The 144,179-nt window shown below is 44.8% G+C and overlaps 1 protein-coding gene and 1 long non-coding RNA gene across 2 annotated transcripts in view; both read right to left on the reverse strand.

Annotated features, from left to right (window-relative positions):
• Nucleotides 1-19,738: 19,738 nt before the first annotated feature.
• Nucleotides 19,739-110,196, reverse strand: LOC310784068 (NLR family CARD domain-containing protein 3-like). The gene is made up of 5 exons (XM_083645044.1): nucleotides 108,544-110,196; nucleotides 108,278-108,451; nucleotides 103,524-103,697; nucleotides 103,277-103,323; nucleotides 19,739-23,542 (listed from the first exon to the last, which is right to left on the reverse strand). Exons 1-5 carry the CDS (start codon nucleotides 110,046-110,048, stop codon nucleotides 23,004-23,006), a joined length of 2,439 nt encoding a protein of 812 aa, XP_083501170.1. The 5' UTR covers nucleotides 110,049-110,196; the 3' UTR covers nucleotides 19,739-23,003.
• A 32,017-nt stretch (nucleotides 110,197-142,213) lies between these two features.
• The window catches only part of LOC310783649, a 3,751-nt gene continuing 1,785 nt past the window's right edge, over nucleotides 142,214-144,179 (reverse strand). The window contains exon 3 of the long non-coding RNA XR_014553099.1: nucleotides 142,214-142,322. This is a non-coding gene — a long non-coding RNA (uncharacterized lncRNA). The remainder of the gene's footprint in view (nucleotides 142,323-144,179) is intronic.

Here is a 144,179-nt window from a genome sequence, read left to right on the forward strand (position 1 = left end):
GTTGCTAGGCAGAGCGAAACGGTTTACGGCAGCTGTAAACCGTTGCTAGGCAGAGGGAAACGGTTTACGGCCGTAGCAACAGACCCAAAACAGCTTTCCTCGCTCCTTTCTGCTCTCGCGAACATCTCTCGTTATATTCTAACAGTTTGTTTGAAAGTAATTTTGTAATTTTGTGGTTATGGCCAAAGTGGCTGCCGTAAACCGTTTCGTTTCACTTCCAGATCTGCCCGGCCGCACACAGACTATAATCATCAAGACAGCACTCACCGATTCACTCGGCGTTGGTCTCATCTACTATTAGACGTAAGATGTGAGGCATCAATATTCAATTTAGACTGTTTAATAACAATCGAAAATCTTGCTCATAGTTGCTTTAAGGGTGTAGGGGTTGGATTGGTGTTCCACGCCTCGCAAGCGAGAGAGAGAGCACGTGTTCAGCCCCCAAGTGAGGCACGTCATGTTTTTACTTTCGGTTTTATCCCTAACTCAAACTATAACCCTAACCTTAACCATGTTGTTTTAGTTGCCAAACCTAACCAAGTTGCTTTGGTACCTAAACAATTTGCTTTACTTATCTAAACATAAACAACGTTGATTTACTTGTCTAAACATAACCAAAGTTGTGTAGCATCCGAGGGTAATTCGACTGATCTCTTGGCCCAACACGAAAGACAACTGCAGTATCTACTCAGCGAAAGGGCCAGCCCGTTATAGCGAGCAGGCAGTTGCCTTAAGTGACTGAACCGTTACCGTTATTTTATTTGCGATTAACGTTGGCAAGGTTTTCAAATAAACCGTTCTTTTGTTTCCAATCTTACATTGAGATTGTAGTGAACGCCACGTTTTAGAAACATATTTCGCTGACGTTTATTGTTTCCAAATTTACGTTGATGTTGTACCAGAGATGGGAAGTAACTAAGCACAAATAGTTTGTTACTGTACTTAAGTAGGGTTTTCCGGTATCTGTACTTTACTATTTATTTTTCTGACAACTTTTTACTTTTACTCCTGACATTTTAACACAAATATACTTTCTATATGCCTTACATTTTCAAAACCAGCAAGTTACTTTAGTTTTAATGCACGGCAGACAAAAACCATGTAATGTTGTTTGTCTGTCTCTCTTGTCTCACGCTCTCCCAGCTTTCACGCATTATGTGCACCTTTTTTGTGGAAAATCCATATCACACAAATTCTTAATCAAAGTCTAGTCTTTATACATCTTAAATATGTTTGCAGGGGATCTTCTAAGCTTAACAGTTTTCGTATTATGACATGAGTTTCAGTTAGCTTTCTTTGCACATAAGGCAGATAGAAATACTTTTTTCTTTTATACTTTCTTACATTTCAGAGCCTGTACTATTTTTACTTTTACTTGAGTAAACAAGTTGAATCAGTACTTCTACTTTTACCAGTCTTTTTTTACACTTAAGTAAAGAATGTGTGTACTTTTCCCATCTCTGTTAACGTTCTACATATCTCTGGTTTTGAGATGTAAAATGTCAACATGTTTGCTGCACTCATCTCATCTTCTCATCTTCAGTCTGTTTCTCTGTGGTTTCCACCTCAGCACGCTCAGATCCAACTCTCCAAATACAAACAAATGTATTTGTGTCTGTTTAAATGTAGCCGAAACTGAAGTGTCACAGCAGCTGTCCGACTGCCTGCTCCGTTCCTGTACAGTTAAAACATAGTTAAAACATAGTTTTAACTCATTTGATGTCTTTTAAGGGTATTTACAGACTGATGGAGGGAGATGAAATCAAACACACACATCATGAATAATTAAGTGAGCTACTGCTGTCTCAACTAGGCTATGACAAAGAAGCTGCGTGAAAATCCAGGTGTGAATTCAAAGTGACGCAACATCACTGACAGTAACGTTACATAACACACATTATGAAGCGGCTCTCTCAAATCAAGCGATCTGATTGGCTCACAGCCGTGGTATAATGAGCATATACCACAGTTAGAGCCACTCACTGTGTGAAGGAAAGTAAGCTGCGTTCACACACAGCACCCAAGCCTTGCCTTTACCCACGCTTTTAAATAGGCGTCCTTTTTAGTCAATGAGGCTGTGTACACAGGGCGCCTCAACGTGAACCTTGTGTGTACCGACGATTTTATCGTTTAGGCGTGAGTTCTATTTTCAAGCCGACTAGGCGCGTGAAGGCAGACTTTTTCTGTCAAGCCACGAAGTAAAAACGTGACAATATCCGTGGGAAATGGCAAAGTCAACTGAATTTCAAAATAAAATGGTCTTACTACAACAGCGTTGAGCAGAGAGAGAGAGAGGGAGAGAGAGAGTGATTTACGGGTGGCTATCACGTGGGGCTTTCTTATGGGCTGATTTATGTGCCACCTCAAATTGAATTCGAATTGCTCAACTTGAATTCGAAATTTTGAATTTTGAATTTGAATTGCTCTTTTTGAATTCGAATTTTTTCATTTTGAAATTGAATTGCTCTATTTGAATTTGAATTGCTCTATTTGAATTCGAATTTTTTCATTTTGAAATTGAATTGCTGTTTTTTATTTTGAAATTTTTATTTTTTAACACATTTACTGCCAGCTGTTTTTTTTTTACTGTAGGTAGCTTCTGCCAGAGGGGTTTTTTGAGGATTCTGGCTCATCTTTCAAGACCTGAGGATTCTTTTCTGCTAAGATTTTGTGAACACAAAATATCTAAAAAGAACTAATAGAATGTGTGCTTTCTCTGTCTAAAAGAGTTAGTTTGTAGAGTTAGTAGTTATGTAGGCATTAGCACTTGAATACAGCATGGTTTCAGCGTCTGAAAATTTAAGCTGAGATAAATAGCTTTTTGTGAAATTCGATAGAACAGTCACTTTAACCATTCATTTTTGGCATCAGTAAGACGTCAGACATCTAAACAATAGTTTTGAACAGTAATTTCCTCCATAACAGCAGGAAACACCCCTCTCCTTCAAACTCCTCCCTCCGTGTGTGTCTTCTTGGCTGCAGCGGGCGTGTCACAAGCTCGTTTCTGTTGCTGCTGCTGTGCCTGTCTGCTGGCGGCCGCTGGGCAAGTCTGGATGGGCTCGCTCGTTTCTTGCGGTTTCGGTTGAGAGCTTTGATGAAGCTTTTGCGATTCTGGTCTTATTTATGCTGCGTGTTTCAAAGTGTGTTCCACCCGTAATCTATTATGCAAATTTGCAATCCCTCACCGCCAGCAATCAGCGCGAAAGCGAAAGCGTTTTCGCCAATCCATTCTACAGTATGAGAATGGTTTCATCGCGCGTTCCCCTGCAGTTTTGGCTCTGCTTTTTCTAGTCTGGGAGAGCACTGTCGCCACTTAGTGGGTCGGTGGAATGGGTTGTACACGTTCGGTGGCTCTAATATTTATATAAGAGATGTAAAAGGGTTAGATGCACATCCCAGGGTCAAAAAAAAAAAAATCATTTTTTTGACGTATTAACACGTCATTGGCAGTCAACCGTTGGATTTTTTTTGACGTATTAACACGTCATTGGCAGTGAACGTGTTAATGTGAGTTGAAAAACTGAATCTGAATAGCATAATTTTAAACTGAATTTATTTGCTTTGAAATTATTCAGTTTCCACATTCCTATTTCAAAATTCAATTCAAAATTTTCAGAATCTTGTGTTCAAAAATGTCAACATGTGTGTGCGCCATCCGGGTCCTCAAGGAGGAAGAGGAGGAAGGAGGAAGAGCAATCGAGGCTGATTGACCTAACTCCTTTTTGGCCGAGGCAGTCACCACACACCCACTCCCGCTAGAACTATTTGGTCTTGTTGTATTCAGGTTCGCTACAATCATAGAAGACCACTTTGAGTTGAACAAGGATGTTTATACAGTATATATCATTGAACAGTGTGAAAGGGCATAACTCATTCATTCAGTCAGTAGTCTGAGTTAACGTTGTCTCTTCTTCATGGGAAAAGCACTCTTCTTCTACGAATTTGTAGCCCTCTTAACATTAACCCCAGTCATACTGCCGCCCTGGTGGCAGGTTATGGATAATGCTTCTATTCCAAATATAAATCAATACAAATCGCTAATAAATGCTAGATAAAAGTCAAATGTATCTGAAACCACTATAAACAAACATGCACAGTGTCAAACTCAATCAATCACGGATAAACAAATACAACAAGCACAAGCCTGCTAACTAGGCTGGCTCAATAGGGTCCCATTATAAGTTCGCCCCAGCTTCGTTTACAACACTGATCCCTCGTATACACATGAGTTGGCTACTTTGTCAGCGTGGACTTATTCATCTTGTGTGCAAATTGTCACCGGACACCGTGCTCACGACTAGATGGTTCAGTGCCAAGATGAGTAAGTCCACGCTGACAAAGTAGCCAACTCATGTGTATACGAGGGATCAGTGTTGTAAACGAAGCTGGGGCGAACTTATAATGGGACCCTATTGAGCCAGCCTAGTTAGCAGGCTTGTGCTTGTTGTATTTGTTTATCCGTGATTGATTGAGTTTGACACTGTGCATGTTTGTTTATAGTGGTTTCAGATACATTTGACTTTTATCTAGCATTTATTAGCGATTTGTATTGATTTATATTTGGAATAGAAGCAGTATCCATAACCTGCCACCAGGGCGGCAGTATGACTGGGGTTAATGTTAAGAGGGCTACAAATTCGTAGAAGAAGAGTGCTTTTCCCATGAAGAAGAGACAACGTTAACTCAGACTACTGACTGAATGAATGAGTTATGCCCTTTCACACTGTTCAATGATATATACTGTATAAACATCCTTGTTCAACTCAAAGTGGTCTTCTATGATTGTAGCGAACCTGACCAACCTGACAAGACCAAATAGTTCTAGCGGGAGTGGGTGTGTGGTGACTGCCTCGGCCAAAAAGGAGTTAGGTCAATCAGCCTTGATTGCTCTTCCTCCTTCCTCCTCTTCCTCCTTGAGGACCCGGATGGCTCACACACATGTTGAAATTTTTGAACACAAGATTCTGAAAATTTTGAATTGAATTTTGAAATAGGAATGTGGAAACTGAATAATTTCAAAGCAAATAAATTCAGTTTAAAATTATGCTATTCAGATTCAGTTTTTCAACTCACATTAAAAAATAAAAATTTCAAAATAAAAAACAGCAATTCAATTTCAAAATGAAAAAATTCGAATTCAAATAGAGCAATTCAAATTCAAATAGAGCAATTCAATTTCAAAATGAAAAATTTCGAATTCAAAAAGAGCAATTCAAATTCAAAATTCTAAATTTCGAATTCAAGTTGAGCAATTCGAATTCAATTTGAGGTGGCACATAAATCAGCCCATACTTTCTCCCTGTCGGTAAACAAATCTTCAGGAGAGAGATTAGCGACCGAAGAAACAAGATGGACAATGAAAAGTTAAGCCACTTAGCACAACAGCATCCACTTCTCTATGACAGCAGTGACCCAAGAAGGAGACCTGGTTATACATATCCAGCTTTAATAGCACATTAAATATATCAGATTTATTTTACCTACCCATGATAATTCGGGACCACACGTGGAAAAAAACTCGGGAGAGAGGAGAATCGCTTGTGACTCGGCTCAGGTTCAGCGTGGAATAGGCATGCAGTGTGATCGCAAAAGCGTGTGATAGGTTCACGCCCAGCTCAAGGTATGTAGGCGTAGGCATAGGTTGAGGCAAGGCAAGGAATAGGTGCCCTGTGTGAACGAAGCCTGAGCCAGGGGCCAAACTCCAAACTGGGACAGGCAAGAGGAGCTCACCTGATTTTTGTCCTCACCTCACTTTTTTAAACAGTGATTTAAGACATTTAAATAATAATAATAATAATAATAATTTTCATATTGCCATACTTGGTAACCGTTTTATAAAAGCAATAGATCACTTCAGACCGTGATATATGCTCATTATACCACACCTAAGGTTCACCCTTCGCCGAAGCACGACCCTTAGGTGTGGTATAATGAGCATATACCGCAGCCTGTTGTGATCTATTGCTTAAATATAGCCTATGTACCTTATGTTGTGTTTAGAGTGCATGGAGAAATTAAAACTCACCTCACAGAAGAAAACATGAATGATTCTAGTCCTATTTAGTTGATGGGGTAGTGCTGCACTCTTGTGGCTGAAAGCAGTGTTACAAGAACAAACTATGTAGCTGCAGAAAAAAGTCAGAATAAACCGACATGTCTCCAAAAACACATTCACATGTGGGGTTTCACATGACTTTCTAAAGAGGCTCATTCATTCACATTGTGTCTGATTTAAGGTTTTATCTGTGATGTTAATTTAAAGCTGTGAGGAGGTTTAGATGGAAAGTTTATATAAGTTTATATTTCACTATACCTTTGCTTTCATGTTTATTGGTGCTGTAGATAGAGTCTGGGCTTCTGGTGCTGGAAGATTTGCCACTTGACAACATTTTGTGTCCTCAAATGTATAATATAATCATATTATAATATTATCGTGTCTATATTTTGTTTAATTATTTTCTCAACTTTCTTTGCCTTTTTAGCAATACACTAAACTAAGCAGAAATACTAAACAGCTTTCATTCAGCTGGGAAAAATAAACATCAAACACCCTTTAGCTATTGGGAAGACTGCAGGAAGTGCATACACTCTAAACTTGTCATGGTACGAAAAGAAAATATCTGTAGTCTGTTTATAAGAACATAACATACTATGTTATTCAAAATTAAATATATTATACTTAATTTTGAATCAAGTTTAGACTAAAACTTTTTGGACCTTCCTTTATATTGTGCTTTCTCTATGTTCCCAATAACGGGGGTCACCAGTAGGCATCAAGTGGATTTAAGGGGTCACGAGGCAAAAAGGTTGAGATCCACTGCTCTAAAGAACCTTTGTGTGAAAGGTTTGGGCAACCAGAACTAGATCTTCTGAACTACTATCATCACGGCGAAGAGCCATTTGGAGTTCCAGTTGGAGCCATTCACAATAGTGCATAATTTAGGATATAAGTATGCATATCAATTCACTCACAAAGTAAAAAATATGCGAATAGTTTTGCACTGTGACCTTTTGGACCTTATATTTGACCTTGTAACGCTCTTTTGTTTTTATCCATTTTACGTAAAGCACTTTGAAATGCCTCGGTGTGCTATACAAATAAACCTGTCCTGCCTTGCCTTTATTTTCCTGTGTGATGCATGCAGAGATTGTACTGTACAGCTATAGCTCACATCATGTTATCACCTGCATACTGACAAATATCACATCAATAAAGTTAGCTTAATGTGAACTGTCTCAGTCTATATATGACTCAGAGGTAGCCTGTGGCGGGCTCATTTTTAAAGTTAGCTTGATGATACTTTTACTATATGAAACTAGAAGACCTATTTTAGATTTCGAATCTAAATTGTCTATAAAATAATGTAATTTTACGTAACATCAACATTTATTTTTGGCCCACGGCCATCCATCCAAATTAATTTTGGCCCATCATAGACCGGGGTGAAATTTGGGCACCTCTGAAACCTTCTCCAAATTTCACCCTGGCTGTACGGTACGGTCTGATTAAAAATTGATGTCACATTTTAGGGGGGAGCTGCCAATTCCAAATGTTGAATTTATGTAGTTGCTGCTATACCGTTTTCCACTACAAGGTGGCTGCAGTGTACTTGCAGACTTACCAGTCGAGTGAATGATGAAGTTACAGCATTGGTTGGCTGTGGCACGTGATTTGTGACAGTTGGTGCACTAGTAGAGTCTGTACAACGCTAGCTGCTCAAAATGGAGGTAGCAGGTAGAGAGGTAGGCTACGGAAACAGTTCTTATTCTTTCCCATTTCATTTAATTACCTCATGCGCTCTCAATTGGTCACGTTGCAGTAAAGTTGACGAGTCCACAGAGAAAATCTGCGGTGGCATTCGAGACTTCAAATAATAACTACAGCAAATAATCCTTCCAAAATGTTTGTTTTGAGAGCACATAGGCTACCTCATTTGAAGTGTTTCTTTACTCCACCATGTAGGCTAGAGAGTGCAGCAGGTGCATTGCTGCAGTCGGCTTCAGACTGATTGTGTGGGCTATGTGTGAGAGAGAGTTCAAGTCTTAATAAAGGGTTACTCTGCGTGTTTCACTGCTCTAAATTATTTAATAATGTTGCTTTGTCACGTTCTGAGGGTGCCCCACCGGCACCCGTGCTATTTTCATAATTTGCCAACGCAGACCCCTGTGGGGCGGGCCAGCCCGCGGGACCCGGCGGGTTCTGGGTGACCCGCGCATCACTAGTGAGTTGTGGTTTTCTGTTTTCCTCTGTCTTGTTGCTGCACATTGTCGCTCAGGAGAAGCTGTCACATGACACGCCATTATGGTCACTTGACTGTCTTCTAAATAAGTAGTCTTTTTTGACAGGTTATTTATTTGAAAAAATTACACATTGTACATTTACAAAAAGTTATGTGGGCACTTTCATAGCCTCTTAACCACACAGACACTGCTGCTGGACAAACACTCTGAAACGGATACCTTTGTTGTTTTCAAATACCCCGGTATAAGGTATTAGCACTCACAGTAAAGGTAAAGGTATAAGTGGGTGCCTGTCTTTTAGTTTTTTGTTTTTTCTCAAACTGAAATGTGGTGCCGCGTCTATGTGCCGACAGGCCGCAGTGCCGATAGCCCACAAGCAGAACCCGCTGAGCGAGGCGGCGTGCAGCGTGTCGGTGGAGCTAACCTCTCCCAGCCCCCACGCCAAACCTAACCTCCCCCCATGCCATGCCTAAACCTAACCTCCCCCAGACCCTAAGCCAAAACCTAACCTCTCCCACCCCCACGCCTAAACCTAAGGTCGGCATTGCGGGTGGTCGGCATAGCGGGTGGACCCCCTGAAATGTACAGTCACTCACGATGCAGTAGATCATGGGTTAGCTTGGTTCCAGCCTTAAAACTCATTATGTAAGGATTTCTCCAAATGTCTATGGAGAAAATGAAAGGCTAACTCTCTTCCGGGAAAGGAGTAACTTTCAGCTCTATTACCGCCCATCTGGACCCAGGCCAGGCTGTTGTGGCTGTGTATGGTTCTTCCACACACTACTGACTATTTGTTAAATGAATAAATTGTAACATTTCTAAATATGTCTTGTTTCTTCCTTGTTACTGATAGAATTCAAATCATCCAATCCACCAAACAAGAGTCAATAGCAACAGCAGAATAAGCTGTTTGGCATTAGCAGAGAAGATTTTGTCACATTTTTCATGAGCGCAACCCACATACTCAGCTGTGCTGCTCATTCCACAAATGCATGTTCCTTACAAATGGGGCACCATTTAACTCATTGAGTGCCATGGACGAGTATGTTCGTCATTTCGTTTAGTAACGTAGAGTGCCAAGGACGAGTATGTTCGTCAATTGCGTTTTTTGACGGTGGGACGTGGATCAAAGCATCAGGCATCTCCTGTACAAATATGGGAGCTATTGAAGGTGTATAACCTATTTTACGGACTCATTAGGTGGCGACAGTGCTCTCCAGATTACAGAAAGGTCCGGAAAACTGCAGGAAAAAGCTGTGATCAAAGAGAAACCGATGCATGCTGCAGCCAGAGCCATATAGATAGCTCTGTCTGCAGCTGACGTCGGCTGTCCGCGCACACAACCGAGCTCCTCTGCCTCTGTCTGTCTGTCTGCATATAGTTTCTCCACACGATTACCCGCCAGAAAGGCAGCACCCGACGCCGAAGGGCCAAACCTTTCCCTGCAGTCCCGTTTGGCATTTCCTTGTCGCGCTGGGAGCCGCCCGGGACCCGCCCGGCGCAAAAACGGAGGCTCCGAAAATAGACTGGGTGCGTGTGGGGAGGAGTTTGCAGCTGAGGGGGGAAGAGGGGGGTGGGGCACGCAGGCTCCACAGAACTACACCACGTCACTACATCAGAAAATATTAGCTAGAGTCAGTGAATGTGCTTGAAATGCTTCATTTCACAAAAGGCTGAATATCTCAGCTTATAATTTGAAACCTGTCTAGCCAATACAATACTATACTGGGGGACCTCATCAAACAACTGGGCTGCACTAAAGGCAACCAAAAGGGTCTGGACACCTGGTACGATAATCTGTGCGGATGTATCTACTCTGCTTTGAACAACTGTACCAGAAATAAAGGTAATAACCATAAGGGTTTTAGAAAAGCTTACAAACCTTACTGGAACCCCGAACTACAGAATTTGTGGGTTAATGTAAGAAAAGCGGAGAAACTGTTTCTAAAATGTACGGATAAAAAACGGAGGGAGGAGCTGAGAGTAAACTTTAAAGAAAACCAAGCCAAATTTGATAAAAGGTTGCGCACCATAAAGCGCAAATTTGATAGAGGCCTTTCATTACAGATCGACCACCTGCAAACTCATAATCCTCAACAGTTCTGGAAGGAAATTAATAGATTAGGCCCTAGAAAAGCAAATAAGATACCCATGGAGGTAACATTAGAAAATGGTGGCTGTAGCTCTGCTTTAGGAGTGGTACTATTAAAGTGGGAGAAGGATTTTGCCGATTTGTTTTCCGTCTGTAATCATTCTTTCGACGAAACTTTTTTGTTGGAAATAACTAACAGAAAAGAAGTAATGGAAAATAATATGATTACTAATATAAACAGTTGTAATATGTATCTAAATGTAAATTTGTCTATGGACGAGATAAAAAATGCAATAGTAAAATGCAAAACGAAAAAAGCGACCGGAATTGATGAAGTTACAAATGAGGTACTGAAGTCGCCAAGGCTTTTTAATGTCTTATGTGAGTTATTCCAGTTTTGTTTTGATAGTGGCACCATTCCGACCCAGTGGCACAAAAGTATTATTGTACCTATCCCGAAATCATCAAAAAATGATCCCAAGCTGCCTCTTAGCTATAGGGGTATAAGTCTTCTTAGTTGCGTATATAAATTGTATTCCTCATTATTAAATAGTAGACTTACCGAGCATCTTGAGAGGACGGGGGTGCTTGTGGATGAGCAAAATGGATTTAGGAAAGCCAGAGGCTGTATTGACCATATATATACAGTCAGCTCTATTATACGTGCACGAATTAAGGAAATGACGTCGTCTTTTGTTTGTTTCATTGACTTTCAGAAGGCATTCGACTGGATAAATAGAGATCTTCTTCTATATAGATTATTAAACTGCGGGGTCAATGGGAAATTCTATAATGCCATTAAGTCTCTTTACCAAGCACCTGTAGCGCGTGTTCAACTTAACGAATATTTCACTGGATGGTTCCCCCAACAATCCGGCGTCAAACAAGGGGATGTTATGTCCCCAACACTATTTTCAATCTTTGTCAATGATTTAGCCCTTCAAATTAAGGCATGCAACAGGGGAATTAAAATTGATGACCAGACTGTGAGCATATTACTGTATGCAGATGATATAGTCTTGCTCGCTGAGCATGAAAACGACATGCAGATCATGCTGAACATTGTTGCTGACTGGTGCAGGAAATGGAGACTTTTGGTGAACCAAGACAAAACACAAATAGTACATTTTAGACCCACATCAAAAGTGAGGAGCTCTTTTGTATTTAACTTTGGTTCTATAGTACTTTCATATACGGAACACTATAAATATCTACACTGTAAACGATTGTCCTGTTTATTAACAGTAAAATACTGGCAGCAGAGGTGCCAGCATTATACTGTTAAGTTTACATGTGTCCTACTGTAACCTACTTTACAGTATGTTACTGCAATACTAAACTACAGTACATTTCTGTATTTTCTTGATTTTACAGTAGACTACTGGCAGCAGGGGTGCCAGCATTTTACCGTAAATTTGACAGGTCTCCTACTGTAATCTACTTTACAGTATGTTACTGCAATACTGAACTACAGTACATTTCCGTATTTTCTTAATTTTACAGTGGACTACTGGCAGCAGGGGTGCCAGCATTTTACCGTAAATTTTACAGGTCTCCTACTGTAAAATTAAAGGAGAACTTCACCGAAAAACAATGCTGATTTATTTTGCACATTATGCCACACATATCTTAAAACTGTAAACAGTTTTACAGGCATTCATTTATTTTGACAGTTATTGAGAGTTGATTTGATTTAAGTTGATGCCAGTGATGTCATTCATGCACAATGACATCACTGGCATCAACTTAAATCAAATCTCAATAACTGTCAAAATAAATGAATGCCTGCAAAACAGTTTACAGTTATGTGTGAAATAATGTGCAAAATAAATCAGCTTTGTTTTCCGGTGAAGTTCCCCTTTAATTTACAGTTTAGAAAATAGAACATAGGCAGTATGATGAGAGCCAAGTATGTATCACTGCATTTAGTGTAATCTTGATTAGCATCCATCTACATACTGAATAATGTACGGTAGTTAAGCCTTTCCCAAACCTCTCCTGGAGTACCCCATTGTCCGGCACAATTTAGATATGTCCCTGCATGCTCCAACACAGCTGATTTAAATGACCAGATTGTTATCAAGCAGCTTCAGGAGTTCATAACGAGTTGATCACTTGAATCAGTTATGTTGGAGCAGGGAGAGATCTAAACCATGCAGGACGAGGGGTAGTTTGCGAGGGGTAGTTTGCGAAACGCTCTGCAACACTAAAAATATTCTATGGAAAAGAAGAGACTTAGAAAAAAGATTAATTATGTAAACAAACATTTATTGAAAACCGGCTGCCTATGTACTTTTGACAAGTCATCAAAGTGATTTTCTTATTGCTCTGCATCTTCAGCTGGAATGATGAAACAATGATGAGCAATGAACAATGAAACTGATTTGTACAACTCAAAATCATGTCATGTCCAAATAAAAATCAAGAAATAAATTAAATAAAAAAATAGGGATGCAATGATATCACTATCGGCTTATGTTAGTCATTTAAATGGTCAAATAATAGCAATGAGCAATATTAATATCTCTTATCATATTAGCCAAATTTTTCATTTTCAGAATGAACTGGTAAATCTGGGATTTATGGTCTTTTTTAATAAAGAAATATTTTCTTTTTTTAAATTCAGTGTTTACATAGGGTAGGGGGAGTGGCTAGGTGGATGTGGGTAGTAGGAGTTTGGGGGGGCGGCTAGGGAAAAGGGGCTGTGGCTATAGGGATAGGAAGGACATAGAGAGTTAGGGTTCAAGGGGTGGGTAGGGGGACAGGAGGGCGGGCTAGGGAAAAGGGGTCATAGGTAGGGATAGGAAGGTCGGGATTCAAGGGGTGGGTAGGTGGATGAGGGTGGTGGGAGCAGGTGTGGTGGCATAAGGCAGAATGGCATCTGTAAATATTGGTTATCCGCCATAAGAGCAATATTAATATTGGTATCTGCCAAAATGTTAATATCGGTGCATCCCTAAACTTATTAATGAACAAATGCTCAATCAAAATGAGTCACATTGACCCAGGAACACATTTTGAGTTTCATACAGCATTGGAAAGAGGAGAATGTAAGCTTTCGATATCAAAAGTATATTTGTACTCCAAAATTGAGTGACATTTATCAAAAACAGGTAGCAGCATTTAGTCAACTCAACTCAAAATCATGTCATCCAAATTGACAACACCAATAATACAAAATAAAAATAAATAAATAAATAAAACTGCAGTGCCTGGGTAGAGTTCTCACTGACCTAGTTTACTGTAAGAAATGCCACTCAAATCCATGAGGTTCTTGAGCAGGGTGTAGATTTTAATATCGGTGCATCCCTAAACGTTTTAATTAACAAATGCTCCATCAAAATGAGTCACATTGACCCAGGAACACATTTAGAGTTTCACATAGCATTTGAAAGAGGAGAATGTAAGCTTTCTGGTGGTATCAAAAGTATATTTGTCATCCAAAATTGAGCAACATTTATCGAAAACAGGTAGCAGGATTTAGTCGACTCAACTCAAAATCATGTCATCAAAATTGACAACACCAATAATACAAAATAAAAATAAATAAATAAATAAAACTGCAGTGCCTGGGTAGAGTTCTCACTGACCTAGTTTACTGTAAGAAATTCCACTCAAAGTCCATGAGGTTCTTGAGCAGCGTGGAGACATGGGGGTTGACTGTGACGAGCTTTTTCTGCACCACTCTCCCCGTCTTCTTGGAGATGACCTTGCTCCGGCTGGCCTTTGTCCCTCTTTCTGGGTTTATTCCAATGAAGCGCCTGAAAAACACAGTAGTGTAAGATTAGAGGCCTAAAGGTTAAAAAGGGAGCTTGTGATCGGAAGGTTGTCGGTTCAATGCCTGGGACCGGCCGGATAAATCTGGGTGGGGAAAGTGAAAAGGCAGTGCTTGCACCTGCCTCATTACCACCACTAAGGTGCCCTTACCCCTGACTGCTCTAGTGGTACTGGTCAGCTTCCAGTTGTGAAGATGTTTGGCTAGAAATAAAGTATAAACTATGCTGCTCTATGAAGTGTGAAGTCAAGTTTTAAAGAATTTTTTTCGTCTGCGGATTTTCACAGCAACCTGATGCAGAATTCTCATAAACAAGTGAAGAGACAACTTAAAAAAATATATATATGTAATAAGCTGCTCACCTAGTGTAATCCAAGTCTCCACAAGCCCTGGAATGCCAGGTTTACTTGAAAAGATGCTATTTAAACCTGGTTCTATCTGAAATCTTCACTGTAGCAGGCTACCATATCTGCTGCACCTCCTCTTGGCCCACATGACTACAGTGAAGATTTCAGCTAAAGACATGATGTAAATGACATATTTTCAAGTCTTAGCATTCGTTCACACCATACGTCAAAGCCACGCTGAAGCTACGCTGAAGCCACGCAGGTTCATTTCGGTGTCCTTGTTAACAAAGGCTTAGCATCCCAGGGCTTGTAAAGACTTGGAATACGCCAGGTGAGCAGTATGAAGGCTTTTTCTTGGTTTGGACAATTCTGCAACAGTTTTTCCTGTGAAACTGTTTTGTGGACTAAAGAACTATACCCATCCTTCAATGGGGGTGAGTAGATAATGGCTGAATTTTAATTGTTTTGTGAACTTGTCCATTAAGATTTGCATGATGAATGTGAGGAGAGAAAAGAGTAAAAGTGTTGGTGTGTTTGTGTGTGTGTGTGTGTGTGTGTGTGTGTGTGTGTGTGTGTGTGTGTGTGTGTGTGTGTGTGTGTGTGTGTGTGTGTGTGTGTGTGTGTACATATGTGCGTGCGTGCGTTTTGATCAGACAATCTTACCTTTGAATGAATTCAAGTGTACAGGCAGCCTCCTCTTGGTATTGCAGGTTAAAGATGTAGTACACTGAAAACAGAGCAGCAAGCCCCGTCACAAAGGTTGGTTGGATGCCCTCACAAATGACACGACCCTCAAGGCTGACCATCCAGCGTCCAACATGCTCTGTTCCACCTGGAATTTGAAAATAGAGAAATTTCAGAAAGCATATTGACTTGTTTTCAAATATCTCTACTTGAATACGACTAGAAAATAACTTGAAAAGCTCATCGGATGTGAGGTTTCATACCAAATTTCAATCAGAAGGCCACCATATTTGCATAACCTGATCAGCCCGTGACGTCAGTCAAGTGTTAGTATGACATCAGTTATGACGTCAGTTCATCCTAGTGCATATAGCGAGGGTTCTACGTCACCTCCCTCTCTGGCGGATCATAGCAGCAGCCGGCATCACGGCTGTTCATCATCTCCTCTGAAGCTGTCGTTTCGCCCACCCACCTCCCCAGTCCACCACGAACGAGTCTTGACTCCCAAATAATTCCCCACGGGGCGGGGGGGGGGGGGGGGTGATTATCTATTCTAGCCTATTCAGATGCCCTCCTCTCACCTCAAGAGGGAGTCATACGCCAAAGTAGTTGCCATGCTTGCCATTTGCTAAATAAAGCCGCTTGTTAAATCTTACCGACTGGCCTCTCATGATTGAAATGCAATATACAGTATGTAGATTCACTGAATACATACCGAGCAGTATTAGACGAGGAGTCGGGGGTAGGTTGAGGGTCCTCTCGACATCAGCAACCGTGGCAGACGACTGTAGGGCACATAGAATATTATAAGGGAATATATTATATATATATATATATATATATATATATATATATATATATATATATATATATATATATGTATAGTGGAAATAGTTTCACAAGATGATTTTTAAGCTGGCAACAATTCACTATAAATTTAGATAGAAGATAAAAAAAACTAACATCTGCAAGAAGGATGAGGCCATCTGGTGTCTCTGTGAAGTGGGCCATCAGCAGCTGGACAACACTGGACAACACCTCAGCACCCTCAGACAGGGAGAGGACTTTCCGGACTTCTTCGTTGGTAGGTTTGCCCCGGAAGTATTCTTTGATTGCCCTTCCACTTTCTTGCATGGCAAGCTCCAGGAGATGCAGCACATTAAGGTCTGTGAGAAGCTCAAAATGAGCATAGATACACCTCTGATGGAAGAGGTAAGGCCACTTGCTTCTGATATCCTCAATGGCAGGAGCTGGAATTGCATTGATGTGGTGACGCTGTAGACAGAATGTGGTCTCCATGAGACTACAGACCTCTCCTCTTTCAACCCCACCTGCTCCTTCCTGTCTATAGATCTCCTCCAATCTTTGGCGTTTTTTCTCCACAGTGTCATCAGTCTCTTCTGGTGGGAGTTCTGGCTGATATCTGGTACATCCGTAGGTGTCAGTAGGCCCCCTCTTGCGAGGGCTAGATCCAGAGCACCTTGAGGCTCGGAGCCGTGGCATGCTGCTCTCACGGTTTAAATTCTCAACACGAGTTTTCACTTGAATAAGGAGTGAATTAAAACCACCAGCCATAAGTGACCCATCAGGAAATACATCAGCAAAACTCTCGGGGTACTGCCTCGCGATATTTTGACAAACTGTGAGACACTGGGGGCGTGTGGGGTTAGCCTCACATTTCCTCATTTCATCTACAAGCACTCTCACCATCTGCCGTCGGGCTGCAGGGTTTGGTCTCTTGCCATTGGCAACGGCTGTACGAATTTCTGGTGGCATTCGGTCCCATGGCACTTGGAACGTGTCTGGCCATGTTCTGGATATGCGGGAAGGAAAACTTCTGTTTCTTGGGCTGCTACAGTCTGACAGGTCAGACGATGAAGTGAATGGCAGGGGTGATGAACTGGATAGTGACAAACTGCTTCCACCTCGTGGTGATGGGCTGGAGAGTGTTGAACAGTCTTCTTGTGATGATGGGCTGGAGAGTGTTGATGGGCTGAAGAGTGTTGAACAGCCTTCTAGTGGTGATGGGCTGGGGAGCATTGTAACATTGACCACCGTTGTCTCTAAAACGAATAAAAAGACACGGGGGGCACATTTGATTTAAAAGCTGGCAAACTGACAAAGTGGCTTGTAGAATTGCACACAACCAAAATTTACCAGTGTTAGCTGGTAGTGTTCATTTCAAGCCTTGAATATCACATTGAGTTACATTACCTGATTTAAATGCATCCAACAGCTTCCGGAGCTGAATAGCAGGCAACAGGTCAACCATGTCGTCCTGCTGGACATATTTCAGGTCTTCCTTTGATTCTAGGCCAATGCATCGAAGCTTAGAAAGAATTTGCAATTGAGTCTCTTCAGGAAGAGTTGGCAATGCCTTGAGGATGATTCCTCGGATTTCTTCATCTGACATGACCTACAATGAGAGGAACGAATGGTGCAGGACTGTTACTGCCATGCCACCCACAGTGTATTCAGGCAAGGGATAGTAATCAAGCAGGTTGTCTTGGTTAACACAGCAGTAGTTTTCCTGACTTAGTGTGAGGCAATGAACACCCATATCAGGGAGACGCACCGCCAGATATTTCTCAGTAATAAAATGTACTGCTGAATCTATGGAACATTATCCAGAGTGTAGATATCTTACCTTGTTTTAAATAATTGTAGAGACGTATCTGGCAAATCCACCCTTGGCACCTTGGCAATTTTTGAGTATTTCGTGGCTCTGTCTGAAAAAAAAGTCAACAACAACATTAATTTAATCATTCTGTGGCTCATTTTTGGGTTCTGACTGAGCCAGTCTTTGAAAAAACAACATCATCATAAGACAGAATAAAACAGATTAACTTGACTTGGGGACAAAAACATCTCACTGTATATTTGAAGTATGTCTGAGCTTGTACTTTAGAAATACCTTCATGCAAACCTGTAGCCTTTATTGCCACATAAATGTATTTTCTGACACTCCCTGTCCCCCTCTGTTATGGTTAGGCTATAAATTGGAAGGAGGGGATCACTTCAAGTGTGGTCACCCATGGGCACCACACTGTTAATCTGGGCCTGACTGTAGGCCATTATTTTTTTTATATAATGTAAATCCACCTTATTTTTGAATGCCCCACTGTAAAATAATTATGGGTAGCCTACAAGGTCCGGTATAACATGACTTGATTGTAGCAGCTTGATTGTTTAACGTGACTTGATTGAGCTTGCGCATTTCCTTGCTGAAACAATCAAGTCACGTTGAACCCCCGCCACATGATTGAACCATAACCTTCGTCAAATACGCATGCATCAGACACAATGTCGGACAATAAATGCACTGCACACAAAGCATTAACGTCGCCCAACTGCAGCTGGGGTTTCAAACGTGCTTGCGGAGTGTCACTGAACACTTCTATGCCAAGTTATAACGTTAATTTAGCTACTAAAGTAAATGCCATTCAGTTGAAAATGCAATAGAGGACAAGTCCCAAACCGAAACAACCGGACAAACAATACAAGTCACCGTTAAACCCCCCGTTTGCCACATGTTTGAACCATAACCTTCGTCAAATACGCATGCATCAGACACAATGTCGGACAATAAATGCACTGCACACAAAGCATTAACGTTGCCCAACTGCAGCTGGGGTTTCAAACATGCTTGCGGAGTGTCACTGAACACGCTATGCCAAGTTATAACTTAATTTAGCTACTAAAGTAAATGCCATTCGGTTGAAAATGCAACAGGCTAAAGCAAACATCGTCAGACAGAATCATCCAAAAAGCATTTATCATATGATTTGCTCACAAAGTGGAGGATTCAGAGGGATAAAGTTTGATTCACATACCTGTGTTCCACGTGTCTTCTCCTGTCTCCTCCTGCCTGTTGATTCCCCAAAATGCAACACTAACAGTATATTGCAGTATTTTCTGGCAATGTTGCCCATAATGCATTGCATTTGACAGAACAATACTGTTTTAATGGAAAACAGTATGTTACCATCAGAATGTGACTGTTTTTTAACAGCATGCTGTTATTTTAACGTGTACTACTGTTTTAATGGGAAACAGTATGGTACTGTCAGAATTTGGCTGTTTTTTAACAGCATTTTGTTACAGTGTAGGCTTGACGCTAGATGAGCATATGACCTTTAAGGAGGGAGTCAATGTCCTAGCTCAATCTGCGGGAAGAGCATTGGGTTCTGTACTAAACAAAGTTAAACACTGCGGTAATCTAGGTTTTCATACTTATACACAATTGTATACCTCATGTGTCTGTCCGGTGTCGGATTATGCTTCTGGTGTTTGGGGTTCCCGTGAACACCCAAGCTGTAACTCTATACATCACAGAGCCATCCGATATTTTCTAGGAGTCCATAAACTCACTCCAGTTTTAGCCATTAGTGGTGACATGGGTTGGGAGCCCCCAAACATCAGACACAAAGTTCAAATGCTCCGACTCTGGAATAGGCTGGTGAGAATGTCTGACCAGAGATTAACTAAAAAGATCTTCAACTGGGACATTGCTCATGGTCATCCATGGGCAAATGAATTGAAAGCCTTGTTTTACTCAAACAATCTGTCATTTATTTTTCATAACAGGTTCATCTGTGACACACGTGTGACTATGAATAACATGTTTATGCTGTACAAAGACAAATGGTCTGCCGACCTATGGCATAAACCAAAACTAAGAACCTATCGCCTCATAAAAGATAGTTACTGTGTGGAAACATATGTGAAATTTGACTTAAACAGACGAAAAAGATCTCTGTGTGCACAGTTACGCTCGGGGACTCTTCCCTTGGCACTAGAAACTGGTAGACTCAAAGCTATCCCTGAAGAAGATAGACTTTGTCTAGTATGTGAACTACAGGAAATTGAAAACGAAATTCATTTCTTGTTCTACTGTACAGCTTATGATGAGGCAAGGGTTGTACTTTTTAGTAAAATGTCTTTAATTTATGCTGACTTTTTTGAGTTGGACGACTATGAGAAACTCGAGCTATGTTTTAAAAAAGGTATCTTTTTCACTGCAAACTTTATCTGCCAGGCTTGGGAGCAAAGACAAAGCATTTTGTTTGGAGAATGATGTACGGATCTGTTTTTGGGGGTCGGAGCAATATGTTGCTCCGCGTCTTATGTTGTTTTGAATGTATTGGTGCTGTGACGTTTTTATTGTATTGTTTTATACATTGTTCTTACTGCTGTATTCTCTGTGTGTCCTGCAAGCCCATGTGGGCTGGGCACAGCAATGTGTATGACACCTTAATAAATAAATCAATCAATCAAATCTTTTTGCTCAAAACAGCCTATCTTCTCCGGCTCATAACTAAAGAACGGAAAATGGGATCAATAAACTTTTTTTTGCAGATGATAGAAGAGAGTCTCCTCGTTCTTTGTGCGTGTTCGGTATTTACATAGTAATATCACACAATATTCTGTGGGCCTCGAGAAATCACTGAAAACGCTCTGAAACTCTGGCACTGGGAGCTTCCGTTCTCCAAAAGTGGCTGGCACTCAATGAGTTAAAAGAGAAATAAACAGGCTTTCCAACGGTATAAAATGTATTGCCAAGAAGCATTGTTACAACAGAGAAATAATCTACCAAACACAAATTTCCGAACTTTCTGTTCGATGTTCACTCATGTCATGAGCGCAGACAGGTGTGAATCAGGGTCACATGACTAATTATCACAGTCGCCTTTTTTCGATTTACAAAATTACAAAAGAAATTAAAAAGGAAATTTACATGTTTTTAACCGTATATCAAAAAACATGGCAAAGTTAATTTTACACAATTATCTTTTTTTCTTTTTCTTTTTTCAAAGTTATTCAAAATGTTCAAAGAACACAAAAGCATTAGACAAAATACATAATTGAAAAAAAATAAGGTTAATATTTACAGAATCACAGAATGAGAACATATTTGATAAGGCAGTAACATACAGAAGTATAACTGCAGGAGGATAAAGAGCCTATTACTCTCCCTCTACAACTAAAATGGGAGGGGTGAGTGTCAGGGGGCGAAGTGGCTCGTCTCTCCCTATAGACGGTTTTAACTTGACAACAAAAACATTCCAAATTGAACCCCCGCTCACTTCCTGTTGCAGTGTTTGCTATGGACAAAAAAGAAAAAAAAACATTCAAGTGCAGGACTGACCATTCTGTGAAAACCGTCTATACAGCTGTGCGGCGAAAACAAAAGTAACGATGTCGAGTGAATATTTCTGCAGTTTGCCGAATGCTGAGAAAAAGGAAGTGCTGTGGGGTTGCGCTCTGGTGAAAACCGTCTATAGGCTCCAGTCATAGTCATTTCACATGGCGTGCTCTAAAAAGAGCAAACAGCCAAAACAAAGATTTTAATCAAGACAGACTTTGACATGTTCCTCGTTCCCACAGGCAGTTCAAAACCAGTAGGCTAACGTCATGTCTCATTGTGAAGAGCCATGCGATTACTCCGAGACAAAGTACACATCTTTTGATTGAGCAAATGCACGCACACACACACACACACACAAACACGCACACACAGACACACAGAGCAGTGACCACACATGAACATTCATGTAGCTACACACTGAACTGTCCTACCAGACTACAGTAAAGGGGGTGCATGGGGGAAGGGGTCATTTCAAAATGTAATTGAGGATAAGGTGATTGAGATTCACCATTTAGTTTCTGAGAGGTCCTCAGCTCAGGCACAAAACATAGAAGTTAACATTTAAGGAAAAGAAAAGAAAAGAAAAGAATAATAATAATGATAATAAAACACACAACCACACAAAACAATACACTCTGGTAACATTTACAAGCACATGACATAAGAGCTGTAACAGCATCGCAAACCACAGCTGCTCTGTTACAAGTGTCACCTGAACAAAGACTGAACAAGAAAGAGAAGAAACACACTAAAGAACATGACACAGTACTGACTCACACGACCGCAGCTGCACGTTGGCTGGCGTACATCGGTGTTATGTGACCAGCCATCCTCCTCCTGCTCTTCTTCTCTCTCTCGACTCATCTACTCTCTCTCTCCCCCTAGCTCCCTCTGGGTTTCTGCTCTAATCACCTGAGCAGGAACACCTGGAGTTGATCAGCCCTGGTTAGGTGTAAATGGAGGCTGGAGTAGAGAGCAGACAGATCTCTCTCTGACCCACACAGCCCACAGCAGTGGCTCGAGAGGAATCTCTCCTCTCCAGTGGTAACTTTCTTTGTTACCTTCTTTGTTATTTTAGTTTAGGCTGGAGTCCCTGGTAGTCCTGTTTTCGCTTTAGTTATAGTTTAGCTTTTCTTGTTTATAGGCTTTAGTCTGGCTTCAACGGCCCAAAGGGGTTGGCCCAGGCCTTTTGCTCAGTTTGGCCGGATCTCCAGTCTTTTTGGTTTGTATAATTTGTGACTTTGAATATTTTTGGGTTTGTTTAAATAAATATTCTTTACAAATTTGCAACTCTTCTCTGGCATCCTTAATATGTGTTGGTCTTCTGTTGAGCCATTTTGTTATACTTTGAAGGCCGTAACAATCGGCGATGTTTGGTTATTGAATGAATTCGTTCATCATACAGTAGCCTAGGCTACACTAATCTATGGAAATATTCATTTGGGCTACTAGAGGAGCTGGGTGGAAATGCCTCCGCTCGCCTTTCAATCCGGGAGGGGTGGCTGTCACCTGAAAGCACACCCCAGGACGAGAATGTGGCGGTGCTGCTTGGCTGTGTGTGAAAACAATTTCTGTGGCGAGGCTGCCGGCTTTGCGGGCCTTCTGAACTGCAATATTGCGCGATCTGCGTGTGAAAGCGGCTTGTGTGTGCGCGTGATCCTGTACAGACTGAAGCATCATGTCAGCAGCTGTGTTTGGTCACAGTGTGTTTCTCTCTCACTCCTCTATCTGACACAGAGACACTGAGGCATCACCAGACCACAGAAAGAACCCAGGGTATAGAGGTTCAGTGAATGTGTTGTTGAAGGTGTGGAGGTGGATCAGTGTTTCAGAGAAAACTGTGTAGAAGGACAGAGAGCCAGCAGGCCCGTCAAGATACACTGCGACTCTGTTAGAGACAGAGGAGGGATGAGGTATGACTGTGCCTCTGTCATTGTGCCGGGCAGTGTAATCATTATCAGAGCAGAGCAGACTCCAGGACTTCTCATTACATCCAAGCTCACAGTCATCACGCTTTCCTCTCCTGCTGATTCCTCTGTAAGTCACTCCTATATAAACCGCTCCTTTCCTCTCCACCTCCCAGTAACAGCGACCAGTCAGACCATCTCTACACAGCAGCTGATGCCAGGTGTCAAATCTCTCTGGGTGATCAGGATATGACTGCTCCTCTTCCACCTTCGTCACCTTTCTGTTGTCTTCAGACAGGAGGAGGTGTCTGTTTGCTGTGTTTGGGTCCAGTGTGAGTTCACAGGCATCTGATGAGACAACAATTAATGACATTACAGTTAATTATTAACAGTTTAATTGTTGTGGATACTTTATATTTTTATTTTAAAAGACAAGAAAAGGCAAAATGAGGCTTACATGAGGTTTAACAATGAGGAAAATATAATGAAGACACACACACACACTCTCTCACACACCCCTCTCTCTCTCTCTCTCTCTCTCTCTCTCTCTCTCTCTCTCTCTCTCTCTCTCTCTCTCTCTCTCTCTCTCTCTCTCTCTGCACACACACACACTCTCTCTCACTCTCACTCTCACTCTCACACACACACACACACACACAAACTCTCTTACACACACACACACACACACTAACTCTCTCTTTCTCTCACAAACACACACAAACTCTCCCTCTCTCCACACGGACACAAAACAAACTCACAACTCTCTCTCTCACAAACACACACACACACACCCACACACAGACACCCACACACAGACACCCACACACACTCTCTTTCTCACACACACACACACACACACACACACACACAAACTCTCTCACACACACACACACACACACACACACAAACTCTCTCCACGCACACACAAACTCTCTCTCCACACACACACACAAAACAAACTCACAACACACACACACACACACACACACACACAAACTCTCTCTCTCTCTCTCTCACACACACACACACACACACACACACAAACTCTCTCTCCACACACACAAACTCTCTCTCCACACACACACACACACACACACACACACACACACACACACACACAAAACAAACTCACAACTCTCTCTCTCTCTCTCACACATAAGACTTTCTGAGCATGACCAGTTTTACTTGTTTAAATTTAGGCCTGTAATTCAAGTCAATATTTCAATTGGTTTTTAGCCCTAGTTGCACTTCTGTTGCACTTTTTTGTTCATTTGAGGTTTATAACAGTGCATGAAGGCATTGTGTATTAAATTAATGCGCTATTTTTTGTGCAATAAATTTGAGTGGTTTAAAAAAAAATCTGAAATTTGGGTCGCGACTTCATGACAAGGAAAATAGTGGGTCCTGAGGCTACACCAGTTGAGAACCACTGGACTAGGTGACAACCAGGTATAGATTGGTGACAAGCTGGAGAGACAGTTGACTGCGGAGAGACGGCATCCGGTACGGGATGGGTTTAGCACCCCAGCCTGGCTCTCTCGTGAGGGATAAATCCACAAATGCTACGGATTAGCCTCCCGAAAATCTGTATAAATATCGGCGCGGCCTGGGGTCCTTCAGGCTAGAGCGAGGTGCTCCGCGCAGCCGAATGACGTGCAACGCACATGCCTTCTTGAGGCATCCTCTCTGCCTCTGGATGCCTTTGTCCCGGGAGGGCCTGGTGAGACGAAGGAGGTGAGCGGCCGGGAGATAACCCATAGCACCTTAGAGCCTCCATGCACCGAAGGGTCTTGCAATGCTGCGATGTAGCACTAGCGTGATCGGCCCTTCCGCGGGCAACGTTGCAGACAGAGTAGGAGGGCTGATCCATGTGTGGCTGCTTCTGCGATGCGGGTCGGGGTCTTAATCGGCCTCGGCTGGGTCTACTGGGCGAGGGTGTATGATGTTGAACAGACCCGAAACACCTTACGACCCCAGTTAACATCACTGATGATGCATCCCAGCATGTATTTGTAACAGTCAACTAAATGTATTAAAAATGACTAAAATATAACAAGCTTAGAAAATGTAATGCATTATTTAAATATTTCTCAATTTCCAAACTCATTGGAAAGATCTATGAATCTGTTATTTTGGATTTAAGGTTTGAACGTGCAATAAAATAGATGACACAGATTTAACTGTTGTGACATGAAACATGTCTGCCTTTATTTTTCTGAAATAATCTTCTATCTTCTATTCTTCTATCATCAGCAAAAAAAAGTTTATTGATATCATTTTCCGTTCTTTAGTTATGAGCCGGAGAAGATAGGTTGATTTCACCAAAAAGAGACGTTTCAAATTAGAAGCTGAGATAATTAGCCTTTTGTGAAATGAAGCATTTCAAGCACATGACTGACTCTGAAGCTAATATTTTCTGATGTGACACCTCAAAAATAATTTCCTTCAATAAAACAGTGAAAACAAAGGAATTTTGTTTGGCAAAATAATATTTTTTAGCTGCAACCAGCAGCGCTGGCCCCTGCATGCGCTGCTGGTTGCAGCTTCTTGCTGGTCTTGATTTACTGCTGGTGGGCATCAGATATTCTAGCTTGCCAATCTGTCCATCGAGCCTGCTGTCTGGGTCTGTCTGGGTCGGTGTTGTATGCTGCCCTGCGTGCCCCACCCCCCTCGACTGCAAACCCCTCCTCCGTGGGTGTGTCTCTGGTGGCTCTGTGCTGCGTTTGCTCTGCACTGAAAAGTGCGCTACATCCAGCTTTTTTACAGCGTTCCACGTGTATTTGTCACCCGCTCCCATCGCTTCCAGTTGAGAATAATAACAACTCCACAACTAATCATGCGGATGGGCTATCGCAGAGGACACGGAGGGGCTCAATTGTGGCAGCAGATTGGCTGCTGCAGGCACAGCTAACGTTATGCTTCATGCATATCGATGCATACCGATGCGATTTCCGTTTCCCCATGACTTCTTCTCTCTTTTTTCCTCGCCTTTCTCTAATCTGGAGAGCACTGTCGCCACCTAATGGGTCCGTAAAATAGCTTTTACACATTCAACATCCACCATACTTTGACAGGAGATGGATCTGGCTTTGATCCACGTCCCACCGTCAAAAAACGCAATTGGCGACTTTAGTCGTCATTGGCACTCTACGTTAATATTTGAATTGACGACTATAGTCGTCATTGGCACTCAATGAGTTAAAATACTGAACACCACGTTGTCATATTTGACACATGTCTTCATTGTAGACAGTTTATCGCTGAATGTGTCATTACATTATTAATATTGTAGCGATCCAGGTAAACCAGGTATTACGTGTAATGTGGTGTGCAATAGAAGTGTCTCGATTGCAGCTAGGAACTGATGTGTGAGAGTGTTACTGGGGGGGTGTAGCAACCGCCTAGAGTTGTGATATGACTAATTGTGAATAAAGAACCCTCACTAGATGAAAAGTGGCATTTTCGTCAGTAAGCGCCATTGTGAATGGCTGTGGAAGTTCAGATTAACAACTATTTGTGGTGATCTCCTGAGAGCACAGGAAACTCTGAAGGATTGACGGGGATGGCTGTTTTACACAGCCCCCGCAGCCTCCCCCTGGCTTGGGGCCTTTCACATGTAAATAATAATGAGGTGATACAGAAATGCAAATCAGGGCCAGGGCAGGGCATGATGCTCGTGAGTGTGGGGGGGCTATTGTTTACAGACAGCCTTTAAATCACAGCCTTTAAATCAAACTTTACAAAGTTCACAGCAATATCTCTATCTAACAAAAATGACCAAAATGCACAAAAAAATCTGATTATCTCTGAAGAATATTACATTTGAAAAATTCCACATTTTGTTTTGTTTTGTTTTGTTTTATTTGTCAGGGTAAACAGAAATCTGCAGATAAGGCCATTTGTTTTTACAAAATATAATCAAAATACAAACAAAACATATCAAAAACATATTTTTGCTAATGTACACAAAAAAAAACAAAATATTATAATATATTCTGGGCTGGAACTGCTTTTCCTTTGCCCTTTGGTTTGAGGTCTGCAACACATTACACATTACACATTACAATACACTGGACATCTTAAAGTCATTTGAAACCAAAAAATGTGTTTAAGTGTGTCACAGCCCAGGAAATTGAGTTATTAACCACCCAGTCAAATTTGAACTGAATTGAATGTCTCCAAGTGTATAAAATTAGGAGCTGAACATTTATGTTCTCAATGCAGTTCAGCTCTGCTTTTCTTTAATGGATTTTGGCTTCACGCATCCGCCTCGGCTTCTTGTGTCAGGCTGAGCAGCCAGGCAGAGATGCTCCTCCTCCCCTCCCCCCACACGCACACCTACCAGGGGGCAGGGCCAGAAAGTTTGGGGAAGAAAGCAAGAAAGTTTGGAAAGTGAGAAGATGGCGACGCTGCCGCGCAAGAAAGTCAGCACCGTTTGGCAGTATTTTGATGCAGATGACGATGACAACAAGGTCGTGTGTCGGCTGTGTAAGCAGAAACTCGCATATAACCACTCTACCGGAGCGATGAGAAACCACATCCATATGAGACACCTCGATGTAAACCTGCAGGGCGGAGGAGAAGATGGCGAGGCTGGGCCCGGCGGCGCCAGGCAGACGAGCATGAGAGCCTTTGTTCCAACCCGCAGACACTGTGATGCTTACGACGCAGGAAAGATTACTCAACTGATTTCTGAAATGACTGCCCGGGATATGCTGCCGCTGTGTTTTGTTCTCATCAGAGTTTGCTGAACAGGTAAATAAATAAATATTAAATAATTTAGATAGAAGTAGCCTAGATGTCGGTTTTAACTTTAATGATTTACAGTTGCACACATTGTGTGTGTCTGTGTGTGTGTGTGTGTGTGTGTGTGTGTGTGTGGAGGGGGGGGGGGGTGTTTGGGGCAGCAGAGACACAAAGAAGTTATATTATGTTTTAATAATTTCTCCATTTAATTATCTCCACTATAGGCATCTCAACTCAGCAGGGGACCCCAGCAAGGTGGTGGACTTCAAGAAGACAGTGGCAGCATCGCTGGAGAGAAGAATTTCTCACATTTCACGGGGAACCAAATGAAATGTGAGTTCACGTGACGGGCTGGTTTACCAGGCTGTCCACATAGGCCTACCTATGAGGTTCAAAACTATAGATCTCTGACACCTTGTAACAACCAAATAATCATCATAATAATAATAATAGTAATAATAATAATAATAGTAACAACAATAACACTACCAATAATATAATAATAATAATAATAATAATAATAATAATAATAATAATAATAATAATAATAATAATAATAATAATAATAAACAATAATAGTAGTAATAATAATAACAACTTACAATAACAACAACAATAATAATAATAATAATAAAAATAATAATTAGCCGGCACTCACGGTAGGCTAATTTGAACAAAGCCTTTTGATGTGTGTTTGTATATTTCTGAATGTGTCTTTCTCATTGTTGACAAAGGCTTTACGCCGAAACGTCCTATTTTTCTCTGCCCAATAAAAGGCTTTGTTCAAATTAGCCTACCGTGCGTGCGGGCTCTCCTCTTTTATTGTTATCTATTATCCAGGCACCCGGTCTGTTGTTCATACAAGGAGTTGTGCACTTTACCTCAATTCTATGTAACAGTAATTAACCTTGATCAATGCTGTGTTGGGTCCTTGAATTTGGGGAAAAGGGTCCTTGAAACACACACACACACACCTCCTAATGTAATAGTTTTAATTTAATTGTGTTCCAGCTGCCTGTAAGACGTACTATGAAACACTACGTCGTAGTTACCGTTACACCCAACCAGACCTTGAGGGGCAGGCCGAAGCGATGAAGACATCGGCCAAGAGTCGACAGAGAAGGAAGAGGGTAAGCACTGACCACAAAATGCATATTTTCATTTGCATTATTTTTCTGTCACTTTGAGTTAAGTTGTACTGATTGTCTGTACTGATGTTCACAGTTGCTGGAAGCAAGGCGGAGTGTACTAACGGCAAATGACATGGACTTGTGGAAAGGCGTCACAACAGACATGATGTCCGATGAAGAAGATGGCGTAGTTGATGGACTGCCTGGTTGGGTCGTGCGACCACCTTCCTTTCGCAGCCAGGAGCTCGCAAACCTGTGTGCTACACTCCAAGCAAAGCTGGACTCTGATCAGAAATACACTGCGACACACCACAGACGCTTGCGCACGGGCACAGTTTCTGACAGAATGCCGCCTAGATCATATGACCCAGAAGCAGCAAAAATACATTTCAGGCCTCACTTGATTGCCCATTGACTAGCATTGGCCACTGAATTTATTTCAGAGTTTGCAGTTGAGTGGAGTTGTTTACATTTGCAGTTTATATTTGAAGAGCGTTTTAATGGATCTTTTTTTTTTTTGCAATATGTGTGAGCAGCATGTGCACAGGCTGAATAATTTGTTTCAGAGTTTGCAGTTGAGTGGAGTTGTTTCAATTTGCAGTTTACATGTTGACATTTTGAAGTGTTTTTTTATGAATCTTTTTTGTTGCAATAACTGCTCATCCTGTTTACATTAATTAACATTAGTTAATGCTGCCTTTACATGCTGATACCTAAATCTTTTTTTCTTCTTAATTGTTTATGACATGTACATGTGTATTTTGATTTGCATTTGATTTAATAAAACTTTACTATTCACGATGTTCCTCGCAAATGTTCTTCCCCATTCAATAAATAAATATTGATGGCATTCATTGAAGTGTAACAATAACGTGAATTTAAGCACAGAGCATTGATTTATTATTATTATTATTATTATTATTATTGTCATTAATTACTACCAGCACCACTATTATTATTATTATTATTATTATTATTAGGGAGGGGTTTAACCAAGCATGACCAGGGGTTTGACCAATAGCAAGTGATATTTCTCTGTGGCTCCATCCAATGAATGGACACGCTAGCGGTTAGTGACAGCTCTATCCACCAGTCACAAACCATCTTGTATTGTGAGAGTGAGCTGCTCTCATCCAATGAATTCATTCGTTTTTCGCTAGAGGGCTGAGCTCGCTGCTATTCACATTCTAATTAGGCGCACTGCAAGGTGTGAAACGTCTATTGTCGCGGCTGAAAGTCCCCCCCCGCCCCCGCCCCCCCCCCGTGCCGACACCCGCGGATGCGTTTTCGGCGATCAGCGGACAAAACAAACGCAACACCACAGGTTTTGTACTGCCATGAACTGCCAGGAATTAGAGAGGTATGTGGCCGTATGTGGCCATTTAAGGGGACGGAAACCCGGCTTTTCGTGCAGTGCCTGTACCAGCAAGAAGCCTCTGATTCCATAAATACCAGGAACGCTACATTGGCGTCAGAAGTTAAGCGGTGAATATTGCCTCCGTAACCGGCAAGATGGTGAACAAGTTCCTGAGGAAAGAGCGGAGAAGAATCAAACGAGAGGCGGGAAGAGAAGGAGCCGGGGCAGACAGCCAGGCGTCCGAAGAGGAGCAGGACCGGGCAGACATAGCCGCTCCTACAGAGATCCAAGCGGAGCAGGCGGTAGAAAGCCAGGTGCTGGTGGGGGTGAAGACCGAGCCAGACGACATTGCCGCCGTAGCCATGGAGGCTATTCCGCGGCCCAGCGAGGCTAGCCCGCGGCCAGTGACGGGGCTATGGCGCGGATCGAGGCGGCGCGGGATGGCGCCCGCCGAGGCAAGAAGGAAGTGAATCCACCGAAATACAACGGTAAAGGCGAGTGGGAGCCATATTGCACAATGTTTAACGTGGCAGCGGACATGAATGGCTGGTCGAGAGAGGAAAGAGCCAGCCATCTTGTGATGTCCCTCGAGGGTGAAGCTATAACGTGCGTGGCGGCGATGGCCGATATAAAAGACTTGGATGCGGTGATGGCGGCCCTGCGGAGGCGCTTCGGCCAATGCGAAGAGAAAGGCATCGTGGTTGCGGAACTGTGTAACAGGCGTAGACGACCAGGGGAGTCGCTGCGGGCACTGGCAACAGACATTGAGATCCTCAGCCGGCGCGTATACAGCCGGCTGCCGCCAGAGTCGCTGGATGAGTTGGCCAGAAACTACTTTATCCAGGCAATCGTGCCGCGAAGTCTAAGCGATCAGGTAATGCTGAAACGGCCAAAGACACTGGAGGTGGCGCTGGAGTTGGCGCTTGAAAGAGAGACAATGGAGGGTTGGGCCATGAGCAGCGGCACGGGGGAGCCGCCCCCGTGGTGGGAATGGCGGCGGAGAGCCCGCTGCAAGAAGAGCCAGCGTGGAAGATGGCATTGGCGGAACAAGGCAACATGGTGAGAGAACTGTCCGAGTCGGTGCAGCAGTTAAAAGAACAACTGCTCCGAAGCGCGACCCTGCAGCCCACCCCACGAGACAATACCTGGCCCAGGGGGCCCGGGGCCATGCGCTGCTGGACCTGTGGACGCCCCGGACACCGGGCCAGAGAGTGCCGCGGAGGAGCGTGGAACCAGGGAAACGACACGGGGCCCGTCTAGAAGGGGCGAGACCGGTCCCCGATATTCCCCGTAGCCACGTCATCGCGGGAGGAAGCCCATCGACATCGATGGGGAGGTGGGGCTCCGCCTTCCCCCGAAGTAGACGACATCGCCGGAGCTGTCAGCATGCAGAACGGGCCGTGCATGATGAACGGCTGCCATGTTCCAGTCTACCTGCAGGGGAGGGACTGTGTCGCCCTGGTGGACACGGGGTGTACGGCAATGCTGGTGAACGCCAACATGATGCCCGAGGGAACGCTTCTGGAGCAGCCAGCGGCACAGCTGCTGAGGACAGTATCCGGTGAGTTGATGCCGATGAGGGGAAGGGGGTCCGTGATGATAACTGTGGCGGGACAGACAGTGAACTTTCCAGTATGGGTAGTAGAGATGGCGGGGCCCTGTATCTTGGGGGAGGACTACTTGACGCTAAACCAATGCACAGTAGACCTAGGGAAGAGCACACTGACGTTCGCAGGGGGGCCAGTAGTCCAGATGGGTCACCCTCCCACCGCTCCAGGGGAGCAACCAAACATCAATAACATCACTGTATACCTTGTCACAGTTGAGCACGGGCCCCACGCGGAGCCGCAAAAGAGACTGTGTTGGACATGTGGGAAACCGGGGCACTTAGCGAGAGGGTGTCGCAGCGGTCCCGGGGAACAGACCAGGTACGCGGGACAACGACATGGACAGCAGGGAGCCTGCTGGGCATGCGGTGCGATTGGACACCTGGCCAGAGAGTGTCGAAAGGCTGTCGGAGACCGGGGGACAGCGGGAGAAGAGAGACGTGCAGGCGGCGGGCAGGTGAGACTCTGCTGGACGTGCCGTTCGCCTGAGCACTTAGCCAGAAACTGCACTGCGGGCCCCACGATTGCTGTGCGGAAAGCCGAGGTGGAGATCGAGGCCGGTTGTGTTCCCCCTGCTGTCCTGAACACGCCGCCCCCTGGGGAAGGGGGGCAGGAGGACGACCGAGTGCAGGAGGTGGAGGAAGACGAGGAGGACTGTCCAGATGTGGATCTGGAGGACGACGGCGTAACCATCATGGATGTCGACGTGCGTGAGTGGAAACGCAGGCAGGCGGAGGACCTGGAGATCGGTCCGGTGCTTGCGTGGGTGGCGGCTGGACGCCGGCACCCCGTGGAGGAGACTCACATGTTTTCCGGTGCCACGAAAGGACTGTGGAACATGTTTCCGGACCTGCGTCTGGATGAAGATGGGCTGTTGGAGAGGGCAGGGCACGGGTACAAAGGGAGGCAGACGGTTGTGCCCAGATACTTGCGGGGGTTGGTTGTGCGGTGGGCGCACAGGGGCCGTACGGGGCATGACGAGCCTGAGAAGATGCTCCGAAATGTTCATGCACTTTTCTACTGGGCCGGACGCGAGGAGGACGTGTGGAGATATTGCAGTGCGTGTGATGGCTGTGGGGCACCGAGGGGGGACCGAAAAGAGTTACACTGCAGAGGACTTTGAGTTATATAAAAAAAGAAAAAAAAAAAAAAAAAAGAGGATGGTGGTGGTTCTGAAATGGCTGTAAAGAAAAGAAAAAAGGTGCATGGCATGAGATATGGTGGTGGGATGGAATGTGTTTAAAAAAAAGCGTGTTAAGAAAAAAAAAAAAAATAGTTTTGGGTGTGTTTTGGTACAGGGGGATATGTGTGGGTTGTGGTGCCAGCGTGGGAGCTGGCCTTATTGTTGGGCGGGGAGTATGTAGCGATCCAGGTAATCCAGGTATTATGTGTAATGTAGTGTGCAATAGAAGTGTCTCGATTGCAGCTAGGAACTGATGTGTGAGAGTGTTACTGGGGGGGAACACTAGGCTGGGGGAACGCTTCCGGGGAGAGAGCATGCGTGTGGCAGTCTCCGGTTACCGCCTAAGGAGAGGCAGCTAGCTAGCTATGGGCGTAGCAACCGCCTAGAGTTGTGATATGACTAACTGTAAATAAAGAACCCTGTACCAGCAAGAAGCCTCTGATTCCATAAATACCAGGAACGTTACAATATCTTACCTGGATAAGCTCAAATGATGATGTTTATATTATCAGTCCGAGTTGGAAGCACTCTCTCCCGGCCAGTCAGGCGGGAGAGAGTCGTATGCTCATGCACAAGCCCCAAGCTCCGGGCCGCGCGCAGCAGCAGCATGAGCCATGAGAGCCGAGGAGGGGGCTTGCATGGGGTGAGAACAGTCTGACATTTCCGCAAACAAATCTCATCGCAGTTTAGCGCACATGTAAAATATAACGCTATACTACGACGTGACAACGTGACAAAGCTGCTCTAAACACATCGGCTACTATAATATATTTCCCTGCATCTCATACTGAGATTAGATCAGTTTGGACAGACTGAATGGGCCGAGGAGGAGGAGGAGGAGAGCTCTGCTGTTTCGCCAGCCGGGGTCTGGGAGGAGGGAGGGGGAGAACACAGCCTGCAGCTCTGCGCTGAGAGGAAAACTTTTGCAAAGAATCATGGAAAAGGGAGAAACGAAAATTAAAAACGGATTTGATGGTGCGGTATATGGCAAGTTGGACGAGGGAATGACGTGGAGAAATCTCGCATTGTGATTACATGAGCATGAGAGCGGGGCGTTTGTCCTAACTGTGCTGTGCTCTCGCGTCACTAGTCTCTTTTAACACGTAAGTTACAGACGCCACATACACATACATGCAGAAAAATAATTAAATTTCTAGTTCACCACTGAATTACCAAATTGATATAACTTTCAACCATTTTTAGCAACGCTGTTTCCATACAGGCCACCAGCTTTGGCTAGTTGTTGATATTTATAAAGACACCAGTAGAAGACTGCATACTGGGAAGCTCCCAGAAGCTGGGGTGCATCAAAGAGCGTGTGTTCACATCAAAAACTTAAAATAAGGGCTGCATTGAAAAAGTAAAATACATAGCAAAGAGCTTAATTTGAGAAAAATGAAATAAAAAGTGTACCATAAATTCCCTTTTTCTTCTTTTAGTTAACTGCACTTTTTTTAACAGTCTCAATCAACACTATCTGAGCACATTTTAACAATTCTCCCACTTTCTCTTGTTCAATGAGAGAAGTGTAGCCCAGCCTGGTAGAACCATCCTATCACTATCAGTGGGCCTTGACAAACAACTCCTTCAACCAATCAGCATCTCCACATGCAGTCCAAAATAATCCATCCATCTCAGAAGAACGACGAATACATCTTTTTCGGCAATAAACTCCGCTGGTGCATAGTATTAGTGTTTAATTGTTGTTATTGAGTCTATTTCTGCAAGAACTGCACTTATAGCTGTGTTTTCCTCATTGATCTTTCTGGAACTTGGAGACGCCATTACTGTCCTTGCAGCAGCTGAGCGGCGGCCCTGATTGGCTGAGGAGCACCACATGTGATTATCAATGCATGCAATTAGTCTGTGGTGTCTGAGGCTGGTGAACTAGTACCGTGAAGTCTAGAGACGCTGTGCCAGTTAAAATTGAAACTCTGTCAAACTTTAATAATTCTCAATGATTTATCAGTTATAGGTCTGGGTCTGCATAGGACAGAGTCTGGGTCTGGACCCCGACTGCGGTCCGCCATTTGGTGATGCCTGGCCTAAATCATTGATAAAAGGGGGCTATGCTTAAAGGTAAAATGTTGTGTTGTGTTCTATCCTGTAGTGTAGGATGGTTTGCATTTCCTTCAAATCCACCTGAATTTGATTTAAAAATAAGTAGTTAATAAACTATAGAATAAAAAATGGAATTTGGACTATGCTATGAGGCCAAGCAAGCCCATGACTAAACAAAACAAACAAGAGTTAAGCATGACCTACGAAATGCATTAAATAAATAAATTAATGTTTATAATAATTTTGTCTATTGTTTCTCTTATAATAAAAAGGTATAAAGACATATTTTTCCACAACGCACTCAAGCCACAGATATGCGGGCTGCTTTCCAATGTCCTGGCTGCTGCAGCGGAGCCACAGACTGGTGAGGAGAGTTTGACAGCGAGCGGCTCCGAGCCCCCACAGAAGGTACCACGAACTGGCTCCTCCTTGCATGCTATGTATGTTGAACTGTTGGCTGAAGATGGGCAACATGGAGACGCTGACATCAACTTAACACCATCACTCTCACAGATTAATCTCTACCTATCAGAGCCAGTTATCCCAGACGACGAACAGCCACTTGCTTTTTGGAAGGCCAATAAATAGTCCAGGCATTTTACGCAAATATGTGGGTCAACCTCACACTAATTGCAACAAAACCAAACTCAACTGATTTTGTATCCTCAATATGTCTTCAATGAAGGAAAAAAAGTGTTAAGGAAATGTATGAAGGGAAAGTTTTGAAAATGACCTAAATATGATGGTAGCCTACCAAAAACGTTTTTTTTTTTTTTTTAATGTGCCATAAATCTCATCAGTTATATCCTGTATGTGTTTTTTGCTTTAAGGAGAAAAAAAATTAAATAAAAAAAATAAAAAAATAAAATGTTAACACGTTCACTGCCAATGGCGAGTTGACTCGTCAAAAAAAATCCAACGGTTCACTGCCAACGACGAGTTGAGTCGTCAAAAAAAATGATTTTTTTTTTTGACGGTGGGACGTTGATCTAACCCTTTTACGTCTCCTATACCAGAATTGGAGGTATTGAATGTGTATAATCTATTTTACCGACCCACTGAGTGGCGACATGTCTCTCCACAGTAGAAAGAGGCGAGCCAAAACTGGAGGGAAAAGCGCGAGGAAGCCGTTCTCATACTGTAAAATGGATGGCGAAAACGCTTTCACTTTCGCGCTGACGCACAGCGGTTGCAACGGTGGGGGGTTCCAAGAATAGACTGGATGCACACTTTGAAACACGCACCATAAATAAGCCCAGAATCGCAAGAGCTTCATCAGAGCTCTCAACCGGACCGCCAAGAAACGAGCGAAACCCATCCAGCGAGCCCCATCCAGACTGCCAGGCAGCAGCAACTCGTTTGTCACAGACCCGCTGCAGAGCCAAGGAGGGCGGAGGAGAACGCCCACGGAGGGAGGAGTTGGAAGCAGAGGGGGGTTTCCTGCTGTTATGGAGGAAATTACTGTTCAAAACTATTGTTTAGATGTCTGACGTCTTACTGATGCCAAAAATGAATGGTTAAAGTGACTGTTCTATCGAATTTCACAAAAAGCCGTTTATCTCTGAATAATTTTTCAGACGCTGAAACCATGCTGTATTCAACTGCTAATGCTTACATAACTACTAACTCTACAAACTAACTCTTTTAGACAGAGAAAGCACACATTCTATTAGTTCTTTTGAGATATTGTGTGTTCACAAAATCTTAGCAGAAAAGAATCCTCGGGTCTTGAAAGATAAGCCAGAATCCTCAAAAAAAAACTCTGGCAGAACCTACCTACAGTAAAAAAAAAAACGGCTGGCAGTGAATGTGTTAAAAAATAAATAAAAAAACGTTTTTGGTAGCATCATATAGGTAATTTTCAAAAATTTCCCTTCATACATTTCCTTAACACTTTTTTTCCTTCATTGAGGACATATTGAGGATACAAAATCAGTTGAGTTTGGTTTTGTTGCAATTAGTGTGAGGTCAAGTGACATTTTTACTGGATTAAAAGGCCGCTTTCCTGCTCTGGCACAAGCAGCACGAGTCTTCCTCTGTGCACCTTGCACAAGTGTAGATAGTGAGCGACTTTTCAGCACAGCAGGACTTATTATAGATGAGAAGAGGAACAGGTTGACTGCCAAAAATGCTGAGATGCTTATGTTTACCAAGGCAAATCTGCGATTGATGCTGCTTAATCAGAAGTAAGGTTTGAGTCTGAACTCTAACCGCCTCTCTCCCTACCTTTCTAAAAGTCCACAAGAAATGCCTCAGCTGAGATAATTAGTACAGATGGATATAGGGATGCACCGATATGAAAATTTTGGCCGATGCCGATAACCGATATTGACATTGCTGTTATGGCCGATAACCGATATTTACCGATGTCGATATGATCTGTATAAAACCTAATTCTTATGATCATTACATTTTATACATACTGAAAAACACATGTAAACACTGAATTTGAAAAAGTAATACATTTCTTTATTTCCAAAACTTTTGGAAAAGCCCATAAATCATAGATTTACTGCATTATTTCATCTCAATGTGAATAATTTGGCTGATAATGATAACCGATATTAACATTGCAACATCGGCCGATACTGATATGATTGCCGATATATCGTGCATCCCTAGATGGATATATAGTCCTACAGATAGAGTTGCAATTTTATTTATTTTACTTTTGTATTTGCTGTGCACTTTATTGCCCATGGCTCTCTCTTCCTACATATAGGCCTACAGATATATAGATATGTGTCTTTGTTTATTGCTGTGAACTTTATTGCCCACTTTATTCTGTCTGTCTGTTTTTTTTGTATATTTTATTTTAAAGTTTTCAATGTAGACAGGAAACAACATATAATGCAACTCATTCCCATTAAAGACAAGAAAGAAAAAAAACAGTAATAGAAATGAATAGAAGAAAAATAAAAAAAATAAAGAAAAAAGATTTCATGAAGTAGCCTACAATAAGATATCTCAACCAAGTTCTTTAGATGTTATTGACCTATAGTGGAACCACAGAAGTCATAGCAAGTTCACAGTTGGTAGGGGTAATATTTTCATGTACTCAATAAAAGGTTGCCAAATACTTAGAAATACATCAAATCTGTTTTTCAGAACATACATGATTTTCTCTAAAGGAATACAATTAGTCATCTCTGTTATCCATTTTGATATAGAGAGAGGGGAATCCGATTTCCAGGTGAGGGCAATACACTTTCATGAAACAGCAAGGGCTATCGATACATTTTCTAGTACTTTGACTTCAAGTTTGATACATTTCCCAAGAGACAGAGCTCTGGGTCGAATGGAATTGATGTGTTCATAATTTGTGTTAAAGTGTCACATAAATCACACCAAAATGTTGTGACTTTAACACACTGCCATGTGCAATGTAACATTGTGCCCTCGTCAATACCCGCACCTAAAACACATGTTTGAAATTGTAGAATTGTAACGGTGTAATTTCTGAGGGGTGAGAAAGTTGTAGTTCACTAGCCTGAATCTGGCATTAACAGTAGCAAACATGCTGTTCTGACATAGGTCAGACCATAGCTCTTTATCTATAGTGGTGCCCAGTTCTCTCTTGATCGATGTATGTTTTATTTTGGATAATGATCAATCATTATGGAATATACCCTACTAATAAGTCGCCCTCCTTTGTCATTATGAAACACCTCCTCCAACTTTGTCAAATCAGGTAACGACATTTGTTCACCCAAACTTTTTTTCCCCAAAAGGTTCTTAGTTGCAAATAACAAAACAAAAAAGTTGTTGGATAAACCATATTTCACTTTTATCTGATCAAAGGACATGAGGATATGATTATCATAACACTGTTCAAGACATCTTATTCCTTTGTCCTACCAAAACTTAAAAATTGTATTATCAGAGATCATTGGTATAAGTTTGTTTTTCCACAAAGGTGTTTTGGGAGACAAGTCAATCCTTACTCCAAGAATTCTATGCATTTCATACCATGTTCTAACCAGGTGGACAGCAAGTGCGTTTTTTGTTTTACTAGTAATACTTTTAGGATTCCATTTATAAATGAGATCACTTCCCCCCTCTTCATCAACGTCTTGTAATTCAATTTGTGTCCAGTCTGTTTGTTATTATCTTCTACCCTGCAGAGACAAATTGACTTGAAACTAAATGACTTGAAAGTTAAACAATATTTTATATTTTGGCTATTTAGCCTGTTTATGTTGTTTATTTGCTTTGACAGGAAAGCTACAGTATAAGCTCCAAGTTGTGTCTCTAGAGAGTGGAATGTTGCACATGTGACACAATGTAGTTTTTATTCTGACTTTTATTTATTTTATTACATTTTATTTATTTTTCCACACAAAAAACTTCAGTATACACTGGCTGCTAAACTCCAAGTTGTGTCGCTAAGAAAGAGTTTCTAGAGAGAGTGAAATTTGTATTGTTGGTGCACACAAGTGTGTTGTGCACAGTTTTATTCTATTTTTTATTTTCCACAGGAAAGCTACAGTATACTGTCTGTAAGCTCCAAGTTGTGTCTAAGAGAGAGTCTCTAGACACTGAAATGTTTACTGTTGGTGCACATGTGTGTTGTGCACATAGTTTTATAATATTTTTATTTTATGAGATTGTATTTATTTTTCCAGAGGAAAGCTATACAGTATACAGTTTACTCTCTAAGCTCCAAGTTGTCTCTCAGAGAGAGTCTCTATAGTGAAATGTTGCACGTTGCATTAGCCTGCAATAAAACGGTTGTCAATTCATGATACTTTCTCATCTCCTAATTTTAATACTTAATATTAGGGCTGGGTATTGGCAAGGACCTCACGATACGATACGTATCACGATACATGGGTCACGATACGATTGTATCATGATACATTGCGATTAGAGATGCACCGATTGCCATTTTCTTGGCCGATTCCGATTTCCGATTCTTGAATAGTCTGACTTGCGATACCGATTTTTGCCGATTCCGATTTTCTTTCTAAGAACAACAATTGACAGCTTACACAAACGTTTTTGTAACTTTGTTTGAAAATTAAGATTCATAGAACAATTCTTATAATTTGCATGAAGTAGGACCATCTCACTCAAACACATCTCAAAATAAAAGTGTTCCAGGTTAGGCTACTGGACAGAGCTTTTTTGTGCAAATACAATGAATACAAAAATTAAATTAAATCCAATAGCCTATATCCCACAGCTATCATGCATTTACTTTTCCAAAAGAAAACAGGTGCAACAGAACATCAAAATGATCCATGGACAAGGAGTTTATAGACTGGCTCCAGACCAGTCCTCTTGAGTAGAGGGGAAATGAGTTTATGAGTTACAGTAACGATCTTCAGTCTGAATATTAGGCGGAGTTTACACACAGTCCGAAGTTTCGTATGCATTGTTTTTTATCTGCCATCCGAAAAAAGATCGTCACGCACAGAAAACCTTGCATTTTTATTATTATGTCCGTCGTTCTATTTGCAATACGAAACAAATAGTCTCTCCTGTATCCACGTTACAACATGACTGACAGTCTGAGGCAGCAGCGCTGATGTGGAATGGAGAAGGCAGGTCGGGGAATGGTTATACTGGACACAATGCTCGCGTTCACCTCGCCAAGCCGGCTGTGCGCGGTGGCGGGTTGCTGGAGCACCGCTTCCCGGGGAGAGAGAGCAGAGAGAGAGGGGCCAGTGAGGTGAAGCGAGCCGCTCAGACTGGACTCCTGCCGAGCGGGACTCGGCCGCACCTCTGTCTCCACGGCTTATTTTCGACTAGCATGTGTGACAAACTGCAAGCTTTGTCTACTTCACTGACGGTGAAAAAATTCCACAACGAGGAAGGTATGCTGGCATGTGTGGTGTGGTGGCTGGGTGCCTGTCTCGGTGCTTTGGGGTGCGCGCACGTCATGTGAAAATCGGCTCACAGAATCGGCTATATAGAGTGATCGGCGCAGATCACCGATCGAGGCCGATCATGTGAAAATCGGCCATTTCTGGTCACGTGCCGATCGATCGGTGCATCCCTAATTGCGATACAATACATATTGCGATGTATTGCAATACTATACATAATTTACTGAAAATTTTAAAATAGAGCTCAAATACAACACGCTGTGGACCACCCAGGTAGTGTAATAATATTTACATCACTTTATATTGATAACTTAGTGGACAAATTTAGTCAAAACTACTGAGTGTCAGGGCTGGACTGCAATGTAATTCTACCGGTGCAATGGCCGGTGGGCCGCCCAGGTTGGTGAAAAAGTATGTATTATGTATTTGATTGGGCCGGTAGCGGCCTATTCAGGCGTCAATAATGAATCATTCTGGAGTGAGACCAGCCCTCTAACCAATCAACGTTGGTCCATGCGGGTCTGGGCCGGCCGTCAGCGGCCCATTCAGGCGTCAATCATGAATGACTCTGGTCTCTGGAGTGGCCCTCTAACCAATCAACGTTGGTCCACGTACAATTGGGCCAGCCCATAGCAACTGTCTGTCACTTCAAATCACAGTGTTTGAAAAGTAGCGCTGCATCATGGCACCACCGTCCACCTAAACGGATTAAAATCACTGACTTCACATCGACGTCGTCGTCTGCGTCTCACTCGTTTGAGGTAAGTGTGGCAGCTATTTGAATTTGACCAAGCGATAGGATTCTGGGCTGGCTTGTAGCCTTGACGCGGTACACGCCAAACTCTATTAGAAAATGTGCCAATTTAACACACTGCCTTCCTTGATATCGGTAATCGCACCTACCTGGTAGAAAACTACCTAAATGCCTTCACAAATTCGTAGAGCCTGCTGGTAAATTCGGCGTACATATGATCGACCAAGCACTACCGTAAATTCCGGACTATAAGCCGCGGCTTTTTTCCCGTTTTTTGGCCCCTGCGGCTTATAGACCGGTGCGTCTTATCTATGGATTTTTTTCAGAAAAAAAATTCCAAATACATAAAATAATAATAATAAAAAAATAAAATCTCTCTTTTTTAGCACTCTTTCTACCTATAAATCCACTTCTGTTTTAATTTCCTCTGTTGCCCTCTTTTCACCACACCGCGGACACTGTGTGCAACATAACATAACACAAAGGTGTTGTGTTATGTTGTTTTGTTGAAATGTTACGCTAATACGGTAAATGGGAGCTTCATCAAACAGCCAACAATCCCCTCTGTGCGTGAACCCTTACATATGGTAATTACGGTAAGCAAAGTTCATCAGCCCGGAACCACAACAAGACGGGCAGTCGAGCAGTCTCTCTCTCACTCACCATGGGGAAAGTACGAAGAAATTCTCACGATGCAGCGTTCAAGCTGAAAGCAGTCGAACTCGCACTGAAAGAGGGGAATAGAGCAGCCGCGCGTACTCTTAGCATTAATGAATCGATGGTGAGACGTTGGAAAAAGCAGCAGGAGGAACTGTCCCAGTGCAAGAAAACGAAAAAGTCCTTCAGAGGCCACAAAAGCAGATGGCCGGAGCTTGAGGATTGCCTTGAGGACTGGGTGTTGACCCAGCGAGCAGACGGCCGAGGCGTCTCCACGGTGCAGATCCGACTGAAGGCAAAAACGGTAGCCACCGAGATGAAGATTGAACATTTCCTAGGTGGGCCATCTTGGTGCTTTCGTTTCATGAAGCGAAAGGGACTGTCTGTCAGGGCGCGGACGACTGTCTGCCAACAGCTTCCTCCTGACTACCAGGAGAAAATCGCGAGCTTCGGCGAATACACACAAAGGAAGATCAAGGATTATTCCATCGCACCGGAGCAGATCATCAACATGGATGAAGTGCCCTTGACGTTCGACCTGCCACTCACTCGCACTGTGAACAAGAAAGGTGAATCGTCGATAACGCTGAGAACCACAGGTCACGAGAGAACCAATTTCACCTGTGTTCTAGGATGCACAGCATCTGGAGCGAAGCTGCCGCCCATGGTGATCTTCAAGCGGATTACCACGCCGAAAGAGAAAATGCCAAGTGGTATCGTCGTGAAAGTGAACAAAAAAGGCTGGATGATGGAAACTGTAATGAAGGAGTGGTTGTCCCAGTGCTACGTCCAGCGCCCTGGAGGTTTCTTTCACGAAAAGAAAGCGTTGCTCGTCCTGGACAGCATGAGGGCTCACATCACCGATTCAGTCAAAGCAGCCATCAAGACCACCAACAGTATCCCAGCTGTGATACCTGGGGGCACGACCAAACACCTCCAGCCACTCGACATCAGTGTCAATCGGGCATTTAAAGTGGCGCTGCGCATGGAGTGGGAGACGTGGATGACGAGCGGTGACAAGTCATTCACTAAAACAGGGCGCATGAGGAAGGCAACCTTCGCACAAGTTTGCCAGTGGGTCCTGACAGCCTGGAGGAGTGTGAAGACATCCACGATCACCAACGGGTTCCGAAAGGCTGGGCTGCTGCGTGACGAAGAGGAGGACGCCGCCACATCTGAGGGCCTTCAGAGGCTGTTCGAGTCGGACAGTGACGAAGAGGAGTTCGTTGGTTTTGAGAGCGACAACGAAGGAGAGAGAGGAGTGGCTGACGAAGCCACCCTGAACCTGTTCGTTTCCGACACTGAAGTTGAGGACTTTGCTGGTTTCAGTACGGAGGAAGAAGAGGAAGACGAGGAAGACGAGGATTAGTGACTTTACTTTGACTATGTTTACAGCCGTTTGCTGCACCTTCACCTAAAAGATGAAGAGAAGGATTACAGTACGGTACATGTTTACGTACGTATATTGAAATGTGATCTTAAAAAGAGACATGCAGCACCTTATCCTTTGAGGATTGTTTTTTGTTTTCCAGTTACGGTATTTACTGCACCTTAACCTTTTGAGAATTGTTTGATTGTTTTTACAGCACTTTATCCTTTTGAGGATTGTTTTATTATTATTATTATTGTTTTATTTTTTATAGCTACGGTATTTATTTTGTTTAAATGTTAATAAATGGGAGTTTATAGCCTATAGCCTACCCTACCGTAATGCTTGTTTTGTTGAATAAATGGGAGCTTCCCCAAACAGCGATCTCTTTCCCGACATTCCTCTCTGTGCACGAACCCTTTCATATGGTAATTAAACATCAAAACACCCGCGGCTTATAGTCCGGTGCGGCCTATAGAAGAAAAAAATAGTCAATTTTGGTGCTGCGGCTTATAGACCGGTGCGTCTTATAGTCCGGAATTTAATTTCAACAAAATGACAACTTTTAGAATTGGTGCACACTGCTAGGTAATCGATGAGTGAGCTAGCTAATGTAACGTTATTCATGGTGGTAGCCAGGTGGGTTAAACGGCAACAACGACGTTATGATTTTCACGTTTTTATAACGTTTAGATTAATATCTAAACTGATGTCACATTGGCCCCCAACCCTCAGCTAAATCTGGGCCTCTGGTAGCGAGGACATTTTTTTGTGGTCCTCTCTGTCATCAAAGTTCCTGGGTTACGGCATGATAATATTTGTTCGCCCCCCAGCAACAATCTGGGTTTCTCATGTGGTCCCCCTTGAAAAATAATTGCCCACCCCTGATCTAGCCTCTTAAATTGGTTCTCAAAGTGAACCAGATTCATGCATTTTAGTTTAAAATGTACTGTATGTACACATTTTTCTTACAGGGGGTATGGCCCCACGAACCCCCCAAGAGGGTCCAAGCAAGGTCTACCCACCACAATCTCTCCAAATCCTGTGGGAAACATAGTTATTAGTATTTTCTTTTTTCTTAAAAATATACATTGCCTGTGTTTTGCAATATGGATATTGTTTTATTTATAATTAAATTGAGCATTGGGCCTTTATAAGAATGTTTATTTGTATTATTTCAATTGTCACACTCATGGATACATATTTGAGGTTTGTTTATTAATTGGGAAAAGGACCACTGGAACAAACGCCGCGAACATGAGCCGGCTACTTTTTCAATCTGACTGGCTACTCAAAAGTTTGGGGAACTCTCTGTTCATCGAGATAAACAGTAGATGGCGCTAATTCTCAAGTCGGGTGCCACTGCAGAAGAAGACGCAACAAGATGACGTATTCAACAATTGCAGCAGCAGCAGGTAACAGGTAAACATGTCAAATTGTGCACTTATTGACATTTGGAGGTAGCAGGCAAACTCTTCTTCTTCTTTTTAAACAAAGTGCAAGTATGAGCCTCCCTGCAAACGTTGCATGTCCTCATTTGTAATAAGATCGATGTGCGAGCAGAGCCGTGGCAAGTACTTTTAATTGGTGGGTGCTGTGGAAATGGCGTTCCAAACGCCATCTCGATTACATAAGGACAGACGCTGTCATTTACTCTGGAATAAAAAATAGGTTCCACACCATCGACATGCTCCACACACACGAGTAGCGAGGCTAAGCTTTCCAGAGGAAAAAAGCAGCACGGAGATTCTGGAATAAAACAGGAGACAGCTGTTCAAGTGTTCAAGCTCAAGTGCAATAGCGATATAAGCAAGCACTTCCATATGACTGACACGTCTTATCCTTCTTTGTTGGTTCCTTGCACTGCTAGAACCACCCAACTCTTCCTTTGATTGGGTTAGGTTTAGGCATGAGGAGTGACGATTGGTTAGTTTAGGTTAGTAAGCCAATCAAAGGCAGAATAGGGCGGGTCAGGCTGTCGGGAGCTTTCTGAACGGGAGGGGAGGGGATTGACTGGATGGACTGGAGTAGTGTCCTCTAGTAAGAGAGTGGCGTCAGCGGAGGACCAAAATGCGAGACTCATTAGCCAATGAACAGCCAGGAATGGGTCTTGCGCTACTTTTGCATGCTAAAATAAAGCTGATAATGTACAATTTGATTCAAGGGGGAAAAAACCCTTTCAGAGTACAACACAAACTGTCTATTTAGCTGCAACTCGACAGTGCTGCTTAATCCAGGACCTTACTTCCTGGAACTCTTGAGAGTAAAAAACTGGTCCATTGGAGTGAATGGAGATGTCAGAACTCTTCTATTAGGGACTGTTCGTTATTTATGAGAGGGGGGGTATGGTGCAGAAAGGGGGAGTACTGGGGAGGGACTTGTGTTTTTTATTTTGGCTTTAGGGAGGGTTATACAACATTAATTTTTTGTATTTTGTATATATTTTAAATGTGTTTTTTCGTTCCAAAATTCGTGTTTACTCCCCTATTTATATCTATGGTTTAGCTGTATGGTGACTGGACTTTGTATCTCCCATTCCTTCCTTTCACGTAAACCGCTGCTCCTATGCACTGTGTACAGGCCCTCACTCGGTCCTGCTGTTTGCTTGGTGCATTGACTGGAAACGTTTATCATCGCTTTATATTGTTTCAGAGCTGGAATTGTTGACACATATGCAGTTGGCTAGACTCAGGGCCGGTTCGTACATATAGGCGACATAGGCGACCGCCTAGGGCGGCACTTGGAGGGGCGGCAAATTGTGCGCCTTCACTTGCAGCTCTCCAAATATTCTCCAGCGCTCTGCCTCTTCCATGCTCTTCCCCGCTAGATCCATTCTCTCCCCGCTGTCCGCGGCACGAACCGCCCGCCCTACTATGCCTCTGATTGGCTTACCCTGATATTCTTACCTTAACCCAACCAATCATCACTCCTCATGCCTAAACAAGCACTACTACTAGCCAATCAGAGGCAGAGGAGGGCGGGTCATCATGTCTTCTCCATCCCGCTTGAATGAGGAAAAGGGACATAGCCTACAAGTAGACTAATTTACATCATTAACTTTGGGTTAAGGTAGCCTAGGCCATGTGCTCATATGTGTGTACCAGTATTAGTGTAATCAGTAAATTAGCGCGATATTTCTAACGTTGTTTCTGGGTTCCAAAACAATCTGTTTCCCTGTGCGGTGCGCAGTGCGCACTTTGCCTGCCCATTCATTGGAGAGACCAAAATTCCAAGATACAATATCTGAAGTTTCTCAAAGTTGAAACTACCTCTGCAGTAGTAGCCTACAATGAAACAAGACAGACTTAATGGACTGGCAACAATCTCCATATAAAATGAACTGGCAGAGAGAATCCTAATAGAGGATGATTGGATTTATTTAAAGACCTTTGCTGACGCAGCCCCCGCTGGTGTCCACTTCTGAAAGGTAAACAAGCTTTATTTGCCAACAGCTCGTAACAACAACTCGCCTTTGTTTAAGTTGTGAATCTGCTGATGATATAGGCTATAGGCTAAATACATTGTGAGTCTTATATTACTGTGCTTGCGCCGCCGTGCGCACATTCCATGTTTTATGCACATGAGAAAGTGGTAGATAAGAGAGATTTGCATAGTTTGAGGGTCTGAAAAATGTGATTATTTCGAAAATATCTGTGCTGTATCATGACTGCTGTGGTTATTGGAGTTATTATGCAGACCTGTGCAGACCTGTGGCGCGTTATTTTTGTAGGTAGGCTATATGGATGTGCAAAATGCCTGCATATTGCGTCATGCATACTTTGATGCTGGTATGATGTTGCCAATTGGGGGCGGCATAATTTGTTCTCGCCTAGAGCGGCAGAATGGTACGCGCCGGCCCTGGCTAGGCTACTGTAGGCTTTATAACTAGGAGATGAGGCAGTTATTGGGCTGGGTAGCCTACTAAACGTTATATGCCCCCCGCCCCCTCTCTCCCCCGATGTCATAGGGCGCTATCAAAGGTAGCCAAATCATCGGAAAAGGTAATATTTTCTTCAATACTACCTTTGGTGTGAATATGATAAAGTGCAGTTATTTATGGATTAGGGAGGGTCATGCATTTATCTCCAGTCACTCAGGGAGGGACATGGAAAAATATTTATAGATCTGGGGAGGGTGAAGGAAAAAAACGAAAACAAAGTCGCCCCTGCACCATACCCCCCCCTCTCATAAATAACGGACTGTCCCTTATACGGCTCTGGACTGGAGGTATAACGCAGTGAAAGCTCTGGAGAGATTGAAGTCAGCAAAACGGTTAATTGTAGTTAATTAATTTGAACTGGTTACAATCTTAACGGCAGCTAACCGACTTTCGGTTAATTGTTTACATCCCTACTTGCAGTGGCGGTGTTGACGCAAATGGCTAGTATGGAAGCACAGCCACGTCGGCGTCGTCCTCCATACGTCTGGGAACGTAGACGCACTAAACAATTCTGGGAAGTTGTTGTGCAGAGGCATTTCACACACCAACTTTGGGTGAAGCACTTCAGAATGTCAAGATACACGTTCAACCAGCTGTGTGCCATGATCGGACCATTCGTCGGACCACTTAACACAAGTCATCGACCTCCTGTGCCAACTGACAAGTGAATCGCCATTGCGTTATACAAGCTTGCAACTTGTGCTGAATACAGAGTAGTTGCCGAAACATTTGGTGTAAGTAAAACAACAGTACACCGTTGTGTTTACGCAACCTGTGAAGCCATACAATCACAGCTGATGTGCCAGTCCATCACATTACCCGACGTGGTGGAGGCACAAGAAATAGCGGAACGTAATTACTCACTCCATCATGTACCACAAGTGGATGGCTCAGTGGATGGTACACACATAGCAATACTTCCTCCAGCAGCTGGCCCATATGTAAGCCATTTGGCAGCCTGTAAGAAGTAATGACTCACCCAGTATTCTGCCAGAGCTTGTTACAAGCTCAGCCATAGGCAGATATTGGAGTAGCTCTGGCAGAATACTGGGCCAGTAATTACTGTATTACCAGAACTAGGAAATGTTTGATTACAAAACCACATAATAAAAACAAGAAGGGTTCTTCTTCCAAATAGTTTAGCTTGTCCCTCATTGAAAAACCCAGAACCTCAAACATCAATAAAGTATAACGAGTGATCCCCCCCCACACCCCACCATGGCATTCCCTCCCCATCCCTGCATTACCCTATGCTGTGCATACCCCCATAATAACATGTTTCCACAAAGAAAAGAAAACAATATTGTTTTTTTAATGACAAAGTCTTATTTATTGAGCAACCTTATTCACTGATGTGTCATTAACACTAAACTGTATTAGTCTTATTCACTGATGTGTCATTAACACTAAACTGTATTAGTCTTATTCACTGTTGTGTCATTAACACTAAACTGTATTAGTCTTATTCACTGATGTGTCATTAACACTAAACTGTATTAGTCTTATTCACTGATGTGTCATTAAACTGTATTAGTCTTATTCACTGATGTTTCATTAACACTTAACTGTATTAGTCTTATTCACTGATGTGTTATTAACACTAAACTGTATTAGTCTTATTCACTGATGTTTCATTAACACTACACTGTATTAGTCATTCACTGATATGTCATTAACACTCAACTGTATTAGTCTTATTCACTGATGCCTCATTAACACTAAACTGTATTAGTCTTATTCACTGATGTTTCATTAACACTAAACTGTATTAGTCTTATTCACTGATGTGTCATTAACACTAAACTGTATTAGTCTTATTCACTGATGTTTCATTAACACTAAACTGTAGTAGTCTTATTCACTGATGCTTCATTAACACTAAACTGTATTAGTCTTATTCACGGATGTGTCATTAACACTAAACTGTATTAGTCGTATTCACTGATGCTTCATTAACACTAAACTGTATTAGTCTTATTCACTGATGTGTCATTAACACTAAACTGTATTAGTCTTATTCACTGATGTGTCATTAACATTAAACTGTATTAGTCTTATTCACTGATGTTTCATTAACACTAAACTGTATTAGTCGGATTCACTGATGTTTCATTAACACTAAACTGTATTAGTCTTATTCACTGATGTCTCATTAACACTCAACTGTATTAGTCTTATTCACTGATGTTTCATTAACACTAAACTGTATTAGTCTTATTCACTGATGTGTCATTAACACTAAACTGTATTAGTCTTATTCACTGATGCTTCATTAACACTAAACTGTATTAGTCTTATTCACTGATGTGTCATTAACACTTAACACTAAACTGTATTAGTCTTATTCACTGATGTGTCATTAACACTCAACTGTATTAGTCTTATTCACTGATGTGTCATTAACACTAAACTGTATTAGTCTTATTCACTGATGTGTCATTAACACTAAACTGTATTCATAATGACAATTAAAGGAGCTAGGAGGTTTCTGGTCACATTTGACAATAAGATACAGAAGAATCTGAATGAAACACATTGCCTCAACCTCATATACAGTAGATTTACCATTTGCATAGTAACCAGAAGCTGTCATGAGTTTGAAGATTCAAAGGGTTTCTATCTGACAGAGAGTTGTTAAGCTGGATACAAGTGAGTGAAAACTATGTTGAAACAATACTGAACAATTTGCTAAGAAAGAGGAGAAATCATTCCACCATTTTTATATTTCAGCCAAGTGAAGGAACAAGATGCATGCTTACGTCCCGTTTCAAAGAGCACTTGGAATCTCTTTATGATTGTTAGATTAGTTTCATCAACACTTAGTTCTATCCCTTGTACCCACAATTCTACCTTTCCACGAAACCCACTTCCACTCTCCCGCCCACTTCCCTTTCCGTCTGCTTACTGGAAATCAAATCCTGGTTTTCATCCAACTTCCTCAAACTGAACAGCAATAAAACAGACGTTCTTCTCGTTGGCTCCAAGTCCACTCTGGCCAAACCTGACAATTTCTCCATAACCATTGACAACTCCACAGTCCCCCCCTCCCCCCAGGTTAAGAGTCTGGGTGTCATCCTCGACCGCACCCTATCTTTCGAAGCTCACATCAATAACATCACTCGGTCCGCCTACTTTCACCTCCGCAATATCAAGCGTCTCCGCCCATCACTTACCCCCAACAGCACCGCTATTCTCATCCACGCCTTGGTTACATCCCGTATTGACTACTGCAATTCCATCCTCTTTGGTCTCCCTCACAAATGTCTCCGTAAACTCCAACTGATCCAAAACTCAGCCGCCCGTATCATCACCAGAACCCCTTCCATCGACTGCAAAATTATTCTTCTCACCTTGAAGGCCCTTCACAATCGGATGCCATGTCCACACGGAGACGGAACCGATATTTTTTTTTCCGTTTAAGAAAAGTTTTCCATAAACACGGAATCGTTTCAAGAAATGTGTGTATCCACATGAAACCACTGAATACCACTGAAACCGCTGTAGTATATAAGCCAGGATGGTAAGAACAAGGAGTAGGCTTGGAGTGATTTTACATCCTCAGATTTTATTGCTTGCCAAGCCAAAGCCCTTTCCATATATGCAGCTGCAATTGTGTACTGATTTCCAAATTGTTCATGTAAGATCCTTCGCCACAGCATAGCCACGCTCAGGCTCCATGTGCTGGCAGCTACGCACCAGGTCCTGCGGCTGTCCTCTGGTGAACTGCTCCAAATAGTAAAGACAGTCAGCCTTTCCTGCCTTTCCTTCCACACCTTGGTCGAAGGCCCTGATGAACGATATGTATTGCAGTGCATCTCCTTCAAAGGTGGGAATATCCCGTGGCGGAAGAGACAACGACCGCTGCTGCTGCACCAGAGCAGCCGTTATTTCATTTTGCCTGTTCATGATTGTAAATATGTCTGCAGGTGGATTTTGACTGATTTGTGAGCGTGGTGTATATTGTCTTTCCTCCTCATTTAGCTGTGAAATTGCTGGTTGATGTTGAAAGTGCAGTGATGTTCCCAGTATGTTTTCCTGCTGCTGCACATTGGGGAGGTATTGCTGTGGTGAAGCCGGTTTAAATGCTTGCCCTGTGTCCTTTGGCCGCACGTCCACAGACTGCGTATTAGCCGATGCCAATAACCATTTTGATGTGGCTGACTTCCTTGATTCAGGCTGATATTCATTTGCCAAAGGGTTCAAGATGGTGGGTTTCCTTTTGTCCTTTTCAAGATATGAGTTCATGGCATTTGGGTGCACTCGAGAGGAACCTCTCTCTTCGGCCGCCTGCAGTACTGCCAGAGTGAGGCGCGCGGCCCAGCACGTAACAGGATGTGAGCTGCCAGAACTGCAGGAACTGTACAACCAGCGGTGCCTCAGGAGGTCCCTGAAGATCATCAAGGACACAAACCACCCCCACAACAGCCTGTTCTTCCTGTTACCCTCAGGGAGGAGATACAGGGTCCCAAAAGCACGATCAAATCGCCTGAGGGACAGTTTCTCCCCACAGGCCACGAGACTCCTTAACACACACAAATAAACAATCATGTAGTAGCTGCTACCATTACATATGTTAATTATGCCTATGTTATTTGCACCTGTGCAAACAGAATGTTTAATTATGTTTTAAGGTGTCTATGTTAGAAAAGAAAAGGTTTACTGTTATTGCTTGTTGTTTCTCTTGTTTTACTGCATCTATATGCCCTGTTATTTTGCACGTATATGCCCTGTTATTTTGCACTATGTTGTAACGGAGTCGACAGCACAATAATTTCACACGTGATACTTGTACTACGGAGTGACAATAAAAAATCTTGAATCTTGCCAACTTGGCATCATAGGCGGCTAGGTCAGCTTCTATGTCAAGATGCTCCTTTTTCCTCTTCAGCTGTTGTTCTTGCTCCTCCATGTTCCTCCTCAGCTGTTGCTGCTGCTCCTCCATGTTCCTCCTCAGCTGTTGCTGCTGCTCCTCCAAGGCTTGCCTTTGCTTCAGGGCTGCAGACGAGCAATCAGCCTCAGCTTTGATGCGTGCAGAGGATGTGGTGCTTGAGTGTTTACTGCCACGACTTGAGTGTTTACTGTCATGGTTGCAAATGCTGTCCTGAGGATGAACAGCATCCTGAACAGTATGTGCATGACCTGGATCATTGCATTTTTGAAGAATTGTCATTTTCACATGCAGCACCTTCATTGTGTGAAATCCATGTTTCTGCATTGGCAATACACCCATTATTATTTAGAAAGCATTTTAGCTTTAAACCACGTTTCATGATTTGTACCTTCATCAGATGGAATTAAAGCCAACAGATTTGCATGCATGGATTTTGCTTCCTCACACACACCAAACAATTCAATAAGAGCATTTTGTACCTGTTTTTTACCTTCATCATCATAATCATTTGACATTGCACCTTCAATTGTTTTTCTTATAGCGGTTGCTTTATTTAGCTTAGATTTTCTATCCCTTTGCAAATGATCAATTTTATCAGCAAGCGCTTTTGCAGTGAGTTTAACGACCCGTTTTTCCCTTTGCGTTTCAACACCGCCAGTCACACTACTAGGTTTACCAGCTGATTGCACACAAGTCCCGGGCACGACAGCCTCTTCCAGAGGTGCGTTCACGTCTGCCATGACGAAGCAACGAGTCAGCAAGTCACGAGTCGGCAAGTCAATAGTTCACCGCGCAATGCACAGTCAATCAAAGTCAATGTCACAATGCCGATCCCTTCGGCAACCAATGCATTGGGTTTATGCCCCTCATAATGTGTGCACACAGATTTAAATGGCCATTAGTGTAGCGCTACACATACCTCCTACAATGCATTGGGCGCCGTTGAAATGATGCTTGGTTGGTACGATGCTCCACAGCTAGGTTTAGCATTAGCCCCATAGCTCCTGCGTCTTTACCCCCATGGATGGCAGCAGGCGTCCTCCTCCATAGCCGAGTCCAAACAGCTCCCAATCGGCAGCTCTCCTGGTCCTCCTCCGGGCTGACTGACGTCCTCCTCCATAGCGTTAGCTTTTAATGTTAGCCGAAAAGGTCCAGGCAACTGGCAAAGCCTGATGATATCGGCGCTATTCCGACAGCTCTCCCGATGATCCTTCCGCGTAACGTTACACAAACGTATCAAAATAACGTTTAACATAAACAAAGTTCCAACTTGTGCGAGGTTTTTGACTAATGTTAAAGGAGCCCAGTCTAGTACTGTAAGCTACTGAGGTGCTTAAACCGCGGATGACCTGGGTGACGCGCTCGCTACTTTTGATATTACATACATACGATATTGTTGTGTGTTGCGTAGGAAAACGATCGAGGCAGTCCTTCATTTGAAAACGTGGATTTATTACTCCCGTGCACAAACGTGAATACAGTCCATTTTGTTGTCCAAACACAGAAAAGGCAGAGCACACCAAACAAATGTTGCGCCACAGCGAAGCGGTCAAAAACCATTTGCCCTTCCGGGTCAAACACCTAGTGAACCACAGTGAAGCCAAAGAACTTTTATGGAAAGAAATGACAGCTCCATATTGCCCCATTGCAACATCAGCGCCCAGCAGCCTCCGCCATTTTTTATTTTTGGAAACGTGACAGCGCCAAAAGAACCTCGCACAGGCTCGCAGTGGTCAGCTGCGGTAGCGCTGGCCCCTATAATCAGCCTCTCTAAACAGTAACTCAACGGGAGAACACTCTAAACTTTGGGGATTCACATCTTTTCCGGGCGTACTGCAAATCTTGATTGAAGTGTGGTAGTGCAGGGATGTAAAACAACAACCATATTGTGGAAACTAAGCAAAAATTTTCGTTTTATTTGTTTAGTTTTTTCAAGATAAATAGCTAATGAAAAGGACCCGAGGTTCAACTCCCGTTGAGTTACTGTTTAGAGAGGCGCTACCGCAGCTGACCACTGCGAGGCGCATTCTGTTTCCAAAAATGGCCGGATGTGTCGTCTCTTTCCTTCCACGCTCTTTGGTGAAGCCCATGGTGAAGCCAGCATACAGATCACCTGAGCCCAGGTAATAGGGCACAGCAACACCCCAAGGACATATAAAGCATTACACAAGATAATCACAGGAAATAATAGCGGACCAAATTTGGCTCCTACAACTGTAGTTACAATAATAATAATATGGCTATAATAAAGAGATATGATCATAATTCATTGATAGTTGAGATATGAAAGGTACACTTACATGACAATGTGCTATTTTATTATTATTGCACCACAACTCAGAATACAAGCCTGATTTGCTCTAATGTGACAATATACAATGTAAACACACCTTTTATGCTGGAGAGCCACAGTGTTGAGGAAACTATATGAATACTGTAGTTATTAAAAATGAATAATATGGGAATAATATGAATATAGTTTGTAATTAACTACCTACGTAAACTAAACCAAGGTAGTTCACTACTGAAACGCAACTGAGATTTGAATGCAGTTAAACTACAAGCCAACTAATCTACTGCCAATTGTAACATTATTTAAACTAAACTAGTGGAGTAATAGAGGCAAAGCTGCACTGCTCAGCTGCTCGACACTTATTTTAACACCTGTAGCTGAGCGTTAGGCTGCGCTTAGACTTGGATATAAAAATCAATAAACAGAGCAACTCCCATCTTGAACATTCTCATCATGAGACGCCAGCTTTATTATTCTTCCCGTTCTCTCATCTTCCAGCCTCAAGTTCCCCACAACAACAACCACACACACTTCCGTTTCCGGCCTGCAACATAAAAGCCTACCGTGCTGCCTAGAACGTAAACCTAAATTACATAGCATAGCACCTTCATAAAAATCGCTTACACACCTCCCCTCCTCCAAAATAAACATCCTCGTTTTAGCATCCATTCACAGTGTAACTACATGGCATTGCAATGTAACACAAAGCACCCAACACCTTCCATCACCCTCAAAATTACACACTCTTAACTCAGTAACTAAACTCCCATCTTGAACATTCTCATCATGAGACGCCAGCTTTATTATTCTTCACACTTCCGTTTCCGGCCTGCAACATAAAAGCCTACCGTGCTGCCTAGAACGTAAACCTAAATTACATAGCATAGCACCTTCATAAAAATCGCTTACACACCTCCCCTCCTCCAAAAGAAACATCCTCGTTTTAGCATCCATTCACAGCTAACCTCCTTAGCGTTATACTTCGGTTCTCCTCAGGACGTTCCCATGAAACACCGCTGCCACCAGCGTAGCTGAGCATTAGGCTGCGCTTAGACTTGGATATAAAAATCAATAAACAGAGCAACTCCCATCTTGAACATTCTCATCATGAGACGCCAGCTTTATTATTCTTCACACTTCCGTTTCCGGCCTGCAACATAAAAGCCTACCGTGCTGCCTAGAACGTAAACCTAAATTACATAGCATAGCACCTTCATAAAAATCGCTTACACACCTCCCCTCCTCCAAAAGAAACATCCTCGTTTTAGCATCCATTCACAGTGTAACTACATGGCATTGCAATGTAACACAAAGCACCCAACACCTTCCATCACCCTCAAAATTACACACTCTTAACTCAGTAACTAAACACCCCACCACTCAAATCCCCCAGAATCCCCCCAGAATCCCCCCAGAATCCCACAGAACATTTACATTATTTATTTTCATTACTTCTTTTCTCTTTCTATCTTCATTTCGACCACCACCATTTCCATCCCCCCTTTCACAGCTTCTGTCCCACCTGAAGCACTACTTCTACTACTCCCTCTCAACCCCAAAAATTCTCCCACACCCCCAGTGGGGTTACTCCTTCGCAGAGTGACTCCCTTCGGCCCCCCTTCTGTGTCCCACAGACATCACACGCACCGCAGTAGTTCCACACATCCTCCTTGTGTTCGCCCCAGTAGAAATGTCCACGGATCCGGCTGAGTGTCTCTTCGGGCCCAAAATGACTGGATCCAGGGCCCTTGTGCGCCCCCTTCAGTGCCAATTCTCGCAGGTAACTGGGTACAACCGCCTGACTCCTCATTCCCCCGGGCCCTGTCCTCTCCAACAGCCCATCTTCATCCAGACGCAGCTCGGTAAACATGTTCCATAGTCCCTTCGTGGCACCGGAACACTGGGGAATCTCCTCCACAGGGGGCCGGCGTCCGGCCGCTACCCACGCGTTACTGATATCCGCATCCTCCATCTGTCTGCGTTTCCACTCACCCACGTCGACATCCCTGATGGTCATTCTGTCGTCTGTTAGGTCCACATCTGGACACTCCTCCTGTTCCTCCGCCTCTTGCACTCGCTCGTCCTCTCGTCCCCCTCCCCCAGGGGGCGGCGTGTTCAGGGCAGCAGGGACAACACACCCGATAGCGATCTCCACCTCGGCTTTGTGCCCAGCAACCATGGGAGGTGTAGAGCAACTAGGCTGGGCCGACTCCTCCGGCATTAACCCCTCTCGCTCACCTGGAGACACAAGCGTCACTCTCCTGACTGTAACCGCGTTGCAGATTATGTCTCTCACCTCCCTCCGGCTGCTCACATTCTCCCCAGCCTGTGTCTCTCCTCCGTCCTCTACACTCTCAGTGCAGTTTCTGGCCAAATGACCCGGCCTACCGCACGACCAGCAGAGTCTCACCTGCCAGCCGCCTGCACGTCTCTCCTCTCCCGCTGTCCTCTGTTCCTCGACAGCCACTCGACACTCCCTGGCCAGATGCCCAAACGCCCCGCATGTCCAGCAGACACCCGGCCGTCCCCAGTACCGTTGCTCCGCGTACCTGGTCTGTCCCCCGGGACCGCCGCGACACCACCTCGCTAGGTGCCCAGGTTCCCCACAAGTCCAACACAGTCTCTGCGGCTCCTCCGGGCGTTCCCCACGCTGCGTTACCTCTGTGCTCAGCAAGTCCACACGCTGCATGACTTGCCGCAGCATCTGCATCAGCTCCTCTGCCCAGGCAGGCGTAGCTTCCAATAGCCGTCTCACTTCTTTCAACAAACGGGCTTCCATACCCGCAAGCACCGAGCTGATCACCGTCGTCAGCTCCTCTTTCCTCCCGTTCACCGACGGCCATTCTACGCCGCGCACCATTGCACGTGGTGCTCCTGGCAGCTAGCACACGCAGCTAGCCTCGTAGCAGTTAGCACGCACAGCTAACCTCCTTAGCGTTATACTTCGGTTCTCCTCAGGACGTTCCCATGAAACACCGCTGCCACCAGCGTAGCTGAGCGTTAGGCTGCGCTTAGACTTGGATATAAAAATCAATAAACAGAGCAACTCCCATCTTGAACATTCTCATCATGAGACGCCAGCTTTATTATTCTTCCCGTTCTCTCATCTTCCAGCCTCAAGTTCCCCACAACAACAACCACACACACTTCCGTTTCCGGCCTGCAACATAAAAGCCTACCGTGCTGCCTAGAACGTAAACCTAAATTACATAGCATAGCACCTTCATAAAAATCGCTTACACACCTCCCCTCCTCCAAAAGAAACATCCTCGTTTTAGCATCCATTCACAGTGTAACTACATGGCATTGCAATGTAACACAAAGCACCCAACACCTTCCATCACCCTCAAAATTACACACTCTTAACTCAGTAACTAAACTCCCATCTTGAACATTCTCATCATGAGACGCCAGCTTTATTATTCTTCACACTTCCGTTTCCGGCCTGCAACATAAAAGCCTACCGTGCTGCCTAGAACGTAAACCTAAATTACATAGCATAGCACCTTCATAAAAATCGCTTACACACCTCCCCTCCTCCAAAAGAAACATCCTCGTTTTAGCATCCATTCACAGCTAACCTCCTTAGCGTTATACTTCGGTTCTCCTCAGGACGTTCCCATGAAACACCGCTGCCACCAGCGTAGCTGAGCATTAGGCTGCGCTTAGACTTGGATATAAAAATCAATAAACAGAGCAACTCCCATCTTGAACATTCTCATCATGAGACGCCAGCTTTATTATTCTTCACACTTCCGTTTCCGGCCTGCAACATAAAAGCCTACCGTGCTGCCTAGAACGTAAACCTAAATTACATAGCATAGCACCTTCATAAAAATCGCTTACACACCTCCCCTCCTCCAAAAGAAACATCCTCGTTTTAGCATCCATTCACAGTGTAACTACATGGCATTGCAATGTAACACAAAGCACCCAACACCTTCCATCACCCTCAAAATTACACACTCTTAACTCAGTAACTAAACACCCCACCACTCAAATCCCCCAGAATCCCCCCAGAATCCCCCCAGAATCCCACAGAACATTTACATTATTTATTTTCATTACTTCTTTTCTCTTTCTATCTTCATTTCGACCACCACCATTTCCATCCCCCCTTTCACAGCTTCTGTCCCACCTGAAGCACTACTTCTACTACTCCCTCTCAACCCCAAAAATTCTCCCACACCCCCAGTGGGGTTACTCCTTCGCAGAGTGACTCCCTTCGGCCCCCCTTCTGTGTCCCACAGACATCACACGCACCGCAGTAGTTCCACACATCCTCCTTGTGTTCGCCCCAGTAGAAATGTCCACGGATCCGGCTGAGTGTCTCTTCGGGCCCAAAATGACTGGATCCAGGGCCCTTGTGCGCCCCCTTCAGTGCCAATTCTCGCAGGTAACTGGGTACAACCGCCTGACTCCTCATTCCCCCGGGCCCTGTCCTCTCCAACAGCCCATCTTCATCCAGACGCAGCTCGGTAAACATGTTCCATAGTCCCTTCGTGGCACCGGAACACTGGGGAATCTCCTCCACAGGGGGCCGGCGTCCGGCCGCTACCCACGCGTTACTGATATCCGCATCCTCCATCTGTCTGCGTTTCCACTCACCCACGTCGACATCCCTGATGGTCATTCTGTCGTCTGTTAGGTCCACATCTGGACACTCCTCCTGTTCCTCCGCCTCTTGCACTCGCTCGTCCTCTCGTCCCCCTCCCCCAGGGGGCGGCGTGTTCAGGGCAGCAGGGACAACACACCCGATAGCGATCTCCACCTCGGCTTTGTGCCCAGCAACCATGGGAGGTGTAGAGCAACTAGGCTGGGCCGACTCCTCCGGCATTAACCCCTCTCGCTCACCTGGAGACACAAGCGTCACTCTCCTGACTGTAACCGCGTTGCAGATTATGTCTCTCACCTCCCTCCGGCTGCTCACATTCTCCCCAGCCTGTGTCTCTCCTCCGTCCTCTACACTCTCAGTGCAGTTTCTGGCCAAATGACCCGGCCTACCGCACGACCAGCAGAGTCTCACCTGCCAGCCGCCTGCACGTCTCTCCTCTCCCGCTGTCCTCTGTTCCTCGACAGCCACTCGACACTCCCTGGCCAGATGCCCAAACGCCCCGCATGTCCAGCAGACACCCGGCCGTCCCCAGTACCGTTGCTCCGCGTACCTGGTCTGTCCCCCGGGACCGCCGCGACACCACCTCGCTAGGTGCCCAGGTTCCCCACAAGTCCAACACAGTCTCTGCGGCTCCTCCGGGCGTTCCCCACGCTGCGTTACCTCTGTGCTCAGCAAGTCCACACGCTGCATGACTTGCCGCAGCATCTGCATCAGCTCCTCTGCCCAGGCAGGCGTAGCTTCCAATAGCCGTCTCACTTCTTTCAACAAACGGGCTTCCATACCCGCAAGCACCGAGCTGATCACCGTCGTCAGCTCCTCTTTCCTCCCGTTCACCGACGGCCATTCTACGCCGCGCACCATTGCACGTGGTGCTCCTGGCAGCTAGCACACGCAGCTAGCCTCGTAGCAGTTAGCACGCACAGCTAACCTCCTTAGCGTTATACTTCGGTTCTCCTCAGGACGTTCCCATGAAACACCGCTGCCACCAGCGTAGCTGAGCATTAGGCTGCGCTTAGACTTGGATATAAAAATCAATAAACAGAGCAACTCCCATCTTGAACATTCTCATCATGAGACGCCAGCTTTATTATTCTTCCCGTTCTCTCATCTTCCAGCCTCAAGTTCCCCACAACAACAACCACACACACTTCCGTTTCCGGCCTGCAACATAAAAGCCTACCGTGCTGCCTAGAACGTAAACCTAAATTACATAGCATAGCACCTTCATAAAAATCGCTTACACACCTCCCCTCCTCCAAAAGAAACATCCTCGTTTTAGCATCCATTCACAGTGTAACTACATGGCATTGCAATGTAACACAAAGCACCCAACACCTTCCATCACCCTCAAAATTACACACTCTTAACTCAGTAACTAAACTCCCATCTTGAACATTCTCATCATGAGACGCCAGCTTTATTATTCTTCACACTTCCGTTTCCGGCCTGCAACATAAAAGCCTACCGTGCTGCCTAGAACGTAAACCTAAATTACATAGCATAGCACCTTCATAAAAATCGCTTACACACCTCCCCTCCTCCAAAAGAAACATCCTCGTTTTAGCATCCATTCACAGTGTAACTACATGGCATTGCAATGTAACACAAAGCACCCAACACCTTCCATCACCCTCAAAATTACACACTCTTAACTCAGTAACTAAACACCCCACCACTCAAATCCCCCAGAATCCCCCCAGAATCCCCCCAGAATCCCACAGAACATTTACATTATTTATTTTCATTACTTCTTTTCTCTTTCTATCTTCATTTCGACCACCACCATTTCCATCCCCCCTTTCACAGCTTCTGTCCCACCTGAAGCACTACTTCTACTACTCCCTCTCAACCCCAAAAATTCTCCCACACCCCCAGTGGGGTTACTCCTTCGCAGAGTGACTCCCTTCGGCCCCCCTTCTGTGTCCCACAGACATCACACGCACCGCAGTAGTTCCACACATCCTCCTTGTGTTCGCCCCAGTAGAAATGTCCACGGATCCGGCTGAGTGTCTCTTCGGGCCCAAAATGACTGGATCCAGGGCCCTTGTGCGCCCCCTTCAGTGCCAATTCTCGCAGGTAACTGGGTACAACCGCCTGACTCCTCATTCCCCCGGGCCCTGTCCTCTCCAACAGCCCATCTTCATCCAGACGCAGCTCGGTAAACATGTTCCATAGTCCCTTCGTGGCACCGGAACACTGGGGAATCTCCTCCACAGGGGGCCGGCGTCCGGCCGCTACCCACGCGTTACTGATATCCGCATCCTCCATCTGTCTGCGTTTCCACTCACCCACGTCGACATCCCTGATGGTCATTCTGTCGTCTGTTAGGTCCACATCTGGACACTCCTCCTGTTCCTCCGCCTCTTGCACTCGCTCGTCCTCTCGTCCCCCTCCCCCAGGGGGCGGCGTGTTCAGGGCAGCAGGGACAACACACCCGATAGCGATCTCCACCTCGGCTTTGTGCCCAGCAACCATGGGAGGTGTAGAGCAACTAGGCTGGGCCGACTCCTCCGGCATTAACCCCTCTCGCTCACCTGGAGACACAAGCGTCACTCTCCTGACTGTAACCGCGTTGCAGATTATGTCTCTCACCTCCCTCCGGCTGCTCACATTCTCCCCAGCCTGTGTCTCTCCTCCGTCCTCTACACTCTCAGTGCAGTTTCTGGCCAAATGACCCGGCCTACCGCACGACCAGCAGAGTCTCACCTGCCAGCCGCCTGCACGTCTCTCCTCTCCCGCTGTCCTCTGTTCCTCGACAGCCACTCGACACTCCCTGGCCAGATGCCCAAACGCCCCGCATGTCCAGCAGACACCCGGCCGTCCCCAGTACCGTTGCTCCGCGTACCTGGTCTGTCCCCCGGGACCGCCGCGACACCACCTCGCTAGGTGCCCAGGTTCCCCACAAGTCCAACACAGTCTCTGCGGCTCCTCCGGGCGTTCCCCACGCTGCGTTACCTCTGTGCTCAGCAAGTCCACACGCTGCATGACTTGCCGCAGCATCTGCATCAGCTCCTCTGCCCAGGCAGGCGTAGCTTCCAATAGCCGTCTCACTTCTTTCAACAAACGGGCTTCCATACCCGCAAGCACCGAGCTGATCACCGTCGTCAGCTCCTCTTTCCTCCCGTTCACCGACGGCCATTCTACGCCGCGCACCATTGCACGTGGTGCTCCTGGCAGCTAGCACACGCAGCTAGCCTCGTAGCAGTTAGCACGCACAGCTAACCTCCTTAGCGTTATACTTCGGTTCTCCTCAGGACGTTCCCATGAAACACCGCTGCCACCAGCGTAGCTGAGCATTAGGCTGCGCTTAGACTTGGATATAAAAATCAATAAACAGAGCAACTCCCATCTTGAACATTCTCATCATGAGACGCCAGCTTTATTATTCTTCCCGTTCTCTCATCTTCCAGCCTCAAGTTCCCCACAACAACAACCACACACACTTCCGTTTCCGGCCTGCAACATAAAAGCCTACCGTGCTGCCTAGAACGTAAACCTAAATTACATAGCATAGCACCTTCATAAAAATCGCTTACACACCTCCCCTCCTCCAAAAGAAACATCCTCGTTTTAGCATCCATTCACAGTGTAACTACATGGCATTGCAATGTAACACAAAGCACCCAACACCTTCCATCACCCTCAAAATTACACACTCTTAACTCAGTAACTAAACTCCCATCTTGAACATTCTCATCATGAGACGCCAGCTTTATTATTCTTCACACTTCCGTTTCCGGCCTGCAACATAAAAGCCTACCGTGCTGCCTAGAACGTAAACCTAAATTACATAGCATAGCACCTTCATAAAAATCGCTTACACACCTCCCCTCCTCCAAAAGAAACATCCTCGTTTTAGCATCCATTCACAGCTAACCTCCTTAGCGTTATACTTCGGTTCTCCTCAGGACGTTCCCATGAAACACCGCTGCCACCAGCGTAGCTGAGCATTAGGCTGCGCTTAGACTTGGATATAAAAATCAATAAACAGAGCAACTCCCATCTTGAACATTCTCATCATGAGACGCCAGCTTTATTATTCTTCACACTTCCGTTTCCGGCCTGCAACATAAAAGCCTACCGTGCTGCCTAGAACGTAAACCTAAATTACATAGCATAGCACCTTCATAAAAATCGCTTACACACCTCCCCTCCTCCAAAAGAAACATCCTCGTTTTAGCATCCATTCACAGTGTAACTACATGGCATTGCAATGTAACACAAAGCACCCAACACCTTCCATCACCCTCAAAATTACACACTCTTAACTCAGTAACTAAACACCCCACCACTCAAATCCCCCAGAATCCCCCCAGAATCCCCCCAGAATCCCACAGAACATTTACATTATTTATTTTCATTACTTCTTTTCTCTTTCTATCTTCATTTCGACCACCACCATTTCCATCCCCCCTTTCACAGCTTCTGTCCCACCTGAAGCACTACTTCTACTACTCCCTCTCAACCCCAAAAATTCTCCCACACCCCCAGTGGGGTTACTCCTTCGCAGAGTGACTCCCTTCGGCCCCCCTTCTGTGTCCCACAGACATCACACGCACCGCAGTAGTTCCACACATCCTCCTTGTGTTCGCCCCAGTAGAAATGTCCACGGATCCGGCTGAGTGTCTCTTCGGGCCCAAAATGACTGGATCCAGGGCCCTTGTGCGCCCCCTTCAGTGCCAATTCTCGCAGGTAACTGGGTACAACCGCCTGACTCCTCATTCCCCCGGGCCCTGTCCTCTCCAACAGCCCATCTTCATCCAGACGCAGCTCGGTAAACATGTTCCATAGTCCCTTCGTGGCACCGGAACACTGGGGAATCTCCTCCACAGGGGGCCGGCGTCCGGCCGCTACCCACGCGTTACTGATATCCGCATCCTCCATCTGTCTGCGTTTCCACTCACCCACGTCGACATCCCTGATGGTCATTCTGTCGTCTGTTAGGTCCACATCTGGACACTCCTCCTGTTCCTCCGCCTCTTGCACTCGCTCGTCCTCTCGTCCCCCTCCCCCAGGGGGCGGCGTGTTCAGGGCAGCAGGGACAACACACCCGATAGCGATCTCCACCTCGGCTTTGTGCCCAGCAACCATGGGAGGTGTAGAGCAACTAGGCTGGGCCGACTCCTCCGGCATTAACCCCTCTCGCTCACCTGGAGACACAAGCGTCACTCTCCTGACTGTAACCGCGTTGCAGATTATGTCTCTCACCTCCCTCCGGCTGCTCACATTCTCCCCAGCCTGTGTCTCTCCTCCGTCCTCTACACTCTCAGTGCAGTTTCTGGCCAAATGACCCGGCCTACCGCACGACCAGCAGAGTCTCACCTGCCAGCCGCCTGCACGTCTCTCCTCTCCCGCTGTCCTCTGTTCCTCGACAGCCACTCGACACTCCCTGGCCAGATGCCCAAACGCCCCGCATGTCCAGCAGACACCCGGCCGTCCCCAGTACCGTTGCTCCGCGTACCTGGTCTGTCCCCCGGGACCGCCGCGACACCACCTCGCTAGGTGCCCAGGTTCCCCACAAGTCCAACACAGTCTCTGCGGCTCCTCCGGGCGTTCCCCACGCTGCGTTACCTCTGTGCTCAGCAAGTCCACACGCTGCATGACTTGCCGCAGCATCTGCATCAGCTCCTCTGCCCAGGCAGGCGTAGCTTCCAATAGCCGTCTCACTTCTTTCAACAAACGGGCTTCCATACCCGCAAGCACCGAGCTGATCACCGTCGTCAGCTCCTCTTTCCTCCCGTTCACCGACGGCCATTCTACGCCGCGCACCATTGCACGTGGTGCTCCTGGCAGCTAGCACACGCAGCTAGCCTCGTAGCAGTTAGCACGCACAGCTAACCTCCTTAGCGTTATACTTCGGTTCTCCTCAGGACGTTCCCATGAAACACCGCTGCCACCAGCGTAGCTGAGCATTAGGCTGCGCTTAGACTTGGATATAAAAATCAATAAACAGAGCAACTCCCATCTTGAACATTCTCATCATGAGACGCCAGCTTTATTATTCTTCCCGTTCTCTCATCTTCCAGCCTCAAGTTCCCCACAACAACAACCACACACACTTCCGTTTCCGGCCTGCAACATAAAAGCCTACCGTGCTGCCTAGAACGTAAACCTAAATTACATAGCATAGCACCTTCATAAAAATCGCTTACACACCTCCCCTCCTCCAAAAGAAACATCCTCGTTTTAGCATCCATTCACAGTGTAACTACATGGCATTGCAATGTAACACAAAGCACCCAACACCTTCCATCACCCTCAAAATTACACACTCTTAACTCAGTAACTAAACTCCCATCTTGAACATTCTCATCATGAGACGCCAGCTTTATTATTCTTCACACTTCCGTTTCCGGCCTGCAACATAAAAGCCTACCGTGCTGCCTAGAACGTAAACCTAAATTACATAGCATAGCACCTTCATAAAAATCGCTTACACACCTCCCCTCCTCCAAAAGAAACATCCTCGTTTTAGCATCCATTCACAGCTAACCTCCTTAGCGTTATACTTCGGTTCTCCTCAGGACGTTCCCATGAAACACCGCTGCCACCAGCGTAGCTGAGCATTAGGCTGCGCTTAGACTTGGATATAAAAATCAATAAACAGAGCAACTCCCATCTTGAACATTCTCATCATGAGACGCCAGCTTTATTATTCTTCACACTTCCGTTTCCGGCCTGCAACATAAAAGCCTACCGTGCTGCCTAGAACGTAAACCTAAATTACATAGCATAGCACCTTCATAAAAATCGCTTACACACCTCCCCTCCTCCAAAAGAAACATCCTCGTTTTAGCATCCATTCACAGTGTAACTACATGGCATTGCAATGTAACACAAAGCACCCAACACCTTCCATCACCCTCAAAATTACACACTCTTAACTCAGTAACTAAACACCCCACCACTCAAATCCCCCAGAATCCCCCCAGAATCCCCCCAGAATCCCACAGAACATTTACATTATTTATTTTCATTACTTCTTTTCTCTTTCTATCTTCATTTCGACCACCACCATTTCCATCCCCCCTTTCACAGCTTCTGTCCCACCTGAAGCACTACTTCTACTACTCCCTCTCAACCCCAAAAATTCTCCCACACCCCCAGTGGGGTTACTCCTTCGCAGAGTGACTCCCTTCGGCCCCCCTTCTGTGTCCCACAGACATCACACGCACCGCAGTAGTTCCACACATCCTCCTTGTGTTCGCCCCAGTAGAAATGTCCACGGATCCGGCTGAGTGTCTCTTCGGGCCCAAAATGACTGGATCCAGGGCCCTTGTGCGCCCCCTTCAGTGCCAATTCTCGCAGGTAACTGGGTACAACCGCCTGACTCCTCATTCCCCCGGGCCCTGTCCTCTCCAACAGCCCATCTTCATCCAGACGCAGCTCGGTAAACATGTTCCATAGTCCCTTCGTGGCACCGGAACACTGGGGAATCTCCTCCACAGGGGGCCGGCGTCCGGCCGCTACCCACGCGTTACTGATATCCGCATCCTCCATCTGTCTGCGTTTCCACTCACCCACGTCGACATCCCTGATGGTCATTCTGTCGTCTGTTAGGTCCACATCTGGACACTCCTCCTGTTCCTCCGCCTCTTGCACTCGCTCGTCCTCTCGTCCCCCTCCCCCAGGGGGCGGCGTGTTCAGGGCAGCAGGGACAACACACCCGATAGCGATCTCCACCTCGGCTTTGTGCCCAGCAACCATGGGAGGTGTAGAGCAACTAGGCTGGGCCGACTCCTCCGGCATTAACCCCTCTCGCTCACCTGGAGACACAAGCGTCACTCTCCTGACTGTAACCGCGTTGCAGATTATGTCTCTCACCTCCCTCCGGCTGCTCACATTCTCCCCAGCCTGTGTCTCTCCTCCGTCCTCTACACTCTCAGTGCAGTTTCTGGCCAAATGACCCGGCCTACCGCACGACCAGCAGAGTCTCACCTGCCAGCCGCCTGCACGTCTCTCCTCTCCCGCTGTCCTCTGTTCCTCGACAGCCACTCGACACTCCCTGGCCAGATGCCCAAACGCCCCGCATGTCCAGCAGACACCCGGCCGTCCCCAGTACCGTTGCTCCGCGTACCTGGTCTGTCCCCCGGGACCGCCGCGACACCACCTCGCTAGGTGCCCAGGTTCCCCACAAGTCCAACACAGTCTCTGCGGCTCCTCCGGGCGTTCCCCACGCTGCGTTACCTCTGTGCTCAGCAAGTCCACACGCTGCATGACTTGCCGCAGCATCTGCATCAGCTCCTCTGCCCAGGCAGGCGTAGCTTCCAATAGCCGTCTCACTTCTTTCAACAAACGGGCTTCCATACCCGCAAGCACCGAGCTGATCACCGTCGTCAGCTCCTCTTTCCTCCCGTTCACCGACGGCCATTCTACGCCGCGCACCATTGCACGTGGTGCTCCTGGCAGCTAGCACACGCAGCTAGCCTCGTAGCAGTTAGCACGCACAGCTAACCTCCTTAGCGTTATACTTCGGTTCTCCTCAGGACGTTCCCATGAAACACCGCTGCCACCAGCGTAGCTGAGCATTAGGCTGCGCTTAGACTTGGATATAAAAATCAATAAACAGAGCAACTCCCATCTTGAACATTCTCATCATGAGACGCCAGCTTTATTATTCTTCCCGTTCTCTCATCTTCCAGCCTCAAGTTCCCCACAACAACAACCACACACACTTCCGTTTCCGGCCTGCAACATAAAAGCCTACCGTGCTGCCTAGAACGTAAACCTAAATTACATAGCATAGCACCTTCATAAAAATCGCTTACACACCTCCCCTCCTCCAAAAGAAACATCCTCGTTTTAGCATCCATTCACAGTGTAACTACATGGCATTGCAATGTAACACAAAGCACCCAACACCTTCCATCACCCTCAAAATTACACACTCTTAACTCAGTAACTAAACTCCCATCTTGAACATTCTCATCATGAGACGCCAGCTTTATTATTCTTCACACTTCCGTTTCCGGCCTGCAACATAAAAGCCTACCGTGCTGCCTAGAACGTAAACCTAAATTACATAGCATAGCACCTTCATAAAAATCGCTTACACACCTCCCCTCCTCCAAAAGAAACATCCTCGTTTTAGCATCCATTCACAGCTAACCTCCTTAGCGTTATACTTCGGTTCTCCTCAGGACGTTCCCATGAAACACCGCTGCCACCAGCGTAGCTGAGCATTAGGCTGCGCTTAGACTTGGATATAAAAATCAATAAACAGAGCAACTCCCATCTTGAACATTCTCATCATGAGACGCCAGCTTTATTATTCTTCACACTTCCGTTTCCGGCCTGCAACATAAAAGCCTACCGTGCTGCCTAGAACGTAAACCTAAATTACATAGCATAGCACCTTCATAAAAATCGCTTACACACCTCCCCTCCTCCAAAAGAAACATCCTCGTTTTAGCATCCATTCACAGTGTAACTACATGGCATTGCAATGTAACACAAAGCACCCAACACCTTCCATCACCCTCAAAATTACACACTCTTAACTCAGTAACTAAACACCCCACCACTCAAATCCCCCAGAATCCCCCCAGAATCCCCCCAGAATCCCACAGAACATTTACATTATTTATTTTCATTACTTCTTTTCTCTTTCTATCTTCATTTCGACCACCACCATTTCCATCCCCCCTTTCACAGCTTCTGTCCCACCTGAAGCACTACTTCTACTACTCCCTCTCAACCCCAAAAATTCTCCCACACCCCCAGTGGGGTTACTCCTTCGCAGAGTGACTCCCTTCGGCCCCCCTTCTGTGTCCCACAGACATCACACGCACCGCAGTAGTTCCACACATCCTCCTTGTGTTCGCCCCAGTAGAAATGTCCACGGATCCGGCTGAGTGTCTCTTCGGGCCCAAAATGACTGGATCCAGGGCCCTTGTGCGCCCCCTTCAGTGCCAATTCTCGCAGGTAACTGGGTACAACCGCCTGACTCCTCATTCCCCCGGGCCCTGTCCTCTCCAACAGCCCATCTTCATCCAGACGCAGCTCGGTAAACATGTTCCATAGTCCCTTCGTGGCACCGGAACACTGGGGAATCTCCTCCACAGGGGGCCGGCGTCCGGCCGCTACCCACGCGTTACTGATATCCGCATCCTCCATCTGTCTGCGTTTCCACTCACCCACGTCGACATCCCTGATGGTCATTCTGTCGTCTGTTAGGTCCACATCTGGACACTCCTCCTGTTCCTCCGCCTCTTGCACTCGCTCGTCCTCTCGTCCCCCTCCCCCAGGGGGCGGCGTGTTCAGGGCAGCAGGGACAACACACCCGATAGCGATCTCCACCTCGGCTTTGTGCCCAGCAACCATGGGAGGTGTAGAGCAACTAGGCTGGGCCGACTCCTCCGGCATTAACCCCTCTCGCTCACCTGGAGACACAAGCGTCACTCTCCTGACTGTAACCGCGTTGCAGATTATGTCTCTCACCTCCCTCCGGCTGCTCACATTCTCCCCAGCCTGTGTCTCTCCTCCGTCCTCTACACTCTCAGTGCAGTTTCTGGCCAAATGACCCGGCCTACCGCACGACCAGCAGAGTCTCACCTGCCAGCCGCCTGCACGTCTCTCCTCTCCCGCTGTCCTCTGTTCCTCGACAGCCACTCGACACTCCCTGGCCAGATGCCCAAACGCCCCGCATGTCCAGCAGACACCCGGCCGTCCCCAGTACCGTTGCTCCGCGTACCTGGTCTGTCCCCCGGGACCGCCGCGACACCACCTCGCTAGGTGCCCAGGTTCCCCACAAGTCCAACACAGTCTCTGCGGCTCCTCCGGGCGTTCCCCACGCTGCGTTACCTCTGTGCTCAGCAAGTCCACACGCTGCATGACTTGCCGCAGCATCTGCATCAGCTCCTCTGCCCAGGCAGGCGTAGCTTCCAATAGCCGTCTCACTTCTTTCAACAAACGGGCTTCCATACCCGCAAGCACCGAGCTGATCACCGTCGTCAGCTCCTCTTTCCTCCCGTTCACCGACGGCCATTCTACGCCGCGCACCATTGCACGTGGTGCTCCTGGCAGCTAGCACACGCAGCTAGCCTCGTAGCAGTTAGCACGCACAGCTAACCTCCTTAGCGTTATACTTCGGTTCTCCTCAGGACGTTCCCATGAAACACCGCTGCCACCAGCGTAGCTGAGCATTAGGCTGCGCTTAGACTTGGATATAAAAATCAATAAACAGAGCAACTCCCATCTTGAACATTCTCATCATGAGACGCCAGCTTTATTATTCTTCCCGTTCTCTCATCTTCCAGCCTCAAGTTCCCCACAACAACAACCACACACACTTCCGTTTCCGGCCTGCAACATAAAAGCCTACCGTGCTGCCTAGAACGTAAACCTAAATTACATAGCATAGCACCTTCATAAAAATCGCTTACACACCTCCCCTCCTCCAAAAGAAACATCCTCGTTTTAGCATCCATTCACAGTGTAACTACATGGCATTGCAATGTAACACAAAGCACCCAACACCTTCCATCACCCTCAAAATTACACACTCTTAACTCAGTAACTAAACTCCCATCTTGAACATTCTCATCATGAGACGCCAGCTTTATTATTCTTCACACTTCCGTTTCCGGCCTGCAACATAAAAGCCTACCGTGCTGCCTAGAACGTAAACCTAAATTACATAGCATAGCACCTTCATAAAAATCGCTTACACACCTCCCCTCCTCCAAAAGAAACATCCTCGTTTTAGCATCCATTCACAGCTAACCTCCTTAGCGTTATACTTCGGTTCTCCTCAGGACGTTCCCATGAAACACCGCTGCCACCAGCGTAGCTGAGCATTAGGCTGCGCTTAGACTTGGATATAAAAATCAATAAACAGAGCAACTCCCATCTTGAACATTCTCATCATGAGACGCCAGCTTTATTATTCTTCACACTTCCGTTTCCGGCCTGCAACATAAAAGCCTACCGTGCTGCCTAGAACGTAAACCTAAATTACATAGCATAGCACCTTCATAAAAATCGCTTACACACCTCCCCTCCTCCAAAAGAAACATCCTCGTTTTAGCATCCATTCACAGTGTAACTACATGGCATTGCAATGTAACACAAAGCACCCAACACCTTCCATCACCCTCAAAATTACACACTCTTAACTCAGTAACTAAACACCCCACCACTCAAATCCCCCAGAATCCCCCCAGAATCCCCCCAGAATCCCACAGAACATTTACATTATTTATTTTCATTACTTCTTTTCTCTTTCTATCTTCATTTCGACCACCACCATTTCCATCCCCCCTTTCACAGCTTCTGTCCCACCTGAAGCACTACTTCTACTACTCCCTCTCAACCCCAAAAATTCTCCCACACCCCCAGTGGGGTTACTCCTTCGCAGAGTGACTCCCTTCGGCCCCCCTTCTGTGTCCCACAGACATCACACGCACCGCAGTAGTTCCACACATCCTCCTTGTGTTCGCCCCAGTAGAAATGTCCACGGATCCGGCTGAGTGTCTCTTCGGGCCCAAAATGACTGGATCCAGGGCCCTTGTGCGCCCCCTTCAGTGCCAATTCTCGCAGGTAACTGGGTACAACCGCCTGACTCCTCATTCCCCCGGGCCCTGTCCTCTCCAACAGCCCATCTTCATCCAGACGCAGCTCGGTAAACATGTTCCATAGTCCCTTCGTGGCACCGGAACACTGGGGAATCTCCTCCACAGGGGGCCGGCGTCCGGCCGCTACCCACGCGTTACTGATATCCGCATCCTCCATCTGTCTGCGTTTCCACTCACCCACGTCGACATCCCTGATGGTCATTCTGTCGTCTGTTAGGTCCACATCTGGACACTCCTCCTGTTCCTCCGCCTCTTGCACTCGCTCGTCCTCTCGTCCCCCTCCCCCAGGGGGCGGCGTGTTCAGGGCAGCAGGGACAACACACCCGATAGCGATCTCCACCTCGGCTTTGTGCCCAGCAACCATGGGAGGTGTAGAGCAACTAGGCTGGGCCGACTCCTCCGGCATTAACCCCTCTCGCTCACCTGGAGACACAAGCGTCACTCTCCTGACTGTAACCGCGTTGCAGATTATGTCTCTCACCTCCCTCCGGCTGCTCACATTCTCCCCAGCCTGTGTCTCTCCTCCGTCCTCTACACTCTCAGTGCAGTTTCTGGCCAAATGACCCGGCCTACCGCACGACCAGCAGAGTCTCACCTGCCAGCCGCCTGCACGTCTCTCCTCTCCCGCTGTCCTCTGTTCCTCGACAGCCACTCGACACTCCCTGGCCAGATGCCCAAACGCCCCGCATGTCCAGCAGACACCCGGCCGTCCCCAGTACCGTTGCTCCGCGTACCTGGTCTGTCCCCCGGGACCGCCGCGACACCACCTCGCTAGGTGCCCAGGTTCCCCACAAGTCCAACACAGTCTCTGCGGCTCCTCCGGGCGTTCCCCACGCTGCGTTACCTCTGTGCTCAGCAAGTCCACACGCTGCATGACTTGCCGCAGCATCTGCATCAGCTCCTCTGCCCAGGCAGGCGTAGCTTCCAATAGCCGTCTCACTTCTTTCAACAAACGGGCTTCCATACCCGCAAGCACCGAGCTGATCACCGTCGTCAGCTCCTCTTTCCTCCCGTTCACCGACGGCCATTCTACGCCGCGCACCATTGCACGTGGTGCTCCTGGCAGCTAGCACACGCAGCTAGCCTCGTAGCAGTTAGCACGCACAGCTAACCTCCTTAGCGTTATACTTCGGTTCTCCTCAGGACGTTCCCATGAAACACCGCTGCCACCAGCGTAGCTGAGCATTAGGCTGCGCTTAGACTTGGATATAAAAATCAATAAACAGAGCAACTCCCATCTTGAACATTCTCATCATGAGACGCCAGCTTTATTATTCTTCCCGTTCTCTCATCTTCCAGCCTCAAGTTCCCCACAACAACAACCACCCACACTTCAGTTTCCGGCCTTCAACATAAAAGCCTACCGTGCTGCCTAGAACGTAAACCTAAATTACATAGCATAGCACCTTCATAAAAATAGCTTACACACCTTTATTTTTAGGTCAGATCTTTTAGACAGCAAATATTTCATTATGCATGAGCTATGTGACATTTCACTTCCTGTACCTAATGACTGTTTCCCCATCAATGCTTCAACAGCCAGTTTCCTTGTTTAGTTACGATTGTAAACAAATGCACGTCCACGGCACATGGATCAGCTGCCGTCAACAGCAATAGCCTACTTGGCTACACTATTAGCATAACCGCTAACGGCTACACAACATGTCGTCCTGCAAACCCGCAAAATTAAATTCTTTACAAGAGACAGTACTTCTGCAGCTTGGAGAAAGTTTGTGCTGAGAGCAGCCATTTTCCACCAGCATTCTGCAAACACCTGCCCTACTCTGCCTCTGATTGGCTAGTATGTTGCCTTCCTTGTTTGGGATTGGTCAGGTTTTAAGCATGAGTAGTGTCCTCTAGAGAGAGAGTGGCGTCAGCGGAGGACCACAATGTGTGACTCATTAGCTAATGAACAGCCAGGAAAGAGTCTCATGCTACTTTTGAATGCTAAAATAAAGCTGATAATGTACAATTTGATTCAAGAAAAAAAAACTTTCTAAGTACAACACAAGCTGTCCATTTTGCTGCAACTCGACAGTGCTGCTTAATCCAGGACCTTACTTCCTGGAACTCTTGAGAGTAAAAAACTGGTCCATTGGAGTGGAGTGACAGATTTTATTTCACCAGAGGCTGAAGGCAGCAAAACAAAAGACTGCTGGAAATAATAGGAGAGTTTGGGAAATAATGTTACACACAAGAGGGTAAGCTCCACAAAACTGGTAGCCAGAGAGACAGTAAATACATATTTTAAGTAGAGCCTCCTACTGGTCCTCCAACACCACTTCCAGCCTTAGTCTGCCATCCAAGGAGTATCCACAGCCAGTCATGTAACACAGGAGCCACAGGTGCTGGCTAGATGTATACTAATTTAGATAAGATATCTGAATGAGACTGGGTTCTATGGGGTTCTATAGGTACCCACGAGACTCCCCACTACAGACATGCCCACGTTATGCTAATCCCATGCATTCATTTTAAATGTCATACCTAATTACTATAGGACGGTTATGATAATAAATGGTGATTTGTTCAGAGCTTTGTGACAATGATTTGTAAAAGGAGCACTAAGTAAAAGCTTTTAAGCTAATTTACTTGAGTAGCCTATAAATGCTGTTAAGTTGGGTTCAAATGCAATTTGAATGAAATTAGCCTCTTGTTGCATGATATTGTGTGATTCATATTGAAATATGTCTCTGTTTATCACTATGGAACAGGTCTGACATATTATGTTGGAAAGTCTTAGAATACAAATGTTCCAATGGCATCTAAGGTCGCTTTCACACCGACCTCGTTTGGTTTGGTTGAATCGCACTAGAGTTTGTTTTCCCTCTTGGTGCGGTTCGTTTGGGCAGGTGTGAAAGCAGCAATCGAACTCTGGTGCGCACCAAAAACGAATCAAACAAGCAGCCCGAGACCTGCTGAAAGAGGTGGTCTCGGTGCGGTTCCAAACTAACTCTAGTTACATTTACATTACATTACGTCATTTGGCAGACGCTTTTATCCAAAGCGACTTACAATAACACATTTTTTGTCAGCAATAGAGCAATCAACTATGGAGCACAGTCTATGACAACTACAACTTCTGAAGGAACAGTGGTACAAGTTTAGGTTAGTGGTACAAGTTTTTTTTTTTTTTTTTTTTAATAAGGAAAGAGAGAGAACGAAGTTAGATCAAGAAGGGCCCAGATGGAGCCTCTAGTGCATTTCGTTTGTGGTATGAACGTTTGTTTATTTGTTTATTAAAAAGGATCCCCATTAGCTGACGCTTAGGCGTCAGTAGTCCAGGACAACAAGTATATTACATGTCATACAAACAATGAAATATAATAATAATAAATATAGCCGCAATCGGCAATACCAGGGGTTCAAGCCTATTGCCCCTGAAGGGGCTTGAATATCTGTATCTTAAATATCTGTATCTTGAATAACTGTATCTGTATCTGTCACCCAGGTCAGCAGTTGACCTGGGTGGATCGATCTCTTCTAAAAAAAAAGTGTAGTCATCTGTAGGTCAGCAGTTGACCTGGGGAAATGTCATGCAATTGAGCAAAGTCAGCAATAGAAAAACATGGAAGGGTGATTAGGCCACAAGGTGAACCCGTTTTTCGTTTCATCCCGTTCCGACCCATGTGGCACTAAATACTTTTTACTTCATTCGAAAGATCTATTGGTTCTGAGTGTGTTGTTTTCTGTTACTTGAGAAGTTGCGATCAAGAGGGGAGATTGGGTCGGAGCGTTAATTGATTTAGCCTCCGACACTAACTACATAACTCACCAGGCAGCAGAGAGGCTTGGTCTAACCAGTGAACCAATCACGCTGGTTGTGTATGGTGTAGGCGGAATGGAGACGAGAGTGGACACTAAGAGGTACTTTGTGAGCATAAAAGCAACAAAGAAGGGGACTTGGCAGCTCCATGAGATGCTCTGCTATGGACTAGACGAGATCGCCAAAATAGGCCAAGCAGTGGACTCGGAGCGTTTGGAGAGGTTCTTCCCGGGCGCTGTCAAACCGGGGGAGCTGATCCGCCCAAAAAAGGTTGAGCTGCTCATCAGTACCCGGGAAGGCCGTCTTGCACCCCAGCGGATGATGCGGTGCGGAGACCTGGTGCTGTGGGACGGTCCGCTTGGCAAGACAGTCAGCGGCATGCACCCAGAACTGTTCGAGGACATTGAAGTGACTGCGCGTCACTCATCGACCCACTTTGCATGCTCTATGAGGGCGGAGTCCAGGAAAGTCGAGGTACTCCATAACTGCCTGGAGCTAAAGAGCAGCAAGGGGGTCGGAACCACGGCGGCGAGCAATGCTGAGGTCGTGAAGTGGCTGCAGTGGGACAGCATTGGTGCCGCTTGTGACCCCGTGTGCGGTGGTTGCCGCTGTGGACAGTGTGCCCCTGGGGGGAAGGAGATGACTCTTGCTCATGAGAGAAAATTAGAAATCATCAGAGGAGGACTGACCTTCAACGTGAGCAACGCTCACAGTGACAAGCCCCACTGGGACGCCAGGTACCCCTGGAAGGAGAACCCTGCTACCCTGCCCAACAACCGCAAAGCTGTTGAGGCGACGTTCCTGAAATCAGAGAGGCGCCTCGAAAGAGACCCGGTGTGGAAAGGAGCCTACACCAGGCAGGTACACGACATGGTTGCCAGGGGGGGCGCGGTCAAGCTCACCAGAACTGTGTTGGACAATTGGAGCGGAGCTGTGTGGTGGGTGAACCATCTGACAGCACCTAACCCACACTCTGTTTCCACACCGGTAAGGCTTGTCTGGGACAGCAACCAGGAGTTTAGATGTGTGAGCCTAAATTCCATTCTGCTGAAGGGCCCGGACGTCCTGAACCCTGCGGTGTTGCTTCGTTTCCGAGAGGGGCTGCACGCGGCGATCGGTGATGTAGCCAAAATGAATAACTCTGTGTGGCTGGAGGATCAGGAGGTGCACGTCCACCGCTTCCTGTGGAGAGACTCTCCGGCCGAGGACATCGAGGATTACGTCGTGGTGCGGGTTAACATGGGCGATAAGCCAGCCGGCTGCATCGCCCAGGTAGCCATGCGCGAAACCCATCTGCCACAGTTTACCCACATGGTGGAAGAGAAAAGCGTCATCGTGGACAACGCATACGTGGACGACATGCACCCTTGTGTCCCACAACAACCCCCAGAGACTAAGCGAGATCCTGGTGGGGGTTGAAGCCATACTCGCAACCGGGGGGTTTTACTTGAAGCCCTGGGTGCGGTCTGGCCAAGGTGGGAGGCAGGGGGTTGTCCCCGCTAAACCAGAGACTATCGTGTTGCCTAACCAACTTCGAGCAGAAGACAACAAGGCTCTGGGAGTTGGTTACAACGTGAGTGAAGACAGTCTCTTTCTTATGGTGGCCATTAACTTCTCCACAAGGAAGAAGAAGATGTGCACCGAGCTCGACCTCACCGTGAAAGACGTAGAGGAGAAGACACCTGATCCCCTTACCCGTCGCACATTGCTGAGCCAGGTAGCTGGACTTTATGACCCCCTTGGCCTGGCGACGCCCCTAAAACAAAAGGGCGTCATTCTAGTCCGGAGGGCCTTTCAGGAGGCCGGGACATTGCCCAAGGATACGTGGGACCAGCTGCTGTCTAATGAGCTACGCGAGAAGGCGATCAAGCTCTTCAAGGACTATGCGCGGTTGAGTACCATCTCTTTCCCTAGGAGTATTACACCTTTGGTTGGGAGGGTAGACCCTGGGGGATTACATTCTCCGATGGCAGCTGTGACTCCTCTGCGGCGGTGCTCTACCTGCTCTGGGAGACCCTGGGCGGGGTTGAGACGCGGCTGGTGGAGTCAAAGGCCAAATTGACTCCCCTCGACCAGAAGGGCGAGGCGGTTAAAGCGGAGATCTGCGGGGCCGTCTTTGCCACACGCCTGAAGGGGCACATGCTGAAGCATGGACGTTTAGAAGTGGAAAAGTGGTATCACTTTGTGGACAGCCAAACTGTGCTGAGAGCGATCCAACGAGAGAATTATGGGTTCCAGACCTTCTTTGCTAGCCGTGTTGGTGAGATACAGAAGGCTGGACCAAGCCGGTCCCGTTCAGTGAAGCCGCTGCATGTTAGATCGCCGCTCTGGCGGTTGAATCCAGTATTAGGTCACAAGGGCCGCCTCCCCATGTTAGTGGATGGGAAAATCACAACCGAAATAATCACTGTAAACGTCAGATCATTTTTTTCCAAAGGTGGTTTGTATCATTTTAGATAGTTATTATCATGCTAATGCCTGTGCAAGTGGTCATTTTTCTGATCAGTTTGTTTTTAAGTAGTTATTTGACATATAAAAAGGGATAAAAATGGCTGATTGACAGCTGTGGCAGCCAGTCTCAAGCCGTCATTGGCTGGACAGGCTCTTCACATTATAGAACTAGCGTTAGTTTGACATAGACAGGACACAGTGCTGCTTTATGCTTTCATGTAACGCTGCCTCGACTGGAGGTCTGGGTGGCTCTGCTGGGTGTGTGGGCCAGGACAGAGGCTCTTAGCACGGGTACGGGGAGGCTGTGCTGGCTACCAGACATATCAATGGAGCGCAATAAAAGTAACATTGTTTTGAGAAAGGTGCGCGAGGAATTAACGTTGGTTGGGGACTGAAGTAAGTTCCGAAAATATGTGTGTTTTATAAATTACTCCAGCATTTTTAACATAGCAATAGCGTTAGCCGCTTTCGCTAGTCTGCTGTTTTTCGTTATTTATCGGCTTAACCCTAGAACACTAACGTCGGGTGATTTTCACCCGGACAATTTAATTCACGTGATTTTCATTGTCTTGCTGCTGTCTGAGGTGGGCGGGTCCTTAGGTACCTTCAGGATGCTCACTGACGTCATTGAATGTAGGTTTGTTTCCCTGCTCCCATTCATGGTTTTTTCTACCGGCTACGTGTTCGGGTGATTTTCACCCAACGTTAGTGATAGAGGGTAAAACATCTTCGGGTTAGGGTTAATGGTATTGTGGTGACTTTTTTTTTTTTTCACCAAACAAGTCCCATGAATGGGTGGACCGAAGGAGAAGTTGGGAGCTCCTGTTTTTTTTTTTTTGGGGGGGGGGGGGGGGGGTTTATAACGATTACCTAATTTTTCCCAAATTTGACATATTTTTCCCCCCATAATAAACTTTTTTGTGTTTTTTGTGATATTTCACATTTAAAAACAAAAGAAGAGTACCTCAATTTGCCATGTATTGTTGTACTTTAAGATATTTTGATGAGAAGTATGTTTTATGGGGTATATTGCATCGGGTGAAATACACCCAACGTTAGTGATGGTGTGACTTTAAATCACGTTAGTGTTCTAGGGTTAATATTACTAACTTAACAACCGATAACGATAGCTGGAATAACACAATAATATACACATATTTTCAGAACTTACCAGGTTGTCCAACTGCCAGGAAATGTGTTTTATAATGTTAACTCCCGTCCCGGGTCAGATGAGGCCTAGTACACAAGCACCAGCCATGAGCTAAACGGTAACGAGTTAGCCGTTAGCGTCACATAAACAGAGGTTTTATTTTTGGTATTAAAGCAACAAACGTTTTTATATGGATATCTCAGAGAAATGCTTTGACTGTGGGGATGGTCGTTCTTCACAAGCTCCTTTCTTAGCTGTTGTAAGGATATAGTTAACAAAGACGAGACTAGGCAGCTAGGCTAACGTTACCACTGAGCTATATTAAATGGAACGTTACAGGCTGTGCTACCGCACTATACCAGTAAACAACGTAGCGTAAAGCGTCAAGGTTAGATTTGTAAAACCAACATTTGCTCCAAAAGGAATTAAATCATAACGTTAATCAAAATGCCATGGAAACATTAGGCTAGCTTAATCAACACAGCAATCCCCCCAGTGAGGCTGAGGGTGAGTGAGTGAGGCCTGCCTCCACTTCCGGCCCGGGCTGAGAGTGCTGAGAGCACTCAGCAGTCAGCCGCAGCCCGGAGGTCTGAAATATCCGACAACCAAAATCAGATTTTCGTACAGGCGTCATTTTGATAAACTGATCTCATAGTGGGAATCTTCCTGGTTACTTTTGGCGAGACAAAAAATATTACAACTTAAAGTGTCATATTTACAGAGCTAGACTGTATATAAATACACAACACACTGTGCGCATTCTAGAAACAGCAGCTCTACATAAGAAAGTTCAGAGGGGCGGGGAGCTCTCAGAGGTTCTAAATCAACGGAGCTACTGTGCAGACTCTGGTTATCTTGATCTGACAAGATTTTGGCTTCAATAGACAATACAGGCAGGAGATGGAGATCCTCTCTCCATTTTTATTTAGCTCAATGGACTGGACCCGTAACTGACTGGTGGTGGGTTCCCGGTCAGTATAACGTGGCCGATCTAGTCACAAGAGGGTGTTACCCTGAACAGCTTGACGGGGACTCCCTGTGGCAGAAAGGTCCAGAGTTCTTGACCAGACCAGTGAAGGAGTGGCCCATAAATCTGCTGCAGATGTGGCCGCCGGTACCAGGGAGATCGTGAGCAATCTACAGAGAAAAGCTTTCTCTGCCGTCGTGACAAGAGCCCAGGCGAAGAGGTCGTCAACTCCAGTCGGGGCCATCATTGGGGGAGGTGCAACTGCAGAGTCTTCTCCGGCCGGTGCCATGGGGGCCCCTCCAGGTGGTGCTCCAGGGTCTGCGGCGGCGGCCCTTGATGTCTGCAGTCCGAAGAGGTTTTGGGGTTCGGCTCTCATGGGTCAGATGGACATTTCGACGTACGAGACCTTAACCAAACTCTGTGGGGCCGTGGGGTGGGTCTGCAGAGCTGTGCTCTCATTTAACGGGATTCGAACTGGCAAGCGAGTGCGGTGGGAGGCAGCGCTCACAGTCAAGCAGCGCGAGGCTGCGTTTCAGGACTTATGCCTCACTGCCAAGGTTGGGAAGGGTGTCCTTCCCCACTACAACTCTTAACCAACTCGTTGTGAGCAAAGATAATGAGACGGGCCTCTTGCTATGCCGCGGCCGTGTCCAGACGGTGGACGAGGAGATTCCCGGGGTTACGTTGATCCCCTACAAAGAGCGCATCAGCACCCTTCTCACCGAGGAAGCACACCGGGCCAACCATGAAGGCGTTGCCGGTACCCTCCTTCGGATGAGAAAAAGGGCCTGGGTGTTACAAGGCCCTAGGACCGCCCGCCAAGTGGTTGACTTTTGTGTACACTGCCGGAAGCGCAGAGCCAAGCTGGGCACTCAAGTAATGGGCAATCTTCCCCCTGCACGCACCAGACCAGCAGCGCCCTTTGAGTATACCACACTGGACTTGTTTGGCCTGTACACGGTCAGGGACGCGGCGAGGCGGAGGGCGAAGATGAAGATCTGGGGTGTAGTATTTAGTTGCATGGCATCGAGAGCGGTCCATGCAGACTTGGTGGAGAACCTGTCGACTGAGGGCTTTCTCAAAACATATCAGCGATTCACCGCCTTGAGGGGTCATCCCCAGAAGCTCTGGTCCGACATGGGGACCAATTTTGTTGGGGCCAAACCAGCGCTGGAGGATCTCTACAGCTTCCTGGCGGGCATCAACAAGGAGGATGTCCAGGGGAGAGCAGCGACTGCCGGGACTGACTGGGCGTGGGAGTTTAGCCCTGCAGACTCGCCGCATCGGAATGGAGCAGCGGAGGCAGCTGTCCGTGTGTTGAAGAGAGCACTGAGCAGCGTGGGTGAGGAGGGTGACCTTACCACCTAGGAGTTTCAAAACCCTCCTCTACCTGGCTGCCAACCTCTCCAACGAAAGACCGATCGGGGCGAGAGCTTAGGTTCAGGATGAGACTGTGGACGTTGTGACGCCCAACTCTTTGCTATTGGGACAAGCGGGGCCCAATGGCGATACCCGTGGATTTGACTTCCCTACCTACCCGTTCAGTCGTCTACGAGCTGTTCAGGTGGAGGTAGACAAGTTTTGGAAGCGCTGGAGTCAATTGGCTGGCCCTCACCTTTTCGTTCAACAAAAATGGCATGCTCCGGCCAGAAATGTCGCTGTCGGGGACCTGGTCTGGGTCGCAGACCAAAACACCCTTCGAGGTCGTTTTAAGCTGGGTCGGGTGGTGGAGGCGTGTCCGGATGACGAGGGCGTTGTCCGGGACGTCAAGGTGAAGACTTGCCATAGTCTCCCCATCAGCCTGTGCCAGGCGAAGAAGGACAAGGGACCCTGTCCTTCCTCCCTTCTCCACAGGGACGTTAGGAGATTGGTGGTGTTACTGCCAGTGGAGGAACAAGGAGGGGCCACGCTGGCTCCTCAGAGTGCCTAAGGGACACTAACAGTGGAACCAGAGCTGTCCTCAGTGTGCTGTTATATTGTGCGTTTTCTAACCCTTTTTTCCTTCTATGCAGCACCGTTGTGTTAATTGTTTATTGTGGCCTACTTGTTCAATGACCAGTAGCCCAGGTGGGAGGTGTGTTGTTTTCTGTTACTTGAGAAGTTGCAAAAAGTAAAGTGTTGTAGTGGAATAGTGACCTCGTGTGGTAGTAGTGGTCACTCACACTTTATTATTCTTGTGTTGATAAGTACTGCTTCTTTTCAGGGGTGGTAAATCCAAAATGTATGGGAATGCAACATATCTTTATGAGAAGTGATTATTTTCATTAATGGTGTGGTCATATTTCATACTGTGTAACGTTGGAGTGCATATTTGTTTACGTTTGATGGTACGTCAGGTATTCTCAGTTGCGCATGCGTCGACTGGCTGACTCCTCATATGCCATAACGTTATTGTTCTGATTGGTATGCGGAGCTGGTAAGAAAAACGAGACGTTATAAATAATAATATTACATGTGTGTTGGTACCATTAACGTGTTCGGGTATGTGTCTTATACACTCGATGCCATAACCATGTTGCTAATGTTGTTGTTGTCTGTGTATTTGTGTCTTTACAGTCGATTACCTGCTGGCAACCGATCTGACCACTGTACACAGTTTAGCTTAGCATAGCATGTATGAATGAATGTGTGAGTGTGAATAAACAGTAAAAGACAATTGAGTTTTGCTTGGAGTAATACACCGTCACCAGTTCAGAACGCACCCCGTGCGGAGGGAATTTATTGTATTAAAGTAGTTAGTGCAGTAAAAACCGTACACTGAGTGTGAGAAAAAAAGTTCTCCACGTGAAATCTGGCAGTTTTTTTTTTATTGGCGTTTGCGGTCGGCAATAGTCCTTCCCTCGCGTAGTTACATTGTTGATGAGTGACAAGGCTCGGCGTAATGATCCGTATCACGTGCTCCCCGCTATACCAATCGGGTGGCCGCTTTTCTGAGGAATCATAGTAAATAAACAAGATGGCAGCCCCCTCGTCCTCTACATTGAACTGGGAAGAAGAGGAATGTCGAGCTATAGCTCATTCAAAACTACGTAAAAAATTCAAGAAACGATGCTATATGCATCTCGTGTGTCAGTAAGGAAAGAGGGAGTAAAAGATTTTACCAGTACACGGTGGGATACATTTAGAAACATCGCCAAGCGGTGGCTTGCCTTGCAAGGGGACAGCAAGAAATAGCAGAGTCGTATAAACATTGCATAGAAATCGACTTTGAGAATGTTCCTGAAGATGCTGGGTTCCACTTTACCCCGCTAGCCGGGCGCTTCTGGCTCATACGAGCGCATTAGCGCCCGGCGAACGTCACGCATTTTCCCATTTTACACTGTGACATTTTCACGTCTAGGTCTAAATGCCGGCTCCTACCTGAGTCTTCACATGAAGTGAAGACGCTATCCGATGTAAAACATCCTCTTCTTTTAATGACACCTAGTTGTTGCATCCAAAGTGTTGCATAAAATCCACTTTTCTGTCTCTCAAAAACCGAAAAGCATTTATCTGGAGCACCTCGAGCGAGCGGAAGTCGTTGTTCCGGGTTGCTTCAGATCAGAGAAGAAGAAGAAGCGGTGAGTTGTGAGTTTGCAGTTGAGGGGGGTGGGGGTGCTGTTTTATTGTAGGAAATTACTGTTCAGATGTTTCAGGTCAGAAAATATTAGCTTCAGAGTCAGTGATTTGCTTGAAATGCTTCATTTCACAAAAGGCTCATTATCTCAGCTTCTAGTCTGAAACGTCTGTTTTTGGTGAAATCAACCTATCTTATCCGGCTGATAACGGAAAATGATATCAATAAACTTTTTTTTGCTGATGATACAATAGAGTCTCATCGTTCTTTGTGCGTGTTCGGTGTTTACCGTAATTGTGTAATATCACACAATATTCTGTGGGCCTCGAGAAATCACTGAAAACGCTCTGAAACTCTGGCACTGGGAGCGTCCGTTCTCCAAAAGTGGCTGGCACTCAATGAGTTAACTGTGTGACAGGCTATATATGAAATAAAATATATAAAAATATTCTATATAAAAGCACAATGGCAGCAAAAACATGCCTCTCAATTGAGTATGTAATAGTTGACACAACACATGTAATGTTATTGTAGTTGTCAAATCTGAGTTCTTCTGGGTTGTGTTTTATCAGACAAATAAACAGTAAAGACTCCTAGGATTAGGGCAAGAATATCAGGACAAGCCAATCAGAGCCAGCGTAGGCTGTGTATCTTGTCAATAAGTACAGTAACATGAGTATTCTCCTTCATATTCGAGACAAAGTGTGTCCTTGGAGGTGCGGTACCACAATAATTGTTACCGACAGTACACCAGATTCTTGATGAGGACTACTCCTGACACCTCAGAAGAAAAGTGAGTATTATATTCCATTATTATCAATTAGTGATTGCCTCACATTATTGCAGATTTAAGAAGTGAAGCATTGACCATCTATATCAGGGGTATAAAACCTACGGCCTGGGGCCCAGAACCAGCCTGCCAGAATGTCCAATCTGGCCCATAGGCTGACTGTGTGATGTGTAGCTCATCATTGCACTGAGAATCCTTCAATCAAATGTGTAGCATACAAGTATTCATGATCTGTAAATCACAAAACTATTTCCGGTGCCCTTGAAAATGTGTTCTTAAAATGTGGAGGTGTTTGACATCCCTGAGACATAGTCTGTATATTGTCTGTCTGTAGACACACACAATCTACACAATAATATATATTTTCCATTTTAACGTTTTCTTTCAGAAATGAGTCCTTCGATGCCAGCTACAAGATCTTCTGTGAGAGGATCATCCGCGAAAGGATCATCGTAAACCAAGAGGTGCTGAGAATGAACCAGCTACGAAAGATGTTTCTATATCTTGTGAAGAAACATCAAAATCTTGATGCTTCAAACTACAGGTAATTTTAAATATTGGCTCTTTGGCAGCTCTAGAAAAAATATTTATACAGTACAAATTTTCATTTGTATTTCTTTCTCAAAACATTTTCAATATAATATAAAAAATATATTGATTTAGCATTTCGGGATATTTTGCAAGTGAAAAATAAGCACAGATTCTGTAGTGTCCCATGGTGTTCGTTGTGTTCATCCTTGACTGACTGAGTGAATAAATGACTGACATCGCCCTGTGATGCCCTCGCTTGTCTCGGATAAATTTATATATTTATTTGTTATGATCAAATTGACTGCCTCGCCTGCCCTGCAGCTCACATAAGCAGTCAGCTGCGTGGCTTCGCCTGCTTTACTGGCATGCGCAGCACACAATTGCTCAACTTTGCATCACTGATGACACCACTCACTGATGACATCTGATGACATCACAATGTCTATAACATCATCAGTGCCTATGACACCATCAGTGATGGCATAAGATGACATCATCAGCAGGACAAAAATATAAACAGAACAGACAGCCCCTTTTATATATAGATATAAGTATATAGAGGAGCACTTTATACTTTGTGAATAGAACAGTATAAACCCCCAATACAATAGACAATAGATAAAGTTAACCAAATATTTCAAAGGTGATGATTTTACAAATTCAATCTTTTGGTATCAATATGGCGTCAACTCTGCCATTGGTCAGCTTGGCCAGTTACTTTGAAATTGCACAGGGTTAGTTCAGACCCTAAAGTGGGTCTCTACCAAGCCCATTTAGAAGTCACCTGTCATGGAATTTTTAAGCAATCATATTTTATAACCTGTATATATGTACATGTGTGTAAAATTGGTTTTCAATGTGAATATATATTGATTCATACCCTTGTGATCATCTTTCACTATATTGTATGTTGCAGACAAGATACATTGAAGAGGAGGCTGGCCCATGATTTTCCCCAGCTGGTGTTTCACTCCCCCCGCAATCGCAACATGTGCGAGATGGTTTTTGTTGAGACAATGTCCGCAGATAAGTTGATAGACAGGCTACCTCATACAGAGTCAACTGAGGTTAGGGCTAACCCTAACCCTAACCGACAGACCCCCAGTTGATATGGTTTTTGTTTATCTGATTCAAATGTGAATATTTTTATTGCTAGATATGATTTTGTCCAGAATTACATGGCTATCTGTGTCGTAGGTTGATACTGTACATGACAGTGCAAATATGATCAAAATCTTGTAGTAATCTTTACATTCTCTGAAGTGTTCTTGTAAATGAAACGATGGTGACATTTGATAATTCATGGATTTGCCATTTAATTTCCTTCCTCTGATTACAGTGTCAACTGAACATTTTATTTATTTTATTTATTTAACCAGGTAAGTCATTAAGAACAAATTCTTATTTACAATGGCGACCTGGCAATGTGATGTGATGTGATGTGAATTTGATGTGTAATACAGCTGTGTTTTTCCAAATTTACCATGTGTATGTTTCATTTTGCTTGGTGTCAATCACTGAAGTTTTAAATTCACAATTGGCTATACTAATGCACAATACTTGTCTTAGATGGTGTAAATTTAACAATGATGAAGTTTGATAATTCATGAATTTGCTGGGGACCTCCTGTAACCCCCTCAAAGACCACTGGTGGTTCCCGGACCCCACGTTGAGAACCACTGTTGTAATGAATGCAAGGCTGAGACATTCAGGGACATTAACACATAATTTCATACCATATTTCAATCATGAGAGACCAGAGGGTAAGGTTAATCAGCAAGCTTTATTAAAGTATGGCATGGCGATAGGATTCATGGCCTGAAGCGGTATGGCATTAATTCTGATGGCGTGGCAGCATGGCAACTGATTCTTTGGCGTAGTGACTCTGTGGCAAGATGCCTCTCTTCTTGAGGCGGGAGGGCATCTGCTCGGAGAACCCCCCCCCCCAGTAGGGGATTCTTCGGGAGTCAATACATTGGTGGTGGACTGGGGAGGTGGGTGGGGTGAAACGCGGCTTCCAGAGAAGGAATTAGATCAGCTTAGTGCAGCGGCTAGAGGACAGGGAACAAGGACTGTGGTGCGCCCGGCGTGGCTATAAATACTGCCGCGTCATAGCCTCGGCACTGACGACATTAACGCCGTCACCTAGGCAAGTGCGTCACGCGAACGTCACGCTGGGATTACTGCACTGACGACATTAACGGCGTCACCTAGGCAAGTGCGTCACGCGAACGTCACGCTGGGATTACTGCACTTGTCGTCACGCTAGGATTACATGTGATGCTGAGGTCGCTATGTCTCTAGATTACGTGTGGCGTGAGGCAGCGTGTCTGGTCTTCGTCTTGAAACTAGGTCGAGACCACCATTTCAATCATGAGAGACCAGAGGGTAAGGTTAATCAGCAAGCTTTATTAAAGTATGGCATGGCGATAGGATTCATGGCCTGAAGCGGTATGGCATTAATTCTGATGGCGTGGCAGCATGGCAACTGATTCTTTGGCGTAGTGACTCCGTGGCAAGATGCCTCTCTTCTTGAGGCGGGAGGGCATCTGCTCGGAGAACCCCCCAAAAGAGAGAAACCTGAAAGGCCAACCGGTCTGCTCGCCTCGCGATACAGCGGGCGCTGGGCGGAAGGCGACGCTTGTCGCCGACCGGTTGGCTCGGCAACTTACGGAACCATTGACCGGGCGAGGCCGCCGCGATGCGCGGGCGCGGGATGATCGACCAGTCCGGCATGATTCGGCGTTGGCATAGTTCGGCGAGGGCATCTGCTAGAATAGGGAACCCCCCAAAAGAGAGAAACCTGAAAGGCCAACCGGTCTGCTCGCCTCGCGATACAGCGGGCGCTGGGCGGAAGGCGACGCTTGTCGCCGACCGGTTGGCTCGGCAGCACGGCGACTTACGGAAACCATCGACCGGGCGAGGTCGCCGCCCGGCACCCAGAACACTTGCAGGCTGCTCGACACCTAGAACACTTCGAGTAGATTACTGGGGTCTGAATTAGTGGGGAGACTACAGGCTGCTCGACACCTAGAACACTTGCAGGCTGCTCGACACCTAGAACATTGACAGGCTGCTCGACACCTAGAACACTTCGAGTAGTCTACTGAGGTCTGAATTAGTGATGCTGAATTAGTTATGTGACTACAGGCTGCTCGACACCTAGAACACTTGCAGGCTGCTCGACACCTAGAACACTTCGAGTCGTCTACTGAGGTCTGAATTAGTGATGCTGAATTAGTGATGTGACTACAGGCTGCTCGACACCTAGAACACTTGCAGGCTGCTCGACACCTAGAACACTTCGAGTCGTCTACTGAGGTCTTGCTGAATTAGTTATGTGACTACAGGCTGCTCGACACCTAGAACACTTGCAGGCTGCTCGACACCTAGAACACTTCGAGTCGTCTACTGAGGTCTTGCTGAATTAGTTATGTGACTACAGGCTGCTCGACACCTAGAACACTTGCAGGCTGCTCGACACCTAGAACACTTCGAGTCGTCTACTGAGGTCTTGCTGAATTAGTTATGTGACTACAGGCTGCTCGACACCTAGAACACTTGCAGGCTGCTCGACACCTAGAACACTTCGAGTCGTCTACTGAGGTCTTGCTGAATTAGTTATGTGACTACAGGCTGCTCGACACCTAGAACACTTGCAGGCTGCTCGACACCTAGAACACTTCGAGTCGTCTACTGAGGTCTGAATTAGTGATGCTGCCTCAGCGTTGAGATTTGAATCGAGCCCCCTCGGTTTTGAGATTTGAATTGAGCCCCCCCCCTGACTACAGGCTGCTCGACACCTGGAACACTTGCAGGCTGCTCGACACCTAGAACACTTCGAGTAGTCCACTGGGGTCTGAATTAGTGGGGAGACTACGGGCTGCTCGACACCCGGAACACTTGCAGGCTGCTCGGCACCTAGAACATTCACAGGCTGCTCGACACGTAGAACACTTTGAGTAGTCTGCTGGGGTCTGAATTAGTGGTGTGACTACAGGCTGCTCGACACCTAGAACACTTGCAGGCTGCTCGACACCTAGAACACTTTGAGTAGTCTACCGTGGTCGGAATTAGTGATTTGTTGCGGGCTGTTCAACGCCGAACACTCGCAGGCTGCTCGACACCTAGAACGCTTAATCAGTTAGATCGACACCGATTCGGGGAGTCCACCACCAACGAAATGCGAAGTAACAAGCTATTGCGAGGAATGCAGGAATGGATGCCATGCTTACCATATGACGCCTAGGGGAGGAGAGATCTTTGGGCAGACAATATGGCGGCCTGCTCTGGTCGGATGTAGGCAGCGTAGGCTGACGAGGACCAGCGGCCCATATTTTAGCGACTTACGAAAACCACCGACCGGCTTGGCCTCGGCGATACGGTGGCCGCTGGATAGAACGAGCACTTGTTCGCCAAGCAGCTTACGTCGGCGCGCTCAGTCTCTACAGCGACTTACGAAAACCGCTGACAGGCTTGGCCTCAGCGATACAGCGGGCGCTGGGTGGAGCCGGTTTACTGCGGCGCGCTGTATTAACATTTTGGACTCACTACAACCTAGACCGGCTCCAGTGACTTACGCGCACGCGGCACTGGAAGGGGAACGCTTGTTCGACCGGCTTACTGCGGAGCATTACCACTGCTGCACCTGGCTTGATTCTGAGCATTACTACTGCTGCGTGACGCTGGAAGAGGAACGCATGTTCGACCGGCTTACTGCGCAGCCTTATACTGTTGCACCTGACTTACTTCGGAGCATAACTACTGCTGGCGCTATAGCTTTAGCACCCCCCGGCGCTATAATATAGTATATAATATAATGATGCATTTAGGATTTTGCTCAGGATAGTATATAATATAATGGTGCATTTAGGATTTTACCCAGGCATCCGAGATGGACGGTGCTAGCCATGTGTTTGTGAGCAGTAATGTGCTCGCTTTCCGCGCTGTTCTGAGACAGTTTATTTACAGTTTTATGCGTCGACTTAGCCAGTCAGAGAATGGAGTTATTATGGCCCTCGCGGGTGCCTGCGCGAAGTGACGCAAAATTTATGTTGCACTTCTGGAAGCACGGCAATAGCTGCTTGTATGTGTTTTAAATCTAATTGTTGTGTGGTTTTATTTTATTTTAATTCTTTCTCATTGTACTGTCTGTGTTTGTGTACGTATTTTATATGGACCTAAGTCTGGAATAAAGTTTATATATATGACTTTAGCACCCCCTTGCGCTATAACTTCGGGGAGAGCGCTGGAAGGGAACACTTGTTCCGCGCTCCACCGACTTGCTCCGGAGCATTGCTACTGCTGGACTGTGACTTTAGACTCGCCCCTGCACAACGAGGGACTTGCGGCGGCTTACGGCTGGCACTATAATTTCGGGGAGACCACGCTGTTCCACCGACTTACTTCGGAGCATTGCTACTGCTGCGCTATGACTTTAGACTCGCCCCTGCGCAACGAGCGACTTACGGCGGCTTACTGCTGGCGCTATAATTTCGGGGAGACCACCACCAATGAAATGCGATGAAAGGGTGCTGCTGCGCGGGTTTGCCTTTGCCATGCTGCTTAAGGTGGTTGCGTTTTGGAACGTCCGTTTGAAGACGATGGATTTGGTTCCGGCTTCGTCACCGGCCATGACTCTGCATTCAGCTTAATGAGAGACGTGACTTGATTTCGGCCTAGACAGTGGCAATGGATTTGATTTCCAGTTTCGTCGACAGCGAGACTAAGCATTCAGCTTAGTCAGAGACAATGAATTTAATTTCTAGCCCCCTCAGCCGTATTGTGTTGCAAGGACCAGAACTGAATGAGTGGGCAGAGCTAAATGCGAATGCACCATGTGACTAGGTCTGCCCTGAGCTGGATATTACGGGCCAATAATTTGTGGGGATGATCCTGTGTAGGCCTTTTAAAGTGTCACTTGTGACCAGTCCTGCTTACGCGATGGAATGAATCGATGATGCTTAGACTATTTAGCACTTGAACTCTTGAACTGGAAATCTTGGCCAGCAGGATAGCACGTTCAAATATTAGCCATTGTGGCATGCATGAACTAACGCCCCAACGCCCCTTCCGGCATACAGCATTATGGACGCTAGATGCTCGATTCGCTAGATCAGTGGTTCCCAACCTACGGTACGCGTACCGTAGGTGGCACTTGCGCCCCCTGCTGGTGGTACTTGGAAGGCTCTGTGATTTTTTTTTTTTTTTTTAGTTTTCGTGCAAAATCCATGGTGGTCATTAGTAGTAGTTTTCAAACATGTGAAATAATAATAATAATTATTAATATTATTGGCAGTGTTTCTCAAGGTAGTTGGTACTTGCGCCCCCCCCTGCTGGTGGTACTTGATCCCTGGAATCCCAATGTTTAAATTATGAAATAAACCCAACTTTAAAATCAATTGTAAAACATGTTTATCAATCAAAATAATACTACGAATGAAAATAAACTTGTGATCATTGAAATTGAGGTTTATTTTGTTGTCTTGAGATTTAGAAACAAATATTTGTTTCTGACGGACACTATACCTGTTGCGCATGCACAATTACCTGCCCGCCCCGCATGGTTACACAAGTGGTGAACAAAGACGAGGAGGGATGCTAAAGTGGATCAAAACGGGAGGGAATCATAAAAGAGCTGTAGTAGAGGAGAGCAGCAGCGATGAAGCACAAGGAGGTGAAGACAGCAGTCAACCCAGCACAAGTGCAGCTGCTGCAGGTTGCACATAGGCTGCAGGTTGGAATAAATTTGCCTCCTGCGTGAACTGTGCATAGCTGAATAAACTGTATTTTAACGTCGGTCATATGGTGGTACTTGGAGAGCCAACTACTTTCTCAGGTGGTACTTGGTGTAAAAAGGTTGGGAACCACTGCGCTAGATGAATGGGATTAATGCCGGAATGCGATTAATGACTTTTCCGAGGCAACCCGGTGCTGAAGCTATGGCATTGACGCGTGATTGATGTGGAGATAGAGGGACGCAGGAGGTCTCTCAGCCTGATTGATATGACTGACGATCCGCAAGCGGCATGATACCAAGAAGCATTATTATTATGAATGATGCAAGGATGCGGTGACGCACGGAGATGACGGCCCGGCGATGCCTGGAGAAGCCTGGACACCAATAGTCGCTGAACGGATATTTTTAACTTGCAGCATTGTTACCGTGGAATGAGAGTAGGCCTATATGTGGAGCCGTATACCGATGATGGGCATCGCCCCGCCGCACGGTTAAATATCCAAATCGTGGGCTACTGTGACCTCACTTGGTTTGCCATTTAATGAGTATATTCAATGAGCAGCACGGCTTCTGTTGATTTGACTGGATGACTGGAGCATCGACTCGGAGAAAGGGAAACGTTTTTAAAGTTTAAAACGGAATCTGGCTGTCATTAGGCATTGATTAACTGACTGCTATTGCTAACTGATGCTTTGAACATCCATTTGCAATGATTCTGGCTGGCTATTAACTATTGTAAATTGTCGCAATAAATGCAATTTGCGCACGATGTGTGAATACATTTAATATTAATTGTTTAGGCCTAATTATTTAACACGTTAGAGATGTGTGTAGTTCTCCATAGATTTAGCCTCTTCATTTTGCTCTCGAATGCACCAGGTTATTTAATTTCACGTTATTGGATTAAGAGACATTTAATGTAGCTCCGCCGTCTTTCTTTAGCTGTAGGCGAGGATATAACGACCAGTTCACGGAGATTGTCAAGAGATCATTCATTCACTATATGATGAATGCATTGCTACTTATGCCCGGCTCGTTTCCTTTGCGCCCGACGTGCGGACCGCAGGGAATGGTTAGATTGTTTTTTGAAGCACGCCGAAATGATTTAAAATTAAGATTTGGTTGCTAAAATTATATGACACTGTTATGTATTTAATAGGTGATTACATTACCGTTGCGCTCGACTGCTGTCCGGGACGCGCTCCGCGGGCGTTCCCTGCGCTCTGACGATGCTGCAGCCGTCCCGGCTGGAATAGCGTTTAATCGTGGGAGCCGAATTCCCCGACCACGTCGTGGGACTGCGCCTACCTCGAGCGTGGACGTGCTGAGAACGATGATCGAGCAGGGCCTGCGCTTTACGATGGCTTGATTAGCAGGATCCGAACAGCTGACGCTTGGAGACTGAATGGCTTGATGGCCCGAAAGAACAGGGCAGCGGATGGATGAGACTTGAAAATGAGGATTGCATGGCTGCGGCAAGCTCCGGGCCCGGAGCGCCTGCGAGTTATTGCCGGGGCCGCTGCGCTCCTCACGGGGGCACGCGTTTGCTTCCCTCCGCGCCCCCGAGTGCTCGTGCCCGTGCCCGGAGCGCTCTCCACTTCGCCCCTTGCGCGACTGCGAGTTGTTACTTGTCCTCGTGACTTGGCACCGTTTGCTTTCTTTCCTCGGCCGCGCGCCCTACCTCTGCTGCGCGCCGGCCCCGCTTGCCTGCTCTTGGCGATGAGGTCCTCCGTCTGGGATGCGTTTGGTGCTGCCGAAGCCTGCTGCCGTCCGCTTGCCTGTTGCAGCCCGTGCCCGGGCATGGATGGTTCGACGGGCAAGTCCTCGTCGGAGCTGGATGCCTCGAGCTCGAATTGGTACTGCGCCTCGAAGTTTTCGTCTTCGCAGCTCGACATGATGCAGGAGGGAACGGTGAGTGGTCTCGTGAATGCGAATGGCTTGATAGCGGAATCTGGAGGAAGGTCTCGTGAATGCGGATGGCTTGATAGCAGGATCTGGAGGAATGGGCAGCTTGAGAAGTGAAACGCGGCTTCCAGAGAAGGAATTAGATCAGCTTAGTGCAGCGGCTAGAGGACAGGGAACAAGGACTGTGGTGCGCCCGGGGTGGCTATAAATACTGCCGCGTCATAGCCTCGGCACTGACGACATTAACGCCGTCACCTAGGCAAGTGCGTCACGCGAACGTCACGCTGGGATTACTGCACTGACGACATTAACGGCGTCACCTAGGCAAGTGCGTCACGCGAACGTCACGCTGGGATTACTGCACTTGTCGTCACGCTAGGATTACATGTGATGCTGAGGTCGCTATGTCTCTAGATTACGTGTGGCGTGAGGCAGCGTGTCTGGTCTTCGTCTTGAAACTAGGTCGAGACCATCATTATTGGGTTGATTCTGACTTGTAATGGATCTATTGTAGAATTGACCATTTTTGCACTATTCACAATTAAGGGGGCGAGGGAGCATTTTGATTAATTTCAGCCATCTTGGGCCAAAATGTGCTTCTTTAATTTCCTTTCTCTGATTACACAGTGTCAACTGAACATTTTGATGTATAATACATCTGTGTTTTGCTAAATTTACCATGTGTATATTTGATTTCACTTGGTGTCAATCACTGAAGTTTTAGCATATTTTGTACAAATTTGCTAGATTTCATGGTCTAAATTCACACTTGGCTATACTAATGCACAATACTTGTCTTAGATGTTTAGGTACATGTATAGGTGTCAGTTTGAGAGATATTGTATGTAGCTCACATGAATAGTAAAGAAGTTACAAGCAAAATTAGCAGCATAAGATTTTCGTTTTTTTTAATTCACATCTATATACAATTATGGGCCGTGACAAAAAACTGCCAGATATTTTGCAGATAACTTTTAACACAAAGTCTATAAGGGTGCTCTCTGAAAAAATGCATTGAAAAAGTAGTGCCAGGGAGTTGGAACAAAAATCACTTTCTAGGCACTTTTTCTTGGTTCACCTTATGGCCTAGATGGTGATGATGTCACAATGCCCTACAATGGCCTGCGAAGGCCTAAACACAAAATATCGCTGCAGTATCCACTGTGCTGATTCTTTTTATTTTTTTTCCTGGAGCATCTAATAACAACCAATATCTGTCATTGCGCCAAATTTCTCTCTGCAGCAGCAGGTCTCTGCGATGTAACAACTCACGGGAATTTGCGTCACAGCTGATGAATGAATAATAATATAATAACAAAAAACATGTCACATAAGAGTGACAAAAGAAGAAAGTAAATTTTAAACAGTAAATCTAGATCCATGATCCGAACTCAATCCGACCGAAATCCAGGAAGCCTCATGTATTTTTGGATTAAACGAGCTCCCGTTGTAATAAGCTCATGACCAGCATTTTATGGTTAAAACCAACATCTTCATTCTTCACATCATGTTTTGGTGACTGGTTGAAGCTCTTACAGATGCAATCGAATTAGTAAAACAATATAGCCTACGTTGAGTGGTGTAAAGTTTATCATAGTGTATAGCATGCTTGCATGCATGTGCATATCTGCACTGTATATGTGATTGTATGTATGCTCTTTTATATGTTTTGCTCTGTACAGGAGATACTGAATGGGGAAGGGGAATGGAAGCAGCCACATGTTCACGTGAATGTTATGTCTATAATGTCATAATACAAATTTTGTCATAAAAAATGTTTTGGTGACTGGTGAGACTGCGTGGATTATTGTTGGGGGAATTTTTTTGCATGATTGCTGTCATCAGCAGAGTGATGTTATAGGCTACCTCGCGTATGGCAAGGAGGCATGGGGCTCTATCTTCCAACAGGCGCTATCCCCTAATAGCGATTGGCACGTGTTTGTGCGTGCCTTAAGGCACGGAAGATAGCATTCCGCCTTGCGCCGTCCGCCAGGTGTTCTGCCGAGTTTTGCTCCCCCGCCATGCAGCAAAAGAAAGCACCCCCACCTCACGGGAGCATTCTTGCAATGATTGATACAGAAATGTTCACGGCCAGGCCCGTATCCAGGGTTTTGAAATTGGGGAAATCCAGACATGGCAAGGGGAAAATTTGAGGTTCCCCCCCCCCCTTTTTTAGCCATATTTAGAGTAATAGCCTATATCATTTAATTTAATTTTTTTTTTGTTTACCTTTTTTAGCCATATTTAGAGGAATATCTCATTTTTAATTAACATTAGGATAGGCTACTGTTGTGATGTAATTATTCAGTATTTTCTCCTTTTCTCACTCATTCAGAGCAAAGAGGGAGATATATAGCATGATGATAATGCTCTATATCTCCCTATTTGCTCTGAATACACCAGTTAACATGACACAGACTTAACATGATAGAAATATTATCAGCAAACTTAATGACTAGACTAATTATTCTGATCTGAATGGCATATATCAAGAAACATTGACTCCTCTCTTTGCTGTATAGTGGGAGGTGCATTTTTGAGTAGGCTATTAAAATAGCATGTCAAGTTCACATTTCTTTATTGCCAGATTAAACAATTCGTATTGGTTGTTGGTTGGTTCAACACAACATGTGCGTGCATGCGCGCTTCTTCTTCTTCTCTAGCCTACAAGCATGTAACTTCCTTGATTGTTATTGTTGATAATTCTATTTAAATAGGCTACATTTTCATTTCCCGAAACATTCTTAAACAAGAAAGGAACATAGTGCACTGCAAAATATTTTTAATTACATTTGGAAAAAAAAAAAAAAAATCTCTGAAATTATTAGGGAGGTCCGGACCTCAGTGACCTCATAGCTAGATACGGGCCTGTTCACGGCACGTGTCGCAGACTGAATGAATGAATGAATAAATGAATGAATTTATTTGGTGATAAAAACAAGAACCCAACAATACATATAGTAAGAAAAGAACAGACAATATATCAATTACCGAGGATAAAAACACAATAAAGCCGGAAGGCTTATTTCCATTGTGGTCCTCAAAAGGGTGGAAGGGAGATGCAAATTAGACCCGTGTCAAAATCACCTGCGCCCCAAAATGCCTGCGCAAACGGGATTTGGGCAGTCTTAACTACCAGAATTATTCACAGGCGTGGCCAGGCAATGCTGCGCATTACGTCAATCAAAACAAATCAGATTCCCATCTCGCAATGGTTGCTTGCGCGAGGCATGCAATATGCTGTAATTCTCTCCATGCGTAATAGAGTGTACTCACACGTGCGAGGACAGAGGGAGCTTATTGACAGATCGTCTGTGGTGCCAACGACCCTTTGGGTTATGAAGGTAACTAGCCTATGTCCATTGTCCAACAAGTTTTCTCAATTCATTTCCCTCTTTGCGATGTGATAAAAGTTTCTCAGTGAGTTATAGTTGATTGCCTCACTGAATTATCTGCTAATACCCAATTTTAGCAGCATAATTTGATGTCTTAGCATGGCAAGGCTGTGCTTAATGACATATCCAAATGGGAATTCCACTTTCCACTGCGCAAATATCTCTCTGCGCTGGGAGCACAGCCGTAATCCCCATGCAGCGCGCCCAGCGCAGAGAGGTATTTGCGCGTAAGAGGTCCTTTTCAAAGCTCTTAGCGCAAAGTAATTGAGTGCTGCTGACGATAGGGTAATGCCATCTATCCCACATTTTAGCGCTGAAACGCTTGCTTTGGCATGGGCCAATGCCCAGTACAGTTATCACAGGCATGCGCTTGTGTCCGCCCCCAATTTGCATTGCGCACTGCGTTAAACGAGCGCAAAGGCTAAATTAGCGCTTTTGGGAAGATAGAGCCCAAGGTCTCTCATCTGAGCCAGCTTCTTCTGATAAGATTGATTGCAGCCTCATCCGGCCTATTATTAGATGGAAGTTAATGTATGTTAACTTAGGTTCAGGAGCAGGGCCACGCCTCAACCACTTCTCTAACCACGCCTCTAACCACACCTCAATTACCTGGCAGGTTACTTGTACCTGGTGAACCTGTTTGTCTCAGATCATCTCAGTTCTCTCAACAGACAGACAATGCAGCATAGCTGCACATAGCTGCACAACGCTTTTACACATCAGTAAACTTCGACAATCGCTGGAATCACCATGCAAAAACCAGACAAACTCACCGCGCAGATCAAACCTCTCCGGTAATGTTTATCAGACATGCTAACGTTAGCCGCTAACAGTTAGCGTCACAGCCTCCACACCAAAACCAAGAGTCCGCACGGCCAGCCCGACGGCATCATCAGTCAATATTCCCGTGTCAAATCGACTCGACAAACGTGGAAGGCGATCATATTCCAGGGAGGCAGTGTATCAACTTATTCTACATTGCCGGTGTAACGACGCATTCTGCATCCCTTCCGCACGGGCGCTCCAGTTCTTCCTTTGGGTGAAGAAACTCCACGTTCACAAACGGGAGCCCGACATCAGACTGTACCGTCACCTGCATCTATTTCCACAGAGGGAAATACATTCTCTTTCAACACGGTGACGAAAACTGCTCTATTCAGCCACACAAATATCAACAACCAAACTTCAGCGCTTCCGGTTCCTGCTCGGGTACCGTCGGCAGAGCCAACCACAGCCGGTGTCGTCAGGCGTGACATCAGAGCCTCAGCCACGTCACCCCAGCCGCATCTTCAGCTCCCCCTAGTGAGGGACAGGTCGTATGTCTACTACTCATCCATTTGATACAGCTCACTGCTAAATTCAGCTCTCTGTTTGTTTGTTTTTGTTTTTTTTTGTTTTTTTTGTTTTTCTTTTTTTTCCCGATTTTTTTTCTTAAATTCAGCTCTCTTTAATCAGATTCAGATTATTTACTTTAGACCACACGTTGTGGTATGAAGTACAAACATTTACAAATATTTCATTATCTTAGAACCAGTGTAGTGTCCTATGCCTGTTCTTAATGTGAACCACGGACAACTAGCCTTCATGGCTAATTCTGGCTTATATATCTATAGGTCCTATATACACACACATATATTTTAACATGTTTGTCAATGTTAAATATACAAATAAATAACACAAATACATCAGTTCAATGGTAAACAACCAGCATTGATCTTCAACAACAACAACAACAACAATTCTGGTTTCTGTCTGCATAAATTCAACATATAGACAGATAGTCACAAGTACTTAGGCAAGTACTTCTCTCTTACTCAACAATGATCATGTTTTACTTTCAAACTAAACATGATATTCAGCCTGTCTCTCAGGCTTCACAAACTCCCTGTGCACATGTACATCCATCATCCTTTTCCTCTACCCTCCCTTCAGCCGCTCACAGCAACATGGCTTCTGTTCCTCCTTTTCTTCCAGGGCCATATGGCAGCAGCCTGGCTATTAACCCAAGGAGTCCGGCCACAGACTAAAATCGGGCCACAGACTATTCAGTCTCAGCCTCTTCCTTCTTTTCAAACTTGTCTATCCTCACCCTCATCCCCACCTCCTCCCTACCCCATCCCTTCCCCAACCAACAAACATTGTGGTTGTCTTGTTGTCTTGTGCTAATACTTAACACTCCACAGCAGTGTCACCCACCCAGGGAGCTTCATCACTTCATCCCGCCTGCCGTGGTAAAGAACCACTTGCTGCTGATCAGAGGCAGCTCAACCAGCCCGTCGCTGCAAAGACGCAGTTTACCCGGCTGCCAATGCCCAGAGCGCTGCTCGCTCCATCACCTCATCCCTTCATCCCCTCATCCCCTCATCCCTTCATCCATTCATCCCCTCATCCATTCATCCCCTCATCCCCTCATCCCTTCATCCCCTCCTCCCCTCATTCCTCCATCAGAGTGAGGACAGGGGCGAAAGGAAGCCTAGCTCTGCAACCTGTGTTGAATCTTGACTAACACCACAAGCTCCCTCCATCCCTCCACACTCAGTTCCCTCTATCAGCTGCTGCAGTCGCAGTCGCTTCATCAGCCAATGCACAGACCGCAGTTCACTATTTCAGTTGCTACAGATGCAGTTCGCTTCATCAGTCAGTTTACTCTATCAGCTACTGCAGATGCAGTTAGCTTCATCAGCCACTGCACAAAATGCAGTTCACTCTATCAACCGCTGCAGACGCAGTTCACTTTGTCAGCCAATCTATCAGCTGCTGCAGATGCAGTCAGCTTCATCAGCCACTGCACAAAATGCAGTTCACTCTATCAACCGCTGCAGACGCAGTTCACTTTGTCAGCCAATCTATCAGCTGCTGCAGATGCAGTCAGCTTCATCAGTCACTGTACAGAATGCAGTTCACTCTATCAAACGCTGCGGACGCAGTTCGCCTCATCAGCAAGTTCAACCTTATCAGCTGTTGCATACGCAGTTGACTTTATCAGCCACTTCACAGAACGCAGTTCACTTTATCCACGGCTGCAGATGCAGTTAACTTCATCAGCCAGCTCACTCACTCTATCACCTGCTGCACACGCAGTTCGCTTATCAGCCATAGCACAGAATCCAATTCTCTGCATCAACCGATGCAGACATAGTTTGCTTCATCCGCCAGTTCATTGTATCAGCTGCTGCACATGCAGTTTGCTTCATCAGCCAGTTCAATCTATCAGCCGCTGCACAGAATGCAGTTCACTCTGTAATGGCTATTTGTCCTCTGTTAAAAAAAATAAAAAATAAATCAAAACTCTTAACAGCCGCCACAGACGTAGTTGGTTCATCCCCCATTGCACAGGGGTTCAGTTACAGCTGATGCATACGCAGTTCACTTCAATAACCTCCTTGTGCAGTTTACTCAGTTATTGCAGACAGTTAGCTTCACCTATTGCACAGAGTACGGTTCACTCCATCAGCTACTGCAGACAGTTATTCCCATAAGCCACTGCATGGAGTGCAAATCACTCCATCAGCTGCGGTAGAAGCAGTTGGCGTCATCAGCCACAGAGTGTAGTTCACTCCATCATATGCTGCAGACAGTTAGCTTTGTCAACCACTGCATAGAGCATAATTAATTCGCATCAGTTGTAGCACACAGTTAGCTTCTCCAGCCACTGTAAGGTTCACTCCATCAGCTGCAACAGACACTGTTAAATCCATCCGTCACTATACAGAGTCCAGTTTATTTCACCAGCTACTGCAGAGTGCTGATCACTCCATCAGCTGCCGTAGACAAAGAAGGCTTCATCAGCCATTGCGGAGTGCAATTCACTTCATCAGCTACTGCAGATGGCAGACGCAGTTAGTTTCATCAGCCACCGCACTAGAGTGCAACTTGGTCTATCGGCTGCGGCAGAAGCAGTTAGCTCATCAGTCATGGCTAGAGCTAGGCTACAGTTTAATCCATCGGCTACGGTAGACGCATTTAGCTTCTTCAGTAACTGCACTAGTGCAACTCATATGCAGCTCGCTAGATCAGCCACAGTGCACTCCCCTCAGCTACTACACAGCATGCAGTTTCTTCTTCAGCTGCCGCAGACAGTTCTATCAGCCACAGACAGACGCAGAGGTCAAATCTTTCGACCCAGTCTGGCTTTCCTTCAGCCGCAATTATCATCACTTATCTGCCATTCTTTGGGGGCATGTTGGGTCTAGGAAGTCCATACTCATCCACTCTCATAACTCAGCAGTCCTAGAAATCCTAAACAACGATCGATCTAGTCTTCCAGCCATCATGCATTTCGTGCACAGAATCGCGTTGATCTCGGCTCAACACTAGTTCAACAGATCAGCATGGAATTTCCTTCCCTCTACTTCTGCTTCTACACCTATCTTAGCAACACAAGGCACTGACAAATTATTTCCGCTTCATGTACGCTGCAAGCATCACCTCAAGACCCAAAACAGGAAGAGTGGCCACTCAATTCTGCGTCCAGAAGCTACACCAAGTTCTCTGTATATATTCTGAACAACTTCTATATCTTCCATTCGAGCAATTCCTTCTACAGTCCCAGACTGAATATCTCAGACCAAACCATTCAGGTTCATGGCCGCTGGTCATCTCAAGCATACCATTCCTATATCGGCAACAACGTCAATGATATTTGTCAAGCTCACGCTCAACTCAGCTCTTTCTAAATCCAACTCTTTTGGGGGTCTGAAATCAGCTCGGACGTAAACACGCCTGAGAAGCAATCCGCTCGGGCAGCTCATGCTGAGACGGAACCCCCAACACTGAGTCTCTCTCTGCCCGGTCTTCAGTTCCTCCTCCCAGACCAGACAGATGTCAATGGACGACATATCCATGCACCCTTACCTGCACCTCAACACATACACATTTCAATCTTCAACACATACACATCTCAATCTTCATTAAACTTCTAAATGATATATTGTTGTGGTGTGGTCCTTGCTAGTGAAATGGAAGTTAATGTATGTTAACTTAGGTTCAGGAGCAGGGCCACGCCTCAACCACTTCTCTAACCATGCCTCTAACCACACCTCAATTACCTGGCAGGTTACATATACATGTACCTGGTGAACCTGTCCTGCCTTGTTTGTCTCAGATCATCTCAGTTCTCTCAACCCACCCTCCCTTCCCTTCATCCCAACCCTCATCCCTCAACCCTTCATCCCTCATCCCAACCCTCATCCCTTCATCCCTCAACCCTCAACCCTTCATCCCTCATCCCAACCCTCAACCCTCATCCCTTCATCCCTCAACCCTTCATCCCTCAACCCTTCATCCCTCATCCCAACCCTCAACCCTCATCCCTTCATCCCTCAACCCTTCATCCCTCATCCCAACCCTCAACCCTCATCCCTTCATCCCTCATCCTTTCATCCCTCATCCCTTCATCCCTCAAACCTCATCCCTCAACCCTTCATCCCTCATCCCAACCCTCATCCCACATCCCTACCCTCAACCCTCATCCCTTCATCCCACATCCCTACCCTCAACCCTCATCCCTTCATCCCACATCCCTACCCTCAACCCTCATCCCTTCATCCCACATCCTTACCCTCAACCCTCATCCCTTCATCCCCTTATACCCCATCCCTACCCTCAACCCATCCCTTCATCCCCCATCCCTACCTTCAATGTGCATCCTGGTAGCTCACCTGGTAGCACACATACCACGAAGGCTCTCATTCTCTCTCTCTCTCTCTCACACACACACACACATGCACGCTGATATGTACGCACAACGGTCCCGACCGACGGCGATCTGATATTCAAAAAGGCCAAGTTTAGTGTGTTGATGAAACAAACTATGGTACTTACATTTCCTCAGACCTGGTTTCAACCACTCCACTCCATCATGGTCCACACTGGAGGAATAAACAAAGTCAGATCAGCAGATTATCTTTGATGATGGAAACATGGACATTATAACCTTCAATATGGATGAGTTTCATACAGCATCAGTCATAGCTGCTGTTAGATATGAAACAGTATTCCTAATCTTCTCAGTGTGACAGAGAAAATGTGTGTGACTCTCAGCCTTCTAGCAGATGTTGCCTCGCCATACCTGAGAGAGGCCAGTCTCCAGTGTAGATCCTCCAGTCCAGCAGAGAGCAGCTTCACTCCAGAGGCTCCTGGATGATTGTAGCTCAGGTCCAGCTCTCTCAGATGGGAGGGGTTGGAGCTCAGAGCTGAGCCCAGAGAAGCACAGCCTTCCTCTGTGAGAAGACAGCCTGCCAGCCTGCACGCACACACGCACGCACACACACGCGCACACACACACACACACACACAAACGCACAGACACACACACACACACACACACACACACACACACACACACACACACACACACACACACAAACAGTGAGAGCAAAATTATTGTAGCCATTACAACACACACACAGACACACACACAAAGCAACAAACTCATACTGTTGCATTTTCTTCGATTTCATTTTATTTCATTTATTGGTTTGAATAGGGGCAATGCATAATAATGAACATTAGTATCAAGGATACATATGTAAACATTCTGGGTTGTAGCACTATTGCTAATTTACGTCCGCAATCCCTAGTTAAACAAGGCTAGGTCGAAACCTAGCATATGGCCAGCGCAGAAAAGCGTTGACAAGCCTGTTGGTTGTAGCAGGCAGCAACATTGTTAAAGTGGAGGGCTGTCGGTGGCAAAAGTATGAAGGATATAATGGAAAATCAGTATGGTAAGAAAGCCCTAGAAAATGATTTTTTAATTATGTAGTTGTATCATTGACAGTAAATATATGGACCACCTTAGCTATATGTTTTTGACACTGCAAAATGAAGCTCATTTCCCGATATTGTTTGATTTCGTTTCATTGGATGAATGGATTTTCCTGTTGCATTGTGGGAAATCTGTTCAAACGTGGAGCCGGGAAAACAGGAAAGGGCGTGAGCGTGGACGGGACTCGGGGGAGGGTTTCCTCCGCCACGGCATCCATCTTGTTCATGTTATTTTCCCTGCTAGCCGTTAGCTTGGCTAACAAATGTTGCTAACGTTAGTTGCTATTGCTAGCCTTGCTCCATTGCTCTCACAGTGAATACAGTAGCCCGAAGAAAAACCAGAGTATTATTTCCTCCAGACCTCGCACGGCGTCACCAGCCTGCCGCTTGCATCTTCCACAAAATCGAGGTAATCTTATTTTCTAACGTAACGCTAATTGCATAGCATGACATTAACGCTAGCTACATGTCCATTTGTCATTACAGGAGGACGTTAGACTAGAGTAGCATAAGTTAACGTTATACAACGTTAAACAGTATTGCATGCTGCACAGATTCGGACGTAGACGGAAAACAAACGCAGTTCTGTTTACCAAGGTTACCTCTTTGAGATGAGGCAGACTCAAAGCATACTCATATGATCTACCAGCTATAGCGTTATATATCTAGCTAACGTTAGATAAGGGGAAACAAGGGGGTTCAACTCCTCTGGATAGTTTATCCACCTCTGCATTTACAGTATTTACCAATCGCACGTAGTGTTGGGTAAGCAAATGTTAACGTTATACAGTGATTAACAGTGTCTAATTCGTTTCTTCCAGGGGTAGCCGCCGTCCAGTACCAGATGGGACACACACAACAGAGAATCATGATTTGTGAAGATCAAAGCTATAATATTCTGTTCTCCTGAGATTAACGCTAAACTACACAACAGCGGATCATGATTTGTGAAGATCAAAGCTATAATATTCTGTTCTCCTGAGATTAACGCTAAACTACACAACAGAGGATCATGATTTGTGAAGATCAAAGCTATAATATTCTGTTCTCCTGAGATTAACGCTAAACTACACAACAGAGGATCATGATTTGTGAAGATCAAAGCTATAATATTCTGTTCTCCTGAGATTAACGCTAAACTACACGTTACTGCTGATCAGTTGTTTCAACATAGGAAATTGCAATAACACACAAGCCAAATGCTGACATGAGAGATTTGCTTTGAACAATTGTAGCTAGTATCTGCCAGTGACCGGAGAATATTGTTATATTTGCTTGTTTTAATGCTTTTGTCAATAAACATTGTCAACAAAGATAGCCGTGTTGTATATTATCATGTATAAGATTGTTGATGTAGAGTGAACACAAACTATGAACCGAAGATTGGACCAGAGGACAGGACGACGGAGAAACTTAACCGACCAGCAGTCTGAGTCTGCTTCAATCAACGAATGCTTTATATTTATTGAAATGAAATATGGTGATATCTGGTGGTCTGAAATTACTCTCTCTAGCTAGGCTAACTGGCTCATATTATGTCATATTATTGTAACGTCTGAATCAGCGTTTCATAACTTTATAATAGCCTTACGTTTATAGCCTGGATGACGTTAGCTAATGCTACCCATCCTTCCATTGGTGTTACACGTTATATTTTTAACTGAGCTTTGCGGAATTACCTCAACACAATTGTGTATCAGCTTTAAATGTCCAATATATACAGCATTAAACAAACGACCAGCAGCATTCAAATGTGCAAAAACGTTATATTTATTGAAATGTGATAATGTCACAAGTCACATTACATAACGATATAGCGTTAGGTGTTCTTTTGATCAACAGACCTTTACTTTTAAACTCTGGCTACGTTGCTAGCTAGTTAGCCGCAGATCAGCTCTGAAGCCCCAACTTGTATGGTCGCTGCCTGTCCACTAAAACCCGATTTCGATATAGCGTTTAGGTGTTCTTTTGATCAACAGACCTCATAACGGGGATCTATACTGTTACGTGTGTCTACTAAAATCATTAAAAGATCATAAAGGTAACGCTGTTATTGGTATTTTACTTTTAATCTCTGGCTACGTTGCTAGCTAGCTAGCTAGCCTGCCTTGGCAACTGGTTGGGATCATCTAGTTTCCTGTGGCTGGTGTCAATCAAGGAAAATCCCGCCCCCAAAGTTACAATTTTTATTGGCTCTTTTACTCGAAATGGGACCATAATTTAGAAAACGGAGCCCAGGAGAGCATGAAAAAGACTTGAAATTGTTTATTCAGACCATAAGCTCATTCGGAAAATGTTTATTTAAGACACAGAACGAGAGAGAAGTCGGCTCATTTTTACATTGGAGCCAATGTACGTGTCGTCACTTCCGGACCTGACGTGCGCCCCCCTGCGGACTTTCGAATTGATGGAATTTCAGGACTGGCCTCATACATTCCCTAATTCTGTTGCCCACTGAGTTGTATTTAATAAAACATTTTATTATAATACATTCATGTGTGTTGTGTGTGGAAACAGTGAGGTCTTTCAAAAAACGGCAAAACAGGTTTTGTGCAGGACAGATGTGGTTTGGTGAAGATTTGACAAAATTTGAAGGATAACTTGTGAAAAAATGCTTTTGGACAAAATTCTAAATAGCGGAAAATGTCGTTAGACTCAAATGGGTGTTGTCTATATAGAAATAATGTTTATCGTAAAAGCTATGGTTCCAAAGTTATGGACCAAAACATAAAGAGGGAAGCTATAGCGCCACCGTGAGGTCAATCGGTGTACTTTTTTAGGCCAGAGTAGAAGACTATTTTATGAACCTATGTACCCAATTTGGGAACAGTCGCTCTTGTGGTTTGTGAGCTACAGGTACTTATTGTTGCCATAGCGCCCCCTATAGTCAAAATGACACAATTGTTTTTTTTATCAGCTCAGAGTACATAGCTGCACAATTGTACCAAGGTTCATTTGCAACGGACAATACATTCCGGAGTTAGTGTGATTTTTGTGAACTAGACCCCACCCACAAATGGGCTTCCAAATGGTCCCCCAAATGGGCTTGTAAATTGGGTGGACAAACCCTGTTATAGGGCCTGCGCCACTGCGTGCGCTGGCCACAAAGACACATTGCCAACCCACAAGAGTACCATACAGAAAGAAGGTAAAACAATACAATAAAACATAATGCACACAACACAACACAGTACAATACAAAACAGCTCCCCAATAATCAGCAGTCTACCAAGTGGTGCAATAGGGGAATGCCCGCTGAATAGACTAGTTAAATGATGACAGATTTGTTTTGTCTTGAGCCATTCGTTGAGGTTTGTCCTAAACATGGGGTACCTAGGGCATTCCCTTATTGCAGATGCTAAGCTGTTCCAAATTTTCCCGCCCATTTCTGACAACACAGTGATGTAATGGTTCGTAGTACTGGGTGGTTTGATTGGCTGAGCCGTGTTTGAAGCCCTTGTAAAATACACTTTAAACACACCTGTGATCGCATGTTTTCATTTCAGTTCTTGACTCGATTTTAATTTATTTCTCATAGGACGAATCAGCATGAAATCACAAACACCCAGAAATGTGGAACCCCGCAGCAGTTAACTAGTATGAGTTGCATCAAACAAACGTTACTATCTCAAAAACTATACATGACATCGCTTATATTTTGACATTCTGAGTGAGCACAGAAGTAGGCTAGCTCAAGGGTCTGATGTTGTGTTAAACTGTTGTGTGGACTGTGACAGTTTTTAAAATGAAGTGAATTTAGTTATCAGTACAGCCGGCTAGAGTGAGACACTAAATGCTGTCTCTATAGGGTCCGATTATAAAGTTACCCGCAGTAAGCTGTTTGTTTACCAACACTGATCGATTGTATTTCAACAACAGAGGCAGTGAGGAAATCAATAATGACATATTTTCTCAGAGGAGAGAAAGTCGACCTGAATGTTGGTTTCTCAGCTGCTTTCAAAAACCACATTAGCAGGAAAATGAGAGGTCATGTATTTCCATGAATGTGCATGTAAAGCAGAATTTAAATGGTCTGTTGAACAGTAACAGTGATCTGACCTGAGAATCTCCAGTCTACAGTGTGGACTCCCCAGTCCAGCGGACAGCAGCTTCACTCCTGAATCCTGCAAGTCGTTGTTACTTAGGTCCAGCTCTCTCAGACTAGAGGACTGGGACCTGAGAACTAAGGCCAGAGCTTCACAGCTTCTCTCTGACAGCTGACAGCCGCTCAGCCTGAAGGAGAATTATTGATGAAAGAAAATACATTGAAAATATTTATTTCTCTCCTCACAACATTGAATCCATTCAGTTTTCTATGCACTTACACAGATTTATTGGAGGCTTTGACCACTGGTAACAGCATCAGAAGAGCCTCTTCTGAAGCAGAGTATTTCTTCAGGTCAAACATGGCCAGGTCTTCTTCTGACATTAAGATGAAGACCATCGCCGACCACTGAGCAGTGGAGAGTTTCTCTGTGGAGAGACCTCCTGGTTTCAGGTACTGTTGGATGTCCTCTACTAGAGAACGGTCATTCAGCTCATTCAGACAATGGAACAGATTGATGCTTCTCTCTGGAGAGGAATTCTTTCTGATCATCTCCTTGATGTACTCAGCTGTTTCCTGATTGGCCTGTGAGCTACTTCCTCTCTGTGTCAGACTCAGCAGACCTCCTAGGAGAGTCTGATTGGTCTCCAGTGAAAGACCCAGGAGGAAGCGTAGGAATAAGTCCAGGTGTCCATTTGGACTCTGTAAGGCCTTGTCCACAGCACTCTGGTAGAGGTGATTTCCCTGAGATTTCTCTCTGGATGTTGATTGTGTTTCTGACAGCAGATTGACACCAGAGTCGACGAATGAGACAAAGACATGAACAGCGGCCAGAAACTCTTGAAGGCTCAGATGGATAAAGCAGAAGACCTTGTTCTCGTACAGCCTACTCTCCTCTTTAAAGATCTGTGTGAATACTCCAGAGTACACTGAGGCTGTGATATCCAAGCCACAATCTTTCAGGTCGGCTTCATAGAAGATCAGGTAGCCTTTCTCCAGCTGCTCAAAAGCCAGTTTCCCCAGAGAGAGAATCATTTTCCTGCTCTCTGTAGTCCAGTGTGGATCTGCCTCAGCTCTCTCATGATACTTGGCATTCCCCCGTTTGCACTGAACCACCAGAAAGTGGATGTACATCACTGTCAGGGTCTTGGGCAGCTCTCCTTCCTCAGAGGTGTTCAACAGGTCATCCAGAACTGTAGCAGTGATCCAGCAGAAGACTGGGATGTGGCACATGATGTGGAGGGTTCGTGAGTTCTTGATGTGGGAGATGATTTTTCTGGCCTGCTCCTCATTTCTGAATCTCTTCCTGAAGTACTCGTCCTTCTGTCGGTTAGTGAAGCCTCTCACCTCTGTCACCACATCGACACATTCAGGAGGGATCCGAATGGCTGCTGCAGGTGTTGTAGTTATCCAGATGTGAGGAGCTGGAAGGAGGTTCCCCCTAATGAGGTTTGTCAGTAGCACATCCACTGAGGTCGACTTTGTGACATCAGTCAGGATATTGTTGTTCTGGAAGTCTAGAGGAAGTCGACACTCATCCAGACCGTCAAAGATGAACACAACGTGGAACTTGTCAAACCTGCAGATTCCTGCTTCTTTGGTCTCAGGAAAGAAGTCATGAAGAAGTTCCACCAAACTTAACTTTTTCCCTTTCAGCAGATTCAGCTTTCGGAAAGTGAACAGAAATATGAACTGTATATCCTTGTTGGCTTTGTCTTCAGCCCAGTCCAAAGTGAACTTCTGTGTTAACACTGTTTTCCCAATGCCAGCAACTCCCATTGTCATCACTGTTCTGATTGGTTCATCTCTTCCAGGTAAGGGTTTAAAGATGTCTTCACATTTGATCGTTGTTTCTGGTCTCAGTGATTTCCTGGGTGCTGCTTCAATATGTCTGACCTCATGTTCATCATTGACCTCTCCACTCCTTCCCTCTGTAAGGTAAAGCTCTGTGAAGATCTCATTCAGAAGTCTTTTGGTTCCTGCTATAACAATCCCCTCAAACACACACCGAAAGTCCTTCTTCAGTCTGGATTTGAGCTGACGTTGGCAGGCTGCAGCTGGAGTTTATAAAAGAATAAACAACAGATGAAACAAATGAGAAGCGAGTAAAGAATGATCCAAACATTTCCTGATAATTTACACATTCAACTCCATGGACTCTATTCAGCTCATTACTAGGGGTGAGAATCTCTAGGCACCTCATGATTCGATTCGATTTAGATTTAGATTCAGAGGGCTACGATTTGAATATAGATGCATCTTGTTGCATCTTTTTTTTCAATACATGCTTTCTTTTTCTCACTATGTTACTACTTTTAAATTAAAGTTAATTTAAATTGCATTGTAATGCACTCTTGTTTAGAGTACATGAGACGCTAGCTGCCACTGTCAGTGTTCCCAGTTTCTTCAGTGAGTCCATAACTTCGGCTTTGGTCTCATTGTACAGTCTGGGCTCTGGGGATCACTGTCAGTAAAAAACCGGCGAGATGGGACGTTGTACCTCGGCTGCAAAGCGCGGAATCCCTGGTTCTCAACGACTGAGTACGGACGTATATCCATCATGGCAATAAAAGTCGCGATGGATTTTGTGATTCGTTTCGCCCTTTCCGATTTGGGTGGATGCTTTAATAGCATTGCTTGCTAAATTGTTGGCTGGTTGGGAGTAACTACAGCCGGTGTGTCTGATTTCATGTTCTGCCATGTTCACATGCATTTGTTTTGCTTTCAGCTGGTGCAGTGCGCCACGACGTAAACAGTTTAGTTCCGCCTTTTCGTTCCGTCAACATCACGTTACAACTAACGTTAAAAAAAAATCTATTATTGACATTTGTGAATCGATTCATAATCGTCCACGTCCGCATCTCGATGCATCTGAGAATGGATTTTTTTCCCCCACCCCTACTCATTACTGGTAGGTGGACAAGCAGGTCCTGCCTGGGTAGGTATAATGTAGCTGTTGTAGAGTCGGTTATTATTACTGAACCAGGAGTTTCAGAGCCGACCAGTCCAAGAAACACCTGTGCAATAATAATCATGCTGTTTAGTCAGCATGTTGATTTGCCACACCTGCCAGGTGGATGGATCATCTTGGCAACGGTTCTCATTAACACAGATTTAAACACATAAATTGTCAAATTGAGAGAAATAAGCATTTTGTGTCTTTTATTTCAACTCCTGAAAATGGGAGCAAAAACAAGTGTCAAGTTTATATTTTTGTTCAGTAGTTTGAGGTGAACAGGAAGGGAGGAGAAAAGTTAGCAAGGGACAAGTAGAGCTGCACAGAAATGATGATGATGATGATTTTGGTGTTTATAATTGGAGAGCTGTTTGTTTGTTTGTCTGGAGTGGCAAGGCACACTACACTGTTGGTCCGATCACCTCCAAAATGTACAGAGACACTTTTCAGGGGTCTGGCATGAATCCCCACGAGGGCCACTACAGCAATATTTTGCGTATTTTAGGCCTCCACGTTCACAGAGCCATTGTGACATCATCACTGAGGTCATAGCAGCGTGATGTCATAGTGGTATTTTGTCTGTTAACTCATTCATGGCCAGTTTAGGACTGCCAATATTTAGCTCAGGCCAAAGATTTTCATAATTGTTGGTCATCTTTCAAGACCCACAGTAAATTATCTATTAGCACCAAAGTGATTTGCAATACCTCAAAATGAAGATGTACGTCTCTGGGTTCACCAGAAGAAAAAAAAGTGAGCTTTTAGCATGTTCTGTACTCTACTTATAGCCATTTATATACACCCTGTTTTCACCAAAAAGGTCTCTCTGAGAAGAGAAATTGGAGAAAAAGGCATAAAGGACACAATCTCAGGCAGAACTCGCTCTCAATTCTTTTATTTTGAACTGTATTGACATCAGACATGTAAATACTATTCGTTATGACACAAATGACAAAAATATATATATATATATATATATATACATGAAGTGCTTTTTTTACATTCAACAATACAGTTTAGGCCCATGTGTGTCTCTTTACATTACATTTCGTCATTTAGCAGACACTTTTATCCAAAGCGACTTACAATGTCATATTCTGTCAACATTAGTGGAATCAACTGTGGAACATCATCACACAGATACACCCTTGCAGCAGTAGAGTAACATCAATGGGTTTTTTTTTTGGGGGGGGGGGGCAGTTTGGGGTGAAGAAGGGGGGGAAGATGCTAGATGGGGGGGGGGGGGTTTGGGGTGGAGAAGGGGGGGAAGCTACATCAAAAGGGTTAGTTCAGGAGGGACTCAAGTGGAGCTTGAAAAGGCGAGTTTTTTTTCCAAAGGTGGACTCACTGAAAACTAAAATAAAAAGTTGAGAGAAAAAAAAGAAAAGGAGTTTTCAATCTTCGGCGAAAGATGGGCAGGGATTCGGCTGTCCTGACCTCAGTGGGGAGTCAGGCTTTACAATGAGCCCAGTCAGAAAGAGGAGCCCTAGGAAGGTCTTCAGTTCAGGGAGGTCAACAGGTTTCCATGCATCGAGCCTTAGGGTGTATTCACACCTGTAGGTCGTTTGCTTTGTTCCGATTCAGGTACTTAATTGATACAATTGTTGCATTTGTGCCTTGGTTCGTTTGTGTTCACACAGCCACAAATGAAACGGTCCAAATAGTATTGTCAAACTTCCTGGATTGGCCAGCAGAGACTCTGATAGGCTAATAGCCTCTCGGGATGGACAAAATAATTCCCAGAGATTTTCCTATATGATTATAAAAATGCGTTTTGTTAGACCTACATTTTAGGCTATGTCGGGCGTCTGCCGTGCGAGGAGAGAGAGAGAGAGAGAGAGAGAGAGAGAGAGAGAGAGAGAGAGAGAGAGAGAGAGAGAGAGAGAGAGAGAGAGAGATCTTTATTTATTTATTAATGTATGCTATGTAGCCTATGTAAGCCTATGTATTTATTTAGCCTATTTAGGCTATTGGGAATTTGGAGATAGAAGATCAAAGACCCTTGCAAATTCTGCTATTAGGCTACTATCACGGAGATGAGGATTAGCCGAGACATAGGCTATATGAACACCTGTCCTGTCAGGAATAAAATATTAATAAATAATTTAATAATAACGGACATTTCGAGGAAGACATGCAATCAGTCTGATTGTCTGATTGAACCAGACAATCTTATCACAAAGAAGGCTGGCTCTGATTACCACGATTTGTTTTCATTTATTGAATGGAGACCAGAGAGAGGGAGAGAGAGGGCGGTGTGCTGCGCAGCACACCGCACGCAAAATCCGTAGAGATTCAACACATTAACGTTGCTTCCCATGGTCCGAGGTAAGTTGATTGAGTTCAAACTGCTGATGTGATGATCCAAAAATCCCCCAAAGTTTATCATGCAAGTCACAAGTCGCCAAAACAGGATCTGAAAGATGTTTTTAAACGATAAAAATGTTCGTTCTTCAGTCCATTACGCACAGCGCAGCTGACTACGGCAGCTGGTTTATCCAAAAATGCGCACCGTTTACTGCTGTTGTGGCGGATCGAGGTCGGCTCACGTTCTCACCACAAACGAACCGCACCAGAGTTCGTTTGGAAGCGGACCGAGACTACCCTTTCTTGGCGATCTCGGTCCGCTTGTTTTGTCCCGCATCCGAGTGCGATTGCTGTGTTCACACTCCCCCAAACGAACCGCACCAAGGGGGAAAATGCTCTCCGTTTCGGAACAACTGCTCCAAACGAGATAGGTGTGAATACACCCTTACACTCGTTGCGCCAGCCTCAATTTGCTGCTGTGCATAGAGGTTGGTCTGGTCAACAACATACTGGAGCAGCTCTTCGGTCAGGATGAGTTCCAGGAAGTCCACTGGCTTGTCCGACTCCAGCGCAGCAGCACTGTTGAGCGGTCCAGGAACTGCAGTGAACGGGATGTCCTCTGGCTCCCACGGCACTTCATCCATGCAGTACCATTGCTGCTCTGGATACAGGATAGGTGTTATAAAAATATAGAAATACAAATACATTACTATAGCACACTCACACACATTGCACACACGCACAAGCTTGTAGATCAGCTATATTGGGCAAAGAGGGAAAAGAGGGAAACAAGATCTTACCGTTTGATCTAGTTTGTTTATTCTGAGATGTGGGCTCACTGGGTTGTGCAATAATCGGCTCCTCATCTGAAATAAAAGCAACATATCCTCAGTAAACTATATAATCACATTTAGTACAGAGAGACAGTGTAGTGTCTCAGTAAACTATATAATCACATTTAGTACAGAGACAGTGTAGTGTACTAGTGTCTCAGTAAACTATACGATCATAGAATGCAGAGAGACAGTGTAGTCTCACACACACACACACACACACACACACACACACACACACACACACACACACACACACAACACACAGATGACATCATTACTGGGACTTTGTGTGAGTGTGATGACATCATCACTGGGACTTTGTGCGTGAAGCTGGTACTGGTACTGGTACTGGTACTGGTACTGTCTGTACAATATGCATATATATCAACAACAAAATTACTCCTTACCGCGATCATCAGGGTCCTGTCGCATTGGAGTCCAGTCTTCCTCGCCCTCGACATGGACAATTGGCGATGGTGTGACCATCTCCTCTTCAGACGACTGGGAGCTTTGTGATGGCTGAGAGTCAAAGTACACCACAGCACGGGAAAGTGGCCGTGCTGCTTGGCTCTGTGTGAAAGCAATTTCTGTGGCGAGGCTGCCAAGCTTTACGGGCTTCCCGAACTACAATTTTGCGTGATCTGTGTTTGAAAGAGCCTATAGTCACTTTCAATGTAATCCCGGCGGGTCTTTGCACGGCGCAAATGCGCTCTGGAAAATGGCTCCTCCTGGGAAATCCTGTCTGTTGCTGTGTTGTCCTCGTTCTCCTCCTCCTCATAAAGTTCTGACTCCGTCTCGTCTCGTTCGGGCTGGGACACAGGAACGGGGTCCGGCTTGGGTTTGGGACCAGGCGCTGGAACCGGATCGATCATGTTGGTCACGGGTTTGACTACCGCGAACAACTCATCCAGCGTTCGCTGCCCTGCAGCAAGGCGACCAGCTCGGGCAGCGCGCCGAGGGGCGTTTCAATGGCGTTTCTCCTACTCTGCAACAAGGCAGCGTTTCTCCGTTTTCTGTTCTTTCCTCCTCCCCCATTTCAAAACAACAGCTGCGGTAGTTGTGTTTGATCACGTGTTGTCGGCTTGTCTTTGAGGCCAGGGACCTGATACCATGTCACAGGCTGGGGAAGTCTTTGAACTACTCTAAGCACTAATAAAAACAAAAACACGTCAAACACGTATTTGGCTGGGAGGCAAACTCCTGATAAGACGTTAGAGACGTATATGGCCAGGAATGAGTTAATAAGTCAGTTTTGGAAGTCGTGCCCAAGTTGTGCCCAAGCGGTTTAGAGGAGTTTTAAAGGAACATGCCAACATTTTAGGATTCACCTATTTACCAGAATAAGCTCCCGCACACTGTCTCCACATGCAATCAAAAGTTTAAGAAGAATAACATTTCGGTCGTGAGACCTTCATCAGATTCACCTATTTGACATCTTCCCAATAGTAAGACAAGATAGTCCCTTCTCTTCTCTATAGCGAGCCCTAGTTAGCTTAGCGTAATGAATGAAAGCTTAGCGCAGGTATACTCAATTCAAGACGAAAGCACAATAACCCTCTAATTGTGCATATGGAACATTTTGTCAAAAATAAAGGGATGGGGCTCTAAGGGATTTTCGTCCCAGGCCTGGGCAAGATACACAGTGGCCTGTGAAGAGGCTCTGGATTATGGGCCCCGCTGAGCTCTTGGGCCCCTGGGCCTGGGCCCGGTAGGCCCATTCGGTAATATATACCTCTGTAGCAGAGGCACGGAGGGAGAGAAGGAGATACAAGCCGTATCTCCCCTCTCTCATAATCACTGGTAAATAAGATGGACGAGCACATGGCGTTAGCCAGGAGTCAGCAGGAGTTTCTGGAGTGCAGCATTATGTGCAGAGCTGCCAAGTCTCACCCTTTGAGTGAGAGTCACGGAATGTAACCTCTTCACATGTTCACACGCCACACTTCCTATTTCACACGCCAGAAATTGCCTTCTCTCTTTCTCTCTCTCTCTCTCTCTCTCTCTGTCATCATGCGTTCATGCAGGCGGGGGCAGCGCGTCACCCCTCCTGCTAACAATCGCTGTAATCCCTGTTATATTTGGGTTCCTCACAGAAGGAAATATGACGCGTCACGCGCAAGAACATAACGGAGCTGTCCACACGGCGCAGTGGGGCATGCTCCAGACGGCTTGCCATGGCCGTAGCTAGCTATGAGGACGGGGAGGTCCGGACCTCCCCTAATATTTCAGAGAAAAAAATAAAACAATCTGCATGGAAAAGCATGAAAAACACGGGATCTCTTTTATTTTGAAACGAAAGGCAGGTCAGGCAGGAAGTCATCTGACGCCGCGTCCGCGGTAACTTGATTCTGAGAGAGCAGCAGCATGGTGGTGAGTGATGACTCTCTGTCTGCCTGGCGAGATAATTGAAGGTGAGTGAGCTGCGAGACAGTGAGCGAGTGAACGACAGACAGTGAGTGACACTGACAGATTTTTTAGCAACAACCAAGAAAGTAAGTGTCTAGTCTGTCTCTTAAGTAATGTTACCTGTGTGACACGTTGGGATGCTACTGGCTAATCATGCATGATGCCAATTGCCAAGCTCCCGAAGTCAGGTATGCAGGTGGCTATATGCATGGTTTCAGTTTCATGACCCAATAAGTAACAAAAAGAGGTGGTGTAAAGTTAAAAACAACATAATATATTTTATTTTATTTTTCAATCGTTCCTATCAGGAATAAATAAATGTCCCTCTGTATATTTTTTTTATTATCGATGATGACTTTGTGTGTTGTGTACGGCTTGGGTTGTGTACCTGTGTTTGTAGGTGTCATTTTGATATGAATTTGGCTAAAACAGTTTGTGTTTGTTAGTTACAATTATGTTGACAGGAGAGCTGAGCAGGTGGTGACATGAAAGAGAATATACTGAATAATGACATCACAACAGTATAATCCTAATGTTGATTTAAAATGATATATTACTCTAAATATGGCTAAAAAAGGGGGAAAAAAACCCTCAAATTTTTTTCAGAATCCGCCTCCCCTTGCTGGACCTCCCCTATTTCGGAACCCTGGCTATGGCCCTGCGGCTTGCAGGTGCTTATTAGCCTACGGAGAGGAAATGAATGAGTAGGCATTAGAATTGGAACGTCGCTATATTATGGACTGAAGGGCGATGTCCTGGAATATTGACTTTTATGATGCAATTTGTTGCGTTCATCTGTGTCATCTTCGGTACTGCCTCGCTCGTCTGCAGAATGATGTTCAACAGCTCGCTGCCTCATCTGCTGCTCATATTGGGCGCATTCTTGTAAAATATTTATTTGATAGTAACACCAAAGTAAAACCAGAGATCCCAACATTGCATAAAGGCGGTGTTGCTCCATGGTTTGTGTTTCGCGGATTAATTTGTGTTGTTCAGTCAGCCCTCAGCCAAGCAAGGTGGCAGAAGAGAGAGATTTCCCCTCTATATTCTGTCCAATAGGCAAGTGAGCGCTTCGACCACGTGACATTGTTCAGAAAGTATGGTGCGCTTGATAAATTGCTGTGTGTAATGGCTCATTTCCACCACAACTGGTCGTCATAGCGACCGCATATCTGTCCTCCGCCTATAGCCGAAGTAGGCTATAACATAACGTTAAAATTAAATGGTGGTCTCGACCTAGTTTCAAGATGAAGACCAGACACGCTGCCTCGCACCACACGTAATGTAGTGACCTCATCACGTGTAATCCTAGTGTGACGACAAGTGTAATCCCAGTGTGATGTCCGCGTGACGCACTTGCCTATGTGACGCCGATAATAACGATTTTATTTCACCAGAGGCGAAGGCAGCAACACAAAAGACTGATGGAAATAACATAACAGAAGAGAAGGTAAGCCCACTAAACTGGTATGCAGCATTGCATTGACAGTCAGTAGATAGACAGAGTAAACACGATTCTGCCTGACCAATCAGTCGTCTATAATGTTTTCACGTCACCGTATGGTACCGGGTTCACAGCTCTAGAACCCCAAAGAAGCAGGGACCAAAAGTAGCACGACTCAACCCCAACTCACCCCGGCCTGTCCAGGTTTTTACCGGTGGAATGAGACCATTTATCGAGTCGAGCGGAGCGGGACCGCGCTACTACCTGCGGTGGAAATGGGCCAAAAGCGAACCAGACCAAATACAAAATGCAACAATGTTACAACTTCACCCCCCCGAATCGCACCGAGTCCACCAGCTGAAAGCATCCTATAAGTCTGTGAATGCTCTGAGCGGTTTTAAGAACCTTCTGAAGGAATTCCTGCTGAGTAAGCTAGAGTAGCGTGCTGAGTCTTTTGTTTAATTGGTTTCTGAACGTTTTTGCTTGTATTCTCTTCTCTTATCTCTATGTGCTTAAGATTAGGGTTAGGATGTAGAAAAAGCATAGCTTGGTCCTGTGGCTTAATGGGTAAGGTGCTTGCCTTCCTATCGGAGGACTGGCGTTCAATTCCCGGTCAAACCACACCGATTTTTATAAAACATTTGGGTTAGACATAAAGTTTAGGCAACAATTTGGTTAGGGTTAGGGTTTTGTTATGGTCGTGGGTAGATAAGAAAACCTAATCTTAACCACATCTTTTTTATTTGCTGCACGTTTTCAGGAAGAAGCAGTTGCGGCAACCAATCAAATGAGTTCGGGGGTGGTCATCCCGGCCCATACTATGGAAAATTGATGGTCCAGGAACACATGGCGATATCAGGACATGCGTGTGATGTCACCCACAGCGCAATAGCCCGACTCAAAACTAAACACCTGAATGCCCTTATCATGATCTTGGGCGACTTCAACCACGTCACTATGAAAAAGAGACTGCCCAACTTCAAACAGTATGTGAACTGTCCTACCAGAGGGAAAAAGACCCTAGGCTTGCTGTATGCTAACGTGAAGGAGGCATACAGCTCTTCCCCCCACCTCCCTCTGGGTAGGTCAGAGCACAACCTGGCTCACCTCAAACCACAAAGACGGTTACAAGATGGTCAGGAGGCATATGAGACACCCAGGGTTCGAGTTATAGTCAGATAGCTATGGGGTCCCCCTAAATCGGTGGCCCCCGGAGGGGGCCGCCGAAAAAAAATTGGGCCGTTTTTTCCTCAAATTGTGGCCGTTTGAAGCCAGATTTAGAGGAATATCTAATTTTAAATTAACATTCGGTTTAGACTGTTGTATGATGTTATTATTCAGTCTTACACTTGCATCTGATAAAATACAACAATTTAATTTTACAAATGAGACAAAATTGCTGAACTTAAATTAACATTTATTTAACTCTGTCTCTGCACTTATAAATCAAAAACTACAAAAATACATAATGCTCATACAATTTGCTTTCCGAGCAGTTCTCTGCACTCAGCAAGAAACGCTATCTAAAAACAACAACAAGAAGAAAACAGATGAATGGGGCAGCCATCCCCTACGCTACCGTTGCATAGCAACAACAGACCGGAAGTTACCAGAGTAGGCTAACCTTACGAACAAACCCCTTGTGCACAGGTAATCAAGAACTTGTGAATGAAAAACAAATTGCAACAAACAGCAGCATATTTCAGCAGATACAGTAGCAGCATCTTGTTAGAACAAAAACAACTGTAGGCATAATACTACATCATCAGACCATAACGTTAGCTTACCTACTAGCTAGTAGCAACCTAGCTGTTGCACTAACAGGTCGTTGTCCCTTGTCTGAAGCCGTTCTTTGTTTCTTTCTGAAACCGAAGCTATCCAGGCTTGTACACCCCGTTGACAGCTTCAGCCTTTTCTTCAGTGGCATGGTAACGCTATACTAAAGATTAATAAGATCTTGTTGGCTCAGGCGGCTGTTTACATCACGTGATGGTTGCATGTTGTGGCTTCTTCTCCCTGCAACTCGGTTGTAGCAGTAGAACACGCGCTCATGGGCGGCACATGGTGGCTTGGAGGTGAAATGCAGCCTATTTCACACAACAATTCAAACGGTTGTTTTGGGAAAACTGAAAACATGTTTCTTATTTAGCCTATTTATCTAGTTAACATAAATAATAATAATTCTTCCATCGAAATGTGTTATTTGGAACACAAAAAAGGAAAAAATAAATAAAAATAAAAAAGTTATATTTGTGGGGGTCCCACAGGTGTTCTGGACTATGGGGTCCCAGACTCTATCTATGGGGTCCAAGACCCCATAGGTCCCCCCATAAATCGAACCCTGGAGACACCCCAGGGTTGTTTTGAGGTGACAGCCTGGGAGGCACTCTGTGGGCTGCATGGAGCCTGCATGGACGCTTAACGTAAGCAGAACTGAAGCTTGAGGTAGGAGCTGACGCTTAACCATTCAGACAAGAAGCCTTCTCTTTTCCTCTCAGCGCCTACTCGACGCGCCTTGGACCCGCCCACAACTCCCATTGACTTCATGCCTGCCTGGCTTGATGCGTCACGCTTGGAAAATAGGCATGAATCCTAAACGATGGCTTGAGCAAGGTGTGAGTGTGGCTTCGGCGTGGCCTCTGTGTGACTTCAGCATGACATGCGGTGGTGTGAACGGCTTCACCTGTTAACAAGGACACCTAAATGAAACTTGTGGGTTCAGCGTAGGTTGAGCATAGGTTGAGCTTAGGTTGAGCGTTTCTTCGGCGTACAGTGTGAACGGGGGCTGAGAAGAGGGCAGTTAGCGCTGGAATCGGGTGAGGACTATATTCAGATGGACCTGAAAGTGAAGATCAGGGATCTAAGGAGAGGTACAGGAGCTGGAGCAGAAACTCTAGCAAAACAACATGAGGGAGGTCTGGAGTGGTATGAAGACCATTACTGGTTTCAAGATGACTGGTGGCAGAGGAGCTGAGGGCAGCGTGGACAGGGCCAGTGAATTTAATCTGTTTTTCAATAGATTTGACACAGTGGTCCCTGCACATCCCTCGCTTGACTCATCTATTAACAGCCCACAAATATCATCCACTCCACTGCCCCCCCTCTATCTCCTTCCAGCCCCGCATCTCCAGTGAATAGTTGGTTCATTGCGTGTGATTCCGTGACCGCGGAGAGCGGAGGTTCCTTTCTCAGTGGATTTGTCATCTATGTCATCTTCTGCGATCACCATGGACATTGAGTCGCTATACACAAATGTTCCTGTAGAGGCCCGTAAGAGCAGCAGAATTTTTCCTCAATCTGTCAGAACAAAGCTCCACCACACCCAGTTCACCTAGCACAGTGTGCATGCTTGAGCTAATTGAAACGGCGATGTCCAATTTTTTCATGTTTGGTAATGACTTTTTTCTGCAGGTATCCGGAGTCAGTATGGGCTCCAAGATGTCCCCCAGTTTTGCTTCACTTTACGTCGGACTCATGAACAGGAGATCATTCTGAACCCTGAGAAGAATCCGTTCCTACAATACATCTCCACCTATAAAAGCTACATTGACAACATATTTTTCATATGGACCTCTACAGAGGATAAGCTCAGGGACTTTCCTAATTTCATGAACATTTAGAATTCATATCTGAAATTTACTATGGCTCATGACCCCTCCCCAAATGAACTTTCTAGATATCCTCATCATCAATAACAATGGCAACCACATGTAGCCGAGCCAATTTTTCATATTTTATTTAGTTTATTTATTTTTCCTGATGTCTATGTTTTGATAGTGAACTTCCCCAAAATCAATTCCGTCTAATAGGTTCCACCCTACTGGTTTAATTACGCTTGTTTTGTTTTGTGCTGTTTTGTACCCATGCTGGTTCTGGTAGGTCAGGCTTCTCACTTGCTCTCTCCTTTTCATTTTTATATTTACTTTTTCTCTATCTTAAAATTACACTATCGTACGATACAGAGTGCTGTAAGATGCTAGCGAACCTGTTGATCAAGCCTCCTTAGTGTGGAGAGTTTTAATTTAGTTTTCAGACTGTTATGTTTAAGTTTGTTAAGCTAGTTAGCTTTGTGCTAGCCAGTGGCTCCGTGCCTCTGTTTACGTTAGCCCCGGCCGCAGTCAGTATGCAGCGTGTGCCAGTCGGAGTCACATTATAGTTAGATAGGTCATGTGGTGTAATGTGTATAGTACATTTATGTGTGTTTCTGTTATTCCTTTTTGTAGAATGTGGAGAGATGTATGGAGTGGTGTGACACATTGTTTTTTGTTTCTCCTCTGAAGGTTGTTCCATGTGTTTATTTTAAATGGTTAATATTTTGCACTAAAAAAGAGAATTGGGTTGATGTGGAAGGAAATTGTATGTAATGATAGTCTACTGCAGTGAATGTATTTTGAATATTTTATAGCACTTTATTTTGTTTACTATTTATTTTATATTCTATTTTATATTGTATATTCACACATTTTCATACTGTTTATACTGTACAAGGCAGTTGCACCTATATGCTGGTTCCGAATGTGGAGAGAGATGTATGGAGTGGTGTGTGACACCTTGTTTTTTGTTTCTCCTGTGAAGGAAGTAAAACCCTACTGATCCCAGCTACGGTGTGTGCCATTCCAGTTACACAGGGACAGTCTATCACCCCATACCTCTCAAAAAAGGTCTCCCGGTTTCACAATTCAAGAAAACCTATTCAAGAAATCCTAGAAAAAAGATTCCTTGCCAGAAGTTACAGAAAGGAATGGGTGACACAAGCCTCCAACCAGTTTGCTCAGCTCACACAAGCTGAATTCTTGAACAACAACTAACCCAGCGAGCACAAACTGTTTTTTTTCAACAGTGATTTTTAGTTGAAATCTGGGTGATATTGGGTTTTGAACATCTAAGACCTAATTCCACCCTCTTTTCAACTGGCTAAAACGCGGTTACAACATCAACGTTGTTGTGCTCGTTATTTGGATTAAATTAAGCTGGGTAAAATAAAATATTAATCCGAAAATATTAATATTTTATGAAATGATTAATTATCAAAAAAAATTATCCTTAAACCAGAACTTACCTCCAAAACACTTTTTTTCAGCTTGTAACCAATATATATGACTTTGGGGGTGATGTGTGAAGAATGCTGGTCAAAATTTCCACATTTGTGACCAAACTGTTGCCAATCTGCCATTTGTATCATTTTTCAGCAGCATAACTGGCATAAGGGTGGAACACTGCTTTTTTTTTTGCCCGCAAATGAATGGGAGATTTGGTACAACCTGACGTCAGGTTGTCCCCAAAGACTATGGGATTTCAAGATAGTTACTCCACTACTCCCCCTGTACCCTTTCGGCTCCTCACAACTCCAAGCCTATTCCCATGATGTCACTTGACCTGTTAATTTATTACAATCGCCTGTTATTTTCCTACCAACTCCTATGTAACACAATACTATCAATAAACGCCACTATAATCATAAAAGGAACGACATGGCATTGTGTTGCAATAAATCAGTCCCAACCAAAAACCCTGTGCTCTTAAAATACTGAACACCACGTTGTCATATTTGACACATGTCTTCATTGTAGACAGTTTATCGCTGAATGTGTCATTACATTATTAATATCTTACCTGGATAAGCTCTAATTATGTTGTTTATATTATCAGTCCGACTTGGAAGCACTTTCTCCCGGCCAGTCAAACGGGAGAGAGTCTGCTCTCATGCACCCGCGGGGGCGCGCGCAGCAGCAGCATCAGGGCTTTTGCATGCATGGGAACAGTCTGACATTTCCGCAAACAAATCTCGTCGCAGTTTAGCGCACATGTAAAATATAACGCTATACTACGACGTGACAACGCTGCTCTAAACACATCGGCTAATATAATATATTTCCCTGCATCTCATACTGAGATTATATCGGTATTGAGTTTGGACAGACTGAATGGGCGGAGGAGGATGAGGAGAGATCTGCAGCTGTGCCCTGAGAGACACTCACCTCGCTCCGACTATAGCAGGCTACTCAGCTACTGACGCTGTGCCCCTGTCTGTGAAAAGCGTCCTGTCCAGTCGCACCTTCGCAAACAGATGCGGGATTCCCTCAATCCTGTACCCAATCTCAGACTGAGCACAAAAATCGCACACCAGCTATTTCTCTGTGTTTGTTTGTTGCTCCGTGAGGTTACAGAGCGCCCCATGCATGCAGGACGCTGTTTCGCCAGCCAGGGTCTGGCAGGAGGGAGGCGGGGGAGAACGCAGCCGAGAACGCAGCCGAGAGAACGCAGCTGAGGAAAACTTTTGCAAAGAATCATGGAAAAGGGAGAAACGAAAGTTAAAAATGGATTTGATGGCGCGATTTATGGCAAATTGGACGAGGGAATGACGTGGAGAAATCACGCTTTGTGATTACATAAGCTGAGAAAGGGGCATTTGTCCTCACTGTGCTGTGTGCTGCGGTAACGAGCCTCGTGTCACTAATCTCTCCTAGCGTAACATAGACAAGCCACGCACACACATATGGGAGAAAAATAATTAAATTTCTAGTTCGCCACTGAATGGCCAAATTGATATAACTTTCAACCATTTTGAGCAACGCTGTTTCCATACAGGCTAACAGCGTTGGCTAGTTGTTGATATTTATAAAGATATTGCCCCTCTCAAATAAATTATTTTTGAGGCGGTAGGCAAACTGTAATGGCGTCGATTTCCGAAAAAAAATCCTGACTTGAACACAGCCAAAGAGTCTAGTATAGACAATACCGTATATGTAATTTCTTGTTTTTTTCCATAGGTATTTTCAAATCAGTGTTCTGATACATATCTAGGGGGTAAGTCCTCCTTTAATAAGGATAAACCTAGGGGCAACACCTGTTCATTAACAGGCCAGCTTAATCAATCACAGTCTCTTTCTGTAGTGCTGTCACAGTGATTTACCACAAGTATACACTAAATCACACTGAAACAGTTAATTCAATTAAAAGTTGACACTATTTATTATATGTAAAATAAAAGAGGGATGTTGGCATTACAATCAACAAGTTTCTTCTATAAACTAAGTTACATTCAAAATCTTTGACCTACTGTATAGGAGTAGAAATGTGAGGGAAAGGTATGATCTCTGCATGTGATGTGAGAGTGTAGGGTTACCGGGTGGTTACTAGATGTAACCACCCATACCCGTTACTAGTTGGTGAAAAAACTTTAACTTTTCAAGCTGTCTTGCACGTTTTTTCTCCAATGTTGACCCTAAATGTTTTTTAAACGTCTTTTCAACCGAAAAATGCTCGCTGGGAACAGTGTTAACATTACTTTGGATGGTTATTTTGGTTTCACTATGTGTATTGTAGAGAGCATTTAGATGTTGTTGTAATACCCCTCCTAGCCGTAGGGGGCGCTAAGTGCATAAAGCTACTCTTTGTTGTGGGACTTCAGAAGAAGTCTATAAAAGCAAGTGACTAACAGGAAGAGGGGGTCAGTCCCCAGAGAGAGAGAGGAGATGGGGCTGGTCCACAGTGCTGTGAGACTTTGTTTTTGTAAATAAACCTTTCCTAATACTTTTACCTTCGAGTTCACGGCTGGACTGCAGTGTATTCTTACCGGTGCAATGGCCGGCGGGCCGTTGCGAAATGGGCCTGTCAGGTTGTGAAAATGTATGTATTATGTATTTGATTGGGCTGGTAGCGGCCCATTCAGGCGTCAATAATGAATGATTCTGGTCTCTGGAGTGGCCCTCTAACCAATGCTAATGTATAGCATGTAATTTAGGATGTTACCTGAAGGCAACACAGGTGGTGACAGCCAATGACATGCACGGAAAACGTATGTATGTCTGTGTGTGTCTCTGACCACAGAGAGAGAAAGAGAAACTGTTCCTCGTGTTATATTTATTTCCTCCGTCTTGCTGCTGCTCTGGGAGTGCACGCGAGAACTGCTGCATTAACCCACTCTGCTAACAGACGTGTTGTTCAAAGATGTTGTTGGTGCTCCCTCTAACTCAGACCTGGGCAAAAGGCGGCCCGCGGGCCACATGCGGCCCGCGAGCGCCCCCTGTGTGGCCCGCGCTGGAATTTAATTTTTTTTTTTTTTTTTTTTTTTTACAGTGCACCTGAATGCAACATGCACCCGCTGAATAAGTGTCCAAATGTTCATGTTATTCTGGGCAATACTCCACTTCTGTTATAACATTTCAGTCTGGTATGGAATATCTTTCAGTAATCTTTATGACTAAAAGGCTAAAAGTAATCTAATGTGTAAGAAATGACTGTTCTACATTGAAGTAAAAATGGAAATAATTAACTTGTTGGTTTTGGATTTATTTAGCTTCAAGAGTGCATTTTTGTTCGTGTGACCCTCAACACAGGCTTTGAGAATCCCGGGCCACTTACTGATACTTATGCTTAAATTAACACTCATATTCTGGTTTATTTAAAGAAAAACATTTTGGCTAGTGGAAATTCTAATTGGCTGGTAACTTTAAAATATAGCAGCCATATTGGCAGGTGGTCAAAAAAGTTAATGACATAGGAGTGAGTGAGAAAAGGATCAAATATTGGTGTTTAAGACTGAATAATGACATCACAACTGTTAATTTAAAATGAGGTATTCCTCTAAACCTGACTTCAAATGCCCCCAAAAAATTTGCGCCGGCGCCATTCAGCCCCCAACGCTCAGCAAAATCTGGCCCTCTGGTAGCGAGGACATTTTTTTGTAGCCCTCTCTATCATCAAAGTTCATGGGTTACGGCATGACAATATTTGTTCGGCCCCCGGCAACAATCTGGGTTTCTCATGTGGCCCCCCATGAAAAATAATTGCCCACCCCTGGTATATACTGTGTGCATGTATGCATAGATGGATATATGTATAACTGATGCTATAGGCTTTGTGGTGGACTAGTTTATTACTGTAATTATAATAATGTATATATATATTTTATTTCTTTACAGAACCACATACACATGTAAACCACGCCCATGTCTGACCATTGCTCAGCCAAGTAAAAGTCTTGAAAGAAGATAAGTTGTCTGCTTCCGTGTTTTAACAGACACACCTGGAGCGAAGTTTAAATCCAATCAGAACCAGCAAGTTATAGTATCATACAGTCCTTTATTATAGCCTCAACAACAGTACTGTACTTATGTCTATTTAATAAGTAACCGTTGAGTTCTCACTGGGCACGTTTATTCAATGCTGCAACATCATTACACCTAAAACCCCTAGACCGGGTCATAACATGTGGCTTTATAAGTAAATCCCCAACCCATGCGAGCGCGAGCGAAGCGAGCGCGAGCTCGAAAAATTGGGCCGATTCGAAATTGTGGGCCTGTCTGACACATGGCAGGTAGCTTTTTTGGTCCCAGTCCAGCCCTGTTCGAGTTGAATTGGTTTTCTAAACTTAGAGTTATAGTCCTCACCACAGTTTGGTGCCGAAATCCGGTTCGAGGAGGGATACTGAGAGATTTTAGTGGCTGGCGGGATGTCTTTTTTCCTGTGGAAGTGCACACGCAGCAGAATGGACACCTCCGCAAAGCAGCAGAATTCAACAGGAGGCGAGTATTGTTTTGATTGTGTTTACAGAAGCGAAGTCTATGAAAACTAGTTTGTAAATATATAACATATTCCATAAGATGAGAGAGTTTGTACAGGACTGTAGACAAGAACAAAGGGCCGGTTTGCACAGAGGGGGGGGAAGAAAGGTGTGAAGGCCCTGTGTGAAGGCTCTGTGTGAACAGGCCTGGATTCCTAAATCAGAAACGTTTGGGAAAACAAGTAATTTAAAGTCTACGTTGTGTTCAAAAGGCAAATCTCTCAGCTTAATGTGTTTGGTTAAGTTTTGTATTTTGTTAAATGTTGCTATGTTTTATAGGAAGGTGGTTTGAAAAAGTTAGAATGTATCTCTCTAGCAGCATGGCTGACAAAAGCGGAACTGTAGTCAGGCCGGTAGAGGCAGAGAGAGATATGCTGTTTGGTTATAGGTTTTTTCAGAGAACAATTTGTGTGTTATTGTTTTGTGTAATGTTGTGGTTTGTGTTTTGTATGTTTAAATAGGCACTATAGGAATTGATAAAAGTTTAGTGACAACCGAGCAGATAGCTGTATGAGAGTGTGTGTGAGAGGGAGCCGGGAGAACAAAAGGGGACTCCCCAGAGAGAGGGGGGTTGAAAGAGTTGCAATGATAACTTTTGGCTCAATACACTAAAGACAAATGTAAATCTTTTCTAAAAGCGTAATTAAATGTAATTTGATTGTGTTCAGGTTCTACTTTTTAATACAATGTTTGGTTTAACTATTTCCAGTTAACTTGGTCGGATTGTGTGTTGGGCTTTGTTTGGCTGTGGTGATGGAAAGAGTGGAGCAGAGCAAGTCTATTGTTCTCAATGTTCACATGTGGCTGCTATTGTTATGCCTGTAGGGGGTGATGGGACCTGATGGCAGTTCTCTAGTTCAGATGATTTGGGAGTGAAATGGTTGGCTGCTTTTGTGTTGTGATTCAGAAGACACCGTTAGTAAGCATTTAGAATGCAATGTCGACATAAAATCATTAGATGATAAATTAAAACCATTAGATGGTAATTAAATGCATTTAGAATGTATGGCGCGTCAGATAAATTCCAGTTAGACTGATGGATATATAAAACCTCATTAGATGAGGCCTTTAGAACGTACCGTTAGACGAGACCATTAGATGGGCGGGTTTTTATCAAAAGCAGAATTGTTTACAAGGTGTGTGAATGAGGCCTTAGACTCTAAGGCCTCAACTAGAGCATAAACAGTACCAGCCTCTAAGGCTTAGAGGCTGGTACTGTTTATGCTCTAGTTAAAGACCTGAGGCATTAGATGCTAGTATAAGATTAAACCAGCGAATTAATTTGGAAGACGGAGATATTTTGAAAAATGCACGGCCTGATAGAATATGCATATTCGATCCAGAATTGAATCAGATGGAGGCAGACAGACGATTGAACGTACAGAATTCGAACAAAAGTCTGAATCATTTTTGAGAAATGATCAGTCTTCGGTATGATGAGTCTGAAAGCCTGTGCACATTAATCTCCTGAGGAAGAGCGGAAATTGATGCATTAGATGCTATAAAACCATTAGATGGAAATTAAAAGAGTTTAGAACTAAACAGATTTAGAATCTACAGTAACTACGTTACCTAACTAGACAGATTTATAATCTGCACGGATTTAGAATCGGACGTAACTAGGTTACTTATAACTAATAATTAATAATTTAAAAAGCCGGCGGTGGAAGTTCAGATGAGTCACTTATCACAGATGGAGAAAATAGCCAAGTCATTGTTCCATATATGAAATGCAGTCATTGTGGGGTCCTGTGTGTGGATAGCTTGCATTTTGGTTGTGTAGCTGTTTCTGTGTGAGTGAGTTGTGAAGAAAAGCAAAATAGCTATGGAGTTAACATAAGGGGAAAATGTCTTAATTATTGAGTGTGTAATTCTGTTTGGCCCTGTGTCTATATACTGTACATGTACATGTAATGAATGAATGAAGGCCTATGTGTGTGTGAGAAGTCAGTTATAATGCATATCTGATAAATATAGTAAATAGTAACTTACTATTGGTGGTTGTTAAATGGAGAGACAGTCATTTTATCTAGGAGAAGTGTCAATGTGAGAAGTAATTAGCATTGGGGTAAAAGTAGGCCACTGCAAGACAGAGTAGCTTAGAACAGGAAACCAAAAGTAAAAGTGATCTTTAAAAGTGGGACTTGATAGGAAGGAAGCAGTATTAAGTAGCATAAATGATAATAGCTCAACTTACTAAATATAATAGGAAAAATAAGAATGAAATGGCAGAGAGAAAGATTTCAGAGAGCCATTAAAATAACAAAGGAGAAGCCAGAGGGCGGAATTCAAGGTGTGAAGAACAAACAATTAGCATTCTATTTATTGAGAAGCCTTGTAGTGTGTCAGTAGTGAACAAATATACTATTTAGTTTAAATCAACATAGAGAAGAGAAAATATTTCTATTTTAGGAAAGATGTGTTCTGATGGAAATTGATAAAGCAATGGCATGTCTGACATTAACCTGAATTTTGTTTTTCTGTTTAAGAAGCAGGTCCTTGTGTTATGAGGAGAGGAGGAAGGCTTCCACATGAGGATAACATTTGTAAATGGAAAAGTGTAATGGAAAACATTTAATAGTACATTTATCATAATTCAATGATAGCTTGGTTTCAATGATACAAAATATTTGAACAGAGTAAAGAATATCCTAATTTGAAAATCTGAGAATGATTTTTAAGAAGTAAGCAACTTTAGTTAGGATCTGAGTTCACCAGAGGGAGGTGCGAGGTCATTAACATTCTAAAGGACGGTGCGTAGAGTGACCTGGAGAAATGAGTGCATATTGTTGGCTATTGGGGAAATCTATTAACTTGAATGGAGTACAGAAAGATTATAATAACCCAATGGTCTTGGGAAAATACATTTGTACTAATTTGTTCTTATAACTTTGTTTATAAATCTTTACACTTTATGAGATATTTATTAAGGGGGTCTTGCATGGTTCCCAACCCCACCCAATTGTAAACATGCAGGATTAGATAACATTGGGGCCCAACAGATGGGTCACTAAACTCTGGCCTGAGAAGGTGTCACTTTAGCCATAGGGGGAACTATCTAATCTAAATGCTAATTTTCTTACAGGGGACTGTAGCATGAGGAACAGGTTATCTTAGTGATGAAACCCTAACATTGCTTTTACTTGCAGGAAAACGCAGCTGTTATTCCATGTCGGAGTGTAACTAATTTAATCTTTTCCTTTAGGTATGACATATGGTGACATCAAAAGTTCACAAAAGTGATTGAAATGCTAATTTGAAGACAGAGAAGAGCCGTCTGTCTGTCATTGTAAACAGGGAAGGATAACATTTTTTACAGGGTTAACTGAGGAACAAACTAAGTTCAAAGCACCTGTAGGACGTGAACTTCACATGGGGTAAAATCCAACTACATTAAAGTGTATTGTTTAATTGATATTCAGTCTAATATAATATTTCGTCAGGAATAAATAAGGAATTGGAAAATATAGGTAGGGTTTTATCATTAACACTAGCTGATGTGCAGGGCAACATAGATAATATTGAATAGTTACTGTTGATATCATGTGTATCACGTTCTAGTTGCAGATGGAGAAAATAATTTTGCTTTTAAAGGGTGTAAAGTGTCATCAATAATAATATAAATTGATTAAGGGGAAGATAATTCAATGGTGTGGTATCATTTAATGTGCTCTGGCAAATCAACATCCTGAGCAGAAATCACTCTTATTTAGAAAAATATACCTTAGAGTAACTGTGAGATGAACCTTAACAGAAAGATGTTCCATTATTTGTGATTGCAATGACTAACTATAATTGTCTGCTTAAATCTGTTACAGAAGAGGAGTGGAGTAGAAACGGGAGAAAGCTTCCTGATTCAAATGATACAGAGAGAGATGTTAAAATGAATTTCTGGGAAAATACAAACTCTAAATTTCAGATTTACTTTGCTTTAGGAAAAATTGTCATTTTACTTTGAGAATGGAAAAGCTTTCATTCATTCATTTAGCTAGAGTTTTAAAAGGAGCAGAGGGGACTTTGTTGCCTAAATGGCATGTTTATATGCAAATGAACTGAATGGCTCATTCACTGCCTGAGAAAATAAGAGAAATCTTTTTCTGAACAAACATTTAGAAAACATTAGAAAGTTAATTGAGTTGCAGACATTTACTACTTTCCAAATCTATCATTATTGCTGTTATAGTCTGATAAGTAGTCTCAAAATTTAAAAATATACAAGCCATGTGTCTTGCAAGAAATCAAGATGGAGTGGAATTTGCACTTCGAAGTGTGATTATAGTGATAAGAGGTGGGAACAGACACTGTTAGATGGCCAGCTGCCAGGGGGCTTGACAAAACAAAAGAATAATCAAGGAGTTGTTCATTCACAGAGAAGTTACTTTCTCAAAGCCATAAATAGGTTGACTGCGTGCAGCAGAAGCAGCAAGAACGACTGCCATCTTCTGTACCATAGATTGAAAGTAGGTTAAAAGTAGTATATTATAACGTTGCTATTACAAATAATCAGAGGAAGCGAAGATAAAAGAAACATTAGAAGTCATGTCGGATAAATGCCATAATAGGCGCTAGATGAATAAGTGATTGGAAGCGGAAGTGAGATGGGTCTAAATGCAGTGCTTAACATGGTAAGTGGAAAAGTACATATCATATTACATTTGAACATGAAATTAAAGCTACAGCCTAAGTATGAAATATAGATATGTTAAGAGCCAAATTATAAATGAAATAATACACTTACAAAGATATGAAATGGGTTCTTATTAAATAATATCTATGTATAGAATTTCTATTTGCAGAATGAAGAGACTGAAACTCTAGATATAGATCTGTAGGAGTTTCAGAAGGGGGGATTTATAGAAGATATGATTTATCTGAAGATATGATTTATTTCATTGTGATGTGTTGCAAGAAAATATTGTTGCAGATTGGAGAGACTTGGAGAGATGGCGACACCACAGGGAAGTGATGATCAGAGGGAGGTATTCTGACTTGAAAGACTGCTGACTGGACTTGTTGAATTGACTTGACCGAAATGAGCTCATGTAAATATGTACAATAATTATGAAAATGTTTTATAGCCCATATGATGTTGGAGCAAGGCATTTTCACAATGGGATTTAATTTAAAAGACAAATGATGTGGAACTTAAGGGAAAAGGGGGTCTGATCTGACTACACAGAAATTAAGCTTTTGTGGGGTTAGATCTCAAATGAAAGCTCATTTGATCAAATAACTATAATAATAACATCCAATTGGGACCATAAGGACTGCGTACAAAATTATGGAAAAATAAAATAGGCAAAATAAAACCCTGTATAGATCATAGAAGTCAATCAGATTGTAATTGAAAGTTGATATTAGGTTTGTTTGCATTGCAGAATTGCTGACCAAGAAGGAGGACTGATGTGGATCATTCAAGACTCCAGGAATGTCAAAATATGATTAGGAATTTTAGGAATATGAATGAATGAGGATAGACAGGATGTGAGGGTTTAAGATGGATGAGTGTGTGAACGAATGTGAGTGTGCAAGATGGAGGCGAGATAATGGAAGCCATCAAGAGGACACTTCACTAGCATCTGACCTGGGGTGGAGCCAACGAAGAAAAGATGAAATGATTATTATATTGATGACCTCACTGATGATGTTGTTCCAGATTGAATTTGAGTGTCCTGTATTTGTGTTTATATCCTGAGACTTGTGTGTACTTTTTGAGTAATCTGTTGATCATGAAATAAGTAAGGAGGCATCGCTAATGAGATGCTGGGTAAATAATATATTCTGTGTTGCATTATAATCTCAGACACTTGAAATTATTAGGAATAATGGAAAATAAGTATATTCTCATTCTGGTAAATTGGATAAAAGGAATGATTATGAATAGGAACTGCTTTTCCTAGTAAATTAATGGATAGTTTGGCTACTTACAACTTAAAAACCATACAGTAATGTTAGGCCTTGGGGAGAGTTTCCATAAATTGAGTTGAATTAATGTCCTCCTTCTGGGCTTAAAAGTTAAGGAAACAAAGAGACAATTTGGTTTTAAAGGACTCAAGTGAGAAATTTGGATTCAACTCTATTTTATGGAAACGTCTAATGGAGTAGACAAAATTAGCCTCTTGCTGTGTGGTTGTTGGTTGGAGTTTATGAAAAGCATAGATGAGTAAGATACATTTCTTCTCTATAAAGATAGTTCAATATTATGCACATGTGACAGTTAATGTCCATTGAATCCCTCTCTTAAACTATGATAAGTAATCCTTAATAGGATATGAGGAGAGGACTGCTAATGAAATTATGTTGTGTTGTCTGTACTTTGTATATAATGTTGAAAAGTGAAGTGTATGATTGTAGGGCAATGTTTCATATGTTATAAGTCATGTATAGTGTCTAAGCTTAGCGATGATAGAATGCTATAGTTGTAATGAGATCTAACAACTTTAAGCTGGTAGATTAGGCCAATCTATCAGCAATATATTATGTAAATAACTTGGATTAGTAAGGAGTACAGCATTACATGGAATGATATAGCAGCAAGGCACATTTCAAATACAGGCTTTATGAAGTGATGTCCCAAAAGCCAAGAGAGGGGGTCGCAGAGGACTTCTCTGGACTGTACACAGACAGAGTTTATAATCTGCATGTATTTGAAATATTTATAAGCCTCTGCATTCTAAAGAGAGGAGTACACAGTTGGACTCGGAATATGGCAAAGTAAAGTGTACTTCTTTTAACAAGAATGTATATATCGGCATGGGATGATGAATACAACTAAGAGTAAGTTGAAATGCAATATAACAACTTCTAAATAAAATAGTTTTACTGTTAATAAGTAAAAAGAGGAGGGAAACTGTAGAGAGAATTTAGATGTTGTTGTAATACCCCTCCTAGCCGTAGGGGGCGCTAAGTGCATAAAGCTACTCTTTGTTGTGGGACTTCAGAAGAAGTCTATAAAAGCAAGTGACTAACAGGAAGAGGGGGTCAGTCCCCAGAGAGAGAGAGGAGATGGGGCTGGTCCACAGTGCTGTGAGACTTTGTTTTTGTAAATAAACCTTTCCTAATACTTTTACCTTCGAGTTGAATTGGTTTTCTAAACTTAGAGTTATAGTCCTCACCACAGTATTTATATTTATATGTAACTTTTTAATTCTAAACGTTTCCTGTCACATGAGCAAGTTGACCTACCTGACTGCGTCATGTGACTGCATCATGTGGGTACTTAAGATGGCATCTTTCTTATGTCAATTTGTCTGAGGAATTTCGTTTATTTGACATTTCAAACAAAAGGACACTTCCTTGGTTACATTAGGGACCTTTCGTTATTTAGAAGGGGGGGGTCACTGGAGGGATTTGGTGTGCTCTGAAATAAAAAGCTGTGCCCCTTCCCTGATCAAAATATATTTTTCCTTGACACTCCCCAAGTGATTTGAAAAATATGATTGACCCTCCCAAACAATATTGTGGCAAACTTGCGTGGAAGAATGCAGATATCTTACTTTTAACCACTCCTGCGTCTCATACACCGCGTGACAGCAGGGGATGCTATTTATTCCACATCGGAATCATTCAACATTTGCAGAAACTCCGGCCAGAGGTGATCGAACACACTAACAGTCTCAGTCGTGGTGGCTACATTGATAGTAAAACTAAACATTATCCTGGCCACACAAACATTGCCATTACCAAATAATGCAATCAAAACATGAGCACAACATCTCTAAACCATGTTTTTAACTGTAACAGTAACAAGCTTCCCACAAGAACATGAACTCCCATAATCCTTTGCGCTTCTTAGAGCAGAACTGTCACCAATCAGAGCGACCGCCTCCTCCGGTCGCTACATAATGCTATTTTCACTTGTGAAACAATCTTCAGTCTGTGTATATCAATATTTGTGTTTAACACGTTAAGTGCCATAGCCGAGATAATTCGTCTTACATAATCCAACGCTTGAGTGCCAGAGCCGAAATAACTCGTCTTACATAAAAAAAAAAAAAATTTGACGGTGGGACATCAATCAACCCCTTTTACATCTTCGAGATAACTATTGGAGCAAGAGCATGTGTGTAATCTATTTTACCGACCACTAAGTGGCGACAGAGACAGAGAGAAGCCACAGCCACGGGACCCGTGGACCAAAAGCAGCCGCCTCCCGCGGAAATGGCTTGGCGATTTTACAGTCAGAAGCCCGGAGACACACACACAGAACGGACAGAGATCCCCTCCCCCCAGAGCCGCGGAGCAACGCGCGAACACACACACACACACACACACACACACACACACACACACACACACACACACACACCGCGGGAGCAAGCCATTCAAGGAAATGGCGAGGCGATTTTACAGTAATCCATTTCAGACTCGTCTTGCCCGAGAGCGGCCGCGCGCAGGCAGCAGCACACAGAGAGCGGAGAGCGATTTGCAAAATAGATTATAGGTGAAACACACTTTGAAACACCTCAGAAAGGCCAGAATCAACATCTGCCCATCGCCCACGCATTCCCCGGCCCATCTTGACTCGCACAAGGAGCGTCCGCACGCAGGCAAGCAGGCAGGCAGGCACGCAGACAGGCAGGCAGGCAGCAGCAACGCGCTTCTGACACGCCCGCTGTTAGAGCCAGGAGGAAGGAGGAGAAGACACACGGAGGGAGGAGTTTGAATGAGAGGGGTGTTTCCTGTTGTTATGGAGGAAATTACTGTTCAAAACTATTGTTTAGAATGTCTGACGGTCTTACTGATGCCAAAAATGAATGGTTAAAGTGACTGTTTCACAAAAAGCCATTTATCTCTGAATAAATTTCCAGACGCTGAAACCATGCTGTACTCAACGGCTAATATCTACATAACTACTAACTCTGCAAACTAACTCTTTTAGACAGAGAAAGCACACATTCTATTAGTTATTTTTAGATGATTGGTGTTCATGAATTCTTAACAGAAAATAATCCTCGGCTGTTGTAAAATGAGCCAGAATCGTCAAAAACACCCCTGGCACAAGTTACCTACAGGATTGAAAACATGGCTGGCACTCAATGTGTTAAATAGCGGTCAATGACTGATGGAAAAAAGTTCGCCGGTTCTATTATTGTGCGTAATTGCGCGGAGCCGCGGACTCAGACAGGCACAAAGCCACACATGTAAAATCTCCCAGCATGCATTGGGCTAATACATTTCGATAATAAATAGCATCCAAATTAGCCTAAATAGATAGAAAGGTAGATAGAAATAATGTGTAATGTTGCATGCAATGCAATAACATAACATGCAATTGAGGAACATTTCAATATTGGACAAAATAAAATCTCGAAATCAAAACACAACCCTATGTGAAACATATATGTCATCCTGGTGGTATAAATATCCCTCGCAGACTTAATGTAATTTAGGAGATGAGTGAGCCGTAACTCGGTTCTACTGTGACTTCCTAAGAAGCAGTTTATAGGCTGATGCAAGATAGAGCCCATATAAGCTATTTTGTGATGCCATGTCTGTTTGTTTGCTCAGTGGGTTATTCGCGATGGAAATGTACTTCCATATTATCACCAGAAAAGCGCCACTGATTCGCCAGATACTGTAAACACCTACTGTCTGGATAGGCCAAGCACAAAGATCGACAGATAGGTCGACAGGGACATACCAAACAGTTTGGACAGGAGGGGTGTAAATGAAGCAACTCAGTAGTTGTTGAAGTCCGAAAAGCAAACATTACAAAAAAGAAAAGTGTATATATTTTTATCGAATCAAAATTGTATACCCCTCCCCTGTACTCAAATTAAAGAGAGTGTACCCTCCCTCAGACTAAATTTAAAACAGGATGACCCTCCCCTATTTTGCTCCAGTGGACCCTTCCCTAAATAATGAACGGTCCCTTACCAGAGTACATGCACAATTAAAAGAACATCAAGGATAACACAAACAAGTCGCACAACTTATTTCCATTGTGGTCCTTGTTGTAATGAAGTGTCCAGCATCTTTGGGTAATTGAAAAGCGCTTTATAAATAAAATGTATTATTATTATTATTAGTGTGCGTGTGTATGTGTGTGTGTGCGCGCGCGCGTGCATGTGTGTTGTACGTACGTACGTACGGGCATGCATGCATGTATGTAGATGGAGAGAGTGAAGTACAGCGTTGGTCATACATAAAAACATGTGAGCATCCAACACAAAGAGTATTCACAAACAACAACAATCATACGGATAAATAATGTAATACAACCTCATAAGATGTGCTACATACTGTCCTGCATACACAAATAGCTTTACAGTGCAACACTACCTAGGAGCCATTGTTTCTGTTTAGCCTTAAACATGACTGTGTTAGTAGTCTGTTTTATGCTGTTCTGGAACCATATTCCAATCATGGGCCTCAGAGTATCTGAAAGAACTTTTGCCTATCTGACTCCTGATCTTTACCAGTGTCAGATTTGCTACCTGGTGTTGTGCCTGTGGGCCTCTCTGACCTGTGGGAAGAAGTCTAACAAGTAATTAGGTGCAGTACCATTTACAATTTTATGGACCTGACAGAGTTTTAGCTGTGTCACTCTGGACTCCACAGATAGCCAGTTTAGCTGTGTAAACTTCTTCCTCCCTATATGTTCTCGGAGCCCGAGACCTAGGACTACTCAGTTTGTTTAGAGAGACCTGGAGCTTTGTCTTCCACAGCTTGGGACTGCCGAATCAGGCTGTGCTCGCATAGTCAAAGTGGCATTGAATTAAGCTGGATGCCACAAGTTTCCGACTTTCCCTGTCATAAGAACTCTGACTTTCTGGCCAGAAACATAGTTCTAGCATTCATCTTCCCTACCCATTTTAGGGCCATACCTGCACCCTCTACATTGGCGTCAAGTGTACAGCCCAGGTAGTTTACAGAGGTTTTAACAGAGACAACATTATCCTTAAAATGTAATTTAAGATCATTGGCTCTGTTTAGTCTGGGTTTGGAGCCAAATAAAATTGATTGTGTTTTCCCAAGGTGTAAGGAGAGTTTGTCAGCCAGCCATACACTGATGTTAGTTAGTCTTTCCTGGAGTAGATCCACATTTTTATCAACAACTAACAGGGCAGAGTCATCTGCGTATAAAAACAGGTCACATTTACATGCTTCTTTCATATCATTTATGTACACGAGAAATAACAAAGACCCGAGCACACTCCCCAGGGCAAACAAACAGCTTAAGGGGCGGGCTTCTGAGCGATGGCCACAAACACCAACTATCTGGTCCCTCTGAGACAAGTAGGACCTCAGCCCAGCCAGTACCAAAGTGCTAGACCCAAGAGCCTTTAATTTAGTGATCAGCAGCTCATGATTCACCATTTCAAAGGCTTTTTGTAGGTCTAGCAGCACCATCCCACAGAATTGTCATTCATCAATTGCCTTTTTGATCAAGTCGGTAAGAAATAAAAGACAAGAATCTGTTGAATAAGCTTTGCTGAAACCTGATTGAAAATTATAAAGGAGCTTGTGTTTGCTGATATGTTAAAGAGCAAATGAGATAAAGTTGTGTTTTGGATGTCACACTGAGGATAGATACAGGTCTGTAGTTCCTGGGTCTGATCTGCTCCCCTTTTTATATAGCGGTGTGATTTTGGCATGTTTCATGTCCTTGGGGAATTTGCCTTGCTCTAGTGAAAGGTTGATGATGTGAGTTATACAAGGGGAAATTAGGTCGGAGGCATCACACAAAAACCTGGCCGGGATTTTATCTAGCCCTGTAGCTTTGCTGGTGTTCAGCTCTGCTAGCATTTTTCTGACTTTCCCTTCCAATACAGGAAGGACAGGGTGCTGCCGGAAACGTTATCACCAGTGCTGAAATAAATACTCAACTTGGAGCCCTGCAGTGTGTGAACTTTAATTTCACCTGCCCTATTCAGGTTTGGATGTGTGTGTGTCTCTACCTCTTTTCAAATTGTCCACTTTACCATCACATCCCTGTCCTTTCGTTTAACAAATTAGAAGTATGTGCATAATCCACCCGTCAAAAGCGCTTCCCCACGCTATCAATCTGTTTACAGTGATATTGACCATTACGGACACCGTAGTTCCTAAAATGGATCGGCTGGAGGGACGAACCAATCGTTACTCCTCATGCCTAAAACTTAACCAATCATGACTCCTCCCCCCAGCCCATCCATTCTAGCCACACAAAGATGTCTCACTCTGTATACACTCAGCTGTTGTCGCACAATTGGTTGAATGAAATATGTGTGATGTTTTCTCCATAATTCTGCAGATTCAAACCCGATCCTGCTGAAAATTGAAGAACTTATGTAACGCAAGTAACGACTTAAGTATTTGATTAGTTTATAGTTTATTGTTTATTTAGGATCCCAATTAGTCATTACCGCAGTAACAACTCTTAGGCCATGTTCAGACTAGGAGGCCAAATCTGATTTGTGAACTTTAGTGACCTATTAATGACTTTCCAGATTGGTTTTATGAGTCTGGATGCTCCAAGTCTGATTTGTGTCACTTGTCCCAAAGCACATATGGAGGTAGTTTCCAATCTGCTTTCGACTGATGTGACTTCAGTGCGGACGCGCAGATCCACCAAATCTAATTTGAACGTCACTCGCAACTCGTCATCAAATGCTTCTGCACAGGAAAACCACGTCACCAACGTACGTATTTACTGACGCCTACCTCGTTACCATAGCAACCCATGCAGATAGGCTGTTTAGGTCTGGACACACAGATCCGACTTGAGAATCAGATTTGTGGCAGTGCGGACACACTCCCAAATCAGATTTTGGAAACCAATCAAGATAATGATGATTAATGACTTCATCAGCAAATCAGATTTGCCTGTAATGTGAACATGGCCTTAGTAACCTTAGTTTAGATTAGTAACTGTATGTGATTACTGGATTTAGGAACCGTAATGTCTTACACTACTCGTTAATGTGATTACAGTAACACATTACCCGCAACACTGCTGAGAATGGGTACCCATAGAACCCATTCTCATTCAGATATCTTGAGGTAAGAGGTCAAGGGACCCCTTTGAAAATAGCCATGCCAGTTTTCCCCTTGCTAAAACCTTGCCTAAATTTGGGGCGTTATTTAGCCCCCTTCCTGACAAACTAGCATGACATGGTACCATTAGATGGATTACGTCTTCTATATTCATATGATTCACTCTAACTTTAAAAGTGAGCCACTACAGCCTCTGAAAGACAGTAATGTCACAGATGTGTGTGTGGTTTATCGGCCTAATTGTCCAGCGGCCCATTGGGAAAGCGCCCGGTACTCCCGATGGCCAGTACACCACTAGATGCCGGGGAATAGGGAAACCTTTATGGAGTAAGGCAACTAACCCTAACCCTAAATAAACACAGGCACAAATGAATGTGAATCAGAGTCCTGCACCGGTTCGGGGTTCCCGTGGGGCCCAGCTGGGTACCCGCAAAAAAACACGGGTGTGGGTAAAAAATACACTTCTGTAAAACACTGGGTCGGGCCGCGGGTAGAAATGAACTAAATGCGGACGGGGGGCGGGTGGAACGACGACAACGTATGAGCCATGTATGCTTTTCTGTTGCACTCAGACTGAGGCAGGGGGTGTATCTGGCAGGGGGTGTGTCTGGCAGCTGGTCTGAGTGGAAGAGGAGAACAGTTTCTGACCACATTTTCCACTTTGTTTACATAACCGGCATCGTTTCAAGTATGCGCATAGCCGCATACCGTGCATTGTGTGATGCTATATGGACTGGACAAAACATTCAAAACTCAGCTGCGGGGTCAAGGTGATTGATTGGAGACAATACGAGTCGGACAGATACTGTAGTAGGCTCCACTACAACCATAGTACCATACACACTGGCTGTTTTCATAGCAACAGGCAACAACATGTCATGGATACCGTGAAAGTGGAGAGGTTGAATGTTGTACAAGTGGATTTACGTTCCTGCAACAGCGATCATAGAGGCAGTATGGATTATAACGGACATATTGGAAATAGCTGGTAAGTCACTTTCCTTGCTGTTACTGTCTGTAGTGTATGATAGCAGAGCTATCCAACTGGTTAGTCAGCTAGCAGCTGCTAAAAGCTAATTAACGTACATCAGCTGATGAGTCTCGGCCAGAAAGACTGCTGTTGGCAGTTTCGTTAGGGTCACTATAAAACGTTTGCACTGCAGATTAACGGTTATTATATACATGTATATGCAGTTCCGGGTCGGGGTGCGGGTCTCATGTCTGCGGGGCGGGGTGGGTTGCAGTACAGATTGATCATATGTGCGGGTTCGCGGAGCGGGGTCGGTATTGCACGTCGCGGGGCCGTGTCTTGAAAATCAGACCCGCGCAGGACTCTGATGTGAATACTGTCAATTAGAGGCAAATATAAGTTTAATTACATCATAATATGAATACCTCAATTTGACATTAATTAATTGTAAATTTAAATATATAGTATTTCATGGCTTCCTACCTGGTTCTCGTAAGCGTTTGGCAATGGGCATTATGACGAGCAGCAACATGGTCACTACCACGGAGATGGTGACTATTCTCCCTGTTCTGAGTTTCCGTTCACCATCAGACTCTGCAGAAAAAATAGCAACAAGTGTCAAGTCAAGTCAATTGTATTTAGGTGAAGTAAACATCAAAAGATGCTCCGCTAAGCAGAAACCGCAGGACCACCGCGAGGACAACACACCGCAGCCCCCGCGGACCCCGCCCGCAGCAAAGCACCCCCGACGTTCACTTCACATCAAAGATGCCTTGCCACAAGCAGAAACCGCAGGAGCCACAACATGCCGCCCCCACGGCGGTATTCCTTGGTGAGAGTGTGGCCAGAGACCTCACACCGTTGGAAACCCTTCTACATCCTCAGCAGGTATCTCAGGGTCACCAGCGTTTCGCCCCCCAGCCTGTACGCCTCGCCTGAGTGGGGCTGCGAAGATTAATCTTCGCCTGTAGAAGGGCTCCAACTGCGAGCTCTAGTCAGCCACACCCATCTTGCACCTCCTCTTCTTGTGGTCTGAGCAGGTTGAGCAAAGAGGTCCAGGGCACTGTGGTTTGACTCCTGACCCCGGTCCTCCGCCGACTAACAAGCAGTACCAATAAACTCAGAGATACATCTCTGGGTAGTATCAGGTGCTTTGCGTTGCTGTAGCTGCTCTTTGCACTTGGTCTTGTACTTGTAGCTAGCTTGTGCAGTGCCTTGGGGTGCCAGCCCTAACACTGTTGCGTGCCGTCTTTCCGAGCTGTCATCCGTTCTTTCACGGATGTCCGTGGGTCTTTCCCCACCGCCAATGGGCCTTTCCCCATGGTCACGAAATTACAGGTGAAGTAAACATCAAAAGATGCTCCGCTACAAGCAGAAACCGCAGGACCACCGCGAGGACAACACACCGCAGCCCCCGCAGACCCCGCCCGCAGCAAAGCACCCCCGACGTTCACTTCACATCAAAGATGCCTTGCCACAAGCAGAAACCGCAGGAGCCACGACATGCCGCCCCCACGGCGGTATTCCTTGGTGAGAGTGTGGCCAGAGCACTCACACCGTTGGAAACCCTTCTACATCCTCAGCAGGTATCTCAGGGTCACCAGCGTTTCGCCCCCTTATATAGTGGCAAATCATAACAAAAGTTATCTTGAGACGGTTTACAAATAGACAAATTTGAAATGATGTCTTGTGCTCACTGCTGCCCCCCTACTTGCAGTACACCTGGTGAGCAGTGAGCACAAGTAAAGATGATGGTTCAAATTTGTGGATTTTATGCAGATGTGTAGGTCTACCACACACCCCACATTGGAGAAAAGGCTTTCATCGTTTGAAAGCCATCTTCACTTCACTGCCCAGCTAAGGTAAGTAATGTCTAGAGATGGTGGTATAGGCCCGTCTTCACTTCACTGCTCAGCTAAGGTAAGTAATGTCTAGAGATGGTGGTATAGTAGGCCCGTCTTCACTTCACTGCTCAGCTAAGGTAAGTAATGTCTAGAGACGGTGGTATAGGCCCGTCTTCACTTCAGTGCTCAGCTAAGGTAAGTAATGTCTAGAGATGGTGCTATAGGCAGAGGGAAAAACGTCAGTGGGGAATTGCATGGTTAGTGGCAGGGCTCTTATCTGAAGGTGGAAAAGAGCTGTGGTCTCTAAAGCTAGATGAGACCATGACTCCTTGCCATTTGCCATACAAGAGGTAATGTTAGTCCAAACTGCTGACAACTGCAATCATGCAAAAAAATCTCCCAAAATAATCCACGCAGTTTCACCAGTCACCAAAACAGAATGTGAAAAATTAAGATGTTTTTAAGCATAAAATTCTGGTCCTTCTGGGCCTATTACACACATCGCAGCTAGCAACGGGAGCTCGTCCTTGTAGGTGAGGAGAAGGATCTTAAATTATATTCTGGATTTTACAGGGACCCAGTGCAGAGAAGCTGGTATGAGAGAAAT

The sequence above is a fragment of the Poromitra crassiceps genome (assembly GCF_964638095.1).
Source record: "Poromitra crassiceps genome assembly, chromosome: 10".
Lineage (NCBI taxonomy): Eukaryota > Metazoa > Chordata > Actinopteri > Beryciformes > Melamphaidae > Poromitra > Poromitra crassiceps.

What these genes read in the sequence shown, in the direction of transcription:
- LOC310784068 (XM_083645044.1), bottom strand. Translation starts at nt 110,048, where the DNA reads ATGACAATGGGAGTTGCTGGCATTGGGAAAACAGTGTTAACACAGAAG. An exon ending in TGTAGACTGGAGATTCTCAG is followed by an intron (nt 103,698 to 108,277) that starts GTCAGATCACTG and finishes GTGTGCGTGCAG; the next exon opens with GCTGGCAGGCTGTCTTCTCA. An exon ending in TGGAGACTGGCCTCTCTCAG is followed by an intron (nt 103,324 to 103,523) that starts GTATGGCGAGGC and finishes TTATTCCTCCAG; the next exon opens with TGTGGACCATGATGGAGTGG.